The sequence below is a fragment of the Phasianus colchicus genome, chromosome 8 (genome assembly GCF_987193195.1).
Source record: "Phasianus colchicus chromosome 8, bPhaCol1.hap1.1, whole genome shotgun sequence".
Taxonomy (NCBI): Eukaryota; Metazoa; Chordata; class Aves; order Galliformes; family Phasianidae; genus Phasianus; species Phasianus colchicus.
In genome coordinates, this window is record NC_143443.1 from 31,275,396 (window position 1) to 31,401,872 (window position 126,477).

The window sequence follows — 126,477 nt, forward strand, 5'->3', positions numbered from 1 at the left end:
ACTGTTATTTTCACATTGTTTTGAAGCAAAATCAAAAGATCCTAAAAGACATTAATTCCCCAGAAGTCCATGTGTTACAAAGCCTGTCCAGTTCAGTGTTTTCTCCTCCTGTGTCTACAGACCAGCTGCCTTGCAGGGAGAGCTTAGCCCATCTCACAATGGCCTGGTTTGTGCTGCTTCAGAACTAAACAGGTAGAAAGGTAGGCGTAGCTCTCATATCTCTGTAGGATAATTCATCTGTCTAAGTCTGTCTTCAAGGTTTTCATCACCTTAAAATACAGTCAGTCTGGTAAATGTGAAAACAAACAACATAAACAGGCATACACAGGTTTTTTAGTTTTCAGATTATTACCATCTGTGCATTGTGAGTGTTTCATATCTGTAGAAATACCTCTGCACCTTTACACATAAGTGTAGCTGGAACATAATTCAAGGTGAAGCCGAGCGTCTCTGTGGAGGAGATATTTTTGGTATTCAGGGTAGTAAAGGAGTTCCCTTAAGTACCTCTGCACTGTTCTAGTCAGCATGGCCACATCCTGCCAGAAAAGATTTTAAGAGGGCAAAATACGGATGGCTTTTGACACTCACCACCTCTCTCCTGGGAGAGTCTCACCCACTGTCCAGAATGGTATTTTTTTCAGCCAGCAGTTCAGCAGAAGCCTCTGTTCCCACCCAGAAAGTAGTCAGGGGTGAAGATAGATGGCAGCATGTTTGCTAAGACAAATACAATGGAAAAAAATCTGCCTCGTTGCATAGGAACCTTTTCTTGCTTCCTCTTGGTAACTGAGGTAAGAATGAGTGCCATGTGTTTTACCAGGGAATATCAGCGTATTTCATCTCAGCTTTCTATGCCATAGTGTAAAAAACACAGTGAGGCAGTGTGATGGGACAAAAAAACAGAGAGAAAAGAAGAAATACAACTGGATGAGATCTAATTGGACTTCTGCTTGATAGGAGTCTTTTCAATGTTCCCACGTGGAATTTCGTGCTTCATCAATATGGTACTGACTTCTGCTATGCTATATTATGTGGCAGTCATGAATATTTATACAGCAGTACATCCTTGACTCAAGAGGTCTAGAAGGTAACACAAAGGTTTATTTGGTAATAAATACTACTGCAATGTCTAAACTTCAGCTGTCTGAACACAGAGGGTTTAGGGACAACAGAAATCAGAGCTGCTCTATCACTCAGATTGAATGGGTGTAACTAAAAATAACACCTCACAAAGAACCCCTCTGTTTTCTTTCTTTTTTTCTTTTTTTTTTTCCAAAATGAACACATTCAGCTCAAAATTAACAGATTTTGACTGAGCAATGCAAAGGTAAAACATGAAAGCAAAATAGTTTGCTGTTTCTGTTTCTAGCCCAAACTAGCGTAAATAGAGCCAGAGCTCCTGTGCTCCTTCTCCCTGGGTTTGTGCCTCAAAGAATTTTGCCTTCACGATCACTCCCATAGCAGTGGTGGCTGCTGGCAAAACATCCTGCATGTACTGTGCACAGGCACTCAGCCAGCAGTACCTGGGAAATGAAAATAGTATTTTTAAAGGGAAATACGCACAGTGCATGTGCATGACAATTATGCAATGTGTGTAGGAGAGAGGGGAGGAAAACAGTGTTTGATGTTTAGTACATTAATATTATGTGCTATACTGAAGAATAGTGGCCACTGGTCTTATTCAGACCTCTTTTGGTGGACCATGAAGTTCCTGGAATACCTGATGTTATTTGTGACCACCAGTAGTGTACTGACCTGTCTGGTTCTGATTGGGTTAGGACACATTCAGCACTGGGTGGGTCATACTAACCTTCTACACCGAATAAGAAGCACCATAGTCCTAAGGGGAGATGCAACAAGAGTGTGTCTGAATTAAGCTGGATGTGGAGTTATGGGGATATAGGGTCACTTGCTCTTTGGAACATAAATGCTATGCCCTTGCTTCCTGAGCATCCATTTTCTCACTCTCCAAAAGCTTGAAACAAAGAAAACAACTCAGAGAAAATGAGATCTGTTGCCTTCTGCATAACCATTATGATCCTGAGTGAAAGCATCCTAAAGACAGCGAGACAGGGTACCCCAGAGGAATTTGGAGTAGGTTCCATATGTCTGAACAGTTTATGTTCCTGAAGCGTGATATTCTGTTGGATCACCATGGAGATATATGGGTTTCTCCTGCAAACTGTTTTTGTTTCATGGGCAGCAGTGGAACTGTGCCAGGACATGAGAAGCATGTCTATACAACTCCCACTTCCCTCACCAGGATCTTTCAAACAAGAGGTTGTGGAGTCTCCTGTGGAGATGTTCAAGACCCAGCTGGACACCTACCAGTGCGACCTATTGTGGGGTACCTGCTTTAGCAGGGGGATTGGGCTCAATGATTTCTTGAGGTCCCTTCCAAACCCTGCAATTCTGTGATTCTATGATGCACACGGTCCTCCCACGATGGAAAAACACAGAACAATTGGCACCTTCCACACTGGTGCATCCATTTTTACCTACATGACTCCCTTCCTCTCTACCTTCCTTTTTTCTTCCTTCCTGCTTGCTTTTTACTTCTGTCATTATCTTCTCCTTTCATCCCTTCCTTTTTTCTTTCCTTCATATAGACCAGTTGAATTCTCTGAGACCTGAAGTAGTGGAGAGCTGTTAATTCCACCTTGATACAGAGCAGAAATATTGCTATTTGAGTAAAGAGAAGAGCTGGACTCTGTAAAGTCCATAGTGGTATAAGATATGAATAAAATTAATAGAATTAAGGGAGATCTGCATCTTTCAAGACTACAGTTCATGCCCTTACAAGTAAAGCCTTGGGATTTTGATAGAAAGAAATGGAAGTATAATGACTTATGCAATGGTTCTTTCATTCAAGTCAATGAGTTCTCACAGCCTAGGGAAGAATGATGACTATCTTATAATGAGAAAGCATTTATTACTTAAGACAGAGGGAAACAGGAAATACGCATTCTTTAAATAAAACAACCGTGAAAATTTAAAAAAAAAAACAAACCAACAAACAATATGATTTCTCAGAAGGAAAACAAACTCTACTTTGGATATTATATGAAAGATCACATTTTTTTAAAAGGAGGGCTAATTGCTTCACCTTACATTTTTTCACTGGTTAGTTCTCCCTGTCTCAAGCAAATAGTTGGAATCCCCCAATGTTAATTCCTGTAAAGGTGCATCCTTACAGAAATGTAGTTGTGTGGGGTTGGTGGGTTTTTTTTTTTTTAACTTTTGGGTGTTTGGGGAGGGGGGTTCCTGTAGGTTTTTGTTGTTGTTGTTGTTGTTTGGGTTTTTTTTGTTTTTTCTTTTTAAGCTAAAGAAGTGATAAAAAGTAAACTGAGTATGCAATGCATAAATGAAAGTGAAGAAAGGTCTTTTGTTCTTTTGACTAATCTTTACATTATATCTTTTTTTTCCCACTAAGCGGATGTAGCATCAGTTACAGCTCTATCTGAATATTCTCACATTTTTGCAAGAGAGCCAAAGAATATACAGTTTATAGAAATCTTGAGAACTGCTTCAGGTGAGATGACAGATATGGCAACAACTTCCTACTCCGAATTCCCTCTCTGCTTGACAGCCAAAACAAAGTCATGCAGCATGTGAACAAAACAATACGAAGCCAAGCAACAGATGATGTATTCACAGCTGCACTTTGGGTTCAAGAAGACAGCGTGTCAAGAAATACTTCTAGTTAATGCTAAAATTCCCACTTCATCAAATGAAAACACAATTTCACCAACCTATATCAAGCACCATCTAATCTTGTTACATTCAGAAGGAACAGGAGGAAAAGGCACGGGTCAAAGAAGTAATATGTCACATTTTCTAACCCTTGAAATCTTTTGCGTTTTTGAACCAATGGTTAATAAATATTAAGAAAGAAGAAAAGAAAACTAATAATTTAAATGCATTTCACCAATTCCATTGTGTGATTTCCTTACCAAACATTTCATAAGAGGCTGTATATATGTATATACCGACCACCTGACCAGAAAACATAAGTCAGTTTATATTACAAGCTGCTCCTCTGTTGACTGCAAAGGCAATTTAAGCTGTTGAGATAGAGTGTTTCAGGTGGAATCTACATGGGTCGGTTCATTTATCTGACCTGCCTTTAAGGCTCAGAAACTACTTCTGCTGTTGAAGTTATATTCATGACAGTGTTGTTCATTTTAGGGCATTATGCTGGATAAAAAGAAATACCACCTCCTAATTTTAATCTCAGTGGGCAGCATCTTTGATACCTGACAGGTATCAAGACTTCTTCCAAGAAGCTTCCAAGAAGCAGAAGGACAGTGCTATGAAACAGCTCTACACTGAACAGTGAATTAGGATAGAACTTTTTAAGGCTCTCCCGTTTCCTTGTAAACCTGCATATCTGTTAAGGTATGTGGTTAAGTAGAAGCACAAGTAGACTGGGTTCCATTGGTTACTTACCTGCTTCCAATGAGGAATGTGTTTTAGGAACTGGAATCCTTTAATTTAAGAATATGAATGTTTTCTTACAAGAAAATTATGACTTTGTGTCTAAATGAATCATTGTAAAGGACTGGGGATAATATTTTTCTTTACAGAAAGAATGGCATTGTAAATAGCCATAAGAGCCTAAAGCCATTGGATTTTAGCTTGTATCCAGGTGTTCTTTGATGAATCAAAGGCATCATTTGTTTTGTAGAGTGAATTCCCTTTTGCATTATTATAACTTTTTCCTGTAGGTAACATTTATTAAGTTAAGGTTAGGAGTAAGCCATTGAACAAGGCTGATTTGTTTAGCAGCAAGATGTGGAATTTACTTGTTTTCTTGGAATGATGTCCTCCTACAGGAATGTCATGCTGATGATGGTAAGCAGCAGGTGACACCTTCAGAATGTCTCAGGATTTTCTTCTTCAATTTGAGATCAGTTTTATGGAAAATGGATGTAAGTGTTGCTAAGACACTTAAGCCAGGCTTATGGAATGGGTTAAGGAAGACAATCTCAGCCACAAGTCAACCTCCTCTGAGAGCTGGCTATAAAAGACCTCCTGTCTCACTGTCATTCTATGTGCCTGCTGGCTTAATTCCTCTCTGCCTGGTATAAAAGACCACCCACCATGTGGCACATGGCCACCGTTTATATGGGAACTATGATAATATTGATGCATTGTCATTCTGTCACTGGCTTCGCAGCGGGAGCGGAGAACAGCCTTGTTCTCATGCAGCCCAATCCAAAACCTACTGGAGATGATGGCAGTAGCTTTGTTGACTTCACCAGCTTTTGGAGCAAACTGTTAGGAATAATATAGGATGCAGGTGAAGAGTGAGCTTATAGAACCTTCGTGCTTGACTTGCAGCACAGACAGGTTGAAAGTTTTTCCTAAACCAAACAGCTACTTTAATTCAATCTCCATCAGAAAAAATAGGAAAAATTAAATGCTTGCCAGATGGTGAAAATATGTTAAGCTTCAAAGAAGTAGAAATAATTAAATACAACTATGTAAAGGTTTTTTTAGGTTTGAAAAGGATGCCAGTTTCAATATTATAAAACATACACGTATAATCCCATTAAAGCTTATTTGAAAAAAGGAATGCTTTGAATAATGAAAGCTCTTAGGTCACATTTTTTCACCTGCATATTTGTTTTTGTTTTAATCAAGACTGGTATGACTACAGAAGTTCTATGATTTTGTGTAGCCTTCCATGTACATTAACGATTCTCTTTTCTCCTACAAGTTGCATCCACTTGAGACAATCTTTGAAGATAAAGAAATGAGAACTGCAAAATAAATAAATGTACTTAGTGTAAGAGCAAACTCTATATTCAAAAGGATTATTAAAACTTAAGATTTTGGCTTCTTTTACCACAGTTTTGTATCAGATAATGTCACACTGGACTGTGCTTGCTTTCCTTGCCCATCTTTTCCATACACAAAATATTTAGAGCAGCAACTGCTGAAATCAAGGCAGTGAAAAGAGAAAACCTGAGCATCTACCTCTCTTTGCTGTTTGATTTGCTCCACAAAGAGCACTGATAACCCAGATCAAGGAGCTTTATGAATACTTCTGTTATGAATATTCTTAGCAGAATGCTAAATGCTCTCACGTACACTAAATACTTTCCCACACATACCTAAAATCTACCCAAAATCTCTGTATTAAAACCTTGTCAGGCACATGAATGCTTATAGGAAAGCCAACCCAGGAGCAAAGAAATGGCTATATGTATTTCTCCACAGTTTATCTTTCCCAGACACAAAGGGCTAATCCCTATTCCCAGACATTCCAGTTCCTGCTCTTAGAGCCAGTATCACTTCAGGTTCTACAGGCCTGACAGCAAAAAGTAGCTGCAACACTTTGAACTATTTCTGTCAAGGTTTCTTGAAGAGCAGGGCCTTCTTAGACTCCCATTCATTTATTTGTTTTTTTTCCAGCAGTAAAAATCACAGGCAATTCCTGTTATTTATCTCCATGGAGTGATGCAGGGAGAACTCAAGCTCAACACCATTGCCCTGCTATATCTGATCAAGATAAGACAGTGGTAGTTCTATTCCAAACAATTTACAAGCTACTTTCATTTGCACTGAAAGGCTCACTTTGCCAATATGTTATCTTCAGAACAACAAACATATCATTTTCCAAACTCCTAGACAGACTGCAGTCTGCCTCTCCCTTTTTGAACATTTATCCCATAAAAAATAGTAGTGCTCATATGTGCTGCTCTTTGGATTAAAGTGACTGCAGAAGTCCCAAATGCTATCATTTCTTCTTTTAGGAAAGAGCATCTGCGCATCGCTCCCACAACACACAGCAAACAAAGAGCTGCACTGTTTTTCCCAGCAGCACAAAAAGTCAAGCTCCTAAAAGCTCAGTCAAAATTTTGGCTTTACAAAAGGAATTTGCAAAATGTGTCTCTCAAATATTAATATGGGTGGTCTACCTACCACAGGACCTTGTGGTGCAAGCTGGTTTGTTTGAGTGAGTGCAACCACCAGTCTTGTATACATGCTGTTGTGAGGAGGTTGGGTTTGGTGGTTGATATTTTTGATGGGTGCTGTTGTCTTTGTTTTTTTTAATGGGAAAAATGAACATCAACTCAATATTTCTTTCCCTGTAAAAGCAGATTAATTCATTAGAATAAAAATAATGCTTTCAAAGTATTTTGGAATTTCTTCTGGTAAAGAAGGTAATCATTGAGTTTATTGTTCTGTTTGAATAAACATTCTCTGAGATAATCAACACACACATTTCCATGGCAAGTTCAGTAGGAGAAATTATGCAAAGGAACATGAAAGACAGCATGAGACTGTAAGAACTGGGCATGTTTCTGGGCATCCTGCTTAGGTGGCCCTGCTTTAAGAGAGGAGATGGTCAGCCAAGGTCATATAAATTCTGTAAGGTCCTGGAACAAGCAAGGAGAAACACCTGAGAGCTTCAGCTATACAACTCGCTCTGATTTTCTCGTTATCAAAATAGAAAATCAGTAGAACCCACTTTTCAGGAAAGTTTGTGTGTGTCTGCTCCATTTCCCGTTTAGCTTCACTAGCTGTTTAGCAGAAGAAAAGAACGTAATGGGTTTCTGGATTCATACATAAACTATGTAAACTGCTGACCTAACTATGTGAGACAATCCCTCCACATTGGTAAACTAGAAGGGGGAAAAAGCAGTCAAAATTAATACTAGCAGCCAAAAATGACTGAGATTAGTGACAAAGACTAAATAAAGCTAAGAAGAAGGAAATGCAATGACATTCTGGATTATGACAGTGTTTTTTTCCCACAGACTCCACTGTTGGTGGGAAACTCTGTATTTGCTTATAGATGCATTTTACAGTCATCTAAATAATACCAACAATAAACACTGAAATCCATCGTTTCTGTGAGCACGAAAACATCTAAGAAATGGGTAGGGTTTTTTTGTTTGGGGGATTTATTTTCCCATTTACAAATACCACGAGTTATATAACTTCACTTAAAAAGTGTTGTGAAAAATTGTTCTTAAGTGGATGGTTAATTTCAGAGCTGCTCTGTAAACAGAGCCTGGATAGCATCCCTTGCTTCACACTGAAGGAAGAGATTCTCCATAGCTGGAGCTGCAGCAAATAACAAGACCTGTAGTTCTTATGCAGCTGTGTTGTGTTGAGGCAACAAGAATTTGTAGACAGGTAAAGATTATATCTTGTTTTAGAATGGAAAACAGTCATAAAAATAAACTAGAATCTGAGATGTCTAACTTCACCTAGGAATTTCGAGGCTCAAAATGAGTCTCTCCCAATATGAAGGAGGAGAGTAAAGATTTACAAACATGCTCACGAGCATCTTCCATTGATGATAAGGAACACTGGAAATCTTTTCTAATAAAATACAATCTACAACAAAAAAGGGCCTAAATAGTTGGCTTTACACAATTCCAAGGTGAGATGTGGGGATCAGAGTAGAAAGTTCTGTGAAAATGTCAATTCAGTACTGAGTGGATTTTGAAAGAAGGAAAGGGTTAGAGAACAAAGGAAGAAAAAAGAACATCCTTATGTCAACCTATCAGTCTGTGGTACATGCAAATCTCAAGTGCTTTCTACGGTTTTAGTGTCTCCTTGTCTCAGAAAGAATGTAAAAGAACAGAAAAATCTTTATAAACATAGCAAGGATAATCAGAACAAGGCTTCTGTGTGGACAGATCAAGATAGTTCAACCTGGAAATAAAACAGCTGAATGGCAGCAAGAGAGCACATCAGCAGTTGGCTGAATATTGGACTGCTGCTCTCTGATCATGAATTCAAGCAAGTAGCAAGTCAAAGGGAAATGCTTCTCCATGCAGTGTTCAGGTCTGCTGTGGAAGCCCTTGCACCAGGATGACAGAAGTCTTCATGCATTAAGAAAGGGGTTGCCTCAATTCACAGAGGAAAAAGCAGGGATGGGTTTACAAAGCCCATAGGAGCTACTCCTGATTTCTGAGTACTTCCTAGGCATCAAATGGTTGAAAGAAACTTCTAAGAAGTATGAGCATGGTATGCTCTGTTCGTTGAGCCTTTTCTTTCAGAGACGAAGTATTGGGTTAAATGAACGTCTAACCTGGTTCGGCTGTTCCTGTGTTATGTTAGATTCCCTCCAGTCCTGTAACAACAACCTCAATTGCCTGCAGAAAGAAGTAACATTAAAATAATTTGACATAGTATATGTAAGTTTTAACTGAAGTTTAACAGCTGCAAATATGGGGCACCATAAACCATTGTTCTGGGATTTACTGTCAGGTATTCTTCACACAACAATGATCACAGAATTATCTGCAAAAACATGTTGTGAGAAAAGGGCTGTAATATCCAGACACGGAAACACACTTTGGAAAAGGAGCCACATAGATCATCAGTTTCAGCCCCCTAATATTCTAAGGACTATGTCATATAATCCCTTTTACAAACTGCTCGGCTTAATTATGGTTAGATTTATTAGCCTCCATTTTTCCTGGATGACTGTTCCAGAATTTCACTGCTCTCCTGATTAGAAATCGTTTAATTTCCAAGCGAAATTTCATATGACAAGTTTATACCATTCAGGAGAATTGTTACAGTTGCTCTCCACAGATAGATCATAGAGCAAATACCAACAAGGGAAAACAGCCATTGGAGTTAAAAACAGTCATAACACCAAGGCGTTCCTGACCAAGCAGTTTCCTCCAATTTTAGATGCAGATCCCACTGCAACCTTTAATTCTTTGGTAATAAGCTACTACTGAGGGAACTCAATCTGTGCAGATCAGCTCTGGTTTATGTCTACAAATGCATATTAACTTCTTTCCAACTAATGAATCACTGGGCCTGTCATAACTCCAATGAACAGATTTCTTTCTGAGGGTGTTGATCATTTAAAAGCGCTCACTTGTTTTTCCTGCCTTGAATTACACTGTAAGCGTAAGCACATCTCTGGAGAGTTTATCTATAGAGATTGAACTGGAGACCTTCGGATCTGCAAAGCACAAGCGTTTCCATTTGCAGCTTAAATAACAGCTGTGCTACCTCAAAGGGAAACCCACTCACATGCTGCTGCCTATGTGACCTGTTGGAGAGGTTCAGCTGCGAACTTGTTGGGCAGTGCTGCCCTGGGCTTTCCAAAGGAGATGAGAAAACAGGATGTAGGCAAGGACTGGGGTCATGGGTTGGGAATGGCAAAGGAAGAGGTGGAGCTGGAGGATGGGAAGGGGCTCATCTCGATCATGGCTGCTTGGCCATAGTCAGGCACCTTCCATTTGATGTGTGATTGAAGTGGGCACATGGGAAGATGACCATGCCCTCCACGTACAGCACACAGCACAGTAGGGTGGAGAGGTCTTGACTGGAACCATTGGTGACTACAAAAATATAAAGTCAAGTGCTGCTTGCAACCCATTTCCTTGCATTTAAAACTCATGCCATTGTTGTAGGCATGTCTGATGTTCCTCCAAGTGCAGCAAGAAGAGATGTGCTCCTCAATACAGATGGCAGTGCAGAACAGATTACTGCCAGTCACTTTCCAGAGATAATTAGGACTCTGACTTTAATTACAACTCCTAAAGTTTATAAAGCATTTATCAGGCTATTTACTGTGTGTTATTTCAATTAAAACCCTAGATTGTAAAGCACTTTGAGAGCAATGGAGAAAAAAAGATTTGTTACAGATTTCTTATCATAGAAAGATTTCTTACCATAAGGTTCAACAGTATTTTATTTTCAATTTGATTTCTAGAAATGATTAAAGGCAGCCAATTTTGGAGGTAATAGACATTTCAGTACCACTTTGGCACACAATTACTAGTCAACAGAATAGCAGTCCACAGAACCGAAGAAAATACAGTTGTTATCTATCTGAGTTGTAACTCGGAGCAATTTATTTTGCTCTCCACCTGTTTCCAAATCTCATTTTCCCAGAGCTCCACTACCCCTCCGAGCCTATGCTTCTTTGCTTTCCTGTCTAGTAGATGATTTCCAGATTTAGTCCTACAAATATCCTACAAGGTTACGAGAGATTCCCTTAAAGAAAGGATTTGGAGTTGGGAATGCTCTGAAATAACATCACCTAAGCCATTCTTAGTTACCAGTGCATGGAAAGTGTGACCATGAAGAAAGAGGGGGATCAGGGCTGCTGATAAAGCCCTTTTGCAGAGGGCATCTTCCCATTTATCAGTGTGTAAAAGCAGCACACCACTTTTCAGCCTTACCCAACAGAGGAGGCTACATGCCTCCTCATTTCCAGTTTTTGCTGCTTTTCCAACAGCAGTGGTAGCTTCAAGAGGCTTTCCACCTCTTTCTGGAGAGAGGTTTTCTAGGCTCAGATTCTGATCCTGAGAGAAGCATACTATAGCAGCGTCTTTCATTAGCTAAACGAAGTAAGAATAAGCAAGTGCTACTAATTATATTTCAACACAAAGCAGTACCCACTTAAGCACAAGCTAAAGGCCACCACTCCATTGTTAACAGGGGTGTTCTCACGGAAAAGCTTTGAACACACTGGGAACATTAAAGAGAAGATGTCTCGCATGTGCAATTACTCAACACATCTTTAAAACTGCAAACACTTGTTCACATGTGGTGAAAATTAGAGCTGTGAGCACTTGGGAAAAAAAAATCCCACCTGGCAGGCACTTTCTTTTTTTGCTTTACACTTTTATAGGAGCTTTCAGAGCTTGTTGGTCCAGTGAGAGCTGAACCACAGTCAGTGGAGGAAACTGTGAGAGAGGCAAAAGAAAATGCAGAGAAATGTGCTATTTTTGTTCTGAATTCAACTAGTTTTTTACTCTCCCAGTCTGGTTCCCCCTTGTAAAATTAAAAATAAATAAATAAATAATGAAAGGGGAAAAAATATAAAAATAAAACTATGCATCTCTCGATCTAAATATTGACAGCTTCTTGGCATCTTTCTCTACTGGCCTGAAATGGGAAGGAGTTGTCAACCTTTTTCGTCTTATTCTACAGGTGGGCTTGCTCAGCAGAATTCAGCAAGTCTCAGCTGCTCTAGGAAATTTGGGGCAGGATCCAATAATTCTCTAAGAATTAATTTCTTCAATGTAAATTAAAGAACAAACATTGGTCAATTCCAGCAGCCACGTAATGTGAACTTGGGTTATAGATTTTCAGTGTCCTAGTTGAATCCTAAAAGAAAAACACATCGAGGACAAGAAATGATCTCTACTCCAACAGAGAAAGAGAGATCTTCAGTTTTATTTCATGGGCTGTTGGAACTGCTAAATATTTTGGGACTAGAGACGAGGTTATTTAAATAGTCATGAGCATGGAGACACTAATCTTCCAGTAGCAAAATAAAAGTTCTACATGATAAAATCATACATTTGATCTCTGTTTCTATGCATTGTTCAATATCCATTGCCTTCCACAAATACTCAGTTTCTAGCATCAACAGTCAGGTGTTTTCTGCAGAAGGGCATCAGTCAGGTAGTGAGACACTGAGCTCTGAGTTTTGGCAGATACTTCCATATTTGAGATGCGCAAATTACAGCGCGAACTTTTTCCCCATATCTCTTCCATATAAACGGACTGACTAATGTATTAGTTGCATCCAGTTTAGCTGGATTTACTACCACAGATGAAATGACAATTTAAGAAACCTCCTAAGCTTTTTAAAAACTTTGCAAGGAAGTAAAAAGCTATATGGAGCTTAGGTCAGATGAAGACAAGCATTTTGAGCCAAAAAGCATGGAAAGTGTTGACAGTTTAAAGAAAGGAGGAAGTTGGAGAACAAACGAGATTTGACTAATACTTTTTTGGTCCATCCAGAGGCTTGTTATGATTACCCCTTAAATTTACCTTAGGGACTCATTACAGCTTAGATAGCAATATCTGTCTACTGTTGTTCTTCCTTTCTCTCTTCTAACGACAAAATGCTGATAGCCAGACATCATTCCAAACACATTTAGTTGTAACATAATAAGGTTGGAACAGCATCTGTGGTAGATAGATGTAATTTGATGGGTTATGCTAGCCAGGGAAACTGGAAGTACGGCTCCTGTTTAATATTTGCAGTCTGGAGTGGTACGGGTAATAACCGTGGTGATAGGAGAGCTCTAACAGCTACCATGAAACTACACGGCTTCTATGTTGTGACTAATGAGGTGACAAGAAAGTTACGCTCCGTATGTTTACATCTCCAGTCTTCCATCATTTAATACACGATCTAGCACACTTACCTCTCTATGAGAGGTAGATATTGAAGCTTGTTTACAAGGCAATGCTACATGAAGGTTTCTCCCAAATGAAAGGGCGCTTGTAGAGAGAAATGAGGCTAGCCCACGTTCTTTGGAAACAGCAGTTCCAAACCACAAGCTTTCCTATTCGAGATGCCTCTCTAAGCACTGATTCTTTACCATGGAAATTTCAAAAGTGATGACATACAGAAGGAGTCAAGTTACTTCCCCTGAGACTTGTTTGTAATGCCAATTTGCCAAATGATGTGGCAATTACATTGACTTCAGTCGCATACAAAATGTGTTCTTGAATATGGGTCTATTGCTAACATCTGTGATTATTAAGAAGAATTTACATTGCTGAAAACCAAACCCCCCATCAAAAATGAACACTTACCGTCTTTAAAAAATAAATAAGAAAATCAGTGTAAATCAGAAATTTTGCAAACAGAAAAAGTTCCTCTCCATTAGTCCATTCCTTAATTTTACAAGTTTTAAATGTAAACAGATCACAAGACTTGACATTATGCAATGCCAGCAAAAATTGCCTAACCGGCCACAACATTTTTTTCCATGTGACATTTATTCTGAAGATTGTGGTCCAGAAACTAATATCAGGCCACAGAGAGGTTTTGGAACTACATCTGCACAAAAACCTGCACCAAAAAAATTGCTCCTCCATTTGTAAGAACCGTGGAAAATATAATTTTCCAAATCAGAAACAGGGAAATGTTTGTATCACTGCTTTCATTTCTCCCGTGTTTCATAGAATCACAGAATCATTAAGATTGGAAAGACAACTAAGATCACCAAGTCCAACCATCAACCCATGCTTATGACCACTCTAGACCACGTCACTCAGGGCTACATCTCCTTTTCTCGAATACCTCCAGGGCTGATGACTCCACCACCTCCCTGGACAGTCTGTGCCAGTGCCTCACCACTCTTTGTGAGAATAATTTTTTCCAAATATGCAATCTGACCCTCTCCAGCACAATTTAAGGCCATTATCTCTTCTTTCCTCCCCATTTCCCACTCTCTTCCTCTACACTGTCCTCTTTCACAGAGGCTTTTGTAACAGGTCACATTAATTCCAGGTAAAGTGCGGTACTGCTATTCTCTATAACTGTGACACCCAAGCTGCTGGTTGCCAACTGGTCTGTTCATTGTTCTTAGCTCCAGCCTAGCACAGCTTACATGAGACCAGCACCCTGATGTCCCTGCAGCAATCAGGATGCAGGCAGTCCCTCCTCTCCCCAGGGAGGGAGAATACAATCCTAACAGTAAGCAGCACAGGCAGAGGAAGGCTGGGCTCAGCTTGCCGCACCATTCTGCATCTCATGAAGGCACTGTACCTTTTGGCATGCTCTTAAATTTCTGCTTCTGGATACCACGTAATCCCTGGCATTCATAAACTTAAATTAGAGGATTATCCATAATTTCCTGCCAGAGAACAGAGCACTCTGGTTACCTCGTGTTGGTTCAGGATACTCATGCCAGGAAGCAAGAGCAGTTTTCCTAACATTGAGAGTGATCTGCCCAGCAAGGCCAACGTATATCTAAAATATTTTAGTGCGTATGCCTATGGAATATCTTTTAAAAATATATAATCGTTTTAAAATGAATGCATTGTAAAGAGATTTTCAAATTATATTTGTGGAAATCTTTGAATTTCTCCTCTCCACCATTTATTCAAACCCACTGGAACAGCTCAGTGCGTGAGAACTGCTGCCAGCATCCCACCTAAACACCAGCTCACATCTCCAGACTGGCGCCTTTCATTCATGCAGTTCATCTTGGGCCAGCAAAAGGAACGTCTGCCTCCCTAAAGCACAATCCTGGGAAGGTACAGCCCCCAGGCTGAAATGCACACAGAAGCAATCACACACGTTATGGTGACTGAGCAGGATGGAGTCTGGAGCAGAGAACGAGGGGAAGCATCAGGAAAAAAACCCAAATGTGCAAATGGTGTTCCCGAAGTCAAAGAGAAATGAATCACTCTCAAACAGTAGAACTTTAAAGGCTGGATGGAACAATTTCTGAATACTAGTCAGACCAAAAACAACACACCGCTGGAATAATGAGGATATAGAAGAAACCAACAAAAGCCAGGAAATTCAAAGCTGAGGCTAAAATTCCACTCCTAATTTTAGGGCTGTTTTCTTTTTTTAAAGAATACTGTTCAGCTTGGTTGAGGCTGTTTGAGTTGTTTTCTTAAGGTTTTACAAAACTCGCACAAGAGGAAACTTTTTGCTTTCTTTTTATTATTATTATTATTTTCTTGATAATAATAATAATAATGGAATCAACTGTTAGGTTTTTACTGAATTTTAGCTGTGTTACTTGTATAACTTCACTTTTCAACCCCAGACACCGTCTGCCTTATAGTGGCTTGCAAAACCCAGACTCAAGGCCCCCATCCCTGGAGTTTGTAATGGAAGTGACAAAAGGCAGATGACACAAGCTGGATGGGGAGAACCAGACCTGGTGCTGCTGCAGCAGGAGCGGCACATCAGCAGCACAGCACAGGATGGAAATGCCAGAACTGATTGTCAGGAGGGGCAGGAAGAAACGCAGGTTATAGCAGCAGGCATGTAACTTTCTTTGAAGAAAGATAAGGTCTTTCTTGCTAATAGAGGTGCAGGATTTAGTAGAAATAGGTGCTCCCTACAACACCATGAACTTCAGAGGGGCACTTATACGTTGGCTGTCTCCTGTGCAAAAGGTGGCAGGGGGGAACAGTTGGACCATTCTCCATTCCTCTTCCTGTTGGAGCAAAGGAATTCTGTGTGTGTTTACTTTATAGTCTCCAGGCTGATTTGTATTTATGTAAGGGCAGACACAGGCTTGTTTGCTCATGCTGAGCAGCACATCACTTTGCAAACAACCCCAGTGACTTCAGCAGGGCTGCTGGGGAGCAGCAGGAATTCCACCAGCAGTGTCTGGCTCCAGAAGGATATCTTAGGGATCTCACCAGAAAAGGCAATTTCTCCTTCTTTTTCCTCCTCCCTAGACATAACCACCACTTAATACAGTCTCACCAGTTACTGATGCCTTTCTGGAGCAAAAGGACGCACGTCTCCCATCCTGGCTGCACCTGGCCACCTTTTTCCTCCTTAGGAGAACTCCATTCTGTGCTTACAGTGTCCATCCCCAACCCATCCGACAATCTAATCTGGGTCAGTTTGCGATCACATTTCCTCTTTTATTTATTTATTTATTAAATTAATTTTTTTTGTGCTTTCCTCCCCGGCTGTTTGCTTTCTCCAACCACAGAGGGCACTGTTGGGGAGCTCTCAGCCCCAAACCCAAAGGAAAGACGGTAAACGGAGAAAGGTTTGTCAGCTAGCTCTGTATTTTCACAGGAGGACAACTAACAACACCGGGAAAGCCAAGACGAAAGCCATTAACACAGGCTAATGCACCAGATGTAGCCATCTCTAACGCTGACACTTTTATTTTTGTTTCCAAAGGAAAAGCTGTTGAAGCATGAATTTTGTAATGAAAACAAATTTTGCATTGCTGCTCTTGACATTGGTATTGGACTGACATGGCAATGACCTGAAAAAATATAAATTCATTGACATTTTAGAAAAGCAAGGAGCAGATTTGCAATTAGGTTTTGTTTTTAATTATAGAAAGGTTTCAGAGTAAAAGAATATATTATGTGTCCTGAGGCTACCTGCATATTTTACTATCGAGTTACCTCTCGTTTAGCTACTGAAATGCAACAAGAGAGCTTTTGCATATAACAACATGGCATGCCTATCTTAGTCTACCACTCATTTGACTCTGCTCCACAGAATAAGAAGTACCTTTCATTCAGGTGTGTTTATGATGAGTAAACTTGACCAGATGTTTGGCCTCCTTTGTATTTTAAAGTGTTTTATGGCTCACATTAGTCAGCTGGAAAAGGGCAGTTCATTTATATTCCCTTGTACATTTTTTTCAGGTTCAAGCTTCCCTAACATGGAACATGGGACTATGTGAAAATATTTAAAAGGAAGAAATGAACAATTCCAAATATAACAATGTATGGCACTGAGCTGAATAAGGCCCTAAAATTTACAGGATGAATTCTATAAATATTGAGTGTTATGAGGCTACAATTCCAACAGTTTATCACAGAATAGAATCACAGAATCATTAAGGTTGGAAAAGACCACTAAGATCACCTAGTCCAACCATCCACCTACCACCAATAAACCAACACTGCCCAATAAACCATGTTCCTTAGTACTAAAATTCCACATTTCTTGAACACCTCCAGGGATGGTGACCCCACCACCTTCCTGGGCAGCCTGTTGTTTTTCCTAGTATCTAACCTGACCCTCCCCTGGCACAACTTAAGCCATTCCCTCTAGTCCTATCGCTGACCCCCACCTCACAACAACCTCCTTTCAGGTAGTTGTAGTGGGCAATAAAGTCTTCCCTGAGCCTCCTCTTCTTTAGACTAAACAATCCATGTTCCTGCAGCCACCCTTCATAAGATTTGTGTCATTGTTAGAAGATATTAGAATATAAATTAGAATAAATTTTTCAGACTAATTCAGACACTCAGATCCTCAGAAAATGGTTGGCAGCACTGAAACCTTAGCCTTACCCTGGACTTGAATGCTTCATCAGGCTGGGTGCCTGCCCTCCAGTACAGTTAGGTCAATGGAACTCAAAACACACCCAGCTGAAACAGCATGGTGGGAATGCAAAGTCTTTGCCTCAGCTCAGCCTTCATATGAATATCTTGCAGAGCCAGGAGTAGATTTAAACTGTGTGGAGAGGAATGTTCCTGTGTTCCTGAGTGAGGAGAGTCCCTTCATCCATCCTTCCTGGCAGTTGTGTGCAGTAAGACAGTGCAGAGCTAAGGCAGCCCAAAGGTTTTGGAAAGGCAACACCAGCAATTATAGATGTTGTGCCTTGCATTTCACCTCCTTAAGACCTTAAAGCCACCACCTTGTAGTACCTGTGCTGCAAGCTGCCCAAAGCTGTACCAATGCTCACAGCTTCACCTCTCCCCATGGTGTCACCAAGGGCTCAGCATCACTCTGTGACCACAGCTATGTGGGGTTTGGTCAGCTCAGAGCATGGGCAAAATGAGGTTCATGTCTGCCCACAACATGTCATGTCAGCATGTTCTCAAGTCTGCTGCTCAAGTGAAATGTTTTGCTTCCAGTAAGGTTACCACGAGCCTATAGGACACAGCCACCCCTACCAGGCATGGCCATGGCCTCAGCTCCAGGCAACTTAACAGATTTCTGCACTGCAAAGTGGATTTCCATCATGTAGAGCAAGGTACTTACATGTGTAATCTTTCAAACATATTCTCCAGTACAATATCTAGGACTCATGGCAGTTCAGACCTTGTTGTACCTTAATGCTTGAGAAAATCCAACTGACCGGTGTGATTATTTCTCAGCTACTGCTATTGGAATGTCATTAGTACTTTGGCTGCAAAAATATTTTTTTCAGCCTCTAAAGAATTTACATTTCAGATACTTCATCATTGCAGAAAAAGTTGAGGTACAAAGACTCCTGTTGAAGTTAGAAGTAAAAGCAATTTTTTTCCAGCTTTACATGTACAAACTAAAATAATTTTAAAAAGTCATTAAATAAACATAACAGGTAGGATGTAAACCTTTCCTTCAGCTCATATTAGAATATTTTATCTTGCTAGTATTTTTTTTCTAGCCACTGGCCTCTTGGAAACACAAATTGGGATCCCTCTCACCTCAGCTGGGACCAGAGCACCCCGGAAAAACAGACATTCACTACAATATGTTGAATTTATCTAGGTTCTAAACACAGGGATCAATCAATAAATAAAGAGCTATGTCATATAAATAAAACATAATGGATTATAATTAATTTACACAGATTAAATAACTATTGAAAGAGGAATTAAGTGGAAGGAATACAAATCTGTAGCTTAGGCTATAAGAACAGGTGTTCCATCTATTAGGGGAAAATCTTATTTAACTTACGTAAATTGCAGAAACTTAATTATTTGAAAGAAGCTCTGGGTATCTACAACAAATGATGATTTTGCTGATGTAAGACCTGTATGTTCTATTATTCTACTTGAATGATTCTGTAAGCAGAAAATCAGCTAAAATTCCATCATCTATTTCTTTGGTTTTATGTAACACCTACAAAGTAAAAAGTCACAGGACTGATATACTCAGAAAGGACAGAATTATCTGGTTCATTCTAGTGTATCTTTCTCATCCTTCCTAAAAATCACCAGTAATGCAATACTGAGAGCTAAACTTTCAGAGAAGACATCAGACTGCCACAAGTTCAATTTGTGAGGAGAAGTGACATTTGGGGATATTTTATCCAGCAAATAACTAAACCATTTGTGATGCAGCAATACAAATATTTCAAGAATGATTTCCATCCTGACATTAGTACACGGGATGATATGGAAAGAGATGAAAGAAGACTTACTTTTAACTTGAAGCACTGCTATAGTTAGCCATTCTGCAGAAACGTTTTGACAGTTTAATCACAGAGACTCTTTTTCCTTTAATCCTAAAAATGTTGGCTCCCATATTAGGATGTTATTGCTTTCTCTTTGTCTGCAGCAGAAGAGTTATGCAAATTATAGGGTCTTAAAAAACTTGCAACAACCAAGCATATTACCAGGCAAAAAGAGAAATCAGCATTTTGGTTGTTCTCACGTAGGCCTCAAGAACTTCTGAACTTGAGGAAAGTGAGAACAAAGAATTCAGAAATGATGAGCTGATCTCTGGAAAAACCTCAGGTTGCTTTTGTGCGAGAGAATAAAATGCAGCGATCTCATAATCCCATTGTGCTCTGCTGGCTTTTTTTTTCAGGTGGTTCTAAAAGGTCTTTAGATCTTTTCTAATGCAGAGAAAGCCCTCATAGAAGTATCTAAAGTGTTAGCAAAAGTCCTTTTCCATCTCAGGAGCTCTCAGGCAGGTTGTATAAATAGATATTTCTCATGCTTCAGAAAACTGGTAGCAAAGACCAAGGAGTTAAAGAAAAATAGTGCACAATTTCATTTGGTAGGGACCAGCTGAGGAAGCATTTAGAATATATTACACCATGTCTTACTTCAGCAGGGGCAATGTACCCGGTGCCACCACGATAGTGAGAAATACTGTAGAGTTCTTTAGGGCATTAAAAGAGAAAAATAGCTCTTTATTCCAGACAGCCTCCTTTGAATCCCAAACTCATAATGTTGGTAAAAAAAATGACTATCTGCATAGGCATGTTGCAGCACTCTACTTACTTGTTCCTTCTGTTTGTTCATAGAGCGGGTAAATCTCTTCAAAGAAAACAGAAAGATAATAAACACCATGAAACTAGAATTTACTGGTCTTATAGCTTTAATTTTATACAGTGAGCATGAGCTTTTGAGACCCATGACTGCTATTAAATATAATAAAAATGACCTGAGAGAAGGTCTTCCCACCAATCTGCACAATAGAGTTACAGCACTAAGAATACATTATTATATTCCTCTTAATATTATCGTGTTATTAAATTAAAGAATATGCTTTGAAATGATGCCAGGAAATTGCATTAAACCCTTCAAATGAATTAAATGTGTCAGACAGAGATGCCGTTCTTAAGTAGCTCTGCGTTGCCTCAAGATGAAAGCACTGAAACCTTGGACCCTTTGGAGACTGCTTGCCTCCAGACTGGATGCTAAGGATTATGGGGAAGAAGTGCTCTGCTTATTCCCGCTGGTCCACAAGTTGTTGGAAAAGGAGAATAACTTGTGATGTGGTTCAGCACCACCGCTTCTGGGATGACTGCCGGTCGTTTGTAGGTCGTGGACTTGCTGAGGTAGTTTCGTGCTCATTAGAAGGCTAACCCAGAGATATTGCAGTTCTAGGAATGGAGTGAAATTGGAATGAGTGGCGGAGTGGCGGAATTTATTAGAGGCAATCACATAAAGGCAATACCAAGGGATGCTGGTGGATTCAGCAAGTTCAGATGTTAGTAAGATTAATATGCCTAACTGGAAATACAAAACCTAGGCACGACTGAATGAATATCCACGTAAGGTGGAAGAAAAGTGATCACAGCGTGGGTGTGAATGAATCAGAAGTTGCACTTTCCATCCACTTATTACTGGTCATCAAGCTGTTCTGCTCAAAGGCAGATAAAGGATGCAAGCACAAGACATTTCACATAAGCATCTCCCACAGTGGCTGCTATAACTGCACTTCATACACAGCACAGTATGTACTTTATGAGGTGTTCTAAGTATTTCTGTTAGCCTTGCATAATATAGACCTTGTCTACGTGCACAGTCCTGTTCCCTGCACGGAGACTTGAGCTTCATTGGTTCAGACCAGGCACTGAATCATGTTGTCATGGCTTCCTTTGTATGGAACCCAACATGAAATCAAACCCAGAGCAAACTAAATTAACCTATGCATTTCTTAATCAATTTGATTAGCAAATTAGTTGACCAAGCAGGTTTTTAGGCTGAAATGTGCAGGCCAACATGGAGTAGGTACAAGTTCACTGACAAGTTCACTACAAAAACACTACAAAAACTGAAACCATCCCATTTTGTGCTGCTCTTTCCAAGTGTCATCAGACAAGCACAAAACCAACACATTTCTTATTCTTCTGCAGTGTAGCACAGATATTGTGACATCTGTCATGAATGTAAAGAAGCAACATACATAATTCACTCATATTAGATATTCCTAACTTGTGCAGGGCCGATACTGTGAAAATAAGAGTGATAATAATTTGTGATGTAAACTGATAGGAACATTAACACGTGTGGGGGAAAAAAAAAAAAATCCTTAACACTAACACATTTATGAATGGATGAAAATAGGGGGGGAAGTTGAACTGCTTCTCCTTTTGCCTGAAATGTTGGTAACACAGAGCTCCTGACTCTGGGGGAGCTGCCTGGAGACACATCTCATGGGAAGCACGAGGAATGCCACAGCCATAAGAAAGTAATGAATGTTTCCGTGTGTCAGCTCAGCTATTTTCCCAGTAGTGTCTTTTGGGAAATGTTTACAGAAAGGGAAAATAAATTGATTGTGTACAGATAGGGAAAATAAATTGATTATTTACAGATTATATGTATATGATTTGATCAAACCACAAACTGTTTTGCTCCTTGCAGCCTGGTGCAGTGATTTTCCCCTGTTGGGCTGCATGCTGTGGGTTGGTAGCAATAGCAGTGTGATTCCTATTACATACATTTTCCAGACATTCAACAGTGCTAGGTTCTGAATATTTGCTCATACTTTCTAGGAAAACTAAGGACAACATGGGAGGCTGTAAGCAGTTAAAGTTGGCTTTGGTGTTCTGCACTGACAAAACTGCAACTAGAAGCTTTTTCCTTGAAGCCTGCAAGAATGAAAGTCACAGCTGGCACAGTTCTATGGAAGTTACCTCTGTGTTTGATCTGCAGTGTTATTCCTGAAGTTACAATGCAGGAAGGTCAACTTTTATAAGCATCTATGAGACTGAATTCTCTAAATCTGCTGCACAAGTCAGGAGAAAACTTTTAATAGCTCAAACTGAGTTTGGAGTGACTGATTTTGCCACCAGCTTCAACCATCATCAGTGTGTCGTCCTTTTGGAATGTAAATAAAACTCATATCCTCAAGAGCCTATTTTACAGCGGATTTTTCATTTGCGTGATCATTAATTTTTAAGTGCTCATTAATGAAACACATCCTTGTTTAAGGCTAATAAACGTGTTAATAGCTGGGATTGATGAGAATTCTGGAAGACAAAAAAATTGAGAGAGACAGAAAGGAGAATAGGGAGCCTGACAAGTTAATGATGCATTAAAGTAAATCCTGGGTCAGTTTAGATCCTGCGTAGCTCATTACTGCATAATAAATTTAATTGATAGCTACTAAAAAAACACAAAAAATTAGGGGAAGCTATAGAACTTTTGGTTAAATTCACCGGGTAGACATTCAGGATATTTCCTAAAGTTTTGCAGTTGTATATTACTCGTAAAAAAAATTCCAGTTGTTAAAAGAATTTGGGTGTCCAACTGAAAGCAAAGTGCCAGCCTTCAGACCAGTGCCTGGCTGTGTCACATACACAACCATCTTCTCGTGTTCCACGACCCCAGAAAAGAGAGGGAGGAGACAGAACTCAGTAATCCTGTTGTGCCACTAATTATATTTACATCAATAGTATAAAAAGCTCTGGTACTCAAAATACAATTACATACTGGAAAGATAAATGAAATAAACGGTGTTGTCTGGGACAGAGAGAAGAGTAGGTATGTCTCTAGCTGAGGTTTTGGCCAAGGGTTATCCGAGTGCTGTGTGACTGCACGTGCACTCCTGGCTGGGACTTGGACTTGGTCTTCCCATGGGGATCTCCATCAGAGAACATGTTTGTTGCCAAGTACATGGATTGCTGAGTAACCACCAAATAGTCTTTCGGGGAATGAAAGCAGCACAGCTGAGCTCTGCCCCTTGTGCAAGATGGGAGTGCTGCACCAAGCCTGATGCCTCTGCTTAATGATGAACTGTGCTTGTTCTGAGCTGCGTGAATACAGTGAGTGAATTCGTGCATGTCTAGCCTGGCAGCAACAGAGATACAAGGGCACTGAAATCTCTCAACCCTGCATCTATTTTCAGTTTATTCTATCTGCTCCAAAGCTGTAGGACTCAGGTAGGTCCTAAGCTGTCACCAGCACTGTGAGCGTGCTGCTGACACTATGATGTTTATCAAAAATATATTCCTAAACATTGTTAGTTAAACAACAGAAATCCAGATTTTTTACAGCTGCAGATTGTCCTCTGTGGGTGTTTAGTCACCATTATTAAAGCCATGCTTTGTTAAATTCCTTTTCTTTCCATGACCGCATTAAATTATTTACATATTGACAAACCGAGATGCTTTGCCTTTGCTGCAGATGCAAACCTCATCCAGCAACAGACTGTGCAATTAGAAACCAGCTCACCAACATGACCTCGAGTACACGAGGTGCATGCTTGCTCAGCACAGTGGTTCTGTTGCACAGACACCCAGGAGGACGGAGAGACAAGGGAAGGAGCAAGTACTGAGGACCTGTTTTTAGATATATGCTTGTCTTTTAAAATGCAGAGCTTTGCATGAATTGTGGGACTATCATTAAGAGCTTACTTTGGAAGAAAGATGTGCTGTACTGTATGGATAACAAAGTGAGCTCCGAATAACAAGGATGGGAGGTGATGTTATGGATGTTTTTTCCAGGGAGTCTGATGCTTCTATGGGAAGGGACTCTGGTACAACAACAGTCTGTGGAAGGATTGCATGCAACTTCAGCAAGGAATAGCAAGGCAAGAGTTTATACCACAGCAAAACAGAGAAAAGAGCTTTGGACAAAAAAGAGGGAGGAAAATCAGTGGTCAGATCCTACACCCACATAATTGCTTAGGAAATGATCGAGGCACTTGTGAAGGTGGGGGCTAGAACTGGCCCACAGCTTCATTCATCTGCTCCATGTCCTCATGATTATTTTTTCCTCTTTATACACGTGTGTATTACTGCTAGGACCGCCAAAAGCAGCTGAAAGGCTCATTCAGCCCTCAGCAAGGAAACCTTGGCTTAGGGCCACATGGCTGGCTCTGCAGGAAAGGAAAAGCATAAGCGCTCCTTGAAGGCTGCAGCAGCCCTGTACATCACTCAAACGAAAGCTTCAGATACAAGTCCCAAAATGCATGGCCTGAACCCAGGCTGGGAACACCCACTCCAAACTAGTTTTAATGCACCCAACTAGAAGGGAAGATTAATAAAATTCTGATTTCACAGCTTGTGAAGAAGTCATACGAGACACAGAGTCAATTATGATTCAAGATGTGATGTTGTATTGGAATTACAATTCTCTGTCCCTCTGTGCTCACCTACCCTATGCAATGCATTCTCCTGGTGACAGTGGGAGAGACTGAAGTAGGACACGAGGGGAGTTTAGTTCCACCTCCTACCATGCTGGCATGAACCTTCCAACCAGCAGATGTGTCCTGCAGTGGCGGGATTAGAAACCAGACAGAATGAGATGGAATTTTCTCTGGGAGGATGTTTTTGGGAATTTGCTCAGCCCTGTGTCTAACACCACATCCTCGAGTGGTTATACTGAAATATAGTCCCAAGGAAAAAAACTAAGCGTACAATTTTTCAGTCTTTAAATTAAATTGCTCAGATTGATAGAATCCATTCTGAAGCAAAAACGACTCATGCTTCAAACCCAAAATGATACTAAACAACACTGTTCAGTAATTAACATATATAATTATAGTGCTTAAAAGTATTAAGCGCATTTTTTTTTTCTTTTTACCTTTCAATGAACAGAAGTTCTATGAGACACAACACAGCACTTCAGTGTATTCTCATCCCGTTTCTGCTCATAAAGCAGTGGCAAAAGCTACCTTTAGCACGAGTATAAAGACAACAGATCATTTTTACGGAGAGAGATTTTGAAATATGCATCTCAGAATTATATATATACACACATCAGGGGCTGCTTTCCTGCTCAAATCCCAGCTGATCCAAGCACACGATCACACAACGCAGCCTTTGTTACCTTTTCAGCAGGAGCCATTTACATCTCGAGACACCTCACCAGGCAGCCTTCTCTTTGTGACTTTTTTTTCTGCAGTTTCTTCTAAAGCACGACATAATTGGCAGCTTGTGTACCATGTCCCTATCTATACACACATACACTGTGTGATAATTGGTATGTTACGTTGGTATGGATTGATCTGCCACCCTTATGGTCCCTCTGCAATAAGGATTTTGAGTTAAACTGAAAAGCAAAATTCAGAATAAAGCTGGAAGTAACAGAGAGGTTTGATACTCATTTCAGCAGTGGCAGAATTGAGCAGTCTCCCTTCTCTTCTTGTGTAGGTCAGATCAGCTTTGGCTTACTCTTTTTTCCTTTTCAGTAATTTGTCTTTGGAACAGACTGTGCTAAAATAAACCCCAAAACTACAAGGATTAATTCCAAAACTGAAATTTGGGAGAAAGACAATGGGCCAATGAGCAAACAGCTTTTTCCTGTTTTTGTTGTTGTTGTTGTTCTTGTACATAAAATGCATTAACCTCACTGGGCTTAGTTAAATATAACCTACTGCCGTTCCAACAGACTGAATCATCCTGTTGATTTTTAACAATAAGCATTTTGCATGGTTTCTTCCCTCAGAACAGCAGTGCTGGTATTCAAAACTGAAGGTGCAGGAAGTACTAATTGCCACGAGACTCCCAGCAAACTGCTTTACAGTAATAACTCTATGTTCAAACATTCACTATTGAAAAAATCCAATTACAAGAAAGGTACATTTGAATAGAGGTGTAAACGCCTAGAAATAATGATAGGTTTAATTAGCTCCCATTAATTTCTCCCAAATGTGACTAGCATACAATCATTTTAACCTTTTACACTCTTGCTAACAAGGAAAGCTTTTAGTAGAACCCAAGCCCCCCCTTGAGCCAGATTATCTCTACAAAGGATGCTAAGCATGAGGAAAGTCACACAGCTCCCTCCTCCTGCTCCATCCTTGATCCTCAACACAGCTCAGCTACTCTGCCCTGCTCTCTTGGCCATGAAGCCCAAATGCATGGGGAGAACTGGAGTTGGTTTCTCTGCAACACCCAGTGAGACCCTGCTCCTGGTTTCTCCCTTTGCCAGTCCTGCTTTGGGAACTCCCTGCACAGCTGGCACCCTGGTTCTTCCTCAGCTGCTATAAAGCAGAAGTGGTTCACATAGAACTAAAGGGAAGGTTTCATGTAGCATAATTTATTTGTTGTTGCTACTAAAGTGGGCTAAAGGTTCTAACTCCTTTACTGCCCTTATGATGATGTTAAAGATGATGAAACATTCACATCCTACAGCAAGGAGGACTATAAAAGAACTTACACAAACATTAATATTTCTGTAAATAGAATTTATGTGTAGGAATTGTAAGTTGATAAAAGGATCATTTATGAAAAAAAACCTTTTTTCCTTCAAAACGCAGCGTACTGAAAGTAACCTAAAGATGTGTTACTACAATACATTGTGTGCATTCAGTGCTTGTGCTAGTGAAGAACTGGCAGTGACTTCAGAGTGTAAGCTCACTGCTTGCTACACAATCAAGCAAATGCAGATTTCCCCTGAACAGAAACTTGTTTTAAACAAGGAGATGGTACATCTATTCAGAACAAGCCAAGGTGAAGACTGAAATAAGATAAAATACTTGATTTTATCTGCTGCTTGCAGGTGATAATCAAGATTTTGTTACAATTGTCCTTGCTGTGTAATAAAATCCATATCCAATTTGTTAAAAATAAAAATTAGTTGGCTATTTTGTTCTTTGTTGAGAACATGCCTCATTGCTTTCCTTCTGCACTGTAATACACTAAGCACGAGGGAAATGGGAGCAGGACTGCAGACAGCCTGGTACATCAGGGAAATCGTCTGTTACATGGATCAGAGCGTTTATGTGTGGAAATGGGAAGCTGCTTACTCATTTCTCTACCCAAAGTCTGTTACTGTGAAAACTCAGTGTAAAAAAAGAGTGCTGACAATGCTCTGAGACATGCTTTGCAATGACTTCAAGTTTACTATTTGAACAGCAAAACCAAAAAGCGTTCCCAAAAGAGTTGTCTGATCTTGTTGGAGATCAGCTCATGGCTTCAATCCCCCCAAACTCGGCTGTGCTGCTGTAGTATTGATTGGGTTTTGTTCAAAAAATGGAGCTTCTGCCATCAGAGGCTTAATGACCCAATGGCTCCACCAGTAATCCCACTGGTCATATGCTACTGCCCCTCTGTGCCCATGGAGAGGCTCCATTTGCCTTAGCCCTGTGCTGACTGCAGGTCATGTGTCCTACAGCACTAACCTTCTCCAAGGGTGTACAAAAGGATGCAGAATGTTCTTCTATGAAATATACAGCCTGTCATAGCCCTGAAGCACGCAACTCCAGCTTGCATCACAAGATCCACTCTTTATACCCTTTGACTTCAGTGAAATAAGAAAGCTCACTGTATAAAAAGTGTTAAACGTGCTCTTCTTTCCAACCACACAAGAAAGATGAAAAGGAGGACTGCCAGCAATTAGATGATTGCCCATCTTATGAGCCTACAGACCCTTTTTAAACCAAAATTTAGTCATTATCAAGAATCAGCTTTCAGGATTCATCTGAGAAGTTTATAAAATACCTATAAAGCCAATATTTAGTTTGTGCTAAATCTGTATTAGGCAAATTTAATAGGAAACATTTTGAGCAGTCATGTACTCCTGGGTCCCAGATGATTTTCTTATGGGACTAATGCATAAAAAAGATTGCCTCTTAAAATCCTTCTTGGGCATGTCATTCTTGCTAGGATTTAGGCCATGTGGATTGTGACTATTTTCACTGTATTCCTGTTCTTATATTACAAAAATGCAATACTAGACTATAGATAGATGTGTAAGTCATAGTGTATGACACAAAGAAGAATATCTTCAACTTGATGAATATCGCATTATCATAAACAACATCAAGAGGGAACTTTAAGGCCAGTAGATGCAGAATGATTCTTCATTTTAATGGTGTTTGAGTGTCTACACTGAGGTGCTGGCTTTGAAAGCCTGGAGTCAGAACCCTTTGATGAGATCAAACAAGCACACAGTTTGTTGCAGGGAGAAGTCTGAGCATCCTGCTCTGCTCTCACCCTCTCTTAACACTGTTGTTCAAATTCAGGACCCTTTCATTCCCTTCAGTGTTGGGGTTTTGTTGCATTTAGCTACTCTTGCTGACCATGAACATATTGCAGGGTGTGTATGTTGCAAGTCCATGGTTCAAACAAGCTAAATATGCGGTGTTGTGTTGCTGGGGATGTTGCTGTGATATTTAAAAACTTATTTTTATTAAAACATCTACTCGATGAAATATAACACGGGCGAAAATTATTCTGAAATATGGCAAGACAGGCAGTATCCAAAGGGATAAATAATGGCTGTTTCCTAGAAACTGGATAACCCTGGCTTCACTGCAATAGCAGTGTAAACACTCTAAACTGGAAATTAATGAGAGGGTATGAATCCAGACCAATACATATGACAACAATCAAAAGTAACAAGGCTCACAGGAGCACCGAGAAGGGCAGCGGGCAGAACAAACCTCTGGAAGAGCACTCAGTTGTGATGCCAAAGCCCTGAAAGCCGAATGGATGCAGGCACGGATACGCGGAGACAAGAAACAGGAAAATCCGCAGAGTAAATTGTGATACACAGCGTGCTGAGAAAGCATTTTCAAATACTTTCCATGCTAGGAGCATGAATTGAAAATAGTCTACATACTCATAGAAGTGGAGTGAACAGGTCTGGAAATTTTCCAGAATCCCTAACCAGAGAGTTGCCCATAAATGCAGAGGTCTTTGGAGACCCTGGATGTGGCTGCTGTTCTGCTGACTGTGCCCTTCCTGCGTACCTCATTTTAAAAAGTTCAGGCTGTAATTATCCCCCCATCCTCTTTCCTCCAAATAGTGTAAATTCCGGCCGCACGGCTGGGAAGCAAAATTATTTAACATTTTTATATGGCATTTGACATCTCTCGGGCACTGAGACGACATTGATTCAGGCTGTCAGGAGTGCATTGAAGTAGGTGGGTAATTATTACTCTCACCTCCTTGCAAAACACTGGAGGATTGAGCAGACTTCTCCTCGGAGGGTATCCAAGGCTGTGGGAAACCACCTGCGCTCATCCGCTCAAAGCCCCTGGACCAACAGGAGGGGACATTTATGACTGGAATATTGCTCTAGATACACCAGTTTAGGGACAACTCTTCAAACTTGCTTCCCTTTTTTCTCCCGTTTATGACTCACGCAAAGCTAATTGCATGGTGATGTTCTGTTTTTATATACTTACAGGGCTGTTTAGTGTGTCTTTTTAAGAAAGTCATAACTGTGTGTTGAACCTGGAAAACCCTGCAAGCTATAAAGTTTGCAAAAGTGTTCCTTTATGCGAGTGGGGTCTGCCCATAACTTGACAAATGCATTGCCAGATTGAAAAGGAAAAAATCTTCAGTATGGCAAAAACTGAACGTTCATATGATTCGAATTAAATTCAGATAATAACCATACTTGGCTCGGTGGTGTTTGGAAAGGGAGTCTGAAATTCTCCACAGAGACATTTCTTAGCTTAACTTTAAACAAGAGCCCTGACTGACTGCTCCTTTCAAAGGGAAAGAAAAAGAGCTCAACATATTTAAATTCTTTACTGGAGCTTCTTGCCCCTTTCAAAACCTATTTCTTTTTAAAATTATATTTAGAGACAAAAGAGGGGATGAGACCAAAGGGGTGTACATCTGCACAAACAGAATCATCTATGTACTACACACTCTATAAATACATACATTTAAAATAAAGTCATATTACTCCGTGTGTATCTGTGGTCATTTCATTTTGTCTGCGTTTACCCAACCATCTGAGCAGGCATTGTGCTATTGCCATGGGGCTGCTTGCACAAGTAATAAAGATCTTTCAAAAACCATAGGAAAACACCAAAAACCTGATTTAGTTTGGAACTAGATGATCCTTAAGGTCCCTTCCAACCTAAGCCTTCCTATGATTGTGAGCACTATCACTTGCTAGTGAATTCACATGAGCGTATTTGACTGCATTGGTAGCAATACTAACCACTTTCTGTGATTAAGACTGTTACAGGTCTGGCAGCAGAGAAAAGCACAGTGGGAAGGGAAAGCCAAACCAATGTGCTGCTATAAACACGCTCCCACTATTCCAGCACAACTTGGAGCAGCCTCCAGGAAGCTGTAATTTATGTTGGCGGTGACATTTTCAATAAGATCACAGACATGCTTTGTGCTTGATCAGCCCCTTCCATCACTGATATTCCTGATATTCCCTCTTTCCTCAATCTTCCCCACAAGGAGCTGACCTATCCAAGGATTTTTAGGCCAGGAAAAACTACAGCCAACCTGACATCCCCAAAAGCTGATTTGTGATAGAGGCAAACTGCTAAGCTTTGCTTCCAGCATTAAAATGCACCACTGGCACCAAATCTGAGCACAGTGCCCATTGCAGCGACAAAGGGATTAATAACAGTGAGAAAATAAACCGCCAACAATGGAGGACATTGTTTGTCCACAGTCACACTGTTTTCCTGCTTTACATGCATAGAAACGCATGGTTTCCCTTACTATATTTCACCAGCCCCTGCCAAAACATTTTACAAGAAAGTAAATGAAAACAAACCATGAATAAGAAAATAATTCCTTTAAAAACAAAGGCAATTGTGTTAGAATGTATGTGTGTGTGTGTGTGCTTCTCCTACAATGCATCCACTGTTAAGTTCCCACTTTGTAAATCAGGCGTTTGGAAGGCTTAGTTATGAACACAGAAACATTGCATCAAATTTGTGCTTATTTTGACTCGTTTCATTTTTACTAAGTAACCCTTCCTTAGCTTCAAAGGGCACAGATATATTTCAGCAGCTGTCCTTGCTTTTTCTGTACCATAAGTTTAATGGATGAATATGCACAGGAATCATCAACAAATTAAGCACTGACTTCCAGATCATGGAAAAGTACTTAAGAATGAAGTTTTGCCCTTCTGTCTGGATGCCACACCACTAAGCAATGTGTTTCCTTTCCGTAGGACACTTTCTAATGGGTTACTAACCATTCTGTGGCATTACCTATTAGATCACCTATTCAAAAGAAACCAGTTCCATATTAGTCCTGTTAGGAAGCAGGGTCTGTGCTCCTTATACAACAAATTGGTTTGAGTTTGCTTCTCATATTCTTTCCTAAAATACCATTTTATCAGTGATTCATCTTGGAATATTCAGCTTAAGGTTGGAAGAAGGAAGGAAGGAATAAAGGACACGTGCCAACTTGATAGAGGTAATAAGGGACACATGCAAGCAAAATGTGCTGGAGCTCTGATGAAACTGAAATTGATGTGAATGTGGGGCTGGTTCTTCTTGCAGATGCATCTGGAATCAGCGGGACCTGTGTGTGTGTGCTCAAGGGCTGACAGCTCACAGGGTCTAAAAAACCACCAAAGGGAGCAATGAGCTTCAAGGCTTTGGGAATTTATAGAGCCCAGATCCAAATTTGGGGAATTTATAGTGCCCAGATCCCAGACTTACCTCTTCAGTTAATCTGGGACTGTCCCATATTCAGATGCACACATTACCAGCTACAACTGATAGTCCTGCCTACTTGTGAATTGGGATGACCAGACTGGAAGACAGATGAAAATGAGCAAAGCAGCCCTTAGGGGCAGTGTGGGGAAGCTCTGTGACAGAGCAGAGAATCACAGCTTTCTCCAGCTGGAGCTGAATGAAATGTCTGAGTAAATTGTTTATGTCTGCATTTTGAAGTCAAAACCACCTCACAGGAACCTGCAGCCCTCAGAAATAATAAAACCAGCAGCATGCTGTGATATGGTGGAAAGGGAGGAGGAAGTGGCAGAGATCTGTGCAGCAGCCGTGGTCTGAGAAAGCTGCATTTAGAAAAGAGGAAAAAAAAAGCAGATAAGCTGGATAGAAATAGGACTGAGGGAATGTGGAGGAAAGGGAGATTATTTGAAAGAAAACCCAATTTGTAAAATAGAAACCTGAAATGTAGTCACAGATGGGATGAAAGGAACCAAAAGATGTTCAGAGCTGTGGGGATGTGGCACTGAGGGACACGGGCAGTGGCATGGTGGGGTGGGCTGGGGATCTTAGAGATCTTTTTCCAGCCATAGTGATTCTATGTTTCTCTGAAAAGTGGAGTTCTAGCATTTTACTAAAATTACTCATACCCTTAATTTTGCCTTTTGTCTACTGAGCTTTCTCTGCCTATTACTAAAAGTATTGTTTGTGGAATGAAGCTTATATTTATAAGCTTTAATAGGGCAAGTAGCTGCTTAATTTTATTTCCAATAGGATTTAAACATGTTGGGCACTGGGCACGTTTGTTTTGCTCAGCAGGAATGATTCAAGCACCTGCTTCAATCCGTTCTGCTGGACTGCTGCTTCTAATTGTGAAAGGACACGGGTGAAAGGGCACTGCATTGGCTCTTGGTCATTCTTTTGTTGCTCTCCAGAAAACATTATTCTTGGGAAATATCCCAGACCCATTACAATAGCTGGGACAATGTTATTATTCCAGAAGAAATGAAAATACAGCAGAATACAGATAATGAAATTCAAAATGAAGAGGTTTCTCGAGTAATGCTCACACAAAGGGGGGAAAAAAAAAAAATCTCACAGCAAACCTAAGGAAGAACAAACATGCAAGGATTGCACACATCTGCAATTTACCATAATCTGCAAATGAGATTCTGCACTTCTCATCTACGCTAAGAAAGCTTTGCAAGGTGTTTCAGGTCTCCAGTGAGAAACATTAATAATATGTGTTGATAAGAAAACAAGTCTGCTCCCTCGTGAGCAACAAAACAAAAACCAGTTACAAATTCTGTTGTGGAAAAAGCCTGCCTAAGACAAACAATTCTGCCCCACGATACAGCAGCTATAGTAGAGGCTGAGGCTGCTGAACAAACATTCTCCCTAGGTCTGGTGACACCAAGATATCGCCGGCAGATTGCATGCTAAGCAGAGGAAACATAATGAACTTGAACATGTGTAGAGTCCAAGCAAATTATTTCAACTTTCCTTGTAGCCGCCTGTACTTTTTTACTTCAAATGCTGTTACGCCTAGTGCCACTTAAATATTAATTTTAAATGAAATACACAGTGCTTCCCATTTGGGGTGGGTGAAGACCCTGTGTAGGAGCAGAAGTGGCTGTAAGTTACCTGCCCTCCTGCTCTGGGGCAGCTGGAAGCCTCCTGACCTCCTTGGAAATACTCAGAGCAGTCTCATTGCCAACTGGAGTCCTTTTCCTCACCCCCCAAAGTCCCCCAAAAGAATGCAGTAGCTCTCAAACATCCCCTCGGCTCCCTTTCCCCTAACCTAGTGCAGGTTAGAAACACCTTGCAGAGAGGTCTGCACAAGCCAAGGTTGGCTCCTGTGCTTCATCTCCATGTATTACTTTGGGTTTCAAGAGAAGCTTTGGGAGATTTTAATAATGCACACAAAACAGGGCCCGCTATGCTATGTAAGTAATGATACGGTTCTGTGTTTGAGCTCTTCAAAACCTTTCTCACCCTATGGTTCATTATGATGCATTGTGTTTCCACTTGTACTTTGAGGCACATAGGATAGCATTCCCCAGCCTTCTACCCTCCAGCAGCAATGCTGAGGTCTGGTAAGGCCCCAGAAAAGTCCTTTCTCAGATGAATGAGATGTTCTCTTGTAGCACTTAGCAGCATCCTAGAACCAACGCTTTGCTGATGTTAGAAGCAACATAAATCCTAACAGGCTGGAGTTCTCATTTTCACTTCGTAACTTATAATATTCAGAATTACAACATCCACACAACTTTCCATCCCACTCTTTATCTTTTAAACGTCATAAACAATTTTGATCAAATCTGGCAAAGGGGTATTTGGAGCAAACCAGAGATACATAAAAGCCTCTTACACTGCTGCATGCTGAGCACACCTGTGCTGTTCCTTTAGGGATAGCATGTATAGCAGAGTACATGGGTGCACACACATGTAGCAGAAGTTTCTCTCTCCAATAGTGAACATCTCATCTATGAAAGCCTCAGGACAAACATAGACTCAGATACCTCTGGTTCCTCCACCAGAAGCCTCTTGGTGGTTTGGTGTAGTTTGCTTTGGCTCAGTCATTCACAAAAGACAAGGAGAGTCCATACCCATACCCATATGCAGATATAACCCAGTGATGTTGATCTTTCTGTTAGCTATCCAACAGACTACACCTGCGTCAGGCAAATTTACAGAGCATCTCCCAGTTTATTTTGACAGTTTCTGCAATATGCATGACAATAGATCAGACCACAGCAAATGATAAAAAGTGAAAGAAAGCACATTTTGTTTGTAACAGATGACGCTTCCACTAGAAAGAATTTTCCTACCCGTATTAACATGGTCCTCACTTCCAAGAATAACATGCCACAGTTCTCCACTGAAAAGTTAATTGTACAGAGTTATAAGGCAAATATATCACCTATTATTTTCTCTCCTTTGTATATTTTTACATCTCCCATAAATTCATATAACAATTGTTTGTGTATGAAATGCATTGTGAGGCCACGTTTAAAGATTTTTCCAACCATTTGTGAAATTTATCACTTAAAAGTATTACAATGGACAGAAGAACACTGCTGTACTACCTGCTTTATTTTGTCTGGTGATGATCTGTCATTTTGGACCATTCAATTTTTGGTTCAGCAGTTACTGAAAACTTACACAACTTGTCTAGTAATCCTCTGAGTTATTTGCTCAACAAATGAGACTTATTACACATTGTTCCTGTTTTCTCACATTACTGCCTAGAAGCTGAAATAACAAAAAAGTAAATTTTAGGGATATTTGAAAAGATAGAGAAAATATTGAGAAATTGTATGTTTTATGGCAAGGTTCCCCGTACCTTTCAATTAATCCTTACAACAATCAATTTCAAGTATTTTAATTTATACAGGTCCCAATTTACCACTTTAATAAATGTATTATTACTGCTACAGACTATATCAAAAGAGATTTGGCCGTTCCTTCCTACTTAAAATTAGTGTATTTTCCCTGGAATGGGATTTTTTTTCCTTCCTACGTATAATCGCCCATACGCATACAGAAGGTTCCCTTGTTCCAGCAATGTGCATGACTTCAGTAGTACTGATGGTGTGTGTGTATAACGAAGGGAGATTATGGCAGGCTTTAAAGGTTTTATTGTCTTTGACATCCACACGCTCCTCCTATCCAGGTAGCTTAGCTAATGGAAGGTATGCAGGAATATCTACAGTAGAGCAGCCCCTGTAGCTATTAACCTGAAATTATTCTCATTTATCATTTGAAGAAAGAGAAAAGAGACCTATTTAAATTTCTTGGGATAGATGTTTTTACTGTGTAAGCAATCTCTGCCTATTTCACTCACTGAAGAACATTTCGGCACCATCCCAACCCACGGGTGGGCACTGGAAGATCCATCTGATCTGGTTTGGAGAGAAGCTCGCTCACATCATTTGAGGCTCCAGAGTCAGAGCTGCTTCTCTCAGGGTTCCCTGCTTACTCTGAGCCTGTTGCACAGAATTTTGGTATCTGTATCTATCACAGAGAAAAGAATGAATTGGTGATTCCCATTGCTTCCCTGGGCATTGGTGGTTTACAGGGAAATGGGTTCTACTGAAAGAAGAACTGCGGAAAGAGAGAAGTAACTTCTGGTCAAAGAGAGCAAACATCGATGCAAAAATGGTCTGTCAAGCCAGCAGCCTAAGAGAGAATGTGCAAAGCTGTCTTTTCATGATCTACTAATGTGATTGGTTGGCATATTTAAGGAGATGAAAGACAGCATAGAAATACAGATATAACAATATTTCACACCTTGCCACAGATCTCTTGAGTGATCATCACCTTGTAAATATTAACACCCATGTTCCTCGTCTGGACCCAGGCTCCTTGTGACACAGCCAGGCCAAGGGAATGTGCTATCTATCTCACTCATCCCTCTTCAGAGCTTTATCATGATAAGCACTAGAAGATATCTCAGATGAAAGCATCTGCATGGGAGGCAGGGACCAATAGCTGGGGAAAGAGCCCACCAGACACACAAACTTTTGCACTTCTACCACACTGATGTGAGCAGAGCAAATGGGAACAGCACACATGCACACAAGCTGCTGCTTTCAATTTTTGTCTCAGTGCTGCTGTCCATCACCTGCCCCTCACAACATCACCCCACTGATGAAGCTTTTCTCAGATCTGTTAGAAAGGTGAAATACAAAAACATAGGCTTGGGCTCCATCTCTAAAACAGAAAAAATTAATAATGTATAACCTCTGGTACAAATGGATTTGCTCTATAAATCAACCCTCCCTCACCAAGAATGAACATAGAACCTGCAGTAAGAATTAATATCATTAATAATCAGATGGTATTTTTTTCTGAATAAACCATAAGCAAGTGCTAACTAGCAAGCCTATTGAACCACAATGATTAGGCTGAAAGAAGCCAGCAGGAGCCACTCACACAGCCACAGCACACAGGTCTCACTGTTCCCACGGTGTTTTAGGTTTTGTGCCACTTGTTTTTATGTTTTCTTCCTCCACTCTTTCCATCTAGCAGAAAGATGTATAAAGTCAACATGCCACTTTGCATCCTGAGGGGGTGAATGTGTGAAATTCCCAGGCTCTGTGCAAAGCTGCTGGTGTTGACAACCCTGCACCTTCTGCACAACTGCAGTTGGAAGCAGCTGCTGGCTGGGACTTGAGCACGGTGATGGAATTGGGTGGTCAGCAGAACGCCTTTCCTTATGCTGCTTTAAATGGTGGCACAGTGTTTTAGCCTCTATATGCTAAGATATATTCTATTTTTTAGTGGGGCAACATTGGTGCTGGGTGGACGGTTGGACTGGATGATCACGGCGGTCTTTTCCAACCTCGGTGATTCTATGGTTCTATGGCTGTATTTTTTCAATGTATCCGTTTCAGGATGCCCCTCTCATTAAAGACTTTTCACCACTGTCTTAAGTGAAAGTTGGAGTTTGACTCAATGGATTAATTTTTTAAAAAGAAACTCATGTTTTCTAGAGCTAATAGAATGAAACCTGAAAAATACCTTCGTTTGCTGGAGTGAGCGTAGGCAAATCTGTGAAAGTTACGTCCTGCACTGCATTTAGCCTAACAAACTAAATAGTGATCAAGGTAAGATTATGGATAGCTTGCTCATTTTCTTCAGTTCAGATATATCTCACTTCGAGTTCTAAAGAATGTTAAAAACACATCCAGCAGAAAATTACTAAGGTGGCTAATTAAGTTTTATCGAAGAACACATCTGCAAGTATACACGCACTGGCAGCTCTTCCATCATAAATTGATCTTATTACAAAAAGTAGAAGCCAACACGTTGGGGGGGGGGAGGCAAATAAGACAGTTACTTAGAGAAGAAAATATTTTTACATTATTAAAGGACTGACTTTTCAAATTCCTGACATTAATTTAATGAAGATGGAAATCACGCCTATATTCACCCATCTGTTTGATGAAGATTGTGCTAAATATTTCAGGAAGGTGAAATTGGGTTCTTTCAACATCATTAGAGAGCCTCAGTCATAGTGGGTGCCACAGAAAATTATTTTTGTGGATTGCTACCCCCAATTTTCCCCTTAGATTCAAATAATACAGCACGAAACAAATTTAACTTTCAATTCCTCTTGTGAAATGCCTCTATCAAATGGAGATTCATCACCAATCCTTTGAGCTGGAGGTTGGAATCCAGGCTCTTGTCTCCCTGCATTTCTGAATGACCTATAACAAACCATTGGAGCTCTCCCATCTCTACCCAAAAGCTGGAGTACCTGGACACAGACAGAAGCATTACACTCTGGAAACAGTTGTGTGGTACTCATTGTAAAAGGTTTGGAGGCCTCTGGCATCCCACCACCATCACTGCAGTGCAGCTTGGTCACTCCACTTCCACGTATGCCCTCAGTGTGATTATTCCCAGCAGGCAATCCTAAGGATCATCTGCCTCACTCCCAACATGGGAACCTTACCTTTCACACAGGGGTGAGGGCTGCTCGGATTAGTTGGCACTTTTATATAAGCCACTGCTCCAAACGATACGGCCAGGATTTGCAAAGCACATTTAAAAGGGGAATTATCTGCATTTAGCTAGCTGGAAAGTACCAGTCACTGGAATTCCTCCAAGAATTCTTTTTACAAAGTAAAATATTTGGAAAGTAGATTTGCAATCAATTTAAGGGAAAGGCACATTTTATATTAAAACCCTCATACTGCTGGTTAAAGCACTTGCTCCGACTATTATTTTCTAAAATGGAGTGTTACAAGATCCAAGCACAATATACTGGCTCGCAGAACAGAGTTAATAAACAGGATAAGGTTTCACCAATGCAAGTTGAGATTCTGCTTCTCTTTGATTCCTCCCCTTTTCATCCTGACTCACGCCACTCACAGCAATAGAAAAAGAGCACGCATCGCAGCAGTGCTGAAGATGAAAGTTAGGCCACTGTTATGAGAAACAGAAACAGGCTGAGTTTCTCAAAAGTGGGTCTAGATTCCTTAAAAAGAAAAAAAAAAACAACAACAAAAGGGAGATGATCTCCAAAGCTGCTTATCAGACTGGTCCTGGAGAACTCTGACAAAAAAAGGTTGCTCAGACATTTCTGATATTTTAAGTATTTAAAGCCTACCAAAATCTCACAAGTCATTTTGGAGGACATATCTCACGGAAACTCACATAGATATGCTGAGGAAGTACCACTCCTTACACATCTTGGCATGTTTCACTGAATAAGCACTGGTTAATGGCAATGCCTGACACACACATCTCAGTCAGTGATGCTTCTTGCACAGGGCTGTCGCTTTCAAATGAGGCCATAACTTTAGGACTGGAGGCAGAAACTGTTGCTGCTATAGTTATAAATCCAATAAAGTTTTAAATATTTTTAAAAGCAATTCAATGAATCAGATTGTTTATTTTAAACTTTCTTGTTTTACATGTGCTGTACTGGATCTATCTGAAAAGCAAGGGAAGAAAATAAACCATGCCAGGCTTTGGCAGTGCTAAGCCCAGTGTTTTATGGCTTTTAGAGTTAAATGTGTTCCGTTAAATGTACTAAGTGAAGGGAAGATATAACATTGTTATTGTAGAGGGCATTTTGATTATTTTAAATGGCAAAGGCTAGACAGAAATAATAAGACCTCCTTATGTTACATCTCACTTGAATCTCGTAGGGTCTTAATACACTTTAAAGACTGCACTTATGAGGATGACTTCACCCAGCACTGATATGTGCTGATCCCACAAGTGCCAACACAGCCACTATGAGTTGCAGCCCTGAGTTTGCAAAGCCTGGAATAAGAAATGATGTATCCAGCTGAAAACGTGGTGGGAATTTAGGTAAAGGCACCAGGGGAATCCAGCCAGAACAGAGGAAAAAAACCACATAGGCTCTTCCATAATGTGCTTTGGGGTCTTTTAATGAGCATGAGTAGTTTCATCAGAACAGGAGTCTGTTTTTGAGCACAGCCAGAAACACAGATCCATCCAGCTATTGGCCAAGTCATGACTCAACAAACTGGTCTGCTGACAGCACAGCAACTGGCAAAATACACTGTGCCACAACATTCCCAGTCAAAACCATGCAGAACAGTGTGAACTCATGACATGCAAAAGGAGTGCAAAACACTTGTTCCCTTCCTAACTCACGAATGCATTCTGCCAGCCTTCTCTGAAAAGAAATATGTGCCATCAGCGCTGGCTTGGAAGATGTAGTAGATGCCTGTCTTGCCTTTTTCAGTGTATCTTGCTCAGCTCCTTCTAAAAATACCCAACATGAAAGCTTTTATCGTGAGAACTGCTGCTAAAGGGTGTCGTTGCATTTCGAGACAAGGAACAGGAAGAAATTGACTAGATAGTAACTAAAAATTAGGTTAATTCATAATTTCTATAGAGCTAAACAACCTAACTGGAGTGCAGCTTCCCTACAAAAACAAATAGAGGATTGGAGGAGCAAGAAATCGTAATAGAAAGGCCCCACAGGAGCACACACAGGAAGGAAAGCAGCCATTATGTCAAGCCACAACACCAAGAAGATCTCAGTTAATCTCAAATCATAAAATCACAAAGGCTGGAAGAGACCTCTCAGATCCCCAAGTCCAGCCGCAACCCATCCCCACCATGCCCACTGACCACGTCCCTCACTGCCACATCTCCACACTTCTGGAACCCCTCCAGGGATGGGGTCTCCACCCCTTCCCCGGGCAGTCCGTTTCAATGCATTACCATTCTTTCAGATTAGATGTTTTTCCCAATATCCAACCTGTACCACCTCAACACCGAGACCCAGATGAGTGCATTTCCAACATTTCTGCACCCAGCAGGATCACAGGGTGCAGCAGCCCAGCCTGACCTGCCTGCAGGGTTCTGCAGCCCCCAGGACAGATACAGAAGCCCCAGCAAGCAGCAATGAGCAGCTCCCCTCACTGAAGGCAAGCAGAAGTCAGGTTTCAGTGCATGTAATGTGATCCAGAGCCCACCTTGTCTAGGCAAGGATCAACCTCAAAGAAACCGGCTGGCCTCCAGCTGGGAGAGATGAAAGTGCCAGCCAGGAGCACAGCAAACCTTGTGCTCCTCAAACCTCCACCATGTTCCCCAGCTCACATTCCTGTAACGAGGTTAAACACGGTGATGCATTTCAAACAATTGCAGATTAGACCATGATAAAACATACGTGAACTCTGCACCATTAGTGTTACCAGGTGTAGGGGCAGAGACTGAGACGACACGTGATGAAACCTGATGCTGTGGAGGATCTGAGAGTAAACTGAAAAATCTAGATGCAGTAGATGACGTCAGGAAATTCGTTGAAGCATTTATGATCCCTTAATTGTTACAACAAATGGATTTACGCTCAAGATCAGCCAAAATAATTTGGCCCCTAAAAACAGAGACAGGTAAGTGGCTTCATGGCTAGAGGAAGCAGAGAAATGAACATCTGAGCTCAAGTTTGGTCTTTCACACTTTAGGTCTGTGTGGTGTTGTCTCATTCATAAAGTTTCTTGCACCCCAACAACAATATGTGAAGTTCCAGAAGCTGCTGTAGCCAGCATGAAAATAGCATATTAAATATGTTATAGATATGCATATATTCCCACTTGTCTGCCTCTGAAACTACACGTTGATATGCAAGATATCCATAGATGAAGAAATTGAGGAGGAATTCTTCCTTCTGGCATTAACAAAATTTGTCTGGGAGAACATACTGAAAAGTACACTTCGCCTTCAAATTCCCTTCAAGATATCAAAGCCTCACATCGCCTAGAATACTAAGGAGACAAAGAAACACAAGCTGCAGGACACATACAGCATGCACAGGAGGGCAAGAAGCTTGTGATACACCTGAGGACATTCCCCAGACTGCCCAGGTCCTGGCAGACAGGCTGACGTTCTCATTCGCAGCCAGCACTGAACCCAGGCTAAGTCTGAGCTGGTTCGTGGCTCACTGTAATGCCTCACACAGCCACTGGGACAGAATCTTGGAGTCAGTTTAAAAAGTCAATGCTGCTCCAAGAAAAGCAACTGATGCTCTGCCAACAATGTCTTAAATTGAACTAACAATTACAACAAAATTATTTTATTCCTCTTAACCAAAGAACTGCTGCATTAATGGAGCTTCAGACATGCTAACAGCACAGCAGGTAAGAGCAACAGCTATGAAGTAGCTGAACTATCAGCTAAAAAAAATGGTGGGGTTTTCCTTTTTGTAAAAGCAGAACATTCACTAGGGTCTTGATGTTTTAATATACTTTGCCATCCTTTTACAAACGCCCCAGTCATCAGAATTGTATAACAGTTTACTTCTTACTTTTTTTTTTCTTTTCTTTTTTGGTCAAATTGTCAAAACAATTACCTCATTGGAAGCCATGTCTTGGTATGCAGACATCAGAATGAAGAGTGATTCTGCTCTGTGGACAGCAAAGCAGCTGTTCAGGCTGCCCCAGAGAGCAGCATGCTCCAAGATGATATGGGAGATAAGGCATTGCACTCACTTCTTCCTGTTACAGCACAAGTTGTAGCTTGTGATGGGATGAACCTGCACCTTTGAGCTAGACACAACAGAAGGAAGGCAGTAACTTCTGGGAATAGCAGTGAACTGGGAAAAGTACACTTCTGCAAAGTTTTGCTTTCCTCCCAGTGGTGCCCTTGAAGCAGAGAAAAGTAAATTTTAACACCTGGACAAAGAACATGGCTGTATAGGGGGCACAGGCTGTGAGATGGCAAACACTGGAGTCATGTCCTGATTTAATTGATAGGTCTCTGACAGCTGCTCAAGGCTTTTCCTAAATTCTTTTCTCTACTCAAACAAACAGGTATAAAATTGCATGCAGATCAAGTAAATCTGTTACACAGTGTGCTGGACTGGAGAAGTGCTCATCTCTCTTTGAGTGTGATCTCTAATAGCACAACTGCAGCAGTGTCTGTGCAAGAGCTTCTTCCCCACCTCTACACCCCCACTGGCTTTGATCTGTGCCATCTCCTCTCATACTGCTGGGGAAGACATATCAGGAGGAAGGGGAAGCTCTGCTGGTGCCTTTGCTTGTAGTTGTTTTCCTGGCCACATCTATTTGAATGCTTTCCTTTCTGTGAAACTGTTCAAGAAAAGATACAGCCAATTATCTATCATCCTGGCGTACAAGAGCATACAAGCCCAGGTTGAGACACGAGCTACATGTCTACTTAAAGTCCTCACATGAGCTGGAACTGCAGTTGGATATCACCAACTACTTGCATTGAAAACATCTTTTTAAAGTCTTCTTCAAGTATTCAACTCAAGGGAAGTGGCTCTTCCATTTACAGGTCACATTCACACTCGGAACCATTTGCCTCCTGGCACAAATGTCATCATGAATATGCTTTGAGGAAATGCAGCCACAGAGACGAAAATTGAATGGTGTTACTCAGCAACATCAAAGCAATGCAATGAAAGAAGAGTTTGCAAACTATTAGTAATGGACTGGAAATTATTTGGAAACAATAGCTGATGAAGCAGAATATTTTTAGATGCATTTTAAGTAATGGCATCATAGGTAGCTCAAGACTGCCCACAAAGGTCAACAAAAACTTTTCCACTGACCTCTAAGAAGTAGGATCAGGTGGCAAAAATTCCAGCAGTCCCAAAGAGGTGTATATTCAAAACAAAGTCTTGTTCACACATTTTTTGAACTTCCCAATCACAGCTGTTCATAGGCCACGTTCAGTTCAAATGTGCCACCTTCAGAAGTGCCAGGCATTAAGGAAATGAGCTGAGCTCTCACAGGATCTACTGATGTTCATTCTTGGCACTACAGCTTGAAAATGTTTGTTTTATTCGTTTAAATACATGCAGAGATAGACTTTATCATAGCAAATGTCTGCTTTTTCACAAATAAATGCAGCTGAATTAGCCTACATGAACTACATTACACTGCAGAAAGAGATGATGTAGCAAAAAGGTGAGCAGTTATTTTATCCAGTGGTTAAAGAGCTTCAATTCTTTCTGTCTTTATAAATCCACCTTTCCATTTGTTTTAGCAGGTCTCCAGAAAATTGACACTAGTGGTCCTTGTTTAAAATTGGCTTGTTTGTATTCTTTTTACAAAATGAAACAAGTGAGGTCTTTGCCTTAGAAGACAGGATTACTTTCACTGTTTACCAGTAAACTTTATTACCTAAGTGCCTTTAGAAAAGAGAAATGTCAGACAGTCTTCCTTGTCTCTTTTTAATGTTTATCTTGGATTTATCATACCATGAATCCAAGTATTCTGGGATGCTGGAGAAAAGTACCCGTTTAAATCAACAGTATCAAAAACACCTGCAAATCTGAGTCAAGCTCACTCCTGAAAGAGCACATGGTCATCATTCTTCCATCTCCCTTGAGATGCTAAGAAAATGCAGAAGAAATTTCAGCTCAGGAAAAGCCCAAGATTGTGTCTATTCTTTGTCCATAGAACCCCAAAACTCCATGTGCTTCAGCATATTCAAGTATCAGGCTGCAATAGCCTGGGCCTCAAAGCAGTGTATGTGCATCAAAACCACATTTTATCAAGCTTAAATGTTATGCAGTTCTGAGGATTTTAAGTGGGTGTAGGTATGTATAATAGCTAGGGAATAAAAACTCATGGGAGATATCAAGATACTATTAAAAGATAAATAAAGATGAGAGAGAAAAATATCTGATCCTTCTGATCTATCCTGATCTGATTCGTATTCAGAAATGAAAGGCTAGATTTCTTGCTTGTCCTTTCCAAGTGATCTGAAGACAAATAGTAAGTCTGTTTGGAATTATTGAAGATAAAACAGAAAACTTCTTTGCAAGCACAAGTTATTACGAATTGCATAAAATTAAACTTTATCTGCAAAAAGCTGTATTTCCACAGTTCTTGCAGGGACTAGTTTCAAACGCAAAGCATGTGTTTGTAAATATGGGATTTCAGTTGCATGTGTTGTTACAAAGTAAAGCAGCCTGGAAAGATGACACTGAACAAATGCCAGTCCTGCTAGGATACACACTGACCATAATGTCCCATGACTGGAAAAAAATTCAAGAGGAACACATAACTTTTAACTTAGTGTTCAGGACTGTGCAATTAGAGACATCCCTTAAATCATGCACAAGCAATTATTCTGAATGTTTTGAAACATCAGTTTTTCTAACCAGAAATGTAAATACTGTCCTCTAATTATATATATATATATATAATATATATATCAACTCTCTCTTAGTTAAATGCATCATCTGTCAGTGTAGACGCTGGCTGGATTCAGAACCCAGCAAAGACCCTCAAGAACGTAGGGGCATTTGGTAAAAGAAAAATCAGCCTTTCTAGTTCCAGCTCTTCTTTATATCTTCTTTATCATCTAATTTCCCTGTACATACCAAAGAGCAAATGACTACAGATTAGGGCAATTGCTGTTTTATATCAAATCTAGCTTGTCAGAGAAGCAAAACTTCTCTAAAATATCTCCTAACGATGGGTTAAAGACTTCCCTAAAACAATACAGTCTCATGTAATCTTTGTGTCTTAGACCCCTAGATGATCACCTAGGTGGTCAGTATATAGATGGAAAGTCATGGCATGCAATCAGGTAAGGAATTCGGTAGGAAGCACTCTGAACTGAAGAAGCATTGATCTGGTACCATAGAGATGTGTATTGTCAAAAGGAAGTGTGCTGATGGAAAGCCTGAATGCCGGCTGGGTTGGAAAACCTCATGACCACTTAGGGTGATTAATGGAAGCAGAATGGAAAAATTAAAGAACTTATTCCACTTTTCACAAGAGCGGGGCTGTTAAGCTGAGTTTTGTGGCCAAATTCCAGGTAGCTACATTCAGCCTACCTAAATACTCTAAAAGTTATATTTGAATATACCGTATTATTCTTAACTTCCTACCTTCCTCTGGTATGTAGCGTTTCTACATGCAGCCGAACAACAGCTCCATTGTACCTTTGAGCAGCACTGTGACTGCATGAGCTGAAGAGTTTTTGTCCTATTTAAGGTGCTCTGAGATTCTTGAAGGTGAATGACTGCATACATATGGAGTGTTTTATTCTTAATTTTAAAACTTGGCTAAAATTAAATATGTGGCATTATTTGCACGTAGTTCTCTGCCCCTTTCCTGCACGTAACAGAAAAAATGTCTTTCAACTACTTCTATGATTTTCACCTTTAATTAAAGAATACAGAGGGTTTAGAGAAAATCATGAATTAAACTATTGTAAAGGTAGTAGAAGTATCTTATCTGTGAATATATTCCTGAATTCAACCTATTTTAGATTTCATATTTATAAGATGGAGTGATATTCTTGGACAGAAGTTGTTAGTCTCTTATTCAGTGACACTGCAGCTAAAAGTAGGCTTTCCTTCAATTAACAGTCACAGAAAACAGACAACAGTGCCTTCACAGAACAACAGAACATCCCAAATTGGAAGGAACACACAAAGATCACTGAGTCTGGGTAGGATCACCCAAATCCAAACCCAACGTCTGAGGAAGTTGTCCAAACGCTCCTTGAGCTCTGGAAGCTCAGGGTTGTGCCCACTGCCCTGGGCAGGCTGTTCCATGCCCACTGCCCTCTGGTGAAGAACCTTTTCCCAACACTGACCGGACCCTCCCCTGACACAGCTCCGTGCCATTCCCTTGGCAAGTCAGTGCCCTGTCATATTTACTGGATTTGTTCTACATCTAGGCAAGCCCTGCGATGTTATAGCCATCTAACTGCACCCAAGAACAGGTATTTTGAAGAATGGAGAGAACTGTAATTCCTGAAGCAAGATGTCACGCTTACTGTGGGTGCTCAGGGTTGAAAGTAGATGTTTATGCCTTAGTGGTGGTTTGACAGTAGGTCCATCTGCTTTGCCAACATTCAGAGGGATCTACCCACATCCCTTTATTTGTACTGAACTTCTGCACAAATTTCATTGAATCCACGCAACAGTTGAAAGTTGAAGATATGCTGCCCCTTGAAGTGGGAGTTCACATAAATACATCTGCAATTATTTAAACAATCTGTATTATACTGCAGTCCTAAAGTGTTCTTATTGTCCAAAACAGCAAGCCATACAATACAGAACCAGTCACAGAATTCTTACATTCTGGGCTCCTTCTCACTATTTCACTGAATTATCAGATAAAAATGTAAGAACGCTTTTTTCTATATTCTGTTGTTTACATCAGCTGTATGAACGAAGAGCAATTGCTCTGGGCTTCTCTGCAAAGAACAAGAGGGAGGGGAAAGAAGGCAAGTTGGCACAGGTAAGGGAAAATAAATATCTACTAGACCTGTACACTAAATAAGCCAGGAAAAATAAATATGGAGAAAGCCACATTTCTTTGGCAGGTCTTCTGTAGGTTAAACGAAGTAAAATATTGAGGCACCCAATCTGCTTTAGCACTCTTATTTTAGGCATCTGCTTTAAAACACTAGTGTTTTCAAAGCAAGTCTGATTCACATGAATACTTTATTTGCCTTGCTGCATATAACATTTCAAAAAAAATGTTGGTAAACCAAAGTGTGTTTTTTAGTTTATTTCCCATTACTAGATCATTTGACCTGTTGCTTTCACTGAAGAGATACGTCTGTTTATTTACTTTTAATTGGGAGGTCATAGCAAAATCTGTAAAACCTAGAGATGGAACTAGGCATAATATTTAATCTGGTTCCCACATCCCCTATCGTCACATTTATTTCCATGCAGGACCTGGTGATTCAGAAGGCTGTTGGTTTCAAAGTACTTCAATAATTTTTGCCTTAAGATTTCACCTACAGCTTCCTGTGTTTAGAAACCAAAGGCAAAAATTAAAATATCTTTGACCCATCTATGACTACAACTGTTGGTTTTTTGTTTTTAATTACAATTGTTAAGGGTATGTTAGGGAGACCTTAGGATTCAAAAACAAGTGAATCATCAGTGACGTACTTTCACCAACACCTGCTCTGGTTTGTTAATGTAGATTTTGAGCAATGAATGAGAGATTGTCTCTTAGGATAAAAATACTCGTTAAATTGGGAAAAGCCCTTCAGAAACTTCTGGCTCCACTAGTATTTATAACTCCTTTCTACTACCCATGCCATTGTTATTTCCATCCTCATACTGTTAATTCCTTTCATCAGAGACACTGGAATGCCTTTGTAATTCTACAGCTCTGAGCTCAGATGGTTTGAGATCCTTCTGAAATGTTTAATCACCACCATGCGACAGAAAATTAGCAGATTTGGCCCAAAGTTAGGCCAGACTAATTCTGTTTTGGTGTTTTCTAAAAAAAGATAGGATTTTAACACAGCTACTGCCACTGCTTTTTACTGGCTTTAGCAAAACATACAGTTGAATCCTATTATTCCTCCTTTGGAAAGGGCCATGCTGCTGACATTCTGCTTCCTTGGAGGAGAGCAGAACAAAGGGAATCAAATAAGAGTTATTAGGAATAAAAAGAAAGTATGTTTGGAATGAGTCTGCTCTTGCTCATGCTGGGCATGTGTCTATCTCCTCATTCTTGTGCTATTTGTTACCTTATCTCTTTAGGGCATTGGGTTTTGTTGCCCGACATAATGACATCACTGAGACCTAGCATCATTTCACCACTGACGTGTTCTTCCTGAGTGAACAGAGTTACTGTGAATAGGTTCGAGCAATCTGAAATGACCACATGAGTGTGCTGACCACAATCAAGAAGACGGGGATGCCAGAACAAGTTTTACCTGGCCAGTGTGCTCCTTTCAAAGTGCAGAACGCATCAACTGAGCAGAAAGAGGCAGGACATAGGCTAAAGAGACCTAACGTCAACTCCCTTGGGATTTCTACAGCCTGACCTTCTAACACAATACATTATTAAATGAAATTAAACACATAACCTTCTTTCCAGAAGGAAGACGGTCTTGCACTGAAATTTAAGATGTGTTTAAACATTTTGCAACTATGACATTTCTAATTTGTATACAACTCCAAAATAGTATTTGCTCTCCTGGTCACATCTCTTCTTGCTCACAAAATACTAAAACATTTCAAGCATTTTAAGAGACTCTATTTTAGTAGAGTTTAATTGTTTTGGTCAAAAAATATTTGTTCTTGCCAAGTACATTGCATGTCATAGTAACCCCATGGCAACTGAAACAGTGGATGTCCAAAGCCATAACCACTATTTTTTTCCAATCAAATGCTGGAATGCTAATTTGGACACTGTACTTGACCTTGCTGTTCCTTATGCTAACTTTAATATTGTCAATCAAAGCAGCTATGGACCCAGTGAGTGTTTCCTACAACTATCAGTCTAGCACACAGTATATCAATCGTTTGTTTCAGCTGCAAAGTAATGCTTTCATTTACTTTAATCATTTCATTGTGTTCACATTCACTGTATTTCTTCTTTTTTTTTTTCTTTCTTTTTTTTTTTTCTCCACAGAAGTTTCTGATAACTGTTTTTCATGAAATTTCTACCAGCAACTCCTGGAAAATGGGAAGATACAATCACTCTACAAGTTAGTAATACAGTTAATCTTTTTTTTCATCCATCTGTTAGGTGTGGAATGGTCCTTGAAATAATGGTAACCTCCAAATCAGACAGGTTCAAAAACAACCCACTAAATTTCTACGCAATGAAATCTTCTAAAGATTTTCTTTTTTTTTTTCATATTTTAATTAAACACATGCAGTCCAACCCCAAGAATGAAAAAGGTTCTATTTGTCACAGGAAATTTTAAAAAGCCAACAAAAGGATTTCCAGTGGCAGGCAGCCAGCAAGGAAACCCGATCTCGGTCAGTTTTATTAAAGTAACTTTACACTTTTGACATTTGCCTTTTCTCAATAAAACTTCTTGAGCACTTGTAAGAATAAGGAAGTTAATATCCACAAGCACAAGGGCAGATGGGCAAAAGCCTTGCTCGTTAGCCTAATATCAGCCTTGCGTCAAAATAGAGAGAACTAGCATTAGCTGCATCGGGCAAGCAATAAATTACAAGACACTTGAAGTTCATAGGCAAAGTCTGGATTTGAAGCCCTAATGTCTGTGACACAGCCCAGCAAATCAGGTCTCCTTTACAATATGGAAACCTGGCCTGCTACAGAATATTATGATCGCTCTAATGACTAAGCCTGGTCAGAGATTACCTCCCAGAGTTTTATAAATTATTTAGATGTACTAAAACTGACAGGCGGGGCATAAAAATTCTTTCACAAAAGCTTTCTCTCCAGCAGAAACTATGTGAATAATGACTGCAATCCAAAATTTCTCAAGTCTTTTCTGAGTTTCCTAGAAATCACATGCATGTTGTTGCATGCTGTGCTTTTCCATTTCTGAAAACATATGCCGTGCAGTGGAACTAATTCTGGAATCCTGTCGAGCTCGTGCGTAATTCTGTCCAGCTTAGCAGCAGAGCACTTTGTTTGCAGTATATAAAAGAGAAAATCAGTGGAACCTCATTAAACAAAGTATTTCAGATGGTCAGAATATGATTTTGGGAAACATTTAGAGTCATGTTCGTAAAAAACTGCAGTTTAATAGGCAATTAAAAAGCATTAAGCAGCTTTTAATTTAAAGCTGACTACTACTGTTTCAGATAGCAGAGAAGTGCTAAAACGTAAAAACGTAAAAATTGTTTCAGTTATTCAGCTCAGAATCTCTGAGGAGTCTCACTGAACTTTTGTTTTTCTGCCCTATCTAGCCACTGGTTACAGCATTACTCTTATGAAAACTGCTTTTATACATAAAGTATTTCTAATGAAAGGATTAGAACTGAGACTCTTTGATGCCATACTTATTAAGCACTGCTGTCCCAGTGGCTGTAGTAATAACCTCCCCAGCAGCACATGGGAGTGCTGTGGTAAACTCCATTACACTTTCTGGAAATGAAATGCAAAGCCATGAAAATAAAGTATAGAGGAGGGCTCCTTATTTGTTTGTGTCTGACTTTTCCAATAGCTCTTTGAAGTCTTAGCATTACCAAAAGCCTGTGATTGAAAAGATTATATTAAGAAATAAGAAAAAAAAAAAACAACTCAGGAGCAGAGAATACTTAGGGAAAAATAGAGCACAGTAGTTGGTCTTGTGACAGCTAACTAAAAGAAGGGTTTCTCAGATAAATTACTCCACTCGTTATTTGTGGATGCCCACTGACATTTTCTGCCTTTGCACATGAGCCATCAAACAACCAAACACACTCATTTGGGGTTAAATGCAGCCCTGCTTTCCTCCATCCCTCCAAAAAGCTCAGCCTTGGGAGCCCTCACCCATTTTGCATTCAGCCCTCTTCATAAAGTTCAAAGTGTTTCCCTATCTGACAGGGCTCATCTCCCCAGCAGGTCTGCTTCCCCACCACTGCCTTCTGAACAGTTCTCTTTAACTGCACTTTCTAGCTTCTTACACCCTGTAACTGGTTCTTTTCCCAGCTTCTAAACACTGTTCTCTTGGCTCCATTCATCCCTTGGCAAGAAGGAAGGTAGGAGCAAACATCCTGCACAACAGGGCTGCACAACACGTCAGTGTGCTTGAGATCATTTCTGCATTTTGCACCTGAAAGAGAACACGCCGCTAATGACTTTCTCAGCAGCTATCAGGAGCAGAGCAGGGAAGGAAACTGCAGCAGGAACTCTTGTGGGACTGAAGAGCCATGACAGCTTCTATCTGAAGAACGTCAAGAAAATCTAAAAAGTTATTTGAAAGTTTCTTGAAGGATTAATAGAACAATGTACGCAAATGTCCTCCCAGAAATACCTGAATCCAGGGTGGGGTTTTACAGAAGATGGAGAGGTTTGAGAACTGAGGCTGACTACAATGATTTTTTTCCCTATATTTCACAGAATCATAGAATCACAGAATCATCTGAGTGAAAAAGGACCTCAAAGACCAACTGGTTTCAAGCCCCCTGCCTTGGGCAGGGTCCACAGCCACGAGACAGGGAGCATGTTTGCCTCTTGTTTTCACACTGGGAATTGCATATTTGTAACTGAGGGAAGAACTGAGCACAGTGTTCACAGTGTTAGGTAAATAATAAGGTTGCTATTAGATATTTAGAACCTGTTCTTTCCTTTTCTTTTTCTTTAATGTGTTATGTAATCATTCCTTTAATGAATGTTTGACCAATAAAGGTGAAACAAGTTGCTAACCATTGTTCCTTTTTCCGTGCCTGGATTTGCAGCTTTCCACAATAAAAGACTGAAAAACTGAGGACCATGTATTTATACAAACCTCAAAAATGCAGTTTCAGGAAAAAAACGTACTTTGTTCTTTCCTAAATCCCGATTGCTACACACAGTCAAAAAGTAAGATCTCTTTTGAATCTGATGGTAGCACTCAGAAAAATTCATCACACAAAATGACATCAGCATTAATTTCTCTCCAAACTCAAACAACGATCATCTCAGCCTTTTCTGAATGCTGCTAGGTTTATTTTTCCCAGTGTTGCTTGGCATCTTAGTTCAGAAACTGATCGGCTGGCTGAGTTTGAGCAGGACAGATTTCCTGCTTGCGGGAGCTATTCAGGGTGGCTCTTGAATTAAGGCATAGAACTCCATCAGTGTTAAAATTAGAAAGTATGACAGCTTCAGAGACAGTTATATATCACAAAGGCAGCATAGCTCTGCAGTAGACAGCCTTTGAACTCCAAGGGGAAAAAAAACTACATGGAATGAGAGCAGATGGAAATTTGTCAAAAGCTTATAAATCAACATTCCTAGTTTCTGAAGTTTCAGGATAGAAAAACCTGTCCACACCCAGACTGGACTCCATACCAACTCTAGACTGGATTTCCCTTGCTTCTGTTGTTTCCATTCCTATGCTGGTTGATACATAGTCTGGGAGGGGCCAAATGAAGGAATCTGTATGGCAAGGTTTCCAAAATACTGTATTTTAAGTTTTAAAATATAATTGATTTGACTTCCTGAAAGAAGAGGTAAATGGAAGCAAGGCTATTCAAGGTCCTAGTTTAGTCATCAAAGAGATCTATTTTTAAAAAGTATGGAAGCATTCAGCTTGCAGACTAGCAAATACTGAGCAGTGAGAGGTCAGGTCACTGCACAGCAATGACTGAAATGAAGGAAGAATCTGTACGTGAAATTTCACAAGCAACCACAGAAACCCCAAAGATATCCTTTGATACTCTCTTTGAATACTATGGCTGCTTCCATAAAAAAAAAAACATAAACAATTAAGGAAAACAGAGCATTAATAGCTCAGATGCATCACCCTGCCAAGGTGAGTGATGTCTACGGTATGTCTGCTGCTTTAGGAAATCCTGAACACCCCCTAAAAATGGCGTTCAGTTCTCACATGGAGACTGTGAGTAAATTCAATTGTTTTAACCCTCTGTGATGTTTCAAAATCCTGCTACCAAGCTTTACTTTGTCAGAACAAGTCGGCCTTGTAATTAATCAGCGTGACAACTCCATGCAGCAGACACACACCAGTGACACCTTGTTCCTGTGTTCCCTTCTCACCCTCCTATATGTTCTCCACCAAAATCTGTGTGGGTTTTTATAGTGCTGTTGCTATCCTCCTCTTCTGGGGGAAGTAACCTCAGATATCCATATTTCACTGTTCCTATTAATGAGGAATTAGAGAAATGGAAGCTGTCGGATGGAGCGTTGCAGGAGGGAAAAATATTGTGGCCAGCCTTCCTGGGGTTTGTAAAATTAGTTGCTCTGACAGCCAGATGGACAAGCAAATAGTAGACCCCTGAAGTGACTGCAGCACTTATTTGTGCCTTTTCCTTCTTCCTTCTCCTCCCACGTGTTTACCTCAGGAAGGAAACATTTAATCCCCATTTCTGAAATCAACTCCAGGTCACATAGGCAGTATGAATTTCCATTCCTGCTTCACATTTCTAGCTCTTCCTCACTTCAATAACTTAATATTTCAATTATTCACTGTCACTCTGAAGCACTATTATGTTACACCTACACCGTGTTCAGCAACAACTTCAAGATATGGTTCATTACTATTGTTAGCAACAACTGTGTTTCTGAAAGTGTTAACTGCTCCTGACTTCCTCTCCTGATGGTTAGCAGACTAGCAGGTCATTAACTGCTGCAAGTGGCCAGTTTTTCAGAGATTAGGTTTTAACCTTTTGAGTTCATGCAGTCCACAGGAGTTGTTCTGATGGGCATTTTGCTTTTCTCCCTCTGATCACTGGTGGGTCTCTCTCACAGGACTGTAGCTTTTTGTATATCACACTGGGGGGGTTCATTTTGTTTGGTATTGGCTGAGATGAGCTGGGCTAGTGAAGTGGGCAGCACAAAGAAAAGAGAAGAAATTGTTCATGAATGTTCAGATAACTCTTCATGAAGAGAATGTCTGAGAAGGAGGGTGTACAGTCTCAGCTTCATTCCTCTCTGGGTTCCTCCTAAATTTGGGAATGAAGCACAGTGATGCTGAAGGCAGAGAGAAAGCCCCTGCCAACCATGGCATCTTGCAGCAGCTAATACCCATTGGCAGACATTGCCCACCAGAACCCTTGTGCTACGAAGGTTTCTGCAATCATGAAACTGCCTGAATAATAACTCAGGTAATTTTCATTTATAACTCCCATTATGAAACTAAGCTTTCATTGTAGTCACTCAGGAAACTCAACAGTGCGAAGCATATGCTACAAGTTTAGAAACTGCAAAGCCAAGCAAAAGAACCCATACACATAAAATTTAATAAATAAATATATCTGACAAGTTTTAAATTAGTTAATATATTTTCAGGCCTAACTCAGGATTTTTAACAAGACCACTTCAGATTTTGTGGCACTGCTGAATGGTCACATCACACGTAGTGTATTACAATTACATCTGATGCCCTTTCCATGCAAGTTGTTTTCTATTTATTGCTTATAGTTAATAGTTTAATGGCTTAAACAGAAAGGAAAATGGATACAGCACCTCAATGGCAGAGACAGCTTTGTGGCACTGAGCACATACATAACACACACAACCTTAAATTCAAACCTTAAAACCCGTAATCAACCAATCTTGGGGCAATATGACTTCCAGAAGTTTCTTTCTTGTTCACTGCAATGATTGCTATCTAGCTGATATTGCTGGGCATACCCTGCATTGCTCTTAGGGCTGACAGGTATTTTCTCTAATCAGAGAAAGTACCAGGCCAGCAAACACCTCCAGATACACCTTGCACAAGGAAACCAGATCAGGCTCCCCACCACCTGGTATCTAGAGCTGTTGTGTTAAAGTGGTGGTTCTGTATAATACAGCAACTTGCCAAAAAAATAGAAAATGCAGTAGAAGAAAATACAGCTAGCAGCTCTTTTTTTTGCCATCCTATTAAAAATCTTGAAGAGAAGACAGTGAATAACCAAAACAAAGTAAAATAGAACAACACAAAATAAAATTAAAATCAGCCTTTTTACAAAAGGTGGTGAGCTGAATCTGTAAGGTCAGTCTTCAGAGTACTTATGTAAAAAGATTAAATAATGGCTTCTTGTCCATGCTCCCAGGACTATTACTGCATTTTGCATCAGATGGTCATTGAATAGGATACAGAAACATTCCTTGGCCTATCCAAGCACAAAACTGGGCACAGTTTCCCCTAAAATTTCAGCGAATGAAAGTGAGCTTTCCAGTGAATCTGTAGTCATGTTAATATTCTTAACAAGACTCCACGGCACATTTGCATGCCCTTCTGCTAACCAACATTTGGGATCATGGGCAGCGTGATCCCAGAGGACGCTGCACACAACTGGCACATCACCAGAGAAATGGGCACCTGGATGCAATCCTCAGCACAAGCCAGGCTCAGAAACCTGGAACACACAGAGCACAGCAGCTTCCCAGTGGAGCCAGATCACACTAGACAACTTGCAGAGCCAAAGTTTAGGCTTTTTTTTTTTTTTTCCCCCAATTCAATACATCTAATACATAATTGTTTGATATTTATCAAATAGAAGAGCTGCTCTGAAGGTAATGCCTCCTATTTTTATTATGTTGGCCCACAGTGTCAGAGGCAGATGTTGGTGGTATGGCAGTAGAGGATCTACCTTCCCACCAGTATTCCACGATATTTTGTTGTCACGTGAAAGGGCTCCATATGCAGATGGAGCAAAGGGGTGTCACTGAATATCTCCTTGTGGAAAATAATGTTGGCTAAAACGCATAGCTCATGGTGGTGACCATGTTGAAAAACAGTGCTTTGTAGCTGAGAATTTGCTCTATCAAACAGTGTTATTACGCTCTTTTTAGTTGGTGTAGTTTGCCTGGAAACAAATAAGAAGCATTACTTTCGGAGCAACCTACAAAGAATGCTCACTATCTACTTCTGAATTCATTTTCAACCCATGACTCCTCCACACTGATGGTTAATTTATTCACATACTTTGTTAAATGATTTGTGGGGTAAAATCTCACTGTTATTGCAGGCTAAGGCAGAAAACCCTCAGGTTGCTGTACACTTGTTTTGAAGAATAGGCTGAAGGACCACTCTAAAAATATTTGCTTTTCTGATATCCCAAGACAGCTTTCCTTTGATTAGATGTATGGTTTGGCCGTGTCTGCTACACAATGTTTTCTGGGCAGGCAGGGAGAACGCACACATCACCGCTAAAGTACTTCATATATCCTTCAGAGAATCACTGATTTATAGTTTTCATAATTAAAGCCAATTACCCAATATGGAGCTGGGTTTACTTCCTAGTTTAAGAGCTTATGTTTTCATAGAATGGCAGAACAGTGGGGTTGGAAGGGACCTTAATGCCCACCCAGCCCCTCCCCTACCATGGGCTGGCTGCCCCCCACCAGCTCAGGCTGCCCAGGGTCCCATCCATGGCCTTGGGCACCTCCAGGGATGGGTACCACTCTCTGGGCAGCAGTGCCAGGGCATCACCTCCCACTGAGTGCAGAATTTTCCTCTGACATCGAGCATAAATCTCCTATCTTTTAGTTTAAAACCATTCACCCTTTTTCACTTCTCATCTCAAGGAGGAAGATCTACTTAGGAAAAGCTTTCCTTCAGCACTCATCAAGACGTCAGCCATCACAACGTTCTGAAGTTTGGAAGCACCACACAACCACTTTAAGTAAACTGTCAAAATAATCTCCCACTGGTCCTCCTTTCAGAAAACTGTGTGGCAGATGACAAAGACACACTGTAGACAGGGCTCATTTGAGCGCTAGCAAAACACCAAAGGGTCCCTGCAACCCATCCTGCTGCATGTTGCCTGACAGTCTGTCTGCTTCTCTGCATACAATCCTTGCCTCAGAAAGAAAAGTGATATTAAGAACAAAACCAGACTCCATTACTTGTAAGCACATTCTCACAGTCTTAAAGTTCATCTTCAGAAGACAAAAGAGCTGGAGGGGAAGCTCAGCATGGCACAGCACCGTGCTATGCTGCATGACCATACATGAGCTTACAGAGGAAGGCTGCCCAGGACTGAGGAGCCAACTGTTTTTACCTACATTCAGCTGTGCAATACTTTCATTGCCTGCAATTTCCACTGATACAAGGTGAGGAATCGCCTCCATTCAGCAAACCTAGATGTTCCAACCCATGTCACAAACCTCCAAGCATGCTCAGGATTAGGCCTCTCACCCATTTGCTTGTGAATACGAGGGGAAATAAAGCTCTACAGCATGCTCGAGTGCTTAAAATAAGACTCAGTCTTAGCTTACCAAAAGTCAGATTGAGAATAGTTTGATTACAGCACGTATTTAAGCAAGAAAGTGCAAATATGGGTTTCCTAGTTTAATGGAGGAGAAAAAAGGAGAAGTGAGAACAGAGAGATGAAGGGCAAAGGCAAAATGACAGAGTAACAAATTTCAAACAGTGCAGACAGGTAACAGTTGGAGCAAGGTTTTGAAGGGAGTGTATTCAAATTTTTACATCAAGATCAAATATCCTCCTTGGAGGTGTTCTTTAGCTAGAGATAAATTGATTGGTTTACACAGAAACCTCATGAATTTGTAGTGTACATAATGTCAGACTATGCATACTAATCCTTTCTTCTGTCTTCAAAAATTATTGATCAGAAGAGTAAGTACTTCTTTAAATTATATTGATTTTAGCAATGCAGAGGTAAGCCTTTAAAGCGAATAAGCAGATGCTTGTATCAATTAGAATGGGTAATGTCTTTATAGCACGAGAAGAAAAAGCTGTGAATCTTTGAAGTTAGCTCACCAGAATGATAGTAAACAGTCTAAAGTTGCACAAGTTTCAAGTCTTCCATGTTTCCTTCTTCAAAAGACCCAAAGTAGGCAAAATTTTGATGTGAGTACTTTGATTAATTAGTGCATTCCTTAAAAATATTATCTCTTCTGTAGATGTATAACCTAACCGATATTTTCAAGGTACCAACTCGGAGGGCTTAGCAAAAATCGAAATTCTCAAATCAAAGCTACATAAATAATTCTCAAAGAAAGCTGCTTTTCCTGCATGGTATAATACAGTCTTATCTCAAAGTTGATTTTTCAAGTACTATATCCAAGTCACTACATGCAAACATTGACCTCTTGACACAGTTATCCATCTGTGGCTCTTACTTTATCCAAATTATTTATTTTAATGATAACACCAAATTGAATTTCTCTTGATTTATTTACCGTATCTCTACAGTATTTTCCAAACAAACAAACAAATTAAAAAAAAACCACAGTAGTTTTGCTAAATAGAGTGGGACCCCAGTTACTGTATAATTATTCCTTCAAGTACAGAAGAAACTACCCAGCACTGTTTTGTGTGAGATAGGCTATGCAAGGAGACAGGTTAAAAATGAAAAATATAATTTTACCACTTTGCTTTAGATATTACTCTCAAGTTGTAAGAGTATTGGTTGAAACCTCATAAGTCACTGCTTGATTTTGCCATTTTAACAGAACCCACATTCAAGCAATGGATTGCAAACTCATGGTTTTAGAAGATGCAGATACACTTAATCTGAACACAAAAATATGATGTGATACAAGTTCCCAAACGTTTGGATTTTGTCAGTGTCTATTACCACACAACCACTTTAAGTAAACAGTGAAGAAAAAACGTCATCTATTTTTAATGGCAGAGACTGCTCTGACAGAATGTTTCCACCAGTTTTGCAGTGGCTGACGGATTTTGTACAAAGCCTGCTGGAGCAATTGGGGCATATTGCATGCAAGGAGCTCATGTGCACTCAGCAGCGCTACATGGGGGATTTGCTTCATTGCTGCACATATCTGCCTTCCATGTCCAAAGAGCAGCAAGATCAGCTCAAGTCTAGTTGACAGATGTTTATTGATGAACGTTGCTCTTACATGCACAAGTCAGAGGTAAGCAGTCACACCTGCTGTTGGCCTGCTAAGGCATGTTTCGTTTGACAGCACATCATTTTAGAGTAGCTATCAAAAAAACAATGATTCTGTCTTGCAACTACAGCCTTTTGTTTGTTTGTTTGTTTTATGAAAAGATTTATAGCAAGGGGAAAACCTGGCTGTCACCGAGCTACAAGTTGATCTATCACCCCTCATCCACATGAAGAATAACCTAGCATTATTCTATATGTTTGTGAGAGGGAGCCAGGAGGTGTGCCCCAGAGGGCAGACCCAAAGATACTTTATTTTAGGGCTGTGTTAAGTGTCCAAAGATCTGAGCAGTGCATGTGCCTGCCACCAGGTCCCCCTGAAACACGTGACACATTAACCTCTACAGATGCACAGGTCAGCTCTGTGCCAGGCACCCAGCAGGTCCCATGACCCTCGACTTCAACCTCCCTTAACGTAGCCAGGAAATTTGCTTTAAACATTATTTCTTAGGATTTTCCTTTATGAAGAGTGGATCTTTTGGGAGAGGCTTTCAATGAGAAGGAGAATAGACTGAGACAGAAAGATATTAGCTACTTGTCTAAGGTCACGCAATAAATCAATAGAAGCTCAAAAATAGGAATCCAGAGGCTGACTAATAGAGGCTACCAGAGTCACAATCCTTTGCTTTAAGCACGAGATAGTCTTCAACCCAGAACAACATTTGTTTGTGTACAACACTCCAAAAAATACAAATAAAAAATAAAAGGAAAACGATACAAAGCAGGTTGCCCAGTAAAATGAGATTTAACCCAGTGCCCTTCGTCTGTGTTTTAAGGGCTCTCTTGGGAGCCACAAATCAGAGCTGTGAGATTATGTGAAGGGGAATGGCATCATAAGTATAACTCTGATGTATCATAAAAGTAATAGAAAAGCCCACTGGGAGGGAAAACTTTTGACTGGATCCACTCGAACCCTTTCAAATCATGAGCAGTGTGGACTATCCCACCATCACTCTGGGAATTCAAGTAGTTGGGACTGCAAGCACCTTCTAAATATTTGAACAAGGTGAGAGGAACTAGAAGGCTAAATTCAAATTTATACTCCTTTATATTCTTCCTTTAATCTTAGCTGTGCTAGGGTGCCCTATGTATTACCGTGCTGAACTTTGATTTGGGGAAAATGCTGGTTAAAACATCTGCTAAATTGTGCAAAGTGCAGCTCTAAGACATCTGTCAGCTTTGTCTACACTGCCTACTTCTTTCATCCACCTCTTTGGCTTTGCCTGACACCTAGATTATGGGTATTTTAATAAAATAGAAATATTTTAAGCTCCTCTACACCTTGCCCATGCCGCCTAGGATTTGACCAAGATTCCTCAAGGCTCCTGTAAAACTGTACCACTGCGGTTATCAAACAGTGCTTTCTTAACCCCTGTATTGCACATATATTCTGGCTTCGTATGCATGAAAAAACTCTGCTGACAAGATTCTGCTTTCCTTTATATCATTATATAGCACATAAAAAAAATTGGACTCCCTTTTTTTTTATTATTCTTTTTAAATTCAGCATCAGTGTTCTTATTTAGCAGAAGAAATAATCACATCACTGCCACTCTACCAAAATACCTAACTCATTTTCAAATGGAAAAAAGAAGGATAACCTACTATATTGCTGCCTCCTGCTGAATTCAGCAAAAGTGTTCTTCTGCATCTAGAGACTTGGATAATAAAATGGGTTATTTATTGGCAGTGGATGATGTGTGGACGATTACAGTCCGATAGGTATTTGAGGGTAAAATCCAAAATTGCAGAACAAAAGCTGTTTTCTATTCACATTTGGCTCAAAATACCTCAAATGAAATGGACCACCCACAGTCTGACACTTCAAACTGCAGAGCACTGAATCTGCTGAGAGCCAGTCACAAAACTTGATTCTGTAAGATCATGCTGAACACAAAGCAAAAAATTACCTGAGGAGTGTATTAAAAGAATGAGTATATCATGTGTTAGACAAGAATATGTGCAAATTAGAATAGGACCTTTTGACTAAACTTATTCACAATAGAAGGGCAAATAAAAGCCCCTATCATTTCAAGGATAAGTTCTGCTACAATCAGGAAGAGCACCATAAAGAAGCTTGCTTTATAATAGATTAAGGCAGGAGATAAAGCAAAGAACCCACCATTCTCACCGCCTTAATTATTAACCCAAGTGTTAAACTCAGAGACCCTAAAACATTCTTCTGCTTTTCAATTATGACAAAAATGTAATTCTCATGGGGGACAGGTCAATATTTAGCACATACTTTTGTCCTTGTATCTCCTGGACATCCTGCTCTGGGTGATCCTGTTTGACCAGGCAGCTGGACCAGGTGGGCCCAGAGCTTCCTGCCAATCTCAGCCATGCTGTGGTTCTGTGAAGAGTGATACTACACTGAAGGAATGGAGATAAAGGAACGTGCCTTACATCGTAACGTAAAGCTGGTCTAAAAGAATGTGAACACAGTTTGAAAGTATTACAAATAAAATAAACAATAGAACTGAAATTCATCGGTCATCACCAACCCTAACAATCTGGATTATATTTTTCAGGAGCAATGGATAACACAGCTGCTGCTCCCAAAGTTTTTTTTTGTTTTTTTTTTTTTCCTTTCTAAAGCATGGATGTGTATGATTAGTATTATTAACTTAGTCTTGCCTGCTGAACTCCTTGATGTGTACTTACCTCTGGCAGGGAAACCACTTATGAGCTTGAAGCTGAGCCCATGCTAAGGAATACCATTAGATCAAAGCTCCTAAAATCAACATTTCTACACACACAGAAAGTTCTAGTTGTAATTTGGCTTTCAAATCTACTTTAATCATTGCTGCCAAGTAATAGGAAATACATAACTAAATAACTCTTCTTCACCACAAGTCCAGTCCTAAAAATTGCCATATAGTCCTCTTATGCACATGGGCTACAGCAAAATGAGTTTCTTATACCACAGTTGTAGTGAGATGTACACAGTTTTCTCTTATTTCTCCAAGAGAGTTCCAGGAAGCTACCAGGAAGCCAGAGATGCACCAACATCTGCTGTGCATGTGTACATCTCACTGTATGGGACCTGAGGAGAGACTTCCTGCATGATCCAGATTTACAGTGCATGAACTGTGGAGCTCGTGTATGCTAATGCACTTGGCACATCCAGATTTCCAGATGTCCAGCAACTCTGTCAGAGCAGTAGGACTGCTAGAGGGTTGAATCTTTTGGATGAATGCACAAAATCCATAGTGGAATAAAAAAATGTTAAAGCTAAAATGAAGGGCATGCTGAAAGGACTATGGATCCATAGTTGCTCTCAGTCTATTTAACATATAAATCCTCTGCAAATATTGAGTTTAATCATAGCAAAGTGCAAGCATAGTCTTTTTTTCTTTTGGCCTTTAATGGGCATTACAAAAATGCCATATCAAAAAGCAAGAAGTAGAAAAGATAAAGTGTTCAAGACTCCTAACTCGTCATACCAAGTTATTGTCCATTTTTCAGTGTCTGTGCACACTTGGTTGGGTTTTACTGTCATACTATCTTCTCCATGAGACACTCTTTCAAGTCTTTTGCTGTTACAAGCATTGTATCATTGTTTCAAGTTTGAATTTTTCTCTAAAATGTAGGTTTTGTAAACAAAAACACAAGTAATGCTTTAGCTGCAAGCAGATATCAGCTTCACAGAATCATAGAATGGCTTGGGTCAGAAGGGACCTCAAGGATCATCAGGTTTCAGCCCCCCTGCCAGTTGCTGGATTTGTCCTTCAGTCACACGCAACCCATCCTAACATGTATCCAGCCCCACAATTCCCACAAACTGTTGGTTCAATGATCCTGAAATTGTTGAGCTCTTCTCAGACTCTCTGCAAGTGCTCCAGCTGGATGCTTCAGAACATACTCCCAAAGGAAACCTATCTTGACCTTCCTCTGGAGGGACCCACCAGCCTAACTGATTACTCCTTGTCAGATATGTTAATTTTTTTCCCATATTCATGGGAATGCTTCATTTGAACAGAATAGATTTTGTAGAGAAGCAAGCCTAAAATACTATTGAACTTTACTAGTCAACGCAAGAGACGCGCAGTAAAAATAATAGGTTCTATATGGACTTCCTAAATGCTTTACGTGTGACATTTAGAGTTGTCTGTAATCCTCTTCCAATTCAAGCCATTTCATTGTACCATTCTGCCATTGAGCAATGTGTTTTGACTGGAGTTAAACTTATATCTGTCTCCCGTGTGTGTGTATGGGTTCATGTCAGGCAGATGAGAGTCACCACTCCAAACTCTCATCACATAAATCCCTGGTTTGTCATCTTTGTCCCTGCTGGTCTTTCTGTTTCTTTTTAAAAAGAGAGTGATTTTGGACAGAGGTATTCCTTCTAGCAAACTAAAGCTATTCCTGTAGTTCAGAGTGCAATGGAGTTAAAGGTCCCTCGGTGTCCCCTGTCTGCTGAACACATAGCAAAGCTTGTCAGCAAAAGTAGCATTCCACATACCTTGAGCAAGTCCAGGCTTTGAACGTATTTAGCAACTACTTCCAGATACGAAGCAGAACTAATAAATTACCACTAGACAGATTCCCCAAATAACCGCCCCATTCCCCATGTATTATTCTTATGCCTGTCAAGAGTTTAAGACACTCCCTTACTTGCACACTGCTGATACCAGAGAAAACATGCTGAATTCAGTGTGTATGTGAAAACCGTTTCCTCGGGCAAGTGATTATGGGCTCTGCCGCTTCTCTTGAGTGGTAATGGAGTCCCTAATTGCTCTCCTGGCTGATTATGCTGTTCCTGGTGTTTCATTTTCAAGGTACTTAAAGTTCAGGTAAATCACACTTACCACATGACCTCTCCTATTTTATGGCTTTTTTCCTTTTTTTTCTACCGTGGAAAGGCAAAGTCATATTCGTTTCCTTTGTGCTGCTTATTTCTACATTAGCTACAGCTTTGTAAGTGGAAAAACACAAGATATTATTATTTTGAAGCTATTATATTATTGTTAAATTCATATTTTGTGAAAGTACTTTGCTGTTTAGCAGCATATATAAACATGTGTTTATAATTAGGCCTGTGCTTGAAAACTTTCTGAAAACAAAGGTCTAATGCTCGGCAGCCTTTGGATGTTCATCCAGCTTTCTAAAATTACTTAAAATATTCTGGTGCAATCTTGATTTCCTTCTGGGTTTCTTCATCCTGCTCTGGAAAATGTATGCCTGTTTACAGCATTTGCTGCCATAACCTCTCTGTAAACAACTTGGTAAAGCACTCATGCAGTGAAGCACACGAAGTCCCAGTGCTATCATCAGCATGATGCCCTTTCCCAAAGCACAGATACAAATTCCAGGGATCTTTTGCTGCTTAAGAGAAGACATTGGCAAGATGTACAGAGACAGTTCACTCAACTGTTCTTCCTGCAGTGAAAAATCCTAAGGTATTTAACAACTAACAGTGACATTTTAATAGCTTTACGTGGTCCTGCAAGAGGAAATGTTATCCTAGTGTAAGGTTCTAAAATTCTGCTGCAAAAGCAGCCCCTCTCTGCTAAACCCTGGGGGCTTACAGAGCCACTTAAACACAACCCTATTGAATGTCTGTAAGCTTGTTGACTTTACATATGCTATACGTATTAGGAATTTTCCATTTGAGCTTCAACTGCATGTAAAGTTAGAGAAGGCCATTAAGGTTAATATGGATGTTACAACACATTGGCCTACTTGTCCAGAAACATTTGTTTCATTTAACACAAGAAGCAACACTCTCTCTTCCACAATAGGCATGGCCAGACTATTCCACAGGGCAAGCTATCCCAAAAGCTTGATGGAACACAGCAAGAAGACTTGTTACAGCTTCAGTCCACCTTTAGATTCCTGACCACCTTCTAACACAGCGTACCCATATAAGAACCACACAGAGCAGAAGGTGTTTGGCTGTCAAGGGGCAGGGATGGGATGGGCATTGCTTTGCAGAGCTGTAATAAAGCTGAGGTTGAAGATCAACTATAGCTGTCTCCTGACACAGGTGAAAAGACTGAGACATAAGCACCCCTCTGAACAGAAGATAATCCACTTGGGGTACTGCCATTTGGGGCTGTTTATTCAGCTTCTGGCACAATGTTGGGAGCCTTACATAAAACCAGTGAGAACAAAGTCAATGAGAGCCTTAAAGCATTGGCAGGTATTGCTACAGGAATTAAAACTTTTTTTCAAGTTGCAGTTTTTCAACAGCTTCTCATCACTTTTTCAGCATGTTATCTTTCATATTCTACCGAGGTAGAAGATGTGATTCATGCTACAAGATAAGAAACAGACAGCAGCAGGCGGTACTAAAACAACAAAATGTGTACTGAGGACTGCAGTTATGTGAGCTTAGAACCCAGGATTTTTTGAAGCCTGAAGAAATGCCCATTGAAAGTCATTTGGAACTGAGCATCTCAATCTCCTTAGAAGTCTCTTTGACATCTTTAATCATTACCTTATTTTACACCTGAGAAAGCTGAGACAGTGATTTTCACAAGTCAGATAATAATCAGATAATAATTTACCTACTTGATCTTTGCAGCTGGTTTCAAAAATTCTTATATTTACTCATTATTCAAAATTACAACAGTGTTTCCTGAGTCTGTAGACCACCTGAAACTCATCTGAAGTGAAGAAAATGACATCCACATTGCATTATTTAATTAAATTCATCTTTTTGGAGTCCCTAATTGAATAGGCAGCAAAGTTAAAAATGCGTTTTAAATTATACATTTATCAAGATATAAAATATGGAGTTATTTTTTAACTTGAATTATCAACTATATTTGATTGCATAGAATTCCTGTGCTGACAGTATTTGAACAAGCAACAGAACAGTATCTAACAACATCTATCTATCCAACAGTAGTCCAATATACATTCCAAAAAAGTATGTCATGCCAACATGGAAGAAATAGGGCAAAAAAGGAGAAAAAAAGGGGGGGGGGGGGGAGGAGGGGAGGATTTAATGATTTAATGTTACTAAGCAACAAATTTCCCCGAAAAAAATATACGGGAAGTAGAAAGATTAATGCCCTGTTACTTGCTTTAAAGCACATCCAAGCTGTTTCACTCCAAACAGAAATAGCATACCTTGGAAACTTAATGATCCATTCACTTATTCTTCTGTAGCCAATAAAACAGCAGTGCACATTCGGCTTAGCCTCTGTCACTGAGTCATAGGCTACTTTTCCTTTAGCAGAGGGAGTTTGACTACTGTTGGTGCAGAGGTTAGGGAGTAGCTGCTGGCTAATATCAAGAAATTCTCAGAATATCTCTAACATGGATTCGTATTGGGGTTTTAATGATATGCAACACAAAAGCTGACATTTCCATGTACATTTGGTACGTATGGCTTTCATTTAATCTGAGACAATCCATTTCCTTATCATTACAAGAAACAATAAAAAGAGCAGCCGAAGACCAAAAGATGTGGAACTTGGTACTCTCAAATGAACACATACCATATGTGTACTCTGTATATACCAAACTGAATTTAATTCTGAAGCACAACCCATTTTTTTTTCATAAGCCCACATTCCAGATCTATATAAATCTCTGCTCCTCTGCGATACTAATGTTCTTAACTATGTGGCATTGTATACTTCTGAAGTTAAAGGGTAAAACCATAGCAGAAACCAGTTTTCCAATGTGTTATCAAATATCTCAAATCTAACACGTACACTGCCTGATCCCATCTTCTCTTACACGAACATTATTGGTGCACAGGTCATGACCAGAGGTCTTTATTCACAAATAGCAGCATATTTTCCGATAGCTCTACAACAAGCAGTTTATGACACATCAAAACATTATCTACTGCCCAATATTTTTAACAGAACTGGTTCCCAATAGATGGGCTGCCTGGTACCTACAGATACAGATCTACAGATCTGCTGAAGTATAGAGAGTTTGCCTGGACCAACACCAAACATGAACCTCAGCCCACAGATACACAGAATGGCCTAGTCCCAGCACAGTGACCAACTTTCCTCTAATCAGATCAATTTGGTTTATTGCATGGTATGCCAAAAATGCATTGCAGATCTAAGATCAAATGTGTAAATTTAGAAGAACATTTGTGCCTCAGTGTTTCGTAGGGCCACAGGTTCACATCCCAGCAGAAATTTCGATAGCTGTTCATTGGGTATTTAGTTTGTGGCTGCTCTGAGCATGTCACGAAATAAAAGAAAATTATTTCAGGGGGGAAAAAAAAGCAATGATTCAGACCCAGAATGGTACTGCAAAAATGTCAGATCCTGTTAGCTACAACATCAGTATATCTCAACGTTGGTATAGCCCAAGTTTCCTCTAGCTCAATTTTGATGGCTTTCTCTATAAACAGTAGATATCATCTGGTTTACACTTGGCTGAGAAGGCCACTCCTCATACCTCTCAGTCAGAACAGAACGCAAATAAGTCAATGTTTCCTATTCTTTTTTTTGGGAGAGAGAGAAATAATCTCTGCAAAGAGTGAAAAAAAAATATCAATGAAAGCCAGTACGGAAGTTCTGCAGCAACAGGCTTTCCATCCCAGTGAGTAGTCAGTTATAAGGACTTTCTCTTCTTCAAATAAAAAAGCTGTTGAACTTTCAGCAGCCAAACTCAAAGTTAATGTGTAAAATGACCTGTAAGATTTCCACAGGCAGTGGGCAGGACCCTCACAGAGCAATGCTTCTCCTTGCCAGAACAACCGAGCTGAAGTGAAGTAAAACTCAGAGAACATAAAAGGACAGAAATTAAACAGAGGTACTCAGCTTCCTACTTTTCACCTCTACAGGAAGGTTTAAGAAGTCAAAGCAGTGCAGAAACTGCAATTGTAACACAAGCAACATGGAAAAATAAGACAAAAGACTCAGTTTTGATATGAGAATCTGTGGGATTTCAGGATGAATTGACAGCATGGTAAAGCCAGGTTAAAAAAATGGAGAGAAAGAAGTTTCAATTAAACCAGTTTTCTTGGAGTGCTAGTGATTCCAATTTATGTAAAGACTATGCACTTCATCAAGGACCTAGGGCACAGCTGGATAGCAGCATCACATAGAAATGCAAGATCTCAATTACATATTTTAATAAACACTCACTGTCCAGAGATACTATTCTAATCTCAAAACCATGCTTTTCTAATATATAATTTAAGCAATTTATTTTTACAATAAAGAAGTCGGAGCTAGATGATCTTTGAGGTCCCTTCCAACCCAAGCCATTCTATGATGCTGATTTGCAATTTAAGGCATCTATCCCAAGCAAGAATAAAACAAGGGATGAAATACCAGAATACAAAATTTTATTTTATTCTCGGCTTTGCCTCCAAGAGTGCTCAGCACATTTCAACATTTTTTCCACGTCCTAAGCAGTTGCTCTAATACCTAATATCAGACAAACATTAAGAAACAATTTCTGACCAAGGCAAGCACAGTCTTTAATTACCAATTAACTGTCTGCTAAATTATATCACAATCAAAGTCATAGTTTTCCCCTTTTATTTCTGCTTTATTTAATGGCCTCTTTTAGGATGTCAGAAACAAAAGTGTCATGCAGACAAAGATAGAACTTCTATTTAAATGAGCTAGGAATGTTTATACACATCGTGTACACTCAAACAAACGTGTAGCACATCTATAATGTGCTCATTGTTCCTAAACATAGGATTTGTTTTTGTACTTTGACAGATCAGATTGTTCTCTTTTTTAATGCTCCACTAAATCTGTTCACACTTTCAGCTTTTGTGATGCTGTAATTTAAAGGCCATGTTATAATTGTTCCAAAGAAGGCATGCTGAAAAGAGAAAGAAGTAGAGATGTGCAGAAAATCCCTCTCTAATGCCACCAGCATGAGATGGTCTATGAAGCCTCAGCGTGTTGGGGAGCGGAAGCCCATGGCTGGTGGGGCTGACCTCCTAAGAGGCCACCAGTGGGGTGGGACTGTCGCCAAGTTGGCCTTCGTCACGCAAGAGCTTGCTCCCATTTGAAGTAATTTGCTGTTCTAGTACCTACTGAGCTCTCACTCCATTTTTTGTTTCCATAAGGGACCCATGATAAACTGACAGTGAATAGCGATGAACAAAAATGCTTTTTTTTCTTCCTCTCCGAAAAGAAATGTAGGATTGTAACAAGCTGCACTTCTCAAATTTTCTGACTTCTGGTTGGAAGATTCCATTAAGAAACGAACGCCATTTGTTTAAGGTATTTTTTATGCTTCTTTGCTTTTTTAGCTGCTGTCTCTGGTTAAGGTCAAACAACCTCCTTCACTTTTTTTTCCTTCTATTTTCTTTTTTAATTGAATTATTTTACTGAAGTTTTGCCTAATTATTGTTCCTTTTTTGACTTGCGTGGGGAAGAATAGTTATTATCACCCAACTTTGTCTTTGAAAATTTGATTTAAATGGTTGACTGAACAAACATGAGCTATCTACCACCATGAACACTCAAAATATATCACAGTAATTCTGAGCTGGCTAAAAGCCCTCCTCTTCCCCATTCAATTAGCATTTTTTTTCTGAAATGTTAAATGGTTAAACTAAAAGGGGGGGAAGAAACAATTATGGATATTCAACAAACAGTATAGATATAGAGAATATGTAAAGCATAGCTGTGATTGAAAGTCATGATAAGGCACAGTCATTAATCTTCATAGACAACATAAAACTTCATATCTCGCAAGGACTGAACATTATTATTGTGGAAATCAGGGAGAGCAGAAACATCAACAGAAGCTAAAACTTCCACATACACCAAGAATTTCCTCAAAAACATTTTCAAGCAAATATTTATCTCTCCAGGACGTTATCATGGAGACATCACTACATCTTCAAGCAATTGGAGAAAAAGTACTTGATGAGAGCATGTGTCCTTCTTTCAGTAGAAGATAATTTCCCAGAAACGGCTTTTCCGTGGAATGATTCACATGAATTGCACAAAATTCTGCTCTCACACTATAGGCACATCTACAGATCATTTGACTGAGAAAGTCAGTTTCTCATAATGTAGGTGTGACTTAAAAGCACAGAAACCGTATCAACATCCCAATGGATCCCCATGAGGCATCAAAGCTGCGCTCATCGACAAAGGTCTTCTCACTCAATTGAGGATGGTTGATAATTACAGTGAACAAGTCTCATAACACCAAGTTTCACAGGGAATGAGTTGTCCTCTAGAGTCACATCTCTACTGAACACATCAAGGTTTATAGACAAACCTGAGTGAAATGGAAAACCTATTGGTGCCAGCCCACGCGTGCTCATAGAGTGAGAGCTCCATGAGGCAGTGCCCGCTGCACTTGTTTTTGTACAGCAGTGAGATGCTGGCACTTTTTTCTTACATATTTTTGTCCTGACAGTTCTTTCTGCACAGATCAACTAGTCCTGCAGGAATTTTCTACGGCGCTGGAAAGCTACTTTGCTGCAATCACATTTGTCCTTTTGTTCCAAGGGCTCACTTGGCACAGAGTACCCAGTTCCTGCGCCGATCTGATTATATCAAATTACATGCTTTTACTACTTCTACAAGCTAATGCAGCAGACCTACAATTAAGTGTGGGATGGTTTAAGGTCTAAATGGAACTAATGTCTGGCCCAAGGAAATGCCCCAGGTTCTATTTTTTTTCTTTAAAATGATATTTTTTTAGGCTCTTTTCCAAAAGTTAAGCCCCTGAAACAAGTCATAACAGCAAACCTACTCACCCTATTCATGATTATTGTTGCTCCCAAGCCATTTTTAGTATCTCTGACAAATTACCAAACATACAATATTGCCCTTGTAAGGGAAGAATGAACTGGAAGCAGCAGTATGATGTCATTCAGCCTTGTATAATATCAGCATTTAGAGGAAATACATTTGTTAGTGTGACTATAGACATAAGCTAAACACTGCAGCCTTACTTTTCTTCACCTTGAGAACTCAGTACTAGAAAATGTTAAATTTAAAATTTTAAGAAAGAAAGAAAAAAAAAAAAAAAAGCAGAAGAAAAAACAACCAACTCTAAAGGCCCCTCCTTCATTGGCAGGAAAGCTAGAAATACCAGAGGTGTTAGAAGCCCTCTGGCACTGCAATTCCTGAAATTATGACAGAGCCTTTCGAATTTGTTCTGGCTAGTTAGTCTGAAAACCTCCTAGAGGGAAACAGATAAATGGATAACAACATGATTACTGCCCACAAGCTCCATATGGAAAAGGAGTGTAATTTCAGTGCGCTGATATGATTATATTTAATTTGCCTGCTATAAGTTGCAGCATGCCATGTTATGAGGAGGACGATCAGATAACCCTCTGAACAGTGCACACAGAGCTTGGAGCTTTTTGGCACTGGCACTGAAATAAGATTAATGGAAATGTGCTAAGTTTTGCCTTGAAGCAGACTTGCATTGCATCTTATTATTTCAACAGGTATTGTTCCCAACACCTTTATTAAGAAATAATAATAATAATTAAGGTTCCAGAGATCTGGCAATACGAGAACTGAGGTCCCTTTTGCCTATGCCTTCCTTTCTGATACCTGAACACTATTAACTAAGCACTGTTTTTTCTTCACTTCAGCTTTTAATGGAGCAAGACAGAAACCTTCTATAATCTGCAGGAAGAGCCTGGCAGTACCATAGCTCATCTATTGGGCCTTTCAGTCAAATGAATGGCTGCCTTTTCTCATTTGGAATAGGTTCCCAAATAACTCAAGTTACACTCCAGTTGCTTCCTTTTCCCTTTCTCCCTCTTCCTAAAGCTTTGCACACTGTTCTGCATAACTAAGTTAAAATACCTACTCAAATCAAGTTTTGTGTGTTTTGTTTTGCTTTATTTTTGATGTTTTGTTTTAAATTTATTGGATTAGGAAGTTAGATTTTCCAAGAGAACATCATGTGTTTTTTTCCTCCTTTTATCCATTGTACATCAACATAATAGTAAAGTAAACTTTAGTAACATTTCTCATACACAGTATAAAAGTCCTTACAAATACTTTTCAATTAACAAAAGACTGATTGTTAAAACCATGAGGAGTTAAATAAGACCTTTGCATCTCTCTCTCCCTTTATTTTTTCTTTTGCTCTGTAGACCTGTCAATATGTAATTATTTTCCATACTGATGAATTTAAATTGTTGGATCTTTTCCAACCACGTTCAGCTTTCAGATTACATTCTCCTGCTTCTTCATTAGTGACAGAGTTACCCTCAGGTAACTGGCCAGCCCCATCTTTTCCAGTCTTGCTTTTTCTTAACTCCACCCTTGGTAAGATCTGTACCCCTGAGCCATTCAATTGAACAGCAAAACATTTTTATTGTGTAACGCACCTTTTCTTGCATGTTGCAAAGGACTTGGAAATGTCTTATGGTCTGCTCGTCTCAAATCTCTTGCAGGCAGAAACCAACAACAAAGCAATAAACTAACTCTCAGTGCACAGCACTAGGGCCAGAAGCTTGCCATTTTCATCCCTTTTTCTTGCAAACTCTGAAAGTGGAATGAGCTTAAGTACTCACAAAGTATCAAGGTTATTTTTAATAAAAGTCATTTCCCTGTACATGCAGGATGCTTTCAAAACAGAGAGAGAGAGAGAGTAAACAAATGAGGTCTGGTATAAGCTCATTTTTTTAATCTAAATCGGGATACTAGTCTTTATTGACTTTTCCTTCATTCATTCATAGCATATGCTCTTTCACTTCCATTTCCAGACCGTACAAATTTAGATACAAAAATGTGTTGGTCTGATGGAAGACGTTTGAAATTAAATGTGTCTGGATTTTCCAGAAAGAAATTGCCATGGCATTTCCCACTAATCCCAGTGGTGTGCAAAGCAGTCTGGATTGCTGACACTATCACTATTTCAGCGTAGTTCAATGTAGAATCCTCCTTTTTTCTCATTTCTTTGATCTTGTTTTTTTGTTGGTTTTCTTTTTTTTTTCTATATGCTGCTGAAAGCATGTGAGACAAACAACTCAGCAAAAAATTCAGGCAACTCCTTTTCCATTTTCATTCCTTCAAACTAATAAAATTCTAGCGTTTGCATTCTTTTTCCTATCTGTTTTTTTGGGGATCTAAACTCTTCTGTAGGGCTCTTGTCTGAGTCATCATCAGTGAGAGGAAGCCAGATGGTGGACTGACCTCTGGTCTGACTCTATTTCACCTTTCATAGGAATTTACACAGGTTTCCTGACTCACATCTTCACAGAATACTTTGCACCAAGAAATATTACCTCTGCATTTCCTATTAATTCTGTTTAGACCTCCCTAATTTCAGAGGATGCACAGTTCTGTGTGCATCAAAACTAACATTACATGGCCAAGATTATTCAGCCTTGTCCCTTAGAGCATATCACTCATTTTTTGGGAAAAAAAACAGCACTTATCTCTGTCCAAATAAATGATCACTAGAAAAATAAACTGGAACTGTAAACAGATTGTTGGACAGAGGTGTGCACGTGGGACCTGAAAGCCATCTGTTGAAGTCTGGTCTTCTTTGTTTGATTTCTCCTGGTCTATTAATACACAGTTGACTATGGTAGCAGAGTAGTTCTAAAATACTTAAGAAAAATGCTATTTACCTCAAGAAATCATCTTGGAAAAAATAAAATAACGGATTGAAAAGCATAAATCAAAAAAAAAAAAAAGAAAAAAAAAACAGAACACATTAATAAGAAAAATATTGAAGTTTGGTGTCTTGGAATCGTTTCAGAAAATAAGGGCAGTGTTATCCCCAACAGTTCTTTCTAATACAGAGATACGTTACTGTCCATAAGGAGCCATGCTGTACTATCCTGTTATCTCTTAGTCAACATCTGTGTCACCACCACCTGATCTTGGCCAATATTTTACTGCTGCTTTGCTCTATAACAAATGACAACTCTTAAAATTCTCCCATCAAGGAGTGGGAGGAAAGAAATCAAGGCCAGACCACAATGTTGGGCAGCCAACTGGTGTAAGCTGACTTACAGAGCAAAGGAGCAGCACTCTCATGCTGTATACATCACAGTATTGATCTGCTTCCCACTGACCACCACAGCACAGCTCAAACACTGACCCCTTGCACAAGGGAACAAGCAAGAAGAAAGGAGATTGCCAGGAGAACAGAAAATTTAAGGCAATTAAGCTGAATGCGAGTTGGAAAGAAAGACAAAAATCCACCCTTCCCCCAGGCTGGGTGAAATATGGAAGATCTCAAGTAGAGATACCTTCTCTAGTTTGATTTATAAAGCAGAGAATTCCAGCTAACTGTATTGTTTTGTGTAGTTGGTGATGTTGATTGTCAGCAGCACTTGTCAAAAGAAGTTTAATTTCATTCATTTTTCCAGTGTGCTTTCTTTCTTTTGCACAACAGCATTGGTGATGGGATTTGGTTCCTTTCAAATCTTTCTGGACTTCATGTCTTCTGGTTTAGAAAACAGTCCTCAACAAATACCCGAATTTGTCCAGACTTTTGCATGCCTACAACTGTCACAGAGAAGTACATATCTTGCTCTTCATTTATCACTATATTTGATTACCCTTACAAGAAAAGACACAATGTACATTCAAAGAGAGATGGCTGGAGTCTATCGCTTGTTTTGTTTTCTTTGGCACCAGTGTGTCTGTGTTTAGCTGTATGTATGTCCTCTTGCCAGATCTGGGACATTTGGAGTTGTAACATTAACATCACAGGAGACAGAGCAGAATGTATTAGTAAGGATAATCATCCAGCATTCTTGCACATCATATAAACAAAACAAAACCAAAACTTTTAAAGATAAAGAAAGGGAGAGTTCTTCAGAGCAGCTGAAAAAAGGCACTGAAATAAATGCAAACAATTGGAAATCTAGTGGCAGTAAAGCAGAAACAGGGACTGGCTGCAGTGTGCCATCAACACCATGTAAGCAAACAATTCATCTAACAGCCTGACCAACAAAGTATGATCATTTATTATTTCCTAAGGAAAGAGTCTATTTAGGAACAAGCTTCCCCATTTATCTGAGCAACAGAACTGTGGCTGGTCAAGAATTTTCTAGCAAAAGCATATAATTGCAAAATTAATGTTTGGGTTTTTTTTCTTCTTGAAATTCACATGATATCAATTTTCTTTTTCATCTATTTTTTTTTTAATTCAGAAAACTGGATTCTTTCTTTCTGGGTAAATCCAACCAAAATCAAAATATTTCACTTTGAGAACTGCATGATAGTCTTTTTAATGGCTTGGGTTTTTTTTTCAGAACATCTTGTTAGCAAGCTGTACCTGCCACGCTGCTTCATGCAGTCTGTTGATTTATGGCCTCTCTGTATAAGGGGACCCTGAAACACTGGCAGAGCCATAGGATAGAGCAGGTTACCTCTCTCATGTGGCCTAGCTCACAGGGACAACTTGCATGAGGAGTCAAATATCTACTGCTTTGGGAATAATGATTCTTTGTAGATTTTCATAACATTGTTAGTGTGAGAAGGATTTCTTCCTACTTGCTCTACCAATGAACTTTGCTGTTTCCCAGGTGGTCCCTTCCCTCTGCTTCAGCAAAGTCTTCATAATTGAATTTCACTAAATCCTTAGCAAGAGGAAATCATAGAATCATAGAATGGCCTGGGTTGCAAAGGACCACAGTGATCAAGTTTCAACCCCCTGCTATGTGCAGGGTTGCCAACCACCAGACCAGGCTGCCCAGAGCCACATCCAGCCTGGAAATCTGTCAGCTCAGGCTGACCACCAGCACTCCTGTACAGAAAAACTAGCAGCATTCATCAGATAATTTGGGATCCATCCAGTGTTCATCAATGCATTTTCATAAAGACATTCCAAATCTATTTTCTTATGCTTTAGTGACATTGCCTAAGATGAATGAAATGAACACTGAAATGAATAAATAAAATTTATCTCTGAGCAGTGAAGAATAATTTAAAACTTTGAAATCTGTGGCACTGAGTGACATGTTCTTGTTTTACGGGGCATGGTGGTGATGGGTATTAACCCACAGCTGGATTAGGGAATCTTAGTGGTCTTTTCCAACCTTCTTGATTCTGTGACTCTATGAAAGGTCTCTGAATTTTAGAAGGATTTTCAGTTGCAACAGATAAAGGTGTTATTAGGTAAAGAACATGGATGGAACATTCAAAATTAACACAATAACACAAATAAACAGCTTTGACTTCTGTTTCCCAGCTGTTACCAAATCTCTGCCTTTCTTGGACTAGTATCTTTGGGTTTTTCCTTTCTGCTTTTTCTTCCCCTGCCTTTAATGGGAGGACAATGCCTTGAAAGTGATCCAATCCCTCCATCGCTCTAATATTTACACACATAAGAGCACACAAAACTATATACAACCCAGACCCTAAATTTTACTATCATGCAATCATCAATATGCTGGAAAGGACTGCTGAAGGGCTTTGGTCAGTTCCTCTACATGAAGCAGAACTATCACCAGCTGTAGCTCAGGCCCTAGGTGGCTGCCCTGAACCATTCCAGGCTGCACAAGTCATCAGGGCTTGCAAGTTTAGATGTACTTACACAGATAGAAATGAGACCAACCTGCTTATTTTATTTTTCCTTCTTAATCAGGTAGTTCCTTCCTCATGCTGTCCCTTTAAAAGCAATTTTGTGCCAAACATCAGTAAAAGGATGCTGGCAACACTTTTTAATAAAAGGCAAATCCCACTTATCACTTTTGATATTCATTTTAGTAACATTAATCACGATGAATTCATCCAGCACGTCGCATGACTGCTGTGTGTAATTTCTTAGGAATTCCATTTTCATTTAACATTAATTAAAGAGCACTTATTATAGTGTTACCAAAATTAATTCCCGGTTTGCAGCCCTGCCTGCCAAGTTTCAACCTTCAGCAAATTATTATGGGTGAGTTATAGACCCTGGGAAAATGAGGTCTATAATGGAATATTAACTATAGTGATGCATTCATCACTATATTACAAAAAGGGCAATGTTCAGGGAGATGGCGATCGTTTGAAATGATGCACTCCCTGATCCTGCCTCTGTCTAGCCCTTTAAGAGAGTTACTGGAGCCCACAGAAATTATGGATAGTTAGCAAACTTGTTTAATCCAATATGGCTTGTGAGACACTCTATTCTTCTTGCTTAGAGTCTGTTTGATTATGATACAATGATCAGACTCAGGATATTACCTCTTTGGCAATTCAGCTTCCTGCTGCTGAAGCTGTACAGACACCATGGCAATATTTTTGATGCAGCCCAGCAGAGCTAAGTGTCATTCATTAGAAGAAGATTTATTCACATGCATCTGTCTTGAATCTGTCATATTCTCCCTAAAGGGATACAGGCATTTAATGTGTTGTTTTTTTTTTCTATGACATTCACCATGGCGTATATAAACCTAATTTTCTCATATTTTCAGCACACAAAAAAAGCAGTTTTGTATATCTTAAAGGATTTTACTACATCCTGTTTTTGCAAGAAATCTTAGAGAGACCATGAATTATATAACAGATCTTCCAGGAGGAGAGGAGGTTGGGCATTATTTTTCTTCTTGGTTTATCCAAGTTCAGACACCATTATTTGGTCCCTTGCTCAGGCATCTTTCCTATAAACTTCCCAACAGCTCCAAAGCCTACCTGCTGACAATCTTACACCATAAATGTCAATATAAAAAGTGTGATTTTTGCTAAGATTGGGACAGATTTTTTCTTTTTAGCTGAATGGAGGAGGAAAAAAAAAATACAGGGGAAAGCCATGTTAAGGTTGGAGCAGAATCTGAAGACTTCTGTGTGCTTTTTTTTCCCAGTCACTTATTTAACGTTTCTCTTTGGGAAAGTTGTTCCCCAAAGTGGCTCCTACAGATCAAATTCCATTCCCTACAACAATGCTGCACTTCACAGGTATCCAAAACCCAAAGAGACCTACAGTCTGCCTGCCAGAACAAATGACAGAGAGCAGGTTTGTCATGCCATGGGGACAGATGGACCCGTCATAACCCAGCTGAGAATATGTATGGCTGGGGCTTAGGCATCTGTCTTGCTCCTGGTCCAGAGCTACCCTCAGTCCTCAGGGCTCAGGGTAAAGCCAGAGGAACTGTGACTGTTTGGACATCCAGGGAGGCAAGTGCCATGGTTCCTAGCAATAAACCCATACAGCTACCTTGTATCAGCCCTAAGCCATAGAGGTGGCAGAAATCTAAAGCTAAGCACAAAAAAACACTGACTTCTGTCTCACGTATCAGCTTCCTGGAATTCAAAATTGGATGAGCCCCCATCTATTGCCCCAGTGAGAGTTCCTTCTATAGCACAGCTCTTCATTTCGTAGCAGGGCAGAAGGAACACCTACCACTGTGCTGTGACACAGCAGACTCAACAAGGAGCCTGTTTCAGATTCCTCTGTTGCTGAGAGGACTTGGTCCTGCACTTTTCCCATCACCAAAACAGGTGCCTACCCAGACAGGAGACCAAGGAACTTATTGTTGCCATGTATTTTAGGAAATTATTATTCTAGTATTGCAATGCCAGGCCTAAGCCATTCTTTTGGTTCCAACCCCTCAACATTCAAGACACCCTTCACTTAACAAGGGTCAGCTGCCATTTTGGGATTACAATACAAAGTTTATCCCGAGAGAATGGCAGCATTATTCCTAACATGAAACAACAGCCTCCACTTACAAGACTTTGGCAATGTTCATTACAGTACTTGTCCAAAGCATCCCTGAGCATACCTGCTCTGCTTTTCCCACAGCTTGGCTCTTGTGCATCACACACCAGCTTGCTTTCTCTAGTTAGCCAGGAACTTATATTTGGTAAAAGCATATTATCCTGAATGTAATATCAGAAAATGAAAAAAAAAAAAAAAAAAAAAAGCTTATTGACTAAAAATCATTCCTTGAAAACATTCAGCAACAGTTTACAAAGCAACAACAGCACTTAAAATGCCACAGGGTTATGTCTGTGACATGAGCTTCTCAGAACTGCAAGTCCTATGTGGATGTAATGATACCTGTATAAAAGATGAAGGGATGAGACTACAATTACCACACTGGATATCCTAAAAATTGTCATGACTTGAGTCAGTAGCCAGCAATTAACTACTAACATATCAGTTTCCTCTTTTTACATTTCAAATACTTGACAAAGAAGAAGTAAGAGATAAACCCTCAGATAAAAATCCAGCTTCTCAGAAACCCCAATATTGCATGGAGTTGAGTCACACAGGTGTTACCATTTAACATCCTGCCAGGACACCTGGGAACAAAATACTTTAAGGGATTTTTGGTATTTTATTGCAAAGTGACATCCATCACCCTTGAGTAACAACTTGCAACAGTTTGTTCTAAAATGTTCTGTGTGATTAAGCACTGCAAGTTAAGTTCAAAGCACGCATCATTGCGTTCCAGGTCATGCACAGGCACAAACATGGGAAGGGAAAAGTCTGTCTGACGTTTTCAGGTAAGAATGTCTTATGTATTTTTCTCAGACTTCCTCTAAACTTTGCCAAACTCTGCCAACACACGCCTTCGGTATGAATAAAGGACTCAGCTAAGAAAATGTATCTGTCGTGAGCAGGAAATGTGCTGCTAACTTGTGACTCATTCAAACAACCTTTTCAGCAAGGATGTGTGTTTCACCTAATTGATTACAATAATTTTCGGACATATTAAACTCTATTATTCAATTTTAGCCCCCTTGAGGCTACTAGGTAGTTGGACACGCACCTAATAAAGGTTATACTAATCATTCCTGCTAAATAGATGCTTGGTTCTTCCTAGCATCACAAGAGATAAGGCTGTAGAAAGCTCACTGAAGTAATACAGAACAAAGTACACTGTGATGCCTCTTGGTACTAGAGCAAACATATAACAAATAACCAAAGTATAACTGGTACATGTGCCCACTCTGCTACATTTTCCACTCTTCAATTCTTGCCTAGTCATAAAAGTGCATTTTAAAATTTTATTTTGTGTTAGCTTCCTAGGCTTTGGAAAGAGAAAGGAGATGGCTTAGCAGGTCATTCAGTCTACACCCAGCTGATTCAGCAGATATTATTAATGTCCTACAAGAATATTGATAAAGAAATATCTCTGCATCTTGAAATGAGGCTTCATCCCAGCACTGTCAGTCAATAGGGCCTTTTGATCTGTGTTCCAGTCAGTTTTGTTTAAATCCATGAGCAGACCTACTGTATCTCACACAAACTGTGCACAGTCCTTCTACGTTTACTACTAAAGAGAATGTGACAGCAAAGGATGTGAGTAAATGGAATTTATGATACATTTCTCTCAGGGATATGAAGATACTAAGGGTGCATTCTGCTGTACAGAATTCTACAACTGCAGCTGTGCACTGAGTCAGTGCTTGGTACCACACAAAGCACATGTCCATAGGAGGAAAGAAGACACTGCTCAAGATAAATACATCATAGATCTAATCTGTTCCAATTCTGTTAGTGCCACCTCTACGTTTTTGTTAACTTTTCCTACTCCTGTGGTGCAGATGTTGTGTTACATAAGCTATAAAAGGACCTGCTAGGAAGTAAGTTCTTCCTTACCAGGCCATGCTCATGTAGATAACTGTATGTATTTGCGTTCACACAGTTGCAAACAACACTGTCTGTCTAGCCAAAGCTCAAAAGAACTAAAGGGCATGTCAGTATTATGCATTTGTTTTTTGCTTACACAGCTCTCCATAAAAACTCCCTATTGGAATAGTTCTGTTGAGAAGACAAGTGCCAGAATAGTTGAAGCTTATTACATTTAAGGTCCAACTACTGAAATGTTACCTTGAGGATGCAATTCAGTCACTGCAGTTGCCCTGCTCCTCAGTTTTACATGAAATTTCTAAAAATAAACATCTGCTATTACATGAGGACACTTTACTGGGTTTTAGACCCTTGAATGTTTCAATGAAGTCAGTGGGTTTACCAAGCAACAGCTGTTAAACAAGTTAAACTCCCATTTAACTCATCAAAAAAAGGAAACACAAACGTAAAAACTGACAATTGGTTGTAAATCACACCGCCCCAGATGCTACTGTGCGGTGAAGAACATTAAATTTAGCTCTTCTCACTCTTTGAAGCTGAGAGTTTTTCCACAGGAGTTGGAGAAAAGTACAGTGAATGCTGAATTTCCATTTCCCAGACATTTCACTGTAAGAATTAACTCGATGTGGAGACATTTCTTAATTTCCTTTCAAAATCCTGGCTCCTGAGTCTACAGAGCCAAGAGCCTCCCCCTTTCTGGCTGGAGATCAGAGGAGTTCATAGCAGCCTCTCTCCCCTGGGTTGCCTAAAAGATGCACGCAGTGTTAGTTCAGATTTGATGCCAAAGCAAGACCTCCCGAGCTGGGCTCTGCTGCCTGTGGAGGTGAAGACTACCAGTGAGGTGACAAAATAGGAACGCTGGAGGCTCAGAGATGCAAAGCAAACCTTTTTTTCCCCCCCCTTCTTCTTTGTTCTGTCTCCCTCATTCAGGACAGCTTTTGCCAGCTGTTGCTTCCTACGCTCTCACTTGCTGATGGAGTCCCACCATTTGTGAGCTCTGAATGCTCTGTCACTTCTCCGTCTGCTTTACAATTACAAAGGAGCTGCTATGAATTCCAGAAACATAGAAAAACCTTTCTTTCTGCTCATGTAATCAAACACAATTATAGCTGATAGTATGAAGGACATTTTAAGAATGGGTTTTATAGAGCTGGACAAGTCGGTAAGAGACAGATTTGGTCAGACAGAACATTTTTTATGAGGAATGTGAATTTTCACAAAACTTCCTTTATAAAACTTCCTTGGTCCAAGCTTAGAAGAAAGAGCCAGCTCTAAAAAAGCCTCATTTTAGCACAGCTATAGAGCTACATTTCACTTAAATCCATCCTCAGAAAAAAATCTGCCTCCCACATCAGATCTTGGCCTCTGCTGCTCTCCATGTAATGGAAGTGGCTCTCTATCAAGGTCAGTTTATGTTCAGGCATCCATCCTCCACCTGATTTTGAGGAAAGAATTCTAGGGGACAGAGCTGGATTGATTCAGTGTCACATAGGGTCAGGAAGCTCTGTTATATCCTTTCCCTTCAGCTGTGGAGAACAGGATCTATTTTCTTGCACACTGTCAAGTTTAAGTAAATAAGAACACATATTCTGAGAGTTGCTCTTACCAGTTTAGAGGGAACCACAGTGGTTGTTTTCCAAAAGGAAACATTATCTTCTCAACATTTACTGAGAAATTTGTAGTGGTAAACCTGTTAGCCCTCAACAAAAGTTCTACACCTATTTCTGTTTCTCAGGACTCTCTAAAATAACGTATTCTTAGTGGATTTATCCAAATGCATTTCTTCAGTCTTCCTCAGCTTTCTTTCCCTGTAAGGTTTTACAGTTCCTCCTTTTTCCCACTTGGTCCCATTAATAAAATATATTTTATGTGCTATGAAGGAGAAGAGATGACTTGGTAATTGTGGTTGTGTGGGAACTGTCCATGTCAGCCATACCACAGTGTTTGCTGACACAGCACTGGGCAGTGCCACAGCACCGATTTCAGCCCTTCCTCACCAGTATCACAGATCTGTTTGGGGTTTGGAAGGGACCTCTGGGGATCATCAAGTCCAACCTCTCTGCTAAATCACCTCTCTCATTTGTTAACGTCCTCAAAGTTTTCATTTCCCTTTAAAATACAATTTGTTGCGGTTAAAGATGAGAATGAGGAGCTCACTCCATCACCAATTTAGAAAGCAAAACCGAGTGTTGTCATTCAGCTGAAATGAAGCTAAGATACCCAAAATGACTTTTCCTCACGTTAATCTTTCAAAACTGTGTTCAGCATCTATCAAAAATTCCTCTATAAACAACTTCTTTTTTTTTTTTTTTTTTTTTTACCATTTCAGGTAATGCTACTTGATTTGCTCTGTAACATGCAGGAAAGTCTGGTGAATGTTAGGATTGTTTGGCAGACAGGAAGTGACTGCATCATTAACACTATCCAGAAGTGAGTGGTGATAAACCCTGGCACAGCAACAAAAAGAATAGCTAGGCAGAGTGACACGAGAACTTGTGGAGTACATTCTGCAGTCGAAGGCAGAAACCCACATGAACTCAAAACATAACCAGTTCAAATAAACCTTGTCCCTTGCAAGCTATAAACAGAATGAGTTCAAGAGTCAACGTATTGGGGATGGCATGGTAGCAAAGTGAGATAAGATGGCTTTTTTCACTGCTATTTTGAATAAAATAATCAAGCGCATTCTAGTTTTCCTCTAAGTATGTTTAACAATATAATGATAATCGTAGTCAGTGGAGTCCAGTTGCAGCTACCATCTTGAAATTATCTTTCAAGAATTTCCTGCTCTTATTATTCTCCAGCTCTGTCAGTTCAGTTGAGACCAAATGGCAACTTGCACTGTTAACACAGTCGGATATCAGACTTACAATTTGGAAAGAAACAAAAATGCACCAGATATATCCTCAGATACCGATGTGCTTCTCACGTTTAACCTTAAGCTCAATAAAGTTTCATGAATTTCTGCATGGTGTTCATGCTCCTATATACTGCTTACACTGAATTATTGCTGTCATTCTTCTTTCAGCAGGAAATATGAGCCAGTTAATGGATTTACCTTATTTCCATTCATGATAGAAACTCAAAAGGATTGAAAAAATATATATCTACCTATAAGTGATGAAATATTGAAAAAAAGTTGTAATTAAAACGTATTCAACAATTAAGCCACTTCTGACCTTCTAAAAAGAAAAGTAGATACTGATATCTACTATCTATCCAATAGATACTGACCTGCTTTATGCATGAATTTGATCCATCCTAATCTATGTATCTATTATATGCTGGAGTAATAGCTCTCATTCTATCACATCTAAAATAAACTTTTCTAATAAGTTCAAGGGAATGAGAATATTTGCTTTGGCATCATGGGCATACACATTTCACAGACTTAGTCCATTCTGACATAATCAACAGCAGGAGAACACATTAACTTATCCTCAGTCTTCCTAACCTCAGCAAGCTTGACAGCAAAGCACAAAGTCAGGCAGTCCAGAAAATTATTTAGAAAAACAAGAATCAAAGTCTCAAGAGAATTTTATCAGATTCTAATCTATACAGAGAATAGTTAAATCTGGATAATGTTTGATCTAGCAAAGCACTGGCCTAGGAAGAGTCCTTTCATCAATTTTAATACTCATCATATTTGCTTACCCAAGTAATGAACAAGTGATTAAGTTTTCATAACAGCACAATAAAAAAAAAGAAAAAAATGGAAAAGACTAATAATTTGTGGCAAATATATGATTCAGGTGCTGATGGTACAAATAATGCTGAAGAGTTTGTATGTTGGCATCGAGTGCACCGCAGCTTCATATTTTGGAAACTCAAACGGATTTCTAGCAGCTATCGATGACTGGAAGATAGAAGCACGTGAAATGCCTTATGCTTTGAGAGGTAAATTATCAGAAACATCCGTGTTAGGATCCACTTGAGGTGTTGAACCATCTGAATCCCAATGAAATGGATCTGAGCTGCAACGTGAAGCAAAGTAGCGAGATTCAATGTCTCTCTTACTCAAGCTGGAGTCTCCCTAAAAAACAATAACGCACTAAACGAAAATATTAATTTAGATCTCCTTAGGTCTATAGGCGTGTAGTGTGATATTGCTTATTGAAATGCTTAATGAAGGCTTATTAAGGGTATTAAAACTCACTAGCAGTGCAGTAGTACAGTGCTTTCTGATTTTCTGTAAATGCACCTGGAGACGACTCAAAGTTGTCTGCCCTTGGATCTGCAGGCATCCTCTTGGATGTCTATGACGTACTGAGTCACAAAGACACTTTTATAACCTTAGCATTCAGAATCTTGATGTTAATAATGACATTAAGACGTACCTCTTCTTCATTTTTTTAAATTATTTTCTTTTCCCGTACGAAAATTGTTAGAGGCAAAAATTTGGTTTGAAGCAACATGGTATTTTGTCTCTTCTGGTTGGTCACTTTGATGCTAAGCAATTTGTTTTTGTGTCAGAGACCCAAAAGTCTCCCAGCATCACCAGAATTCCTTGCTACAGCTTTAGCCTTTGCCATTACATGGAAGCCCAGTCCATAACTTAGCACAGAATTCAGTTGCCTAAACGCAAGCACCCTATGCTATTTAAGATGTTCCAGAGCATGAGACACCTGTACAGAATGTGTAAATAAAACATAAGACATCTGGGAGACAAAGATCTTTAACAACTCAAAGACAGAATACTCTAAAGTATCTCAAAAGGCAGAATACATCCACTTTAAGCAACTGAATCTACATTCAATCTGACAAAATATCAAGATGGGAGCATGTCCTCAAACTTTTATTTTCATAACTATTGGTTAGATAAGCTTTGACAAATATCAAGGATAGCACTCCTGGATCTAATAGGTGATAACTCCTAATGAAGTATTTCTCTATCGTGGCACCTCCTTTCTCTTTTTCTCTCTTTTCAAGTTTTTAAAGTCTTCATTGTCACACATGGAAATACTATATTTGTGTCTCTTTGAAATCTCCTCTTCTTTGTCAAGTTTTTATCCAGGTTTGTCTCAAACTTAAAAGGTATTTCACACTCAAATCTCTGATACAGCTTTAAATAGATACAACATAGTGCATACATAAAGCATCAAGACAGCTTGCTTAGATCATCAAAAGAAATTATTCCACAAAGAGGCCAGCATTAATTTAAGCTGATAGGGTCTTCAGCTATTCCTTCTTTAAGTTTGAGTGAATTAGTGGTGGGGATTATTTTACTGCTGGTTTTCATTGGGGGTTTTCTGCTGCTATTTTCAGCAGTTGGTTGTCAAAAGTTTTTCTGGAAAGCACTGATGACACAAGCAATCTATGGATCTAATCTGGTAGTAGCCTTGTCTTTAATTAAACTTAGTGTGTCTGCATAATGAGGAGTGTTTTTAGCCCCTGAATTCACATAGAAAGCCAAACTCAGGTTTTGCTGGAAACACTTATCTGGGGAAAAATACCATATTTCAGGCAGTTGACACACGAGCAAATAAAAAGCTTAACTATTCTGCGAAGTACCGCATAATGGATTTAAAAGATGAGCAAAATCCCAGTGTTTATTCAGTCTAATGGATAAAAAGGACAACCTCATTGCCTTATCACAGTGGTCGATTGTACAGGAAGCTGAAATTGGCTGTTTCTGACAGACACTGAAAAAGAATAGCATTTGTACCCATAAAAAAAAAGTCAACTCATTCGGACTTTCATATGGAAAAACCAGTACGAGGCCTCATCCAAACTTACTTTTTCTTTTCATCTCTAAACTATCTTGATTTATACTTTATTTGAAGTTCTCAAAATGAAACTTTCAATCTCTTTCTCAATAAAAATAAACTTGCCTTTGTTAATTAGTAGGCAGCTGACAAAGAAAAATTGAGCATTCACTTGTTATGGGAAGGACCATCTGGGAGTGAATCTTTCACATAACAGAAAGAAGATGTGAAAAGGCTGCAGATTGTTACTACAAAATAAAGCTGATTTTTGAAACTGATTCCCAAAATCTGCCCACATTGAGAAAACTTAACATTACTATTGGAAAAATTCTCACTTCATTTTATATATTCCTAGTTACTTATTAACAGCTGAACGTCTCTATTCACCCCTTATAATAAAACTTTCCCTTTCCACCACAATAGTTCTTTAAATTTAAATTGTACATTGTGAGAAACTCCAGTAAAGCATGGGTTGTTTGCATAGTTATCTCGGTTTATTAATTTACTGTCATTCATGTACAGACACCTCTTACCTGTGGGTAAGGGCAGTACTTGCCTTTTAAACTACACGACCTATCCTCTACCAATTGAAATAATGTTTTAGCTGTTATTCTGCTAGCAGGATAGCTGTGGGCTGCATTATTTATCTGTTACTAGTCTGTCAATGCATTCCCACTTTTCTCACTGGATAGGTAAGGTCCTTCAGGATTTTTTAGAAGCAAAAATAAGGACTGTCATATCCCAGCATGAGGAATGTAGCATACATAGGGTTTGAAGTCTTGACTCCAGACTTAACAGGAGAGAATATAAAATATCTTTCCTCATTCCAGGCTTCAAAAAGTAGTCCAAATTCTGTCAGAAATGGTTTTTGTTACCTGACTGCTCTGGGACTTCCAGTCCCCATTTACTCCTCTCAAGTTAGTAAGAATTTCCACAACAGGAATCCGCTGCTTTAATAAATACATACAGCAGTTCTAATTCAAATGTCTTTTACATAGTTGGTACTGGAGTCAGACTAGGGCAACCAATGCTCTCATGCCTGGATGTTGGTTCCTGAGCTACACATGAAGACACCCCCAAACTAGCAACACACATAACCTCTGCACAGAAAGGATTTGGGATCATGAATTAATGACCTGCAGGGCAGAAGAAAGAAAGTGCAGAGGGTCATTCATAAGAGAAGAGACTCCCATCCCTCTGTTCTCGTATTAGAAAGATCACACCTGAGCAACTACATGGACTTTATTTTGAAAACAGAGATAGTCTGTTCGAGAACAAAACCAATTCACTACTGTGCCATGTAAATATCCTTCTCCCAGATAATAGCTCTCTCCGTATTTATCTTTCTGTCCTTTAATGATTGCCAGCTCTCACAACATAATATATTCTTTTCAATCAGAAATATAACTTGCAAACATTTTCTGTATTTTAATCAATTTACTTTAGGATACACTCAATCCAAAAACTATATACATTTGAAAGAGAAAAGTGAAAAATTTGCAATCCATTGGATTATCCCTTGTACTTAAGCCGTGTCCTCACCACTCCTGCACACAGCTTCACAATCTTTGAAAGAGCCTCAAGGGACTATTTAGCTCAGAACTTCACAAGGCAGACTATGAGAAGGAAAGATAGAGAACTGAAGGCCAAATGTTCAAATAGTTCTGTTCAGCAGTTGCTTAAGTGTTAGCGTGGACATTTTTAGACCAATAAAAATCAACAGCTGCTGAAAGTTCTTTAAGCCTCAGAACTGGGATAAATGCTCACTGCAAACTGCATCAGAGAAGGTGGAAGTTGTCTTGCTTTGAATGCATACTAAATAAAAAAAAAAACATAAGGAAACTATTGTGCTTGCATTCTGCAGAACAAAGTACGTGTTATAGAATATATTCTTCAATAATTCAAACTTTAAAAGATGCAGCATTTCAAACCTTAAAATAACAAAGTTATAACCTCTTGTAGGGGTTATACCACACAGAGGTGTTCATTTCCCTTTGTCTTAGTTGCATAAACTCAAATCAACCCCATACAGTAAATGATGTCTGCCCTATTGTCTTATGTAAACACTCTTTTGTTATTCTTCAGTGAAAAGCCTTGTTTAAAGAAAGCTCTGTATGAATTCCAATAAAGAAACTAGTATAAGAAAACTGGATTCATAAAATGAATTAGAACAGCTCTACTGTTTCATCGACTGGTGCTGGAAAGCCAGCAAAGTCAGATAATATTTTATTTGGAGCTGAAATGAACTGTTGTGAACTCTGACAAAGTAGCACTTCAAAGCATTCTGAACATACTGCCACCAGCATACGGAAATTTATCGTGACTGAGAGCCTGACTCTGACCCTGTTTACATCATCATTACTCTGCTGACTTCAGCTGGATGGGAGATCAGAATTAAGTCATTCTGGGCTATCTCTGTTCTCCATGATTAACGAAACACTGAAAAAAAGATAAAAAAGAAAGAAAGAAAGGAGATCACGCTCGATACATCTCTTCTTCTTTCAACAAAGAGCAGTTTAGAAAAAAAATCAGACAAAATGCTAAGCTACACTGGGGAATCTTCACGGGTGGCCCATGCAGGAATTGAGTGAACTGATGAAAAGTAAGATGTCAGCTCTGGTGATGTTGCTGAATCTTCAGAAATTTGTGCTTTCTGGGAACGGGATACAGCCCACTGCAGTGCAGTCCACACAGTCCTATTATTTTTACTGAGCCTTGGGAATGCATCAACATAGCTACATTATAACAAAAATAATAGTAAAAGTATTTTAAAACTTTAAGATATATATTTGTACAACCTCAAGCTTACTATGAATTTCAAGGAGACGAACGTACAGCAATCTGACATTATTACAGCAATAATTCATTAATGATTTGTATATATCAGAGCTCCTCAGGTTCTCTTGGGATGACATCAAGATTTATCTGTGCTATGTATTTCACAGACAAAGAAGAGACTTTTTTGTCCTCACAAATCAACAGAATAATGCAATTGCTGAATGTACATAAAAGTCAACATATAAGAGGTTTGTTATACAGCAGAGTATAAATTGTATTGCTAGATATCCCTAAGCATTCCCTCTACGTATATATCTTTTAATCTATCCTGTATGTAAGTATTCAGACATAGAAAACATTTGAAAACTTGTGAAATTCCTCGATGGCGTACAAGTGAATTAATAGTAAACACAGCATAGCCACTGAGACGAATTCAAAGGGCTCTGATTCTTTAGAACCGGTGTATAATTTATCTGACACATGGCACGTGAAACTTAACGTAAAGTAATGCAAATTGGTTACAGAAATGCAATTCAGGAGTAAAAAGTGAAAGGGGAAAAAACACAGAAAGACTTAATAACACTGGACACCCAATAAAACAATCATAGAAACTGGCCTGCTGCCAGCACAGTACAAATATACATGTCCATGAAACTGAAAGAGCAAAAATCCCACCACCACTCCCCAGGGGAGTAGTTTTAATCTTAGCCATAGCTATGATGTCATCAAAAGCTATTATTTCATTCCTGCCCTTCCTCCCCCCACCCAAAAAAAAAACCCAGACAAGATAAATGAGATTTCTCTCCCTGCAATAACACATGCCAAGAGTGTGGTGGCTGGAACACAGATTTAGGTGAAAACAATGCAATGTTTAGGAATGTTTCAACATTTCAACAGAATAGTCCATTACAGTTTTGGGTGACCAAAACAAGACTGGGGAGACCATCTTTACTGTGTATTATCACATCATCCCTATACAGAAGACAGCCATAAAGCCTATGAACTGCTCATCTCCTACTCATTATTTAAAATGAATCACTATACACACATTTATCTTTGATATATTTCTTCAAGCCAGCACTACCTCCCCAGCCCAGAAACTAGCAGGAAGAGAGAATTGTGTGAAATTTTCTCTCTACAAAACAGTAACTTGCTGGAGTTAGTCATTCACTTAAAATATCTTTTTCAAATGTGCGCTGATGTTCATATATATATATATATATATTTTTTTATCACTCCCAAGTCCCTTAAAATTCCATCAGATACTGTCTTTTAGTGGGATTTCACAAAATACCATTGTCTTCCTGCCATTTTGTGAATTTTCTCAGACAAAATACTTTATAATTTCTTGCAGTCCTCCTATCTTCTAAGCATTCAGAACAGACTCTGATGCCAAAAATAGCAGAGACTTTTTGTTTGTACATCAATAATAGATAACAGCTTAACCCTGCTTCTTTGCAATTAGAGCTTTGCAATGTGGAGTTGTCTTGGTAGTGTAAAAGTTCCTTTCACTGACATACTACTGTAAAGCACTTTTGCAAATCTCTTGATGAATCCCAGGTCAGCTCAACTGTTCAATTACAGCTTTATCCTAACCCTACTAGCTAAGCATTAACGTTAGCAGCCTCCCACATCCTAATCCTGCAACACTTGACACTGACCCACTCGGTCCCAAATGATGTGTGCATTAGCATAAAGCCAGGCAAACAACACATTAATCAGAAATGCAACAGGAAAGATGTATAAAGCAGCAGTAGCATTTGTTTCAGCAAAAAGAAAGATGCCCCTCTCCCCAGATGTAAAAATGGTTCTTAGAGGCTTAAATACAACTGATGAGATTGCATAAAAAGTATGCAAATGCGTTGACTCTTTACAAATCGTGTAACAAAGCCTATTAGAAGGTGTCTTGATCATGGCTTAAAACAAGAGGGAAATCCAGTCTGAGATCAGATTGAAAGAATTAGATGCAGACTTAGAAAATGGAAAGTCTTTTATGTGTGATAGACTCCCATCCTCTGTAATTCACTGCAGATTGGGTAAACGATTCCTTCAGATCTGCTGCTGACAGCTTAATATTCCCAATGATAATGTTGTCAGGTGATAACACAGAGCCAGCCCATGGGCTTTGATCTGAATGGAAAGCTTGCATTGACTGCACTATTTGGAGAGAGATTGTTTGGAAAAGAATCACTGAAACGTTACCCAAAGAGCGTGTGATTGTGGATAGAAGTGCATCAACATCAAAAAGGTCCAGGCTGCCTTCCCTGAACAAATCTCAACCGTGACTGAAATTCTCTCCCCAAAACCTATTACTGAGGCAGCCAGAGGCACGCAAGAGCTATCCTAAAGAACATACTCCGTTTTTAAAATGAGTGCTATTGTCAAATGTATTCTCTCAAATTTCAGGAACATGAATGCATGGCTTGTACAAGCTCTCCTCTAAATGTCTCTCTGCATCTTTCCTTAGCTAACCACAAAACCAATGAAATTCCTCTAAGTTTCTACATACATACATCTAAATATGCTTCCAATTATTTTCCTGGCATGGTTAAAGAAGAATTTTCATAGACTAAGGCCTTTATGTCAAGATAATAAAAATGTGTCTTTTCGAATGACATTGATACTGTTCTGTTGCTGAGTGCCTGATTCAGTGATTGCAATAGTGAAAAGCTGGATTGTCCCTGTGGGTACTTAAGGGAGGGGAGGAGCAGCATTCCCCATCCTCCACACACATTAAGGACCATCATTCCCCATCTATCTGTAGGCAGATGGTACAGAAAGAGAGAGGAGAATAAAGAGATGTAGGGGTGTGATTCTTCTCTTCAACCACATACCAGCCTTTGGAGGAAGTAAGTCTGCCACCAGTGCAGGGAAACTTGCAGAATAGTTCTTAAGAGGGATGAAATCTCTCCATTATCTAGTGAGCTGAGCTTTTTAATAGGAAAAGCCAAGGAGGAGTGGCCAGAGACTGAATTCAAAACCAATCTATTTGCATCTTCAGTAGCTCTCTTGTGATGAAGAAAAGCCTTGAAGGCTTTCAGTCCAGTGAAACTTATTTAATCTGAATCAACAGCCAGGGGTGTTGGCTAACAGAAAAGTGAGAAGGAGAGCGATTCTCCTCTCCTCATAGTAGCCAATAGCTGATGCATCTTCTGCACCAGAGACTGCAACCAAATAGACTTAACAGACTTCAGAGGACATGCCCAGAGAGGCAAAGAACTGCCAAGTGTTTTTGATATCTTGAAACATATTTGGCTTTACAATATCTTTTGTACCCATGAAGTTCATTGCCATATCTGTTGTAAACCCGCTAGGCAGCAATGGGCTTGGACATCCCTAAGATCCCCTACAGTACAACACAGCAAATACTACATGTGGAGTTCTGCAGACAGACCTCCTGTGTCTTCAGGCTTCTGCTTCACATCCCAAATTCCCACATCACATTTCAGTTTCCAGCTAAGGTACATTCTGACAGCTTGCTCAGAAAATTGTAACCTTATCAATGCAGGAAACAAGGATTTGGACTGGTGGGCAAAGTGGTACCAATGATTAAAAACCACAAACACTAACTAGAAATTGGATTTGGAAAAAAAACTGATGGTTTTGGAGGGTACTACACATTAGAACTCAGGAATTAACCTGAAAATTGGCATCAGATATTACATTTACTATAATTACTTTCCTACTTTGATTGAATTGCAGTTATTATCACCACACACAGCAGATAAGCTGTAACACTTGTAACTTCAATATTATTTGTATCATATGGATTTCATTAAGAGCTTCCATATGATACTGCACTGTTTGCATGCACGTACACGTGCCCCATTGGTCTGTGTGTGTATCATCAAATTACTTTTTTTTGTTTTTTATTTCAAAACTAAGGTTGTCTTTCTGCTTAATACAGGGATACTGGAGCTATCACTGCATAAAGAGCAGTGCAAGAACAAGGGCCAGTAGGTCTCCTGACACTCAAGGTACTACTGGCTGTGATTTGTATATACACTTTAAAAAGTAGTGAATTAATGGGACTTTTTTTTTTTTTAAATTTCAATTAAACAACAACAGTAAAATGTATTCCAATACCTAAGCACAATATGCCATTTAATAACATAGGAATCTGAACTTCAGCAAGGACTGCTACCACACTGCTGTTTTCAGGATCTGCTTTTGGTAGTGTAGAAAAATAAATACATTCCTTGTTGACTGTAACATCTTAACTGCAAGCCTCATCCACAAAACTGATGGTTTGTGTTGTTTAGTACTGCAGCTTCATTCATTCAAAAAGGGGTGAAGCATTGGTGCAGCTGGAGTAATGGTGTAACTTCCACACAGTATTCACCTTTAGAGTTCCAGAATAAAACAAAAAAAGTTTCCTCTACTCTTCTTAGATACCACATTTCAAAGTATCTGACTGTACTTACCTTCACAGGCAGCAGGACTCAGCATGCAGAAAGGCAACAAGAGGAACATAAAGTGGCAGCTGTCAACAAGTCCTGGTGGAAACCCTATCTGAAAGAGGCATTCAATCCATTCAGACTGCCCTGCAGATTGCCACTGCAATTCCTCATTACCTTCAGCTATTTTGCCTGGATGTATATTTGCTTTCATTTCTCCTGTCAGCTATACAAAGTTCTTGAAGTCTTGGAAAGCAGCATATTTTGTCTGATTTGACCCAGCAATGCCCTAAAGGTGGATGACTACACATTATTACCAGCCCACTGGGGAGTGCTATATAAAAGGCTACAAAGATAGAGCTATCAAGTCCACATGAACTTGGCTCAAACATGTTTCTTTCATGTAAGAATGATAAAAGGTGTGTAGAGTGAGAGTAGGTCATGCATCACCAGAAAGAACAGATGAAAGTTGTCCTTTGCACGGTTCTCCCCTTTGGCAGTCCATTCTTTATCATAAGTACACCTTATGTCACTACCTATGTCACTGCCACTAACCTGCTCGTGTTAATATAAAACAGACTGACACAATGCTGTTCTCAGATTCATGGAGAAAACATCTACTGATTTCACAGTTGTCCCTGGCTGCTACAGTGCTGCTGGCTTAACTATTAACACACAAGTGCTGTGCTGCCACAGGTTGTTAGAAACTTCTCAGAGGAGTTTATCCCCACATGTTCTTCTCTTAAATATCCTGGTGTATAAAGATATTTTCCCAGCCCTTATTAAAATCCCATCTAACTCACCAAATGAAACGGTATCTGTGCCTTCTGAGCACCAGCAAATGTCACATGCTGTTACTAGGTGCTAGAAGTACAGTAAAATGGAAAGCAAAGCAATCACTCTAGACAACAAGAAAAACCTTTCCTGCCTTCTCCCTGAATTTGCTTTTCTTTGTAAATGCTATATTGCCTAAAAAACAAATAAAAGCTCTTAAAAGTTATGTGCAGGTTTAATATACTTGCATGTAACACACCATTAACACTCATGCTAATGAATGATTAAAAAAAGGAAGACATTACTTTACATTTTCTAGTTAACATACTTAATTACTTGCTTTCATTTAGAATTGTTTCTTAATTTCTTTATTCCTCTCATGGAGTTCTGTTACATGCACTGACATTAGAGTGAAGCAGCGAGTAGCTTCTCTTATGCAGTAAGCTTTAACACTGGAATACCAGTCATACACAAAACCTACACCTAAAATGATACATACACACATGCACATCATACTTGTGCAATGTGACAGATAAAAAAGAAAAACCACTTCTGAAGATCCTCCCAATTTCGAGTCAGCTGCACTACTTCCTACTGTACCAGTATAAGAGTGAGAAACACAGGGAAGAAAATTATTTTTCCTCAAACCAACTGTGCAACCTATTCTTGTAAATCCAACAACTCCTCCTGTCACTTCATTTCTTCTTTAAGGCCCATGGATATTTGCCTTTCCCTTAAACATACCCACAGGGTTTTGGAAAAGTTTGTTCCTGGCAGACATACCAATACCTGGTGGCAACTTCTGCATGGGCAGAGATCCCCTGTAGAGAAAGGACAACATTTCTCCTTTCCCAGAATATTTTGTACCCTTACTGTTGTGCTCAGTGTGTGGTTCCTGGCCCAGAGAGCATTTTCTCCCATGTGGCATAAGCTTGAGCTGTCCTGTTTTCCTGCTAATCATGACATTACTGTTAAAAATAATGCCAACATTCAGAATTTACAAAACAAAAGCCACAGAGATTAGGTCTTTTAATTAATCCTTTGAAGGGAGATACCATTTTTATTTAGGAAAAAACACTTAATTTCCTGAGTATTTCCAATAGCTAAAAGCTGAGTAGCTACAAAACCTCACAATGAACCTTGAGGTCCCTTCCAACCCAAGCCATTGATTCTATGAACCTCCTGGTGCTCTTCAAGGCACTGACATCACTGAGTGTTGAAGCAGCAGCTGCTCAGGCCAACCCTAACTTTAAAAACTAAGGTGCATCTTTCCATCCTGATATCTGATATACGGAGTTATGATAAGCACATGGTAAGCACTCCCCCAAATTCAGGAGATGAAGCACATCACACGCAAGGGAATTTTCCCATGACCATCCCAGCTAGGTGCAGCTTGCAGTCTTTCTTCTTTAAAGAGGGTTGAACTGGGTCTTTTTTTCACCTACAGCTTGATGACTTGCTATGAGTAAGAACATTACATCTTCCTCTAAGTGTATTTGGTCACTGTTGACTTTTCCAGTATTGGTGCCAGCACTTCTCATCTCATTGGAAAAATTAAACACACACAGAGAAGACCCAGGCGGTGCTAGAAAGGAGGCTTCATGGCTGTCAGAATCCTAAAACTATTGTGTGTTCCTCCAAAATGTGTGCTTGGGAGTGCTAAAACACTGACTTCACCCACAAGTAGTTCAGCTTTTTACTAAGTTCTACTTCCCTGCCCTCAGGGGTTTTCTATCTTAAATTACAAAAACAACAGAAGTAAAAAGAACAGAGCAGAAGTTAAAATTAAAAATAGAAAAAAAGGAAACTTTCATTGTTCCATTTTTGTCAGTAGTTGTAAACAACTTTTATTATGACAGTAAATTAACCAGTGCACCTACTGAAGAACTTCTCTTATAGGAGAAGGTCCAACTTCGACTTTCCTCATCATCTTCAGTGGGAGAGGGCTCAGCCCCACAGCTCTCTTATGATACAAATGGAACTGCTGCCCAGAAAGGCAGCAGCCCCAGCTTTTGGCTCAGAAAGACTGACTGTAGAACTGGATATGAACATGGGCATAAAAGTCACACTTCTAAAATGCTGAGGAGTGCCATACAGCCCCAGCACACTGCTAGACTAAAAGAGTTTTGCTCTTATCAAAATTAAGAATGCAAATAAATAACAGCTGTTTTCAAACTAATATTAAGAACAGCACCTTGCTAGATGAAGAGTCTGATAATACCTGATAAAGAGCATTTATGAGGGTAAGTATAAAAATAAGTGATGCGATTCTGTTAGCAACTAGGAACAAGTTTTCTGTTTAGAATGCATAGAAGATATAAGTCGGAAAAGAAATGATTCAAAGGTTACAAAGGCAGAGTGTGGCGACAGAAAGCTCAGCACATCCAAACCTCAGCTCTGGGAAGAGCCCAGCATTCAGACAGCAAAACTACTACCGTGGATAGCTGAGCATAAGTGCCACAGTGGTCCAGGCAGGGGCTTGGGCTGTTCTTTGCTCTCTGACTCAGAACTTTAAGATTTGAGAGTATTTTTCCATTTCAAAAAACACAAAATGACAACAGAGAGGCCCAACTTTCAAGTCAACTTATAAACACCAGCATTTGGTTTTGAAGCTCGTGGTCCTGAAAACCTTATATTTTATTTTCAAACAGCATGCCCCCTGCCAAGTAGTTACATTTTTTCCCCTCTTTAAACAAGCAGCTAGGGTAATGGCATGATGAACAAATTTCACTTCTTTCTGCTCCGTTTTTTCCATCTTTAATACAGCCTCCAGCAGGCCAGATGGCACCAATGCAATTGCTAGTAAGTCAATACATCTGGCTGCATTCCTGAAATGACAAATCTGATGGATAGAGCCCCAGCTCCTATACAAAGCCCCTTTTCAGAACGCTCTCCCTGGTACTTGTCTGCTCTAAACAAAACCTAATGTGTGAAAACAAAATAAAAATCGAGCTCTTTCACCACCCCACGCTAACGTTTGGTTTGCAGGGTTTTCCTCTGCCCTGCTCTGAGCTCTCTGCCCTCAGCACCAGATGGGCTCCGCTGCCATCCTGCACTCTGCCTTGCCAGAGCCACCAAGAGTTCAACGCAGGTTTACAATAGATGCTCAGTGCTTTTCTCTTTAAGAGCAGCAAAATGGTTTAGAAAGCCATCCTCAAAGAGTGGCAAAGCAGAAACGAAGCAATTGCTTCTTCTGACCTCTGTAATCTCTCACTGGGCAAATTACGTGTTGGAATTACATGTGACCTCTTCCCACTGTCAGAACAGCAATTAGTCAGCACAGCACTGCACTAATATTGATGCGATGTAGGTAAAGCACCCAATTAAGGTGCCCCAGACTCTACAGCCTTGCATGGGATTGCTGAATTATTTACAAACCCACCAATAATAATTTGCAGAGGGCAACTGGTTTGACCAGCAAAAGGACGGTGGCAGAGCTACAGGCTGCTGAGTACCGAGTGCTTGCCAGCTTTAAAACAACAGTTAGTATCAACAGTATTGTGTTTAATATGAATTTTGTGTTTAATATGAATTTGTGAAAGCAACCAGCACCAGATAAAATGTGAAATTACAAAGTACGGTGTCACTCCTGCTTCACTCCACAAATACTTTGCAAAATGAAGCACCACGTGAGGTGCAGCTCTTGTAGCTCATGCTGGGCCATGTTAACTCACCGCTGATGCACAACAGAAAGTATTTCTATGGTCATATAACCACTGCCACAATAAATATCAAATAACTGACAGTTTCAAGTCACTAAATCCAAGGTACTTAAGTGGCTGCAACTCTGCTCTCCAGGAGAGGCCGTGAAGATTTCACCCTTTAAAAGGAGTGCTCTGCCTGCTGTGTAAGCTGCTGCAGTCACAAAGACAGTTCAAGGTGTGATGGTGTTTCAACAATCAAAAAGCAAAATAAAGAAACTAAATTCTGTAAATACAAATCAATGAGAGATGCATGATATCCAGGAAGTTAATCTGAAATGGTCCTACCCCAATTACAAATCATGCTTTTGATTCTTAGCAACCCCACCGTGAGCATTTCTGTCTGCAACCTGTGCTGAGCACGGTATCTACCCAGAAAGTTATGAGTGCAGCAGACAAATTTCTGATTTACTTGGTACAGACTTCGGGCATGAAAACAAAGATGACGGCAGCAAAACTTCTCCAACCTTCCTACTCTGCACCCTAGCTGTGACTCCTTCAGAACTGGATTTTCTTCTTAAAGGGGCAAAGCAACCTAGGCTGAGCATTTCCAACACACCTGCTGCAACTCTTCTCTCCTGTCTGGAGGAAAAGCATTGGGTATCCAGGGGCAGATCCTCTTTAAGTACCCCTTCTCTGTTCTGGTAAGCAGCATGCAGGACTTCAGCTGCTTCAGCTCTGTCCTACTTGGGGAATTCAGCTACTTGCACTAGAATTTTTTGCACAGTCCAGTATTATCAACATTAAAACTCTGCTCCAGTTGATTTCATTGCATCAAACTTTTCTACAAATAATAAAAATGAAAGTGATTGCAGTCAGGATCACGAATGGAAATAGCATCCACCCCTACAATCCTCTGACCACGAGTTGGCAAAAAGTATCACAGCATACCAGGTCCATTTCTTGTATGAGACTGGGGAGGATGGGAGCAGATTTGTTTGCTTTTTAATTTCCCACCAGATAATGCAAGTAGGTCTAAAGGATTCACATTTTTCACATTTCTCAGCAAGCAGTGAGAATAAGATCCTTGGCCTTATCAGTAATTTATGTGTAAACAACAAGCATTACTCTAAAAATGGCAGTGCAGAGAATACTTCAAATACTTCAAATATCTGCAGCTAGTAATAAAAAGAACCAAACATCTTTATTATACAAGCTGAAATATAAATACCTATATACAAATATACACATGTAAACATGAGTCAGTGGGTTCCTGTCCGCTTTTTTTCAGATATTGAGAGGATATCATTAAAAGAGGAACCACTGCAGACACATTTCCTGCAGTGAAAATTTCCAGAGCCTCGTATGCTCACCTTTTTGGGTTCCACTCCCTGATCCTGACCTGACAAGGCTCCCATTTGGGCATCACTGCCATACGCTTGCAGCAGGTTTCTAGTTTTCATCTCTTCAGTAGAACTTATTAAAAGGGGAATTTCTGCTGCTTTTGCAGTATCCAACAGTGCAATCGATAAGAGTCACACCTGCACAACCTTCCCTTCTTCTGGGGAAGTACACTGCCTCTGTGATACAGTACTGTGCTACTGTTATTCCAAATGCAAAGTAAAAATGCATGATTATTCTCGGAATGCTTTGCAGTGATTAAGGAGAGCATTTAGAAAAGGGAATAATCAGGGAGTACTATTGGAGAAAATCAAAGATGAGGTGCTCTAGGAATGGAAGAATGAAACTACATTAAAAAAAGCCTTATTTCTCATGACTTTGCACAACACATCTCACTGTTTGTTGACCTCATTTATTATTTCATCTTTATGGTCTATTATGATAATTCCTTGACTTTTAGATTCCTTAACTCTCCCCAGACTGCTACTCAGAAGACATTAAATGTGAATATATTTTCCTTCATTCATATCAAATTATATTTTTCATTGCTTAATTCTTCTACAATTTTCACCTGCTACTGTATTTGTTCTATACACTAAACTGTGTAGCATTAGCACACTCAAGAACAGCACTGATTATCTGTATAATCAAAAAGAGAACATTTCTGAAATATTTCAGTTAAGGAGAGTCCAAATACTCAATTAAATGGTGGATGTGTTGTATAACCAGGCAGCAATTTCTCAGCACCACTTTCACACTGCACTGCCTCATCATACATTCTACTTTGATCTGCTGAATTCAAAACTTCCCTGGCCTCATCACCCACTTAACAAACCCAGTGAAAACACAATGAGAAATTGCTTTGTTTTTGAATATTTATCTGTTGAGTCATGTACTGAAGCTTAGAGAATAATGATGAAGGACTCTCAATCAACAGATTGAGTCACCTTTCATGATTTGGCACAGATCAGGCAGAAAAGGACAGCACATTAGCTCTGTAGGTTTTTTTTTTTTAACCTCTTTCACAACAAAAGCCATCACACCTTGAAAGTCTAAATAGCAAGATGAGCATGACAATCTATGTTTTACAGGCACTTAAATCCCTTTAAAGCTTTCCTTAAATCTGTCCTTATACATTAGGATGTTTGGAACTGTAAATCAGATGGTATCCAGCCCTTGGGGTTCTAGTTACTGGAAAATCAGCATAGCTGAAAATGATATAATGGAGGTGAATGTCTACTGTACATTAAAGATTGAACATTATTCAAAATAATAAACAAGACATTGAAAAAGATTGTCTGATTAAGTAATTTAACAGGAACTCGGGAGAGCATTGCTGCTCATTCCAGATCTAACACAGGCATCTTTTGTTCCTTAGTTTGCTTAATATTGCCAGGCACTACAGAGGCTGATGCAGCCTATCTCAGCTGGAACACTAATATTGCCATAACATTACTGTTGATAGAACAAAAATGAGTCCCAGCTATACTACCAACATATGAGTATCTGAACTTTGAACAGTTTGTATTAGGATTTGATGCCATTAAGGAAAAAAAAACAGCTTCACACTAATCCATTCCCAAGGAATTTAATTAGGTAGACTGATGTGCATGCCAATACTCCACGATTAGCATATCACAGGGATTCAACATCATTAGGAAAGGTAATTACTGTTTTGCCACACAAGATCTACTAGCTTCAAAAACTTCACATCCTGTTTGCTAGTCTGCACTGAGTTCGGAGAGTTCTAAGAGTGGATGTGACTTGGAAGTTAGCTTAATAAATGTTTGTAACTGCACTCAACCGTATGCACAGATATCACTGGTGCACATTTCTCTTCTTAAATCTCAAGTCTGACTCACAAGTCTTTATTTCAACAGAGGAAACGCCGCAGAAAACAGACTTTGGGTTAGTTGTTGAGTTGCTTTTCTTAAAGCCCTGAGCCTAAGGACTTCTATCCTTGGATTTCAGCAAGTAATGCAAGGCAGATAACTAGCTCTGACTCACATAGAGCCTGATATTTTGATCATTTCTCAGCTCTTTGTGTAGCAAAACATAGCGAGCACAAGAATGTTATCTCTTGCTCCCACTGCACCTCCACATGTGCAGAGTAAGTGCCCTGGACTCAGATGTCCTCTACTATGAAAAGTGCTTCTTGCCACCTGAAACCCTGGGGTATCTGTGTAATGGATATCTTGTTATCAGCCCTGCTCAGCATAAAGAGGTCCATTGTTTTGGACCTCTTTTTGGCATCAAGAAAGCGTGTGTATGTGTGCATACATATAAGTGGTTGTAAAAATAAATAGTAGCATATATGAGCATCATAACCAAGTATGTGGCCCATTATTTTGGGTTTTGTTTTAAGAAAAAAACTGGAGATAATATCTGGACAAGAGCAACCTGTGGCAATTATAAAAAGGGGCTTTTCAGGGTCCATTAAGCACTAATCATACCTTAGAATAAGGGGAGAAGGGAGAACCACAGGGCTAAAATCATTTGAGGGGTAGGTTTCATACCATTAAGAAATTTAAGACAGTCACGTCAGGCTGAGTTTTATTTAATTTAAAAGATACTCATCTGTTAAGTCTCAGTCAGCAGTCTCAGGGTAATATGCCTTTCTTGTAACTGCACACAGGAAAGCGAGGGGGGAAAAAACAACCAGGAGAAGCAAGACGAACGTGGTCCTGATTAAGGCCTAGTTTCTTCTAATTCCCCCCCAGTTCCCCTTAAAACCATAAATTAATAATCAAATTTACAGGTTGCTCATCCAAAACACACAGTTGAGACACATTTAACCTCCCCTAACTTGCCAGTAGACTTATGTCAGCAGACAAGACACACTGAGGAAACATTTACTTGAAATATCTGTACTCTGGAAAACCCTCCTAACTTAAATAGCACATCTTAATTCTGGCTCTTTGGGAATGGCAGTGATGGTGCAGTTTGTGTTCATGTTCTGTGCTACTCCCCTGCAGAAGGAAGGCCCTTTTCTTCCTTGACTCTCTCCAGAGGGAAGAACTGTTGTCTCTCATAAATCTGAACTTGGATAAGTAGTTATGTTCACGTGCCCTATGTGATGTTATACTGGTGCAATTTGTGCTGTTCTGCAGTAGTATTTTTCTTACACATCAGTACTCACATAGCTCAGGCACTGGCCATCTGCATAAGCAGATCAATGCATGCATACGTTACTGTGATCTGCTCCCCAAGGCCTCCTGATATCAGATGCAACACTACATCACTGTAGCATTGCTTCCTACTGAAAATAAACCCTCCTATGCATGCAGTTTCCAGCGAGAACAATTTGAAATATTTTACAGTGCCAGAGCTCTTTTATCATATTTCCTCAATTGAGATGAGCAAGAAAGCATCAGCAGGATGGATCTAATGATCTAGGCTGGCAGCCTTCTCAGAGCAGCAGGCTACACAAGACCTATGGGCCTCCCAAGCCAACTGGCACCCTTGCCAACCTCTGCACCAAGCACTGCCTTAATCAGTCCTCTCACTTGGATACCAACCCATACCACCTCTGCTGTCATCAAAGTACTTCAGGGCCTGATCCAAACCCAAGCAGACTCACAGTTCTCTCTCCTCACTCCAACAATGCTTGACAGGCTTTGCTGCTGTGACACTCACCAAATCCCTCCTTCTCTGTAACAACCCAACCGACACGTACCAGTGCTGGACAATTACAGCTTTCTGCTCTGTGGGCTGGTTGAAATTATCTCAGTGCAAGGTCAGAGAGGAAAATGTCACCTTTGAAATGAGAGGAGGTTTCTGTAGCACATTATCACGTAATATAAACAACAATGACACCAGAGACAGCAAAAGTTTGCAGCTGTATTATAAACTTTCTTCCATCCCCCTCTGCCTAAGAATAAGTCATCCAAACAAGTCCTGGCACTTTTGACTGCTCAAGAAACTTTATGGCTGAGAGCTGCACAGATGATTTACTGCTAGGTCCCCATTTTCCCTTCAGCTTGCATTAAACTAGAAATTCACAATTGTTTAATGTACGACAGCATACTCGCCTTTTTACTCCCCTCCCCCTCCTCTCATGAGAAAACTTGTTTTATGGTGGCTTGTGAAAGAATTTGTGGTACCCGATTACAACACAGAGCTATAAATTCAAGTCTTAAAAAAGGCTGTCCTTTTTTTTTTTGTGCTCAGCAGTAACACTCATTTTAATGAGCCAATCGTCTAGGTATGAGAACACACAACTGCCGGGAAAGAGAAGACAAGACAAACCATGCTGCTGTATCCCCACTGTCTGTGATGGATGCTACTCTAGCAAAGCACATAGCTGATGCTGAGCTGTTGCTAGTCTTTGGGCCAGCTCATCTCTGCTCACCTTACCTTCACTGCACCAGTGCCTCACCACCTTTACTGTAAAAAAAAAAAAACCCACCTTTTTCTTATATGCAGTCTATATCCCCCTCTTTAGGTTTGAAACCATTTCCCCTTCTTCTATCAAGGAGGTACATAACATCAAGAAGAGAAGTGCACTGCTTTCAGTTATGAGATTTAAGTTAAAAAAAAATCTTGTAACATTTCTATAATTGCTCATTTAGTGAATAATACAGGAAAAAGAACATTTATGTGCTGGCCTGAATAGAAGGCAGGAGACAACTGTTACTTCTAGGGAAAAAAGCATAAACAGCAAGAAAGAAGAGAACACTAACAGCCACCTAAAGGCAGACCTATAGTGTATGAACACCAGCAGGTATAGGCTGTCACATTGGCAATCTTCTGCACTGTCATGGAGACCAACAGACACCAGCAGCTCTGCTGGCACTGGGTCACATTAGAACCAAGCAAAGGAGGGGGACCAATATTTAACACCATCCACTACACACCATTTCTGCTTAGCTTTCCTAATTCAATACTTTAAAAAAAAAAATCAGTCGAAATAATACTTAGCAATAAGAGTTGGAAGGGGAAAAGAAAATGTCTTCCTCCACTGCCATACAAAAGAAAACCTGGAAATTGAATATAAAAGCTGTAGCTGCAATGATAGCAGTACACGAGTAGGGGAAACATCTACAACCCAAGTTCTTTTTTAAATGCAGCAAAATAAAGCACTACTTTCAACTTTTTATCAATATGGATTTTAGTTACTAGTCTATCCAGCTGCCAGGAAACAGCATCGAAGTAGTGGTAGCCCCAGCTTAGAACTCTTCACAAATGATAGTGCACAGACAGAGGCATCCCACAGTCTTTCACATTTCCACTTTTAGAAATATATGTGTGAGAGTTAAGCAGTAAAGGAATATGCTCAAAAAAGAGGTAGTCAAATGGAAGTTCTGTGTCTTGCAAAGTGTTTTACCAGGTCAGAAAGAAAATAAGAAAGAACTGCTGTACTCATAGCATACAGAGCTGCAGAAGGAAGAGGTTGACCAATACCTAAATATCTACTTGGGGGAGTTTTTCCTTCATTTTCACTTAAAAAAACATTTCAATTTCTGCTCAGAATATTTCAGCTCAGCTTCTAAGAACTGAATGATGTTATTTTTACCTATTTTCTGGTTCTGGTTTTCTCTCTTTCCTGCTATTTCTTTCCCTCTCCAGAAAGGATGAGGAAAAACGAGAAATCAGAAATACAAGGAAAGCCATGTTTTTCCTCTAAGAATTTTAAGCTATAAAAAAGAAAAATTAGCATAAAAATGGGATTAAAGAAAGCTATTTTTAATGCTTAACCTCTAAATTAGAGAGCTGTGGGTTTTTTTTTTTTCTGTTTTACTTAAATTCAAGTACTACTTGGCTACAAGCTACCTCTCAGGAAAATATAATCTCTATAGAAGAGCAGCATTCCCATAACAACAGTCAAATGGATTAATTTAGTCAATGAGTATTTATTTCAGGCCTAAATAGGACAGAGATCTTGGGGGAACTACTTGTTTATTTCTCCATTCATTGTAACAAATGTTTGACTACACCACAGTTGTTGCTGTTAATATCAATGATTTACATTTCAGATACGTGTGCTGCTGCTTTAGGAACAGTGGGGCCAACCTTTTCAATTGAAAACTATCAGTAAAATATTAATGTCTATTTACTCAGTAGAGAAACGGCCTTGACACTAACCTGCTTCACTTTACATGGAGCAGGACATCAGCAGTGGTTCATAAACGGCATTCAGCTTTAAGAAATTTAAGTGTAAAACAAAGTTTATGAGCTTTATTTGGAGAAAAACTCTTTACATCATTCATATGATATCTGTTAAATCAAAGGTGTTCCAAAAATCAGCTTTTCAGTTGCATTTTCAGCAGCATCTGAATAGAACTCCAAAGAAAGTCTGCGTTCAAGTATCAACAAAAATCACAAGCTATTTCACTGTTTTCACTATTTTCACTGTCACTAATTAAGATTAGATCAGTGACATTTGATGGAATTCTGAACTGAGGCTTCTCGCTTGGTGACTAAAATTCAGTTTGGTTTCTGCTGTCATTTGCTTTAAAGAGGGATGGAGAACAACTGCATGACTTTAAATTCATGCAGTTTCAATCACTTTCTTCACCACCTTGGCCCCATGTGGTTTTGAAGAGCAGTGATGTTCAGAGCAGACAATAAGCACCTCAGGGCTGGGAGGGGGAATACCCCCCAGTGATAACACCATGATGGACTGCTGTCCTGACACAGATGAACCATTGGAGGTCTCATATATGTACAAGCTTGAATTCACATTCAGACTGGTTTTGGCCATAGTATCCCATATTTGCCACATGTAGCTGTGGCTGACATGATGCACAGTGATGCTGTGTCTCATACCTGCAGCATCCTCAGATATCATACATTGCTTTTACAGTTTTATTCCTCACACACATGCACATACATACATCTGAACTACTTATCTCCCAAACTAGCCATGTTTGAAGCCTTCTACACACGAAGTCTTTTAGCATTAGCTAAAATAAGATCTAGGAGTTAAACTATTCTTCTCAAAACAATCTCAAAGAAAACAAGGAAACAAATAGTCATTTTTAGAAATGTTAGAAAAGGAAGGAGAATCATTGCAGGTTAGGAACAAACAGCATGGCCTGTTAGGAAGGGAAACCATTAAAGTAAACAAGATACTCTCATTACAAAAGTATTTGAACACTGGTTAGTTTCATTTTAGCTGCTGAATTTCAGCAGACTGCCTGTACTAACATAAGGTGTAAGCCTTAAAAAGCCATCCATTAAACAAGGGAAGCTCAGCATTTTTGCATTTGCTAGCTGAGATTTTTTTTACTTCAGCTGCACGCTTTTGAATCAGAACATCTCAAATGTTTTTAGTCCACATATAATTTCCTGCATCCCACTACTACCATCCCCCACACCTCCTGCTTTCATAACATACACTTCTCTTTGACTTGCAACTGCACAAATACACTGCAGCACACATCTCTGGCTCCCAAGGAAAACATTAGGGAGTGGGTGTGCTTCCTTAAGATTGTATTGTGCCTAAAGATAAGCCAAGCAGAAAACAAAGAACGCATTATAAGCAACTGGAATAGCGGCTTCTGAGGTTTCCAACACTTAAAAATGTTTAAAGTAGAGTGGATATTGATGACAAACAGCCACCTTCTAGATTGAGAACCATACCATTGCTTTTTAGTGGATGAATCAGCAGAGGACAGATACTTGATAACGATACATTTGGCCAAGGCTGTACTTGTGATACAGAGCAGTGAGGTCAAAGTCAGCGAGACTATAGCGCATGGCTGCTGTAGGAAATACAACCCAGGGTAGGGAGATACAGGAGCATTGAGCTAGGCAAAGGGGATACTGGGTATGTTATTTTTCAAAGCTGTGCAAAGCCATCCATGAAGCAAGTCCATCGGGACAGAACAGTTGGTAGATGAGATGTTAGGCAGGATGCAGTCTAAGTGGGAGCGTGCCACTGAAATCATAAAGGAGACTAACAAGCTATAAAAATAAGTAAATAAAAACCTCTGGCATTTTCAAAGAAGGTTTGACAGTTGTAACTCAAAGATGTTCTATGCCAAAAAGAACTTTTCTTTATCTCAAATTCTTTTCACTTCATTTTGACATGAAATTTTAAAAATCCCAGTTCCCTTCTTCTAGTCTGCCAAAATAAATGCCAAAGCAGCTGATTAAAGCCCCAAAAGAACACAAAGTTTGGCATGGTTTTGACCCTAAGTAATAGACTTTGCAAGTTAAACCGTTTTAATTTCCATTATCTGGAATAAATTGTCTAAGAACTGTTTGTAACACATAGGGAATTCTGCACCTATTAAGACTACATTCAGATCTGCTACTTGGAAAAGAAAGAAGATACCTTGCAGTGTTAGAAAGACTCTTAGAACATTACTAAGAGGATACATAGGAGAATATGTCATGTAAACATTCACACATGGCATCTATACTCTATTTTGACCATACTGCAGGGATAATATTATCACAAGAATGATTGAGAACTGGCACAGGGTTACACATGGTTCTTTATAGCCTGCTGATACTCAAAACTGGGAGAAAAAAATACATTCAGAATTAATGTTATAGGAATGACGTGATACAGAACATGGTGGGATTTGGTTGGGTTTCAAGCTTTCTATAACCCAATGTATTTCATTCTTTCACATCTGGAAATATTTTTTCTAATTTCATCCTTTTAGGTGACATTCCATACTCCTCATTCTAATCCATGTTTGGTATTTTCTCCCCCAGAGTTTAAAGTGACCATAAAAGAACATCAGCCTATCTTAGAAGGTAGTTTTCTGCTGTGTGCCCTTCCAAAAAGCTTCAGAAAAACAAACACTGTAAAGATCCCAAATGCAGTTTTTAAGTATAATAAAAAGGATCTCAGACTTTAGCTGGTCTAGCATATAACTAAATATAGAGACAGGGAAGATGAACATTTTATATATTCATGTTGAACAACAGTGAACTACAGGATTTTTATCCTCAGAGCAGATAACATGACTACCTTGCACATAATGCCACAGCAAAATAAATACTGCCCTTTCATAAGTACTCCTACTGAAAACACAGAAGAACTGAAGTGACTATAAAGCAATTAAGTATTTAAATGTAGTGTTCTGGGATCGTTTGGGCGATGGACTTGTCAGTAATGATTGCTCTGAGCTACTGGAAAATCTGGATTAGAGACTGGATATGGAAGAAAAACTATTTCTCAAACAGCAGCCAGGATGGGATTTGCCACAGCTTGAAACTAACTAAAATGTTTCCAAAACTCACCTTGAAAGAAAATTGAGTAAAAGCGTGAAAACTGCTGGCCCACTTACTAAGCACAGCCCAAACACTCACTCTACTTCCTTTTATATTTTGCTGCAACAGAAACAGCAATGCAGACCCCAGACACTGCTAAGTCATTCCCATTTCCCTTCAAGAGAGTTAGTTAGGGTCTTGCATCATCCAGGAGATCTACAGACAAGCTCCAGTCAGTTTCCTGAACAACCCTGGCCTGATTCAGCAGAGATTATAAAGGCATGGCCTGCGTGCAACTCTTCTGCACAGAAGAAATTCTTTGCTCAAAGCTTGCTACCTCTTCTTCCTCTCCTCAATTGTCTTTGAGTAGCTTTGAGTTATGGTGTATGTGTTCTTTGCTCACTTCTTCCACTTTGTATCTGTATGGCTGTAAGCTACTCATCTAATATTGAGACTTGTATTAGAAGGAACAGTCTGACATCTTGATTCCTAGTATCTATGGTCCTGCAATGCAAAGTATAGCCATAAATATGCTACATTTGGTTTACAGCATTGTCTTATTTCATAAAACAAAAGAGCTAAGAGCTCAGTATCCCTTTTCTGCCTTAATCTATGTGTTTCTTTTCACTATTTCACATCCCAACGTAGCATGAGCTGTTGAAAAGATACTGCAATTTGAACCCATGTACATAAAGGGAAGTTAGAAGCAAGATTGGCTCAGGAGATGCTTTTAGAAAGCACAAGAAAACAAACAAAGTATGCAACTTCCTCAAGATTTGGTTTGTTAATCCTACCGCATGTTTGTGAATGCAAGGTATTAAAAGGACATAACTCTTTTTGCCTGGAATCTGTTCACATGTTAAAACTATCCCAACTGAGCCTCTGCACATTGCAGGCCTCATATCTTTAAAGCCTCTCCTTAATTGTCATTACAGTAATTTTTTATGGTTCACAGTGACAGGACAGAAGTCCCTATGCACATTTTCAGCTTATCACAAAGTGAATGAGAGAGAATGACACTTCCAAATTTCCACTGCAGAAGAATTTTAGGAGTTTCTAACAAATATTTGTCCAAACAAGTTCAGATAGTTTAATTTGCCTCATCCATTTGGAAGGGAAAGGAAAAGGGGAAAGATCCCAGATGTTTGAGAGGTCTCAACAGCTCCTGAGCTTTCCAAAAACACTGAACATGAAAGGCACGGATGACAGAAATAGCTCACATACTTTATTTGCCTACACTAACTACAGACCACAGGAGCAAGTTGAAACCCTGCTTTTTCTCTGCCCAATTATTCAAGCAAAGCAAAAATTCTCTCTCCAAGGTGAATAAACTTAAGCCATAAGTAAAGTCCTGCTTAAATATTGACATAGAACAGTATATTCTCTACTACCCACTGTTTAGTTAGCAATTAAAGTATAAGATAACAAGGCACATGTACACAGCTGGATGAAGAAACCTCAAATTTCTGAGTTGTGTTCCAGATTCAAGTGTCAGCATAGAGTCAAAATGACTTCTACCTTGCCAGTGTTAACAAATTTAGATTAAGTATACAGATACCAATTTCTTGCATGATTTATTGACTATGTAATGCTAATTTTTGTACCCATACAATTTGTGAAGTCTCATTTTTCTAGGTACTGTATAAAGAAACAAGTCAAGCATATGACAATAGTAGATATGAATATGGATGTTTGTTTATTCCTCATTTCTCCCGAGCCCCAGGAGTAACCTATGTTTTGCCCAGTTGCCATGGCATTCACCTTGCAGACTATATAGGCAGGGGACCTGACCAAGACATCGCCTAATACTGCTGAAGACTCAGGTCTTGGTCACCAGGTATCTTCCAAAAATCAAAGCCCTTTCAAAAGGATTCAACTTCAACACACACAAACCCTCCCTACACTCCTGTTCACTGCTCAGCACTCACACCGGTGCAGCAACATATGATACACACCATCAGTTGTGCTTCTCAGTGATAAGTTACAAAACAAGAAAGAAGTGGAAGTATTGTATAGGGTTTTCAGTAGAATGGGATTCTCAGAGAACCCTAACAGGACTGAGGTGATTCTGCATTACTCAAATGCAAAAGGAACCATTTGTCAGCTGACCTGATGCCTCATTACAGCATAAGAGCTTTCATTTCAGAATAGATCACCCAAGCCTCTCAGCCTTGCAATATTTGAGAATGAACATTAGACTACAACATACTGAAACTCTATTTCATGGGATATTATTGTATTTCATGGAATATTACTCAAAGAACGACAGCAAAGCTCAGTTAAAAATGACATATTTAACCATGTTCACATTGATTAGGACAGAGAGCCATAAACAATATTTATGCTCTGTCAAAAGTAAAGTTCCTTCAGTTCAATTGAGAAGGCTTTCTTGCTAACTTGCCACTTGGAACACACTGTCTCCAACTCATTCCTGTGAAAACTCAGAATATTATTTTAAAAATTAACCAAACACAGGTTTGTATAAAAGAAATCATTGAACTACACATTTCACTGAGTACAGCTGTGAGGTCAGGAGGTCAGACAGTCCCACTCACTTCCCCAGCTATGTATTGAAAATATTATTAGCAAATTACACAGTGAACCAACCACATAAGATAACTGATAACTGTTTGTTGCGCATTTCGACAGATCCGTTAGGTTTAATAGGATCACACAAGTTCCACAAAACAGCGAGAAGCTCAGAGTTGAGCTCAACATGGTAGCATGGTACACATCCCTCCAATCTAAGGGATGGGTTTGGGGGACAAGATGACCAACTGCATGGGTCTTGTTGAGTGCCAGAAAAGCATCTGGTCCTAAAGAGAACATGAATTTGTTTCTCCAGTTTTCATATCCATTTGTCACAGAATGAATGCTGCTTTCTCCAAGTGCAGTACAAAGCTACATGGATGCATCAGTGTGTACTGGACTCATTATTTTAATTTTCTGAACTCCATGTTTACTTAGATAATTTGTGAGAAAGATCCATCACAAAACAAGTTAAGGTTTATGGCCCTATTTAACAGCACGTCTTCCTTCACTTAGCATGCATTTCACAAAGCACCACTTAAATACAAATCAATAAACAGATTTAAGAAAGCACAGGATCAAAACTAGGGTTCTTCAGGAAGGGACTAAATCCTTAGTTCTGATGTACCTCAGACAGCATGAACTGAAGAGAGCATTCCACAGGGACAGCAGAAGCACCTCTTAGGCACTACAGACATATTTTGGACCTGCCCCACTAGTAGCCCTGGAGCTCAGGGGCAGCTCTTGCTTGGCTTGATCACCCTTAATCTTCCTTCAACATGACAGCAGCACTTATTACATTTAATTAAAATCACCTACAAGCTGTGTGGGTAGTCAGAGAAGATCTTTCAAAGCCCTGTGTGAGTTCCTTTTTGGCAAAGCCCCCAGGGCCAAATGATATGTTGGCATGTAGCTCCACACAAGAGGACAGCTCTGAGAACAATGTTGCTCCCTTGCCTCCATAACAAGGACATGTACCTTCTGAGCACTACCTACAAACAGAACTGGATAAATTAATCCATCCTGCCCATGCCTGAGCAGCAGCACTGCCCTGCTCCCAGTACTCCAAAGTTGTCTGCAGACAGATACTTGTAGTGCACGTCCCCAATCCTCCCTGCCCCTGTACCTCTTTTTCCTAGCCAACCCAACACAGGAGCTGGAATAGGAATGCAACTGGAATTTAGCAAGACATTAAAGTCAGGAGCAGGCTGGCAGAACACACACAACAGAAACAAAGCCTAACGTGACTCTTTTTATGCATGCATGCCACTCATCTTTGGATGCTCTAGACACACTGACCTGTGAAAACAAATATTTGTATGTATTCCTAGAAAGCACACCACAGATGGTCATAAACTTATAACAGAATGCAGAACAAATTAAAGACTGATAGAAATCTGACTCGCAAACAAGTCCAACCAATGCCTCCTAACTTGTGAGTGCTAACTAGCTGGAATGATGCAGCAATATTAACATTCACAGGTTCATTCCTCAGAATGAGATCAAATGAACTGTCCTGTAGGGAGCCAGAACACCTTGGTGACACCGCAGGAGCACACAGCTGCCACAGTGCTCAGCCCTCAGTGGCTGTCAGGCTCAAAAGTCAGTTTTTCATCAGCATAAGTTAAAGGAACAAACCAATACACACTTAGAAATGCAACTCCACTGCAATGCAACAGAAGATCAATATTTATATAGCTTTCATAAGAAAATCATACATAAGTTTTCATCACAGAGAAAGAACTGGCAGGAGAGGGTTCAATCACTTCACCATTCAAGGAAGTTATCAGATGTTACAATTTTGACCATCCACAAGGCCTCAGCACTATCTCTCACTTCACAGAAACAAACACTTCTGCACAACACTTCAAATGTCCTTCCCCACAGGTGCCATGAAGCCCAGCTGCACAGTGCCCCAAACACAGCCACTGCCTGGTGCCATCAGAGCAACATGGGATAAAAAACATCACAGCACTGGGCCAGCAGCCAGCACAAGGAGCACCCGATGCAAACACTGACCAAGCTCTCAAGAGCTGAAGCACTGCCCTCACAATGCACAGACTTGCAGCATGTTCTCACATGGGTACATGGACCTGTGGCACTCACCTCAGGGCAGGTGGACATGGCACAGTGTGAAGCAGCTCCTCCTCCAGCCTGCTGCTCAGCTCTCATCCCCATCAACAGGCAGCCAGCACATGCCTGACCTTCCAGACCACAAGGGCAAGTCTGTTCCCCTGTTAAAGAGAAAAAACAATAGCAAAAATGACAACAAAGACAAAACAGCTCATGGAGAAGGCACAAGGCTGGAAATGGAGGCCCTTGCTGTTAGCATGGGCCAACAGCCACAGTCCATGCCAGGTTCCTTGCTCAGCCCCTTTATTTCTTCACCACATAGCAGTGCAGTTCCAATGTGCAGGTGAAAAGGCCTAACATATCTTGCAGCATCATAGCACATACTGCAGCATCCTCAGAGTGAGGAACACAGCCATGCAGACCCTCCAGCCCATGGGGATGTACACCCAGCTTACACAGCTGCTCTGATGCACTTCTCACACTGCAGGTTCACACAGCCATGAGCAGGCACAGAAGCAGAACTGCAACCAAAAAAGAGCAGCCAGCTGCTCCAGGAAAACAGAGGTTTTCCTACACTTCCTCATAGCATTTCTCCAGGCAAACAATTCAACAGAAGCCCTTCCTGGAGCAGGCCTGGGTGCAGCCTTACCTGCTCCCCTACTAGGCTGCATCTCTGGAAACCTCACACAGCCTTAGCCCAAGACACATCTCACACTCACCAGCACTCTCCAGAATTGCTGCTACTACACTTTACTCACTGCATTCCCATACCATAGTGAAGTAATCCCACCAGGGAGGCACCCTGAGTCAGCAGCAACCCAGCTGCAGCCAATTACCAAACCACTCAACTCCTTGCACCTGCTGAAACTGATCACCACAGTGCATAGCAAGAGGTGGTTGCTTTCTGCAGGCATTTTTCATAACCCCTGGATTCCATAAGCATTTCAGCCTTCAGAGTATTGCTTTGGAAATCTCACTATCCTTGGGAAATATCAAAGAATTGGGGTTACCATCAAGTTAAATGGAGTGCAAGATCTACTGACTTAGTTCTTCTAGAGCTACACTAACTACTGTAACTGTTAAACAATATGTTTATCCTTTGTCGTCTTCATCTTATGATTGTTAAGAAAATAGCAAAGGAAATTCTCCCTCTGAATAAGAAACAAAGTAAAAGCAGATTTCTCTGTTGCTCTCTGGCATTTCAAGTTCCTCACAGAAAAGTGTCTCAACTCAAAAAAAAGACTTAACCAACACCTAAACAGCGATAATTATGCAAGAGACTCTACTAAAGACACTAAGCACACACATCCACCCTAAAATCCACCTAATCCTACTTCCAGCAAATACTTTTGGTATTTTTGTTGCTTTGGAGCAGCATACTGAGCAGGTGTTTCTCATCTGACTAATAGTAATTAAGATAACAGCTTTAGCATGTGAAGGAGATGCAAATAGGAGAAAAATCTAATAACAAGGATAAGTAAAGGGGTATGGCAGAGAGGTCACAAAATCATTTGTAACAGTGGTTTAATGCTTGCATGGAAAATATTATCAACTGCTACAGCATACAGTAAACTCAATGACTACTGCTATAGCCCTTGAGTTTACAGTATTGCTTCTGAGAGTATTGACTCAAACTGGCACTTGAAGCCTATAATACCTCCTAGAAGACATGAGTAGACAGGCACTTTTGGCTTTTTTATTCCCAATTAGACATATCCAGGAAAGACATTAACATAATTTTTGCTCACATAATCACAGATGCCAAAAAGACTTGACATGTAGTCCAGTACTGGTAGGTGTTGAGCAGTTCCTCAAACACTACACTTTCAAAAGTTAATTTAAAAATTGCTCTAAAAGCAATAATCTTGCCTCCCCTGAGCTATTACATAACATACATCCTCCTACTATGCTGTCTTCCAATAGCCATTAGAGCAGATTTTAGAACCTGTTATGCTAAAGGCTATACTCAGAATGATGAAATGGAGGTTTGCTGATTACTTGATACCTTCACAACAGAGAAAAGCTTGGAACACCAAATACACCATTTGTGTTAAAGACAGCTTTTGTTAGGACGGAGTTGGTTTGTAATCAAACAGCCACAACCAGAAACCATAACGGCAACTTAATCCTGCTTTAGAAACACAATGTAGGAAGGTTTCACTGGTACAGAATAAAGTCCAATTCACAGACTCTCTGTGTGTGTATGGATGCAAACATCCACATTATTAGCTTATATTACTTGTTAATTGACACTTGCTGATGCTCTCATTTACCTTGCCAACACAAACACATTACTTGGTCTGGTCCTCCAGAGGCCCCTTCCAACCTCAACCATTCTGAGAGTCCTTATTCTAACATTTAATACAACCTCAGGAAAAAAATCCTGTGCCTTGAACATATCATGGCTGATCAGCCCAATGATGATACAGCATCTGAATCCCAATGATAGTTTGTTCATTAGCCTTAAGATATGTGTGGTAAAATATTTTTTCCTCCCAGTTTCTGTCCTCTGGAAGGTAAACCATATCTGGGACTGTGAATTTGGCTACTCCAGAAGGATAAAGGAAGGCATGCTTACCAGACTTCGTTGGGAGCTCACCTTTCAACAATTTGACAGTTAACTATACTTCAAAACAATGTCTGTCTGCTGCTTCTTGTGCTTATTTAGGATTGGAATTAACTCCCTGTTTGCCTTAACTAATATTTGATGTAATATTTGACAGATTTAGTTTACCTGAATGCAGAGAACCCACAGACAGATTACACCCCAATTGGATGCTGGTGTTATTAAACACAGGCCAGGATTTCTGTCATGACATTCTCCTTTCTCCCCTTCGTTCATCATTCAACTGCTCAGAGAACTGCTGGATGCTCTGTGCTAAAGCCACATCATCTGACACCTATTAATAAATACACAGCTGCTCCTCATCCCACTTCTCCAGAGGTATTTCCATTCTGCTACCAGATCTTTTGCCCCATTCAGACCAAATCTTCACATTCAAGACCAACTGTATTTCCCTATACCTTTTTCTTCCTAAAATTATTCTTACGTTAAGCCTATGAGGCAAAATTATCAACATTAACTCTTCAGTCATTAACATTGCTACAGTCAGCCAGAAGTGCTGCACTTGCTTTTTCCCTCTCTTCCTTTCAGAGATCTGGTGTAGTAATTGGACAGATTAAAATGATGGGAAAGGTGTTACAAGAGAGATGCAATTACAAAAAGACTAGCATAATAAAAACATGCTATAAAGGGAGGGAAGATGATTGCTCACCTGCATCAGAAGATTCTAGGTTCACAAGAGAAAGCTTCACCAAGAAGGGATCTCCAGGAAGAGAACCTTCCCTAGTGGCAGTCAGCCTTTAAATGGGGTCTAAGAGAGGTGCAGCCAGGCTCCATCCCTTCTGGTCACACAGCTGAATTGCCTTCACCTGTGCTCCCAGGACTGACCGTGTCCTTTCCCCAGGTGCTCAATCAGTGGTTCAGGCCGTGACTCAACAGTTACCATACATGTGGGCAAGCACCTCTGATGCAAACAAAGAAAACACAGAATGTAGCTTCTGCCAATGATTTTAAAGGTTGTTTTTCTAAATGTTCAGAGATAGTAAGAGTTCAGGACTCATCACACGAGAGTGCCAAAGAAGAGAGAATGAGGCCAAAGTGAATTCTGTTCAAAATCCAAACAAATATTCAAACTATTTTGGCAAATAATTGCCAGATCTAGTTCATATCTGCATTTGATTTGTGACCCTCTCACATGGCCAAATGAATGAGAGACTCCTGCTGTCCTCAGCACTGTCTAGAAAGGCAACTTCACAATACAGTTTGAAAGCTGGATGGAAAAAAAAAGAAAAAAAAGAAAAAAGTTAACAATAGTTGCCAGCTATTAAAATGGATGTCTTTGTATTTGCTATGGAGTTTCTCCTCCTCTAGGCAACTTTGGCCCTAGCAAAGGTGATTAGTGGTAGGCAGTGCAGAGCTGTGGGATGTCCTGCTTGCAGGAGACAGCTGCTTTGTCACCATGGGCTGATCTTGCTTGACATGAAGCAGTCAAGACACCTAGAACTCCTTCCCCACAGGTCATCTCCATCTCATTTACACAGAAAACACTGAAATATTGGTAAAGAATAAGCAATACATATAAAGAGAGCATGCGTTAGACTCTAATAAACTGTTTATTGTATTGTAAAGGTGTAATGGCCCAGAGTAACAGGGAGATATCCTTTCCCCTTCTGCTTTAAAACATTCTGCCTCCAACTCTTCTTATTCTCATAGCAGTAATTGTCTTAAAATAATTATGTGGTTCTGTAGTAGTTCAAGCAAGGACAATTCCTTCAAGCTGAAAGTCTGCTTTATATCCTTAACCATTTACACTGCTTTGCAATCACAGTCAGCTGGTTAGGAGCGCCTGATCTCAGTTTTCATGCCACGTTATCAAAAAACCAAAATAAAACAAAAGACCTGTCAGCAGCATTAAGATTGCAGTCATGGCTAAATGCCTTTTGATGCCTTTTTAAACTTCCAGAGTGCTCAGTAGATTTGTTGCATTGCTGCTGGTAGGGCTGGGCCCTTCTCCAGAAGCAGAGACTGCCTCCTTTCTGACCAGTGAGGCTGCTGATATTCTTGCTGCATTATGAGTTGAGTTTGTATCACTGTATCTGTAATTTTGAAAACTGCCATACACATCCTGATAGCTTGCTTGTCGTAACTTAAAAGTAAACATCCAAAGAGAAGAATTTATCCAAAAGCTGCTCCAATGCATTTGCATTAATGTAAAGGCTTTTTCATTTTTCCACATGTCCCTCTTACAGAATCAGTGTTGAAGCTACATTTTTCATAAATTTGTTCTCCTCTTTATCTAAACCAAAATGTTCTTCAGATCAAATTGAAGAGCCAGTGTTTCCAGCTGTAAACAAGATTCTGCAATGCTGCATGTAAATATTCACTCTACTAGGCAATGGCAGTGCCTCCAGGCACTTAATTCCTTCCTTATCAATTTGTTCTTGAGGTGGAAGGAATTTTATCTAGCAGAAATTGAACAGGGAACTGGTCTGAAAACTTACAGCATTTTGCCAGTTGAACTCATAGCAGGAACATCACTGTGAATATACAAGATTTGAAACCGTTTGGATAACTGACCTAGCGTAAATAAAACACAGCACAAATTGTCTAGGAAGTTCATGAATGTTTATATTAATTTAATTAGATCTCAGTTTTAGGACGAAACTAAGAGCCAGACAATGCAGATAAGGGATAAATACAGCTCCTCCAATTAACAAGTTATCCATAATCTTCTTTTTACATCATATCTTTTAGTAAGTCTCATTAGAGGTGCTGAGAAGAAATTAACTACTTTACTAAAGTCATTATTCAGAGCTGGCAGTAATGATGTTTTGGCTCATGTTCATGAGCACCCTCTTTGTGGAACTTCGGAAAAGATACAGCCCTTTATTTGTGCTCTTTGGCTATCTGCAAATCTAAGTGACAGATGTGACAGCAGCATACGATATTGGTCAAAGAAGGCTGAACCCAAGTGGGTGCTTTTCATTGCCTGCCAAAACGCAGCAGCCTTGAAACGTTCCTGTAGCAAGAGGAAGATTTAGAAGTGTCTCTCTGATTCCTGCTGTTCCAGCTGCGTCTCAGACTTACGGCTTCAAACTACAATCCAGCTGCTGGTGTTTTCATTCCAATTAAGTTTTGAGTGTTTTTTAAACAAAATATTTTCGTAGAGTGGCTATTAAGAGATTTCATCATGGTTTGATTTCAAACAGCGAACGCGTACTGAATCACCAAGGCTGAGTCCGAGAGATGAAGAAACGTGTGTTTGGAGATTATAAAAATGCTAAAGGCTTTTACTTGGCAAGCAGAAGCCGGAGAGCTAAATTTGACTCAAGGGATGCCAAAGTATTGAGGGCTGTGATAAACAGTAACCCAGACCTCCTCTGTAAGCTGTCCGTTAATACGGGACCTGAGGGACGCATTATAAAATTAATAATTGACAAAATCAAAACACATCCAAAATGTAGAGTGCAGTGTCCAGGTTATACAGTCAGTGCAGTAGCTGTCTCTAGGAGATCATATTGCAGAAGCTCTGGAAGGTGATTGTTTGTTCTAAAACAAAATTGAGTTTCATTTTTAAGGAGGTCAAGTGGCAGCCAACACAGCCAGGATGAAAGCTGCTTGCTCCTGCAGCCAGCAGTGTTGACGTGGATCAGGTACACGTGACCTGAGGAGCTTCAACAAGGATGGGGGGCCCTTCTGAGGGAGAAAGCAAATGGGAGAGAATGCACTTTTACCCCATCTGCTGCTGCTTCTTCTGATAGTGCTGTTGTAGGAAGAGCAGCCTGGAGAATAGAGAAGGTGACTCTCATACAACATTCTTCTCAGGGACTTAGTTTTGGACTTACAGTGCCTTTTCTCCAAGGTCTCTCAGCAGCCTTTCAGTGGAGAGGCAGCAGACATGCTCACCATGTCTTCCCAGCTACCACAAGATTCTGGGGGAAACCAACATTTTTCTGTTAGATCTGGGAAACAACGATCACTGCGGCAAGGCAGCTCCAGTTGGTAACTGCTGTTTGCCAGGCCCATGGCCACATGAGATAGGAAATATTCCTTTTATGTGAAGCCTCTCTCTAGCAAATTGTTGTAATGAAATGGCCAAGTACATGGACAATTACACACCAGTAGTTTCCTTCAGATTGATCACAGCATCACCAAAGTTGGAAAAGACCTTCAAGATCATCCAGTCCAGCCATCCACCTATCACCAATAGAACTCACTAAACCATATCCCTCAACACAAAGTCCAACTGATGGCCTCAGCATTCAAAATGCTGGCACTTATTTAGACATACACAGCCAGCCCTTCTTCAGGAGAAGCTTACTGGTCAGTGATGCACCTTTCAACATTTAGCTCTTAAACAACAGCTCAGAGTGGGGATTCATAGAAGGGGGCAACTTCCTCACTGCACTGCTCTGACACCATGAGAAACTTAACCACATTGTTAGTAGCAAAAGGATGGTTCTCAGTGGCAGCAAACACACCCAGATTTTGCTGAGAAGGGCCCTTGTTACTTCTCAAAGTTGAGCCTTAGTTGCTGGCTCCATAGCAGAGTCAAAACAGAAGTTCAGATAAAGATAGGAGTATAATTAATAATAAATTTATGAGAATTATTACTGCCCTTTTATAGCTATTAATCACAGAACTAGGACACGTAGGTGCCAGAAACACCAAAAGATTTAAGTGACAACACAAGCAAGAAGAGAAACCTGTGGTTTTTTTGCTTGTTTAACTTGTTTATCTCTTTGGAAGTTGAGTCTCATCTTCTTTCATTGTCAGAAATATGTTGGGTTATTTCCACTGGGTTAAAATATGTTGGGACATCCTCCCCCAGTGAGTGCAGGAATACATTCTTGATCCCCAAATGAGAATCAACTCAATATGCAGCCAGCATAAGGAGCACAGGCACTAATATTTCATAATCTTTCCCTTTTGCAACTAAATGAGGAGCACATTTTAATCATACACGCTTCTAGCAGCAACAGATAGAGCAACAACATTATTGCCACTGCATTTGTTAATGTGCCTAACCTCAAGGAATACCAAGCGTTTCTTTCTCAAAAGATATGAAATGGATGGAAGAGTAAAACCTCAAAATGTTTGGGACTCATTACACAACTATTGCCCTCAATTTGAGGAAGAACAATTGCATTCAGTAGTAATAATAGTTACTTACACCGCTTGGTATTTTTCTGGAAGTCAGTTGCAGGGGTATGGGTGTGCTGAGAAACAACGTGGAAAAGAAGAACCCCAAAGCTATTTAAGAAAGTGTTTACAAATTCAGCATGCAGCTTTGGCTATGTTGAGATCATATCTTTGCTATGAATTAATTAAGTGGGAATGTTCCCTCCAATAGGAACATGCCATTCATGCCTGCTGCTCCACTCGGACTGAAAGCAGACATCGTGCCTGCAGAAACCAAAAAAACCCCTCTGATTTCCCACTTTGTCATTTGGTGTTCCTTTTGCTCTCATGAGTGAAAGCAAAGCCCTAAGTCTGAAATGGCAAAGGGACTCCCAGGTCCTTACTGCTTAAAAAAATGCATTCAGAACATTTGGTGGCTTTTTTTTACGTGACTGAAAAAGAATCAGGAAAACCTTTCATCCTTTGTTTTCACTCTGTGCTCGTCGAAGCCTCAGCTCGAGTGACGTTTGCAAAAGATTTCACTAGCAGTATCTGGCAACTCCAGCTGAACTGAGTGATTGCGTTTAATTGCGTTTTGGTTTCATAAACTCAGTGTCATAAATCTACCGACTGTCAAACAGAGGGGGTTGATTAATGGAGCAATGGCTGTCCTCAGTTGAGTTACAAAGAAATCTCAACAAACACGCATGTCTTTGAGGCTATATGCTGTCTAACCAGCGATGTGACGTGTGCTCCAGGCCATGGGTGCAAGGGCAGGAGGTGTGGGAAGCTCCAGCAGGAGCAGCAAAGGAGCCAGGCCATGGAAAGCAGCTCTCATTTCTCATCTGTCTGCAACCAGGGAAAGAAGGCATAAGGAAACGCACAGTAGATTTTGTCTTCTTGTTTATTGCTCTATCACGAAACTGCAGAGACAGCAGAAAAATAAAGATTGTAGGCTTTAGATGGGCCCAGAAACTGATGATTTCTTCAAGTTTGGATCCAAGTTGGATCCTTCATCTTTAGGACAGTTGGGTCAGAAAGGCAGACTAGGCATGAAATTCTGGGGCGATTTTAAGACTGGCTGGAACAAGCCTGGATGTGATTGTTGTTTCCCAATTACTGAACCAGATGAGAATCTGTAGAGTGCTTGTGAACAATGAAGCAAAAAGTCAAATGAGAGGAACGAGCAAGCACTGCCAAATGCTGAGGGAAAAACTGCTTTTTACTTACATCATAAAAACATTTCTCCCTTAGAATTTCTTCTGGTTTGTAACAGTTTTATTGAATCTTCCAAAACTCTGTCATGACTACATCTATTACATGACTACTGAACATTTATATGACATTAGCCTCAGGATTTAGCAATCTGTAGGGCCGGACCTACAAGAATTCTTGTACAGATCCAATCCTTACAGATAATGAGGGAGAAACATTTTATTCTTACTGAAAAATCACCCCAAAAGGCTACTGAGCATTAACAAATAAACCAGTGGATCATAATTCATTGACTGGCTGATAAGTAGAGTATTACATCTCCTCTTCTGTGAATTGTGTCTTGGATTACATCAGCTGAAGAAGCCCATCGTTTGGCACAAAAGCTGTCAGGAATAAGAACTGTGAAAATTTTAAATGAAAGGAAGAAGTATACATTTAGATTTTATTATTTTTTTTTTAATTTAAACTCCCTAGCACAATACTTTGTTTATTTCCATAAAATCTGTGATCTGAAGAATGCAAATTCTTCTTAAAATATCTTAATAAAAGTAAATAAAAATAGCTAAGGAAGCTGGTAAGGTGAGGGAGTGTTCATGAAAGAAAATGCTTCAGAAAAGCTGGATGGAGCAGGAACGTTGCATGACAGCTGTTTTATTCCAAACCTATTGGCAGCTCCTGAGGAGATGAGCACACACAGGTCTTCAGAAGCTGCTGGCTTCCTGAAGCTGGTGAGGAGAAAATGAGCAGTTTCCCAAGGAAACACTTTGAATTAAGAGCCAGTACCAGCTGGGAAGGATCCTCCCCTCCAATTTATTGCTTGGGGCTGATCATCACTCTCCATTCAGCTGAAGCCCTCTGCATGCATCTTCTGCACCACCAGCAGAAAGGCAGCACCCCAGAATCCCTCATCTCTGAACTAGCTGTGCACAGGTGGAACTTACACACTGCAAGCCTTGTCCTATCCTCTGCAAAACCAGCAGTACACCTTATAATTGTGGTGGGAGGAGCAGGCAGCTGTACTGGAGAAAGTTGCTACAGAAAGCTTACATGGAACAACTTCACTAGAAGTCAATGAACGCGTTACGTGTGAAGTTTTGTCCACTGTCAAGGAGAGCAAGGAACAACAACGTGCTCATGCCACCACGCTTGGTGGCTTGCCAGGAAACCCCACTGCAGTCCACAGGCCTTGGCCAGTGCATCCCCAGGTGCACGGGCACGGGGCCTCTGCAGCAACAAGCTGCTCCCAAGCACAGCTGGTACTTGGGCCTCAGCACATCACACCTGGGCTCCTTCTGAAGGATCATCAGAAATGATGCAAGAAGATGCAATGCCATATTCTCCAGCCGTGCCACACCTGCTCTTACAGACCAGGACACAGCCTGCTGTGCTCCCAGCACTGCTCCCATCTCAGATGCCTCACCTACTGAATTCAGCAGTATTCAGCTTTCAGTTTCTGCGTCCCTGCAGCAGCAAGCTTCTGGAAAAGAAAGGATGTATGCTGCTGAACAGACTTAAAATTATAGCTGTGCCAGGGAAACATGCTTTGGCACAACACTGCACCTTGGCTTCTTTCTTCTTTGAGATGTCTTAAAAATCAGTACTGCTGGGGACTGTTTTATTTTCCATAAATTTTAATTCATTTTAGTTCCAGTATATCAAATTAGAGATTTCTCTGTGAATCACCAGGGCTCTCATTCACTGTCCTGTGCCTCCACTCTCTCCTTACTGCCTCAGACAATGCTAAGGCATGATACCACAGCAGAGGAGATGAGTTCCTCCACTGCCACTGGGAAATATTAGTCCTCCTTTGGAATCCCGTGAGACTTTGGAACAGTTTGTCCCATCCTGTATCTCTGTCAGACTCCTCACAATCCAAGTCACCAACTCACAGCTGGTGCAGGGGCAGTGGGCTTTGTGCCACAGCTGGTTCATCAGAAACTTAATCAAGAAATTCTTGGAAAAACAAACAAACAAACAAAACAAAACCTGACTTTCAATCTGAACTGAAAAGGAAACATTTTAAAAGTGAAACTATTTGCAGGACTTTTGAGCTTGCAGGATTTTGTGTTGCTTTGAGTTAGGCTAATCATTCTGTTTGGACAAAAATCAACATATTCCATTTTGACTTTGTATATTATCTCCTACTATGAAATAAACTCAACATAAAATGACTTCATTTCCTTCTGACAAGATAACTCTGATAGGGTCATGCCACTCTGGTAAGGTCAAAATACTTTATCTTCTGCAAGGCACTCGTGCTTTAGAGTTTTTTTGACAAAACAGGGCTTTTCACTGCATAATTATTCAAAGTCAGAAAGTCTTTGGCAGCCATAATAATCACAGGCAAGCCAGGACCTGGTTCTTAAAATCCAAATGTCTTAATAGAGAGGAATCTGTCTCGTTAAATGCATCACTGAACTGAATTTACTGAACAATACATCCCACTGACAAATTTAACATGAGCCAGCTTTCCTTTGGCCAATAATGCGGATTTGCAGGATCATAGAAATTGTCAGCTGGAAAGGACCCTGGAGATCATCTTGGCCAGCCTTGTGTTGAAGTAGGGCTTCAGATGAGGATACCCAAACACTGCCAAGCCAAGTCTTTACTATCTACAGTGAGACAGACTCCAGTGTTTCTCCAGGCAGCTTATCCTAATGTCATATTGCTCCCACTGTCAATCATTTGTGTTTTTTTTTTTCTATCCAGATAGAAATTCCCCGAAACAACTGATGGCTTTCATCCTTATTCTGGTGCTCTTTTCTGGATATCCTTTCAACAGACATAGAAAGTACTTTCTACTGTTATTCCTGAAATAAGATTAGTAAACCTACTCATCCTTGGACAACTTTGAAATGCACAACACAGTTCAACGCTTAAATTTTGTGAAAGCACAACACAGAACAGATACCAAATGACATCAAATCAACAGATGAAACAACAAGTTATCTTCTTGTCTGCTGTATAAAGCCCACACTACTTGCTGTATTACAATAAAATTGTGAAAAACAAAATATGCAATAACTTATTCACGTATTTCAGCCACAGTAATCTGGCTTCCGCACCCGTATTTCCTCACACACTGCAGAGTTGATTTGAATCAATACTTCAGTGGGAGACAAGACAATTAGATGCTGCAGGAAACAGTGATTATACACAAAGCATAAATCTCATTACACACATCAATATAAATTCGTTTTCTGACATAGGGCTACTCTTCATTATTGCTCCTATTTTATCAATGGTGATTTTATTTTTAGATGAGATAGCAATTCAAATTCCTAACCCCTCCTTCTCATTGAAAGAGCCCAAGGTACTGTGTCAATAAAAAACATGCCCTCTTTGGACAAGTTCTAGGCTTTATTTCCTGCTCTCGTCTCCTCTTGCAATTCCACATGCAGTTTTCTGCTTTTCCACCAAAAACTGAGTGCTTCTGTGTCCTACTTTATATAAACAGTGTACTCAAAGAAGAGAAGAAAATCTTCAGACAACAGAAAATAAAACCTTAATCCAGGGGTCACACTATAAAACTGGAAAAAGGAAAATGGCACAATATACTTCAGCCAGTTTGTAAAGTTGTGCTCCATCTCCAAGGTCCAAATCTTTATCTTTGTGAGTTAAAAGAGATATGAACACACAAAAGGCCAAAACAAAAAACAAAAAAAAAACAACCAAGACCAAAAACATATTAAATACGCAATCCTACATTCTTAAATGACTCCTTTCCATTATATTGGTCAGCCTTGACACACTTCTGTACCATGTGGAAAAGACCCTTCTCTGAATAAGCTGCAAGACTAGCATGACCAGAACGTTCCCTCACTTGAGTAGCATGAGCTACTTTAGTCAATCTTCCTTTTACTCATTTTCAAGAAAAAAAGACAGGAAAATATACGTATATATTCTTTCCACGAGGACCGTCTTTCCATCAGTCATTTTTTTTGTTTAAATCTCCCACAGAAATCATCCACCAAACTCTCCCATACAAATAACTCACTAGATAAAAGATACAGACTGAAAAAATGAAAAAAGAAATATATTTTGCCTACACTGTGCACACTTCAAACCATTTTCCAGCATAGCATCTCATCCCACAAGCAGCAGAGGTTGTTTGTATATCTACTCAAATGAGCCACATTATTCATGAACCAATATTCTACAAGGCAGAAGCAAAAATACTATTCCTGAAGGAACTGCTTGGGGATATAGTATTCT

At 39.8% G+C, this 126,477-nt stretch overlaps 1 long non-coding RNA gene across 1 annotated transcript; it reads right to left on the reverse strand.

Annotated features, from left to right (window-relative positions):
- Positions 1 to 20,493: 20,493 nt before the first annotated feature.
- LOC116231479 (uncharacterized) lies at positions 20,494 to 116,709 on the reverse strand. Its single transcript, XR_004167476.2, has 3 exons — positions 116,639 to 116,709; positions 113,397 to 113,524; positions 20,494 to 21,008 (listed from the first exon to the last, which is right to left on the reverse strand). It is a non-coding gene; the product is annotated as an uncharacterized LOC116231479 (long non-coding RNA).
- Between the last annotated feature and the right edge of the window lie 9,768 nt (positions 116,710 to 126,477).